This window comes from Diospyros lotus, chromosome 4 (assembly GCF_014633365.1).
Source record: "Diospyros lotus cultivar Yz01 chromosome 4, ASM1463336v1, whole genome shotgun sequence".
Taxonomy (NCBI): Eukaryota; Viridiplantae; Streptophyta; class Magnoliopsida; order Ericales; family Ebenaceae; genus Diospyros; species Diospyros lotus.
The window spans coordinates 20,168,831-20,313,009 of record NC_068341.1 but is presented as its reverse complement, the minus strand read 5'-3'; the positions used below and the strand labels follow the sequence as shown (position 1 = coordinate 20,313,009).

The 144,179-nt window shown below is 37.5% G+C and overlaps 2 protein-coding genes and 1 non-coding gene across 9 annotated transcripts; 1 reads left to right on the top strand and 2 right to left on the bottom strand.

Moving 5' to 3' along the window:
- Positions 1 to 41,887: 41,887 nt before the first annotated feature.
- LOC127800220 (protein MKS1-like) lies at positions 41,888 to 42,809 on the top strand. The gene has a single exon (XM_052334710.1). The coding sequence runs from the start codon at positions 42,031 to 42,033 to the stop codon at positions 42,544 to 42,546; it is 516 nt and encodes a 171-aa protein (XP_052190670.1). The 5' UTR covers positions 41,888 to 42,030; the 3' UTR covers positions 42,547 to 42,809.
- Positions 42,810 to 73,079: 30,270 nt separating this feature from the next.
- On the bottom strand, positions 73,080 to 119,888 carry LOC127799540 (uncharacterized). Of its 7 annotated transcripts, none has more exons than XM_052333663.1 (7): positions 119,522 to 119,888; positions 118,673 to 118,822; positions 76,729 to 76,814; positions 74,563 to 76,271; positions 74,220 to 74,441; positions 73,927 to 74,051; positions 73,081 to 73,846 (listed from the first exon to the last, which is right to left on the bottom strand). In XM_052333663.1, the coding sequence occupies exons 4-7, from the start codon at positions 76,224 to 76,226 to the stop codon at positions 73,683 to 73,685; spliced, it is 2,175 nt and encodes a 724-aa protein (XP_052189623.1). In that variant the 5' UTR covers positions 76,227 to 76,271; positions 76,729 to 76,814; positions 118,673 to 118,822; positions 119,522 to 119,888; the 3' UTR covers positions 73,081 to 73,682. The 7 variants fall into 7 exon arrangements, with proteins under 7 accessions (XP_052189618.1, XP_052189623.1, XP_052189619.1 ...); XM_052333660.1 differs by having other exon boundaries at positions 73,082 to 73,846; positions 74,563 to 76,344; XM_052333658.1 differs by lacking the exons at positions 118,673 to 118,822; positions 119,522 to 119,888 and adding an exon at positions 119,423 to 119,477 and having other exon boundaries at positions 73,080 to 73,846; positions 74,563 to 76,344.
- LOC127800854 (small nucleolar RNA R71) lies at positions 82,846 to 82,952 on the bottom strand. The gene has a single exon (XR_008022880.1). It is a non-coding gene; the product is annotated as a small nucleolar RNA R71 (small nucleolar RNA).
- Positions 119,889 to 144,179: the final 24,291 nt, after the last annotated feature.

Below are 144,179 nucleotides of genomic sequence, written 5' to 3'. Positions count from 1 at the left end.
TTCATAATCACTTAAATGAAAATTCCTTCTACTCAAATGTTAGCTCAAGCATTAATTAAACACCACCAAATAATATTTCACCACATGCCTTGGTTTATTTTAGGTCCCATTACCACTTAAGTCAAGTCTTTGACTTTTCCACTTCCTTTGCACATTACCTAAAAATATCACAAGTAATTCCACAAAAATTATCACTCTAATAAAATAAATATTCCATTCAAAACATACCACCTAGACCCACTAACGAGTCGGTACAGATTCTCCTCCCCTTAAAAGAATTTAGTCCTCCAAATTTGTACCTGGTTACTTGAACAACTGAGGGAAAGATTAATTCATATAATCCTCTAATTCCCATGTGACTTCTTCCAAACCATGTCGTTGCCACTAAACTTTCACACGATGAATAGATCGATTCCTTAACACTTTTTCCTTTCGGTCTAAAATTTTTGTAGGGAATTCCTCATATGTCACATCTTCCTGAATCTCAAGGGTATGGTAATCGATGATGTGCTGAGGGTCTGGTACATACTTTCTCAACATCGACACATGAAAAACATCATGCACCCCAGTCAACTATGGCGACAAAGCCAAATGGTAAGCTAAAGGCCCTATCTGCTCCTAAATCTCGAAAGGCCCAATATAGCATAGGTTGAGCTTCCTTGGAACTCCAAATTGTCGGACACCCTTTGTAGGAATAACCCTCAGCCATACATGATCTCCTACAATAAATTCCAAGTCACGACACCGTTTATCAACATAACATTTCTGACAGACCTGAGTTGCCTTTATCTAAGCTATGATGAGTCTGATCTTGTCAGTAGTTTGTTCAACTCTTCAAGTCCTAGCAAGACTCTGTCTTCAGCCTCCTCCCAACAAATGGGCAACCTACACGGCCTACCATACAATGCATCATAAGGCGACATCCCAATGCTAGACTGAAAACTGTTATCATATGCAAACCTCGCTAATGGGAAATGGTCATCCCAATTCCCATGGATATTGAGCACACAAGCTCTCAACATATTCTCTAGTGTCCGTATAGTCCTCTCCATCTGACCATCTGACTGTGGGTGGAATGTAATACTGAAATTCAATTGAGTCCCTAAAGCTTCATGTAAAGCTCCCAAAAAATGAGACGTGAACTTGTTGTCTCTATCTGATACAATACTGATTGGGACTCCATGTAACTTCACACTCTTCTCAATATATAATTTGGCTAATCGACTCAAGGAAAAGGTCTTCTTAATTAGGAGAAAATGAGTTGATTTCGTCATTTGGTCTATTATCACCCATATCGCATCGTGCCCCTTCTGAGTCTTAGGCAAGCCCGTGACAAAAGCCATGGAGATATGATCCCATTTCCATTCTAGAACTGGTAATGATTGTAGCAAACTGGTAGGCTTCCGATGTTCCGATTTCACTGTGAAACAAATTTAGCCACGTCTCTCTGAAGGATCATGAACGAGGATACAAAAGCATGCAACGGAAGCGTTTTAATTAAAAACGTTCCTCGTATTGATTAGAATCTAGGAGACTTACTTTTTCGGCGAATTACCGGACGGAATGGGGCAATAGGAGCAGGATGAGCGGGAGCTTCTTCGCGTGGTGGAGACAACGGCTGTCCTGCAATCCTTCGGCTCCTTCGCATCAGAACTTGGAGGCTCTCTTCCGATCTTCCGAAGTATGACTCGAACTCGCGGCCTCTCTTTCGGTGAAGAAGAGTAAAAGAACCTTGGATGAAAAACAATCAAAGAGAGATATATATAGGGAGAACCCTAGGGTTAAAACCCTAGTGGGCCAAACCCTAATGGGCCAAGTCCATTTAATTAATTTTCCAATTGGGTTAGCCCAATTAATTAATTAAACTAATGAACTATTATTTTATTCTAGCCCAATTAATTATGGACCATCCTGAATAAAATAATTCTCTCTCAATGTAATTCACCCAACAAGCCAAATGTATTAAAAAATACATGAGTTACATCGAGCTACCCCGGGGACCAAAAGACAAATTATTCACGGCTACTAAAATGACCAAAATATCCCTGCTACCTAGTAGCTATATTTTGTCATTCTAAGTGTTTCAACTATCACCATATGGTAACACTGACCCCACGAATAATTTTGCATATGCCATGTCTTTGACCTACTAGTGTAATGACGAAAATACCCCTCTGCGTAACACCCATCATTTAGAAAGGAATAATGTACTAACACCTCTCTAAATGATTTCTACCATCCTTAGATCACTAGTCCAATAATCCGTGACTACTCGAATGTACTTGCTTATCACTGGGAGCTACCCAGAAGCACACACTCTTGAGTCACGTTCCCAGGGCCTTGGATTATTTGATTATTCTTGGACAATCACAAGGGGGTGAATCACAGAAACTATCTTGTATTAGTCTGTCTTAGCTAATTAGAAACCATACTCCCAACTCAAAAGGATATTGATCTTTGATAGACCTCACCTACAATGAATCTAAGAATATAGCTCTAGGTTCACTAGACCACCAACTAATACTCAAGTATTAGAGTACTCGTCCACGTAGTAGCAGTGATAGACTAGTTCCATGATAATTAGTACTTTGTCATTAGCTTCTATCACAGGTCCACTCTATGCATTCCCAATGCGCTTGTACAATTAGAGTAAACGGACTGTTTACTGGCTAAGGCAAGCCATCCTCCATTAGAATCTATTGCACAATGATCTTATCATGATAGAATGCCCAGTTCTATCAAAAGATCAAGAGTAATATTTTTCTTGCTTATTAAGTACCCATGATTCATGCCTAACTGTGAAGAACGACCCATCACATGAATCACTTACTTAATAACATGGACACTTTTCCAACAATTAAATGCAAATAATATATGTGCCATGAACTGAATAAAAGAAACATCATTACCATAAATTAAACAAAACATGTCTTTAGGGCATACATTTCCAACACTCTCTTCATGCCATCCCACTAAAACTGATGCCTCAAACATTGGTACATCTTCATCGTGCTAAGGTGGATAGTATAACGAGCCTTATGAGCTTCTATTAAGATCTTCTATCTTATCTCTTCATCTTTAGGCACGCAAATTCGTCCCTGATACAATAATAACCCATCGTCCTTCTGACTATATCCCAAAGCACCAAATTTCCCCATATCCGGTAAAATCGTAGCCAACTTTTCATCGATAGGTTAAGATACTCGAATATGCTCGATCCAATTCAGTTGCACCTGCATAAAACAACAAAAAATAACAAGTCTTTCCTCGAAAACAAAAATAATCAAGTCACTCAATCTCTCAAACAATCGACATTCTTGTACCATCACAGTAGCAATGAAAGCTCCTCGCCAACTCAAAGCATCCGCTACAACATTAGCTTTCCTCGGATGATATAAAATTTCACAATCATAATCCTTAAACAACTCAAACCATCGACGTTGTCTTATATTCGACTCTTTTGGGGAGAAGAGATATTTCAAACTTTTATGATTGGTGTAAACTTCCACTTTCTCGCCATATAAGTAATGCCTCCAAACTTTCAATGCAAATACCACAGCAACCAATTCTAAATTGTGCGTCGGATAATTCATTTTGTGTTTTTTCAATTACTAGGAAGCGTAAGCAATTACAACTCTATCTTGCATCAAAACACATCCCAATCTTGAGTAAGAAGTATCACTATATATTATAAATTTCTCTCTACTCCTAGGAATGGCTAACATTGGAGTGGTAGTCAACTATCGCTTCAATTCTTGAAAACATTCCTCACAAGCTTCACTCCATTTAAATGTCATTCCCTTCCGAGTCAATTTCTTTAGTGGAGAAGATAAATGGGAAAATCTCTCAATGAATCGTCAATAATAGCCCGCTAACCCCAAGAAACTGTGGATTCCAATCATTGTCGTGGGCCTAGGCCAATCAACCACTACCTTAATCTTTTTCGAGTCAACAGAAATACCATCCCCTGAAACCATGTGTCCTAAAAACCCTCCATGTGACTGCCATAAATCACACTTACTAAGTTTAGCATATAACTGCTCCTCCCTGAGTCTCTGCAAGACAACTCTAATATGCCCTTCATGTACCTCCGTACTTGGGGAATAAACCAAGATATCATCTCTAAAAACAATTACAAAACTGTCCAAATACTCTTTAAACACTCTATTCATTAAATCCATAAAAATGGTTGGAGCATTAGTCAACCCAAATAGCATCACCACAAACTCGTAGTGTCCATAGCAAGTCCTAAAGGATGTCTTCTACGCATCCTCTTCTCTAACACACACCTTATGATAACCAGATTTCAAGTCAATTTTTGAAAATATGCTCTTCAAAGCTAATCTAACAAGTCATCCACCCTTGGCAATGGGTATTTATTCTTTACTATCACCTGATTAAGCTGGAAATAGTCAATACATAATCGTATGGTTCCATCTTTCTTCCTTACAAAAAGCACTAGAGCACCCCATGGCGATGCACTAAGGCAGATAAAGATAAACCCTTTATCGATTGATTCTTGCAATTGAACCTTTATCTCCTTTAATTTGTTTAGAGCCATTCAGCAAGGAGCTTTCGAGATAGATTGGGTGTCCGGTACTAAATCAATGGAAAATTCAACTTCATTCTGAGGTGGTAATCCTAGCAATTCATCTGAAAACACATTAGAAAATTCGCACACTGTCTTATGGCCCATGCTAGTAGTCACAAAATCTAGATATGCTTCACATCCATGACTCACCAATCACTCTACTTTCATTACTAATATCATCGGGGTTGCACTCGTCGGCTTCACACCCCTATATAAAACAACGGGCTGCTGAGGTAGCTCAAAACAAATTACCTTCCTCTTATAATCAACCTTAGTGTAGTGGTGCGATAACCAGTCTATACCAAGAATAAGATCAAAATCTCTAATATCAAGTGCTACCAAGTCAACAAACAAATCCTTGTCATGGACCTTAATTTCACAATCCCAAAAGATATCATTACCAATTAACATTATGTCCCCAAGTGTGGTCACAATCAAATAATATGGCAGTGTAGTCCTAGGCGTAGGAATGTGGCATACAGCCTACGATGCGATAAAAGAATGAGAAGAACTTGTATCAAAAAGTACACGCACATCATTGCCAAACAAAGTAAGAATACCTTAGATAGTCTCATGGCTCATCTTCACATCAGCGGCCGTTAGGGCGAATACCCGGCCATATACATGAGGTCAATCTATAACGGCAAGCCTCTGAGTAGGTGGTGCCACCATCTGTAGGGTTGTCCCCCTGCATCCTGGCTACCGACTGTTGGGTAGGTCTTTAGCTTGAACCTCCCGGCATTTGGTCCCTGAGCTGTGGTGGTTGTGAGTAGGTATGAGCTCTGTACCTTCTCTTACCACATCTGTAGCATACTACATTCGAAGCAATCGCTGCCCCTATCGCTGAGGATAGTCCCTCTGTATGCGCCCCACCTGCCCACATAAATAACATGCCTCGAGACCCCACGACGCGAACCCTTGTGCTGCCTCCCATAAGCACTACATACTGCAGGTCCCACTGAATACCTAGGTGAACTAGATTCCCATCTCTTATTTCTGTCACCATTGTGACCCTGTGATGAAGTTGCTTTCTTCTTACTAATCTGACTGTTTTTCAACTCGTTTCTATTTTGCTCTTTATCATAGGCCCTCTATACCGTAATGGAATAATTAGTGATCCATGCACCTGCTAACATTGGATCTCTAAGCATAAGCCTCTTTGGAACTTGGTCGCTTTCTTGGCCTCTATAGATACCATGTCTGGGGTGAACTATGCTAAGGAGACGAACTTCGACTCATACTACGCCACCCATTCAGGAAAGAAATGCCCATTAAAGGCTTCCCAAAATTCTATCAATATAGGTTCCCTACCACTATATCGCTGTCTCACTATCTCCCACCATCGCTCCATGTCACCTCTCAATAGGAAAGAAGCCAATCGTACCCTCTGGATATCGTCACATCCCATCGAGTGCAAATGTTTCTCCATATATAACATCCAATTCTCAACTGTCGAAACATCCACACCCCTATAAACCTCATGGATTCGAAGCGCCATGAAATCCCTAAGAAACTGTCCACCCATGCTACCCTTTACCCCTTGTACCACCGGATTAAAGGCATGATCTACATCATGCTCAACTAAATTTCCCCTAGCTACCTAGGGCACTTGATCTTGCCTTTCGTGGTCAGCAGTAAGCATCTCCATGGCCTTTCGCATCTTTGCCAAGGCTCCCCACAATTCTGCCATTTCCTTATTCTAGTCTCCACTCAGCTCTCCTGGAGACTCGGAGGCAGAGAAAGGTGTGGGTGCAAACTAACCACGACCTCGACTTTGAGTTGGTGGCCTTCCTTTTCATGCACTCATTTTCCTTCACAATCAACATGTCCAAAACTTAAGTCCACATTTAAACCCATATCTACTCATAATACATACCCTTATTTAGACTTAAGTCAAATCATAAGACACATTCTTAACTCTACCCCACACGTCTATATGTACAGAGACTCATCCTAAACCAACCTACTCTGATACCAAACTATAACGGCCCGCCTCCTAGAGCCCCAGCTAATATAGAAGATCCATGAGAAGGTCATTAATAGAATGATATCAAAGCAACTTGAACCAAACCACCCTTAACAGACCACATAAACTCTCACTTGAAAACACCACAATGTAATAATTAAGCATATACACTCCACCGAAACAAAAGATACATTCTCAGAATATAATACATCAAGTCATAGCCACAAAACATATATATATATATATATATACTCTTAAGGATCAAGAGCTTAACTAGCTCTAGCATTCCAATACAAAAGTACCTTAGACCATTTCTTTAGGTGAGCTCTGTACACATCTTTAGACATAAGATCAACCCTGCTAGACTTACCCTTATCCTTGTCTTTGCCTTTACCTGGAATGATACAAAGCAAAAAAATGAGCCACAAGGCTCAACAAGTATAATAACGAACAACAAAAGGTATGAGCTACTAAGAATAAGCTACAACAACCCAATTGAAAATAAGAGAAATAAAGCCAATGAATCATGTCCATTCCATTCACACAAGAGTCCATGAGTAGATATATTTATGAGACAAATACTGTGAAACTCCGTGTCTTACACCCACCAACACAATTGAGACTTGGGGCCAAATAGCTCACTCCTAAGGCTGTGCTCCCTCATCGTTCAACCTTTGAGGATAATTAGCTCCCACATAATATCATAGCCATATCACATGCCACGAGGTCATTGGGGCCAAATAGCTCACTCCTAGGGTTAAGCTCATGAGTAGATACACCCTTAAGGACAATCCGCTCCCACCCAATATACCTTGGTCCACTCACACCACATACATAGACAATATATATATATATATAAGACTGTTGATGGTATGCCCACAAACCTAACCGCATATGAACCCAAACTTGCTCAATGCCACGCTATCAAATGCATAAACACTTCCTAAGAACATTTAAACATGCTTTGGAAGTGAAAGGGAAACAATCAAAACTAGACTTAAACCCCATTTAGAAGAAATAGCAAAAACGTTCGATAGTTTCCCCCAAAACGGTCAACAACCCCAGGCCTCCAGTCAACAGGCTCTGCAAACAGTTGACAACTTTCTCCCAAATGATCGACAGGTAGCAAAATAGTACCCCTTCCAATTCTTACCAAATGCAAGCCAAACTCAAGAATACTCATACCACCAACCCCTAACCCAAAAGGGTAATACCCCAAAAGCCTAAAGAAGTGTAATATATATCGAGGATAAGTAAGGAAAGAAACAACACCAGCTGGATACATTTTCAGCTGAATGTAGGCAAAGAACTCCCAAAGTAAGTGTGCTTGAGCTGAGGAAGCTCAAGGATGGGAGACCCCTGGGAAGTTCATGTAGGCTCATCAGGCTAAATTGTTCTGGTCCTTCCTATCGCTCGATGCGAGGATGTTATAAGTGGTATTAGAGCCGACCTTCGGTGAAGGCGGTCCGATGAGGGCGGGGAGTGGCGTCGAGGCTCGAGGAGCGACTTCTAGAAGGCTTCTAGGATTGCAACTCTCTAAGGGGAGAAGATCTAGGACCAGTTGTAAGGTCGTATGACAAGGATGTCATGTGCTTAAGGGGAGGAGAACGTAATACCCCAAGAGAGGGAGAATGTAATACCCTAAGAGCCTAAAGAATGGTAGTATATATCGAGGATAAGTAAGGAAATAAACAACACCAACTGGATACCTTTTGAACTGAATGTAGGCAAAGAACTCCCAGGTTAAGCGTCCTTGAACTAGGGAAGTTCAAAGAATGGTGATCCTTGAGAAGTTCGCATAGGCCCATCAGGATAAATTATTTCGGTCCTTCCTATCGCTCGATGCGGGATGTTACAAAAAGCATCACTCCTTTTAAAATTATAGGGTGAAACTAACCCTACTTTGAAACTCAAGGGAGACCAACAAGATTAAACCAACAATAAGAGATATTTACAAAGCTTTCTACATAACCTTCAACAAAGGCAACCTTTTAGGAAAACATGGGATTTTTATGCTTGAATCCACAAATACCATGATCAAAAGCTTTAAACAGATAGGAGGGATTGAAACTTGCCTTAAAAACTCTTCTTGATGACTTACTAGAGGTGATATGCTTCCAAAGGGATAAAGGAGAAGGAGAAGATGAAGAAATCTTTAGTTTCATAACCCTTTTGGAGCACAACCAATCAAGGAAGATGAAGGAAAAGAGAGCACTAACCTTTCATTTGCTCTCTCCCAATCGACCTCTCCCTTCCTCTCTCTTTCTTTGCCTTTCACTTTCTTCTTCTCATGCAAAATGAGCCTTGCTCCTATATTATACACACATATACCCCCTAATTACTTAAATGCTCTTATTGCATAATCACTTAAATGAAAATTCCTTCTACTCAAATGTTAGCTTAAGCATTAATTAAACACCACCAAATAACATTTCACCACATACCTTGTTTATTTTAGGTTCCATTACCACTTAAGTCAAATATTTGACTTTTTCACTTCCTTTGCACATTACCTAAAAATATCACAAGTAATTCCACAAAAAATATCACTCTAATAAAATAAATGTTCCATTCCAAACATATCACCCGGACCCACTAACAATCATCACATCAATAGTATCTAGGAGTTGTTATCCTAGACAAATTAGGGAGTATAAGGATTATCCTTGTCACCAATTCTCCTAAAATTTAGGGGAAGATGCTTATCTCAAGTTTAATTGGATTTGGAAAGATCACTGAAGCATAGGAGTCAAATCTTGAGCAGGACTGGCTTGTTGTCAAGTCCACAGAAGCCTCTTTGTTCGGGTCATGGAAGGCTTCTTGCGAAGTATCGAAGCCGAGTATGGCTTGTCTTGCGAGCCAAGGCCAATCGAGGCCTAGCCTATGAGCCGAGGCCGAACAGAACCTAACCCATGAGTCAATTCATCATTACCGTTCTTGATTTACACAATTCAATCCTAACAAAGGCTGCAAGCATCCTTATAAATTATATATAACTGGTAGCTGGGCATCTTCCTGAATGAAGACAACATACAGCTGGGAATGGGATCATCATCATCATCATCATCATGTGGAGGTTTCGGGTCGTTTTAATTGGCATGCAAAAAAGATCGATCATGATCTTGATTCTTGCCACTGTATCTTCTTTCTTGTTTGGGGATCATCACGATGCCAGTTTGAATTTGTGCAAAGACTCACATTAATTAATTAGTTAGTTAATTCTGCAAGCAACAGCAACAATGGTGCAAGCAGCCCATCATGATGATCTCTTCCTACTCCTCGTCATCCTTATTATTTCCCTAATCTTAGGTTAGATGAAAATGGTTGGTTTTATCTGTTACTGTTATTTTTGGGTCCACTCCACTCTTTATCATGTGTCCCAAATTTGCATTTCTGACTTGAAACTTAACATAAATTAACTTTAAAAATTAATATTTTCTTTTATAATTTACTACGGTGGTATGAGTATCTATTACCCAATTGATATAGCCATGAAGAAGAGTCAAGTGAAAAGCTGATCAATGGGGACAAAAGGATTGAGACAACAATGACAATATATAGATGGGGATGGATGAGGGAGGGGTCCATCTTGCTCCAAAACTCTCTTTTATTGCTATTCCTAATTTCAAATGCTAATAAAAAATTATTGCTTATAATTAGGCTCTTTTAGAATAGGATTTAGTTAATGACACGTTAAAAATCTGAGAAAAAATGTAATTAAGTTGTTATAATTATGTGTCTTCGTACCGAGTGTAAAAATATAATTTGTAATCTCGAGTTATAAGAATAATAAGAATTTATACTTTTGTTTATTAAAAAATAATATTACAACGAGAGTTTTTCAATTTGATATATATATTCACCTAAAAAAGTGTTTGTTAGAGAATCTGTAATTTTTGTTTAATCGTTGATTAAGTGAAATTATCCCACCATTATAAGATGGGATTGGGGTCCCAATTAAGTGGCAGAGAGAGCAATCGGGCAGGCAACGCAACGGCCTTTTATAGACCTGCTGGGCCACCAAGATTTGCAAAAGCCCAAAGCACCGAAATCAAAGCCCAATGAATTGTTGCTACCTCAAAGTGGGAAAAGAAAGTTGGTTCCCTTCTGTTTTGTTCGATTTAGTGACTTGTGAATCAATTTTTTCTAATGTGAGACTATTTTTATAAAATATACGGCAACTTTATATAACTTAAAAAATGTTTCTAGAGGTCATGTGACTTAAATTTTTTTGTGTTACTTAAGCCTTAGTTAAGTTAATTATATTATTTAAAATCTAATTAAGTCATTAGAATTAAATTTAATCAAATTAAAAACAAAACAAAAAAAAACCTTGCCAACAAGCTATTTTTGTTGCCTAGAACCCATCATTGGTGAGGAGTTCCAACTAACTAAATCCATTACTGGCGAGACTTCTGTCAACTCATCTTGGTGAGGACTTAAGGTCAAGCACTCCCTTAAAGAATAATGATATTTTAAATACATCAAATTGGTTATTTTATAAGGTAAAATATCTAATATATGTGATTGCATTAATTTTAAGCATTACTGTGAGTATTAATTAAAACTAATATTGTAAAAACATATTAAATAATAGGTCGAATAGACTAATATATCCTAAACTTCGAGTCAATTTACAATTTTATTCAGTTTTGACTTTTGTTTCAATTTGATCATCGAATTTTAACTTTTGTTTTAATTTTATTCTCAATCGGCCAAACGTGTGCCTCAACTTACGTGGCGGCTAATATGGCGTGCTGATGTGTCCAATAATGGATACAATAGCAAAACGACGTCGTTTTGTCTTTCTTTTGCCACAATACAAAAGGCAAAACGACGTCGTTTTAGTAAAAATTAATAATCAAGTGCACAAACCCAATAATCAATAATTAAATACACAAAATTAATAATCAAATACACAAATTAATAATCAATACATATACACAAAATCAATAATCAAATATACACATACATATAATCAATAACCAAAATCATAAATCCAAAATTAATAACCAAACACACAAATCCAAAATTGCAAACTCAAAATCATAAAATATGAATGGGGGGTTGGGTTAACCTAGATCTAGGTTGGTTAAAGCTTGTTGTTAATGGCAGAAATAAGGGTGAGGGAGCTTCAACGAACTTGGAGGTAGAAAAGGCCAACAGTGAAGGCTTGGCCGATAGATCAATGAACTTGGAGGTAGAAAAGGCCAACGGTGAAGGCTTAGCCGATAGATCAAAGGCAGCCAAAAAGTCAACGACGACGGCTTGCGTAAGCAGTCAGTAAAGGCATGTGAGAGTCGGTCGTTGCAATGGCAATGTGTAATGCCCCACTTTCCCGAAGCGGGCATTAATCTCATAATTTTAGGGATATAATTTTTTCAACAACCTTCATTCAACATAAATCAAAATCTCGACAATCTGGATCCACTATCTCAGCATATTAATTTAAAAATAAGCTAAGACTAGCAATATCATCACATTAGCGAAAGCAAGATCGAACCTCGAATATACATAATCAAATTCACTTTATTCATAATGTAGAAATTGTTGGACTAAACATTTCAAAACAAAATACATCGAGTCTCATCTCTCAACAATAACTACTATCACCTCGAACATAAACAAAATATATGCTAACGATTATCAACGAAATCAATGGCTACATCTCGATAACTCCTTTTTCTTTAACGCCACTGCTTTCACCTGGAACGTTTGAATATTCCAGGAACATAATCCAAATTAGATAATGAATCATCTAAATAAGAGCTCAAAAACATTTTCATGAATATATGCAACATGAATAAAATCGACATGTTCCGACATACCTCAGCCTAAGAGAACCCCACATAGCACTTAACCCTAACCGGGGAAAATGCAATCTCTCTAAAGGCAATACAACCACATCGACACATTGGCATAACACAATCCTGCTTAAGAGGGACAACCTCAACACATGAACCCGAGTATCACCCCCATATCATATCTAGGCATTACGTTCACACTCAAAAGTATCTGGATTCCAACACAACCCTGGCCACAAGATGATTAATACTATCCCTAGGAATCCACGTCCATCTCGGGAACAAAACTACCGCTCAATGGTCCTGGGGTGGTGTCCACTCCCAACCCTGCCACTTTGAGCCTGTCTGGGGTGGTGTCCACTCTCAGCCCCGCCACTTGTTGACTCACAAGGGTGGTGTCCACTCTCAACCCCCATCACAAATGGGCATTTTCCCTTGGCACGCTTCCCTAGTGTTATCACTCAAGTGCCACACACAGGTTGACAACCCACATCCCACATGAACATCACACAAACATGCCAATGCCAATATTACTAACCATGAATCATATAAAATCAACTTTCATGTACATAATTTATCGCATAAAATTTAATGCACATGCATAAAACATTTCGGGACGAATCGCCCTCATGAAAACAACCATCACACCTTAAATTCGTTCACATGCAACAAAACCTTTGCAAGTAATCAATCAAGTTTAGGAGAATCAAAACCAAGCTTTTAGGGTTGAACTACTCACCTTCGACAAATTTCAGAATGCCTCGATTAGCATGCACAACCTCAATTTTCATGCTAACCTCGAACTTTGCACAAGTCACTTCACCTCAAGCTTCAAAGTATCCTATCCATCATATCATCCATCAAAAATCTATTTTTCCTTAATTTCCTCATATTTTTCTCCCATTTTTCCTCAGTAACATTCCTAAATAAATAATTTCTCAAACATTTTTCCAAATCTTTTTGCATAAAAATTCCTAAAATAATTTTCTAAACATAATTCTAAAAAAAAAAAGAAAAATAACTCACTTGCACGTGCTCCCACTCGTGTAATACCCGAGAATGATTTAAAGTCATAAATAATATTTGATGAAGGGCATAAATGGACTTTGTGGAAAATAAGACTATAGGGTACACTAACGCAACTTTGGACGATCGAATTAGTCAGAGGGAATACCCTGAACCCTAGATAGCCAAGGAAAATGGTATAGTATCGACAAGTAATACGAGTTATGATTTTAGGCATCAAAAGAAGTTGGATCAGGAACGGTTCCTGGTACAGCTAAAAAAAAGGCAATTGTGATTTAGGCTGAAATACCGAATTATCGTACGGGGCATCCGGGAAGTCAATGGAACCCCAAGGAAGTTCATATTTGGCATATAGAGTAACCCTTCAGTAGTTTTTGGAAGAAACAAAAGGGTTTGTAGCTAAAACGAAGATTCGGGCCTAAGTGCAATTTTTTCGAAATTAACGGAGGGAGATCGAAACGATATTTTTTCGGAATTTTAAAGAGAGTGTTTTGGGATATTTCAAAGGGTTATAAAGGTCTTTAAAGAGAAGTTCAGTTTTTGAGCCGGGGGCAAAATCGTAATTTTTGAGGTTGGGGGTAAAAGTGTAATTTACCGAAAAATTAGGGGCTTTAGCGCAATTAGTCCATTTTTCAGGGACTAAAATGCAATTAAAAATTAGCCCGGGGACCATGTTGAAAAGGGTCTAAGTGCAATTATCCAAAAGTTCGGGCCAAAGTGTAATTCTTGAAATCTTTTTACTAGGGGCATTTGGGAGATTCAGGAAAAAGCTTCATAAATGACTTTAGAGATAAGGATGAAGTCTCATGATGACGTTAGAGATAAGATGAAGGCTCATGATGACTTTAAGGATAAGATTTGTATAAGATTTGATTGGATAAGAAAAGATTTAATTTGGATAGCAATGATTGCAGAGAATCTTAGAAGATTTTGGAATGATTACAAAAGATATTAGAAGATTTTGAATGATTATAGAAAATTTACAATGATTGTAGAGAATCTTAGAAGATTTTGGAATGATTTGCAAAAGATATCAAAAGATTTGGAATGATTATAGAAAATATTAGAAGATTTGGAATGATTGGAAAATATTTTGAAAGATTTGAAATGATTGCAAAATATATATTTCTTGGTGGCTAAGTTTCCTAAACATATAAATAGGGGCTCAAGGCTAAGGATTCTCTCATTCGAAATTGTGATACATTTGTGCTAGACGAGAGTGCTTCGGGTTTAGTGGATAGAGGGTTTTTAAAGCATACGCGAGGCATCACACGCGTAGAGCACTTGGGCAGCGCGTGAGGACCTGTAAGAAGGTGGTTTGGTTAAAAGACTTGAGGAGTTACACGAAAATTGAGGTTGGGCACAAGAGTCGAGGTGTTCTGAGTTTCGTTCAAGGTGAGTTGTTCGCTACCAAAATTTGGCTTTCTTATGAGTGGTTCTCCTCCAAAACTTGATTTATTGTGCTTGTTCTATCTGAACATATGGTGATTTCATGCAAAATGGTTTTGTGCATTAAAATGGTAACCGGTGACGGTTGGATTTATGAGGGAGGTTTGTCCCTAAACGTTTTGAACTGTGCATTGCATTTTATAAATGTTGTTTATACGATGCATTGAATTGTGAATTGTGGCATTGTCTTGAGTTTTATGTGTACGTATGGAATGTCAGCCTCGGATGTTGTCTGGATAGTGTAGCCATAATTCTCCAAGGGCGTGACGGAATAATAGGGGTATCTGATCCTAGTGTGCATGTCAGGATAGCCGCCTTGGTTTCCGTACCAGACCGTTTGGTCAGGGAAGTTGCACTAGGACGACTAGGTGATCCATACTGTGTTGTTCATGTGGGATGTCAGCCTAGGATGTTGTCTGGATAGTGTAGCCGTAATTCTCCAAGGGCGTGACGGAATAATAGGGGTATCTGATGCTGGGTGTGCATGTCAGGATAGCCGCCTTGATTTCCGTGCCAGGCCGTTTGGCCAGGGAAGTTGCACTAGGACGACTAGGTGGTCCATGTGAAATTTTGGAGTTGGGATTGTATGGTGGTTCCTGGATGCTTAAGGTGGGAACGTATTCTAGTGAGATGCGTTGGCAGCCCCATTTAAGCTAGAATCGCGTCGCGTCGTCATGTCGTCGAGTCGGTGTGGTGGCATAGCTTTTAGAGAGATTGCTCTTTCCCCATGGTAGGGTTAAGCGCGTGGGAATTCTCTTGAGCTAGGGCTTACCGGGTATATTGGTTTATTTCATGTCTTGCATTATTCATGAAAAATGTGTTTTGAACTCTCACTTAGATGATTCATCATCTAATTTGGACTTTGTCCCTGGAATATTCAAACGTTCCAGGTGAAGGCAGCGGTGCAAAAGGGAAAGGAATCGTCGATGAGTGACGGCGATTAGCGGATAGTTTACATTATGTCTTTTCAGTTATGTTATTTACTTATGAAAACGTCATGTAAACGTTGGTGCAACTTTATATATAAATAAAGTGGTTTTGGTTATGACCTGTTGAGGTTTCGATTTAGCTTCCGCATTTGTGTTGGTGAACCTGTCTTGGTTTATTAATGGTTCATAGTTGATATACTGAGAAGGTGTAACGGGATCTTCGGGGAATGGTTTTTGTGTTGGATTTTTGTTTGAAAAAAAATTTATCCCCGGAATCTTACGTTACGTTAACGCTCCCGAGAATTGGGGTGTTACAATTGGTATCAGAGCGAGGTTTGGAATTTAAGAGACTCTGATTAGGGTTTGAAATGTAAGGGATTCTGATTAGAGCGATGGTTATTTAAAGATTATAGATTTCGTTGAAAATTTAGAAACTATCGATTCGAGGGCAATAGTTGAAATTTCATGTGGAGTAATGAGATAACTGGTAGTTATCGGGAATGATCGAGTTAGAAATAATTCGATTCGGATCAAGGATCCTAGGGATATTAAACTCAGGATGATTTGATAAGTGTTTTGGAGAATCGAGTTTAAGGATTTTGAGGATTGATTTTGATGATAGGGATCTCAAAATAAATGTTGTGAGGATCGAGGTAAGGTACCTCAAGGAAACAACTCATAGGAACGAGTCAAGAGTGTTTAGTTCAAATGTTGATCTAGAAAATGAAGTGGTCGGGTTGTAGGATTGAGTCCCGTAAAAATGATTGGAGATTAGAAATTGTCACTATTCATGATTTGAGATTTGGACAGGGTATCCTTAATGGTTGTGGGACCTGAAAGATCTTTTAGCAAGATAGAGATTATCTTTACGTGAGATTTGCACTGATTAAGGAAGTGTTTTTCTTTTTCAGATGGTGAAAACTCGGAGAGTCATGGATCTCAGCGAGCAAGATGAAAGTGACAGTAGTAGCAGTCATCATAGCCGTTCTGCGAATCGTGTCACAAACGATGGACGACAAGAGGAGCGATCAGGTCCTAGTGAGAATAGATTTGATCGAATGGAAAGAATCTTAGAAGGCATGCTGACACATGTAACGAGGAACGAGCCATCGAGGCATACAACTCATGTGTTGGATCAGTATCGCCGACAGAGACCCCCGGTGTTCAGGGGAAAAGCAGAAGACGACCCCTGCATGGCGGAATACTGGATGGAGCAAACCGAGAAGCTGCTCCAACATTTGCAGTGCAGTGACGAAGATAAGGTCAACTGTGCTACATTCATGCTTGAGGAAGACGCTGCATGATGGTGGCAATCAGCCCAGCGAGCTTTGCAAAGGACACCTAGGCAAGTGGAACAAGATCCAAGGCCAAGGCAAGCTCAACCTGTGACTTGGGCTAGATTCAAGGAAGCGTTTGACACAAAATATTTTCCTCGAAGCTGGAGAGAAGAAAAGACTTGGGAGTTCATGAAATTAAAGCAGACTGACGAGATGTCGGTGACCCAATATGACGTAAAGTTTACTCAACTGATCCGGTATGTACTTATGTACGAAGCTGATGAGTGGCAGAAAGCCCAGAAATTTGTGGGTGGATTGAAAGTAGGACTGCAGCAAGCTCTTAGCTCGTGGACTTTGGACACCTACAATGAGGCATTGCATAGAGCCTTATCCACTGAGACTAATCTACTGCGAGTTAGTTTGATTCGATCGGACGAGAAGAAAAAAGATTCGAAAGGTGGGGAGCATAAATCAGATGGAAGGAACTCCAAAAGCAATGAGCCATGTTCTCGATGTGGCAAGGTACACTCCGGGAAACAATGTTTCCAAGGACATATTCGATGTTTTTCGTGTGGTGAAGAAGGACACAAGAAAAATGATTGTCCTAAGAATAAAGAGGCACCACCAACCGGGAATCGAATGAGGATTACATGTTTTTCGTGTCAACAACCTAGTCACTACTCGAGCGAATGTCCAAAGAGGCAGAAGGTGGAACAAATGGGAAAAGCAAACGAGGCTCAAAAACCTCGCCCTGGACGAGTTTTCTACCTGTCAAAGGATGATGACGATATCTACTGGACAAAAGAGAAAGGTACGCCGAGTTAAGTTCAATGTTGTCAATTTCTGTGTGATTTTATCATATGCATTAGCAATAAAGTCGGCTGGGAGTCAATGAAATGTATTTTGAGGACACGATTAGAAATAATATTAAGTATTATGAATTATTTTGGATATGTGTAACCGCCTGTTTTGAGCTACAACAAGATATTCTGGAAGATAAGAGACATGTTTGGTAAGCTCGAATCATATAAAGATGTAGGTTATGAGTAAATTCTAAGGATTAGGAATGGTAATTAGGACATTTCAATTGGGAGACATTAACAATAGCAGTGATTCAATTATCACGGACCAAATTTCGAGGACGAAATTTATTTAGGGGGGAGAATGTAATACCCGAGAATGATTTAAGGTCATAAATAATATTTGATGAAGGGCATAAATGGACTTTGTGGAAAATAAGACTATAGGGTACACTAACGCAACTTTGGACGATCGAATTAGTCAGAGGGAATACCCTGGACCCTAGATAGCCAAGGAAAATGGTATAGTATCGACAAGTAATACGAGTTATGATTTTAGGCATCAAAAGAAGTTGGATCAGGAACGGTTCCTGGTACAGCTAAAAAAAAGGCAATTGTGATTTAGGCTGAAATACCGAATTATCGTACGGGGCATCCGGGAAGTCAATGGAACCCCAAGGAAGTTCATATTTGGCATATAGAGTAACCCTTCAGTAGTTTTTGGAAGAAACAAAAGGGTTTGTAGCTAAAACGAAGATTCGGGCCTAAGTGCAATTTTTTCGAAATTAACGGAGGGAGATCGAAACGATATTTTTTCGGAATTTTAAAGAGAGTGTTTTGGGATATTTCAAAGGGTTATAAAGGTCTTTAAAGAGAAGTTCAGTTTTTGAGCCGGGGGCAAAATCGTAATTTTTGAGGTTGGGGGTAAAAGTGTAATTTACCGAAAAATTAGGGGCTTTAGCGCAATTAGTCCATTTTTCAGGGACTAAAATGCAATTAAAAATTAGCCCGGGGACCATGTTGAAAAGGGTCTAAGTGCAATTATCCAAAAGTTCGGGCCAAAGTGTAATTCTTGAAATCTTTTTACTAGGGGCATTTGGGAGATTTAGGAAAAAGCTTCATAAATGACTTTAGAGATAAGGATGAAGTCTCATGATGACGTTAGAGATAAGATGAAGGCTCATGATGACTTTAAGGATAAGATTTGTATAAGATTTGATTGGATAAGAAAAGATTTGATTTGGATAGCAATGATTGCAGAGAATCTTAGAAGATTTTGGAATGATTACAAAAGATATTAGAAGATTTTGAATGATTATAGAAAATTTACAATGATTGTAGAGAATCTTAGAAGATTTTGGAATGATTTGCAAAAGATATCAAAAGATTTGGAATGATTATAGAAAATATTAGAAGATTTGGAATGATTGGAAAATATTTTGAAAGATTTGAAATGATTGCAAAATATATATTTCTTGGTGGCTAAGTTTCCTAAACATATAAATAGGGGCTCAAGGCTAAGGATTCTCTCATTCGAAATTGTGATACATTTGTGCTAGACGAGAGTGCTTCGGGTTTAGTGGATAGAGGGTTTTTAAAGCATACGCGAGGCATCACACGCATAGAGCACTTGGGCAGCGCGTGAGGACCTGTAAGAAGGTGGTTTGGTTAAAAGACTTGAGGAGTTACACGAAAATTGAGGTTGGGCACAAGATTCGAGGTGTTCTGAGTTTCGTTCAAGGTGAGTTGTTCGCTACCAAAATTTGGCTTTCTTATGAGTGGTTCTCCTCCAAAACTTGATTTATTGTGCTTGTTCTATCTGAACATATGGTGATTTCATGCAAAATGGTTTTGTGCATTAAAATGGTAACCGGTGACGGTTGGATTTATGAGGGAGGTTTGTCCCTAAACGTTTTGAACTGTGCATTGCATTTTATAAATGTTGTTTATACGATGCATTGAATTGTGAATTGTGGCATTGTCTTGAGTTTTATGTGTACGTATGGAATGTCAGCCTCGGATGTTGTCTGGATAGTGTAGCCATAATTCTCCAAGGGCGTGACGGAATAATAGGGGTATCTGATGCTAGTGTGCATGTCAGGATAGCCGCCTTGGTTTCCGTGCCAGACCGTTTGGTCAGGGAAGTTGCACTAGGACGACTAGGTGATCCATACTGTGTTGTTCATGTGGGATGTCAGCCTAGGATGTTGTCTGGATAGTGTAGCCGTAATTCTCCAAGGGCGTGACGGAATAATAGGGGTATCTGATGCTGGGTGTGCATGTCAGGATAGCCGCCTTGATTTCCGTGCCAGGCCGTTTGGCCAGGGAAGTTGCACTAGGACGACTAGGTGGTCCATGTGAAATTTTGGAGTTGGGATTGTATGGTGGTTCCTGGATGCTTAAGGTGGGAACGTATTCTGGTGAGATGCGTTGGCAGCCCCATTTAAGCTAGAATCGCGTCGCGTCGTCGTGTCGTCGAGTCGGTGTGGTGGCATAGCTTTTAGAGAGATTGTTCTTTCCCCATGGTAGGGTTAAGCGCGTGGGAATTCTCTTGAGCTAGGGCTTACCGGGTATATTAGTTTATTTCATGTCTTGCATTATTCATGAAAAATGTGTTTTGAACTCTCACTTAGATGATTCATCATCTAATTTGGACTTTGTCCCTGGAATATTCAAACGTTCCAGGTGAAGGCAGCGGTGCAAAAGGGAAAGGAATCGTCGATGAGTGACGGCGATTAGCGGATAGTTTACATTATGTCTTTTCAGTTATGTTATTTACTTATGAAAACGTCATGTAAACGTTGGTGCAACTTTATATATAAATAAAGTGGTTTTGGTTATGACCTGTTGAGGTTTCGATCTAGCTTCCGCATTTGTGTTGGTGAACCTGTCTTGGTTTATTAATGGTTCATAGTTGATATACTGAGAAGGTGTAACGGGATCTTCGGGGAATGGTTTTTGTGTTGGATTTTTGTTTGAAAAAAAATTTATCCCCGGAATCTTACGTTACGTTAACGCTCCCGAGAATTGGGGTGTTACAACTCGCCTGGCACGTGAACTACGCGTAGCAGCTGCGCGTGAAGGCCACGTTCCGGCCTTCTTCTCCGATGACAGCACACCGAAGCTACTGGATCTTTGCACCACGACGAACCCCTCTTCCAGTTGATCCGAATGGCCCTTCTTTCTGCCCAAAACGAGCACCAGAAAGCCTTCAAACGGCCAGACAAAGCCTCAGCCTCATCGCCCACCTCCCATCTCTGACCAAGCCTTGAAAACCCCTTAAACCCTCACAAAAATACACAAAATTCCCCAGAAATCACCCTCAGCTCATGGGCAACAAAAGCCATATGGTTTCATCCCTCAATTCGTTCCCTAACACCCTCGATTTTGAGCTTCAAAGTACAAAACTTTTTCCCAAGCCCTAACTCTATTTATAGCCGAATTGGACCTCAAAACAGTTATGGGTGTTCGACCCAATGTCTCAAGCGTCTCACCCATCCCTTGGGTGACCCAAAAGCAGCGACAACGGCCTCGAATAGCCGATTTATAGGCCGCGATAATCCGGCCATTCCTTTGGTCAAGAACCTAAAAAAAAAAACGGCCATCCCGTGTCCTATGTCGGTCAAGACTTTCCCCCCACGCGTGCTCGACCACCCTCATTGGATTCCCCGTGGTTGGAAGCCTCAATCGGCGGGCTGCAAGTTGTTGGTCGGCCATGGCAACTCCCACTTTTGCTTAATTCCACATTTGCCCTTCTATTTTAACTTATTGCATTTTGGCCCTTTCTATCAAGCCCCTGATCTTTCTATCATTTCCAAATGGACCCTCACATTCCAAAATCCCCATTTCATCCCCAAAGACTCCAAAAAATCATCTTTTTGATCTCCCTCGAGCAATTTTAAGAAATTACACTTAGCCCCGAATTTTCATTTCGACTGCAAACTCCCCCTCTTCAACCCAAAATTGCTCAAGGATTGTTCTACTTACAAAATCAAGGTCTCTCACGAGTTCCGTTGACATTTCGGAAGTCCCTCACAACAATTTGATTTTTTAGCCTAATCCGAAACTGTACCGAAAACTGTTCCTGATCTAATTTTTTTTTTATACCATAAATTATGTCTCAAATTATTCATTAATAATACATCATTTTCCTTTGATATCTAAGTTCTAGAGCACTCTCTTCAGTCGATTCGGTGACTTATTTTTACTATAAAACCTATTTTTCAATATTTTAATCTCACTTAAGTTACGTGGCAACCTTATGCCGAAACAAGGTCTTACATTCTCCCCCCTTAAAGAAATTTCGTCCTCAAAATTTTGCTCTCGACAAATCGAATCACCAATATTGACAATAACTCTCAATTTAAAATAACCTAAATACCTCAATTACACATTATCTCTAATCTTTGGCAATCTCTTAATTCGCATTTATCTCACGATCCAACCTTACGAGGCTTGTCGTGGTTCACAGAATTTCCCATTGTAACTCCTCACAAGCGGTCACACATATCCTTAAAACAATCTAAATCATTTCCAAACCATGCTTGGTCCTACTTCAAAATTTTTACTTTCCTAAAAGGATCCATACGTTCTCACATTTCGACTTTCGATGATCTAAACCTCAAGCCTTAACCTTAACCTTAAACCTAATTTCCAAGTTTACTTCCGAGCTAATGCATATGCCATGATCATAAATGCATAAAAAAAAAACACTTGGATAAAATTAGTGTACCTTTCATTATGGTCGGGTAGGTCTCTTCGTCCTCCTTTGTCAAGTAGAAAACTCATCCAGTGGGAGGTCCCAGCGTCATGTTTATCTTCTCAGGCTGTTCTATCTTTTGCCTTTTCGGATATTCACTCGCGTAGTGACTGGCTAATTGCACGAGAAACATGTAATACCCATTTGAATCCTAGCTGGAGGTGCCACCTTATTCTTGGGGCAGTCTTGTTTCTTATGTCCTTTTTTGCCACATGCAAAGCACGTGATATGCCCTTGAGAACAATTCTTTCCTAGGTGTACTTTATCGCATCGAGGACACGGTTTGGCATCTTTGGAATTCTTCCATCCTGACTTGTGTTCCATGCTCTTCGGATCTTTTTTCTTTTCGCCTAATTCCATTAGTTCCACACGTAGTAGGTTTGTCTCAGTGGCCAGAGCCCTGTCGAGTGCCTCATTGTAAGTGCCAATAATACACGAGCTAAGAGCTTTCTATAGATTCACTTTTAATCCACCCACAAATTTATGTGCCTTCTACCTCTCGTCGGTTTCATATATCGACATGTACCTAATCAGTTGAGTAAACTTGACATTGTACTAAGACACCGACATTTCTTTCGTCTGCCTTAAATTCATAAACTCCCAAGTCTTCTCTTCCTGCCACCTTCGCAAAAAGTACTTAGCGTTGAAAGCTTCCTTGAATCTTTCCTAGGTTATCGGCTAAGCTTACCTCAACCTTGGATCTTGCTCTGCTTGCTGGAGTGTCCTTTGCAAGGCTCACTGAGTTGTTTGCCACCATTTTCCCACTTCATCCTCTAGCATGAAAGTAGCACAATTGACCTTCTCATCATCACTGCACTGCAAATGCCGGAGCAACTTCTCAGTTTGCTCCATTCAATATTCAGCCATACTAGGGTCATCTCATGCTTTTCCTCTAAATGACGGGGGTCTTTGCCAGCGATACTGATCGAGCATACGGGAGGTGTGCCTCGGTGGCTCGTTTCTCGCTACACAGGTCAACAGATTTTCTAGAATCCTTTCCACTCGATCAAGTCTATTCTCGCTAGGACCTGATTGCTCTTCTTACTGCCCATGGCTTGTGGCATGATTTGCAGAGCGACTACGGTGTCTACTCGTGGAATGACTACGGCGTCTCCTCGTGGAGTGATTACGATGACTGCTACTACTGCCACTCTCTTCTGGTTCGTTGAGGTCCGTGATTCTCCGAGTTTTCACCATCTGAAAAAAAAAAAAAAAATTTCTTAGCCACTGTCAAACTTACTTAGAGATAACCTCAATCTCATTAACGGGTTTTAGGTCCCACAACTGCCTTAGGGGTAACCTACCCATGTATCCCAAATCATGAATCGTCAAAATTTCTAACTCCAAAAACCTCTACGAGGTTCAAAACTTATACCTCAACTATATCATCCTTTAAGTCGATACTAAACCCAACATACTCGTCTCGTCTCCAGGAATCACTTTCTCGAGATAACTTTACCTCAATTCTTATTTCACCAATTTCAAGATTCTTATCTCACTCTCCATCAACATCAAACATCAAAATTTCCAAATTCTATTCTCAAAAATGCTAACCAAACCATCCTAAGTTCACCATTCCCTAGGATCCTCGATCTATACCAAATCATTTCTATACTTGAACCTCAATGATTCATATCACCTATTCCCAAACATATCTTGACAACTAGGTTGAGTCTCATCAGACTAACCATCCATGATTCAATCATTCTCAATTCCCAATAATACCCCTGAGTCTCCAATCGAGGGTTTTGACTAATTCTCTCGGAATCCACAAACTGAAATAACGGTTAATCTCCAATGCTACATGCAGATTTCTCCTAATAGCATCTCATACTCAGTTTTATAGCTCAAATCCTTGTCATTCTCCAAGATTTGTCCTAAATCACCAATCTATATGTTATCAATAATCCATAAAACTTCGTCCAACAGTCCCTAAATCTTCAAGTAGGGATATTTTTTCAATTCGCTCTGATACCAATTGTAACACCCCATTTTTTTGAAGCGGGCGTTAATCTCAAAATTTCGGGGATATAATTTTTTCAACAACCTTCATTCAACATAAATCAAAATCCCGACAATCTCGATCCACTATCTCAACATATTAACTAAAGAATAAGCTAAGACTAGCAATATCATCACATCAGCGAAAGCAAGATCGAACCTCGAATATACATAACCGAATTCACTTTTTCATAACGTATAAATTGTTTGACAAAACATTTCAAAACAAAATACATCAAGTCTCATCTTTCAACAATAACTACTATCACCTCGAGCATAAACAAAATATATGCTAACGATTACCAACGAAATCAACAGCTACATCTCGATAACTCCTTTTCCTTTAACGCCACTGCTTTCACCTGGAACGTTTGAATATTCCAGGGACATAGTCCAAATTAGATTATAAATCATCTAAATAAGAGTTCAAAAACATTTTCATGAATATATGCAACATGAATAAAACCGACATGTTCCGACATACCTCAACCTAAGAGAACACCACATAGCACTTAACCCTAACCGGGGAAAATGCAATCTCTCTAAAGGCAATACAACCACATCGACACATTGGCATAACACAATCCTGCTTAAGAGGGACAACCTTAACACATGAACTTGGGTATCATCCTCATATCATGTCTAGGCATTACGTTCACTCAAAAGTATCCAAATTCCAACACAACCCTGGCGACAAGATGATTAATACTATCCCTAGGAATCCACGTCCACCTCGGGAACAAAACTACTGCTCAATGGTCCCGGGGTGGTGTCCATTCCCAGCCCTGCCACTTTGAGCCTATCCGGGGTGGTGTCCACTCTCAGTTCCGCCACTTGTTGACTCGCAAGGGTGGTGTCCACTATCAGCCCCCGTCACAAATAGGCATTTTCCCTTGGCACGCTTCCCTAGTGTTATCTCTCAAGTGTCACGCACAGGTTGACAACCCACGTCTCACATGGACATCACACAAACATGCCAATGTCAATATTACTAACCATGAATCATATAAAATCAACATTTCATGTACATAATTTATCGCACAAAATTTAATGCACATGCATAAAATATTTCGGGATGAACTACCTTTATGAAAACAACCATCACACGTTAAAACCGTTCACATGCAAAAAAACCTTTGTAGGTAATCAATCAAATTTAGGAGAATCAAAACCAAGCTTTTAGGGTTGAACTACTTGTTGGAAAACATGATCTGATCATACGCAGCGGAAAATAAATCTGATTTTATTGGTATCACGTTTTTCAAATCTTACGATTAAATCGAAGACACAAAAGCGAAAAGTTACCTCGAAACGAAATTTAATTTTGTAGCTGATAACCCGCCTAATATCTCCCACGTGTGAGATGCCGAGTTGGTCCACCCGAAATTGTCAAGACTTCAATAGACTTGAGAGAAAAATGGACAGGAAAATTTTCTCTAAAATTTTTGTTTTTGATCCAACAGATTGATTGAACGGATTCTGGGTTTAATGTTATATTTATAGACAATAAATCCTAAAACCCTAAGTGCTAACACTACAAAAAAACTGGCATTTAGCGGTCGTTTTTTTTGCATTTAGCGGAGGTTTTTAACCGCCGCTAAGTGATTTAGCAGCGGTTTTGAAAATCGCAACTAAATCAACCGTCGCGGAGCATTTAGCAGCGATTTTGACCAACCGCTGGAATAACCGCCACAAATCATATTTTTTGCGGCGGTTTTAAAACCGCCGCAAAATTAGTGATTTAGTGGCGGTTTTTAAAATATATAACGGTGGTTTTTCAACCGCCGCTAAAATTAAAAAAAATTAAAATTTTTAATTTTAGCGGCGGTTTCTAAAACGGCAGCTAAAATTAAAAAATTAAAAAAAAATTAAAATTTTTAATTTTAGCGACGGTTTCTAAAACCACCGCTAAAATTAAAACAAAATTAAAAATTTTAATTTCTCCCACTCGCCCGCGCCTACTTGGTTGGACCCGCCCACCAGCCCGCGCCAACCCACCTGTGTCCGCCCAGCCACGTGGCGAGGCTCCTACCCCAGTTTCGAACCCACAACCTCCCCTATGCACATGCATGCTTGTAACCGCCTGATCTGTCAACCTCCCTTGTTATATAACCTCATATATAAATTATATACCACTACTTTCCAGAATTATATTTTATATTTTTTAATATAGAAAAAAAAATATTAATTAATTAATTAATTAATTTTTAAAAAAGTAAAGGAATAAATTAAAAATAAATTATTGAATTAAATTAACTAAATTAATTTATTAAAAATAAAAAAATTATATATTTTTTAAAATTATTAAAATATTGTTAAATTTATTTTTATTTTTATTTTTTTAAATTAAATTTTTAGTTAACTGTGATATATGGGAGAGTTTAATTTAAAAATAAAAAAATAAATTTATTATTTTAAATAATTTTAACAAAATTGATAATTATAATTTTTTTAATCTTTAATCATGTTGAAAAAATTTAAGTTTACTTAATTATTCACTATTCAATATGCTAATGGAGAACACTTTTAATTCAATATACTTATAAAAAAAAATTTATTATATTATATTTATTTATAAATAAATATTATAAAATCTATAATATTTTCACTTAAAGACATTCGTTATTTTTTATTTATTATATTATAATTATAAATATAAATTAAAACTCTTAAATATGAGTAAGAATAAGTTTTCTCAATAATAACAAAATTTTTAAAAAATAAATTTTGATTTTTTCCATAGTCTTAAAAATGTGATACCTTAAATATTAATTTGTTAAGACATCGCATTTTAAAGACTATAATATAATTATTAAAGTAATTAATAATTAATTAATCACTATATTTGATTTAATGCAAATTTTTTAGGGAAAAAATTCACCATTGATTGACACTTGGCAAAATACTTTATTTGACTATCATATTTTAATAATATATAAATATACATAGAATAAAGATATAAAAATAATATTTTCAATAAATAGATAATTTTTTATGACTTAATTAATAGTTTAAGTTGTCTATTAATATTTCTCATAAAACTCATGCAAATTTAATACAAAACAATTAGCATTGAAAAACTCGTATATTTAAAATTTATTATTAATCTTATAATAATTAGTACATATTATTTCAAAGCAATTGAAAGATTTAAATTATTAATGCAAATTATAAAATACAAATTATTAATGCAATCAGTATTAATTGTAAATCATTAATGCAAGTTTTGGAGGAAAATTTCTTTTTTCAAGACTATCTTACTTTTATATATATAAAGATGCAAATTACAAAATGTAAATTATTAATGCTGTAACGCCCGTATATGGTAATTAAATTAATTTTGGGGTAATTGGATTTAAAAGAATTATTAAAATAAGTTGTTGGGATTAAATAAAAATTTAATTATATGATTTTATGGAAATAAGAAATTAAGATAATTAATTTTGTTATTTGGGAATTTCTGGAAAGAGAAAAAAATTAAAATAAATTAATTTGTGTGATTTTTAGAAAGTTCAGGCATTTCTGTAATTATTATAGGGGGTGATTGTGTGATTAATGGAAGTTGTGGGGTGCTGGCGTGAATCGCCGAAGAGGGAAAAAGTCACCTTAAATATAATATAAGTTATATATAGATTAAGTGAAGCTTGCGGGCGCGAGCGGTCGCGCGCGAGACTGCCAGCGGGGAGACGCGGGTTCGAGCCCCGCGGGTGCGCGCGCTGTGAAGAAATTTTGGCTGATTTTCAGCCAAAATCCTTGCCCAAAACGGCGTCGTTTTGGGCAAGGCGGTGGCAGCCATGCGCAGCTGCTGGGCGCGCCACGTGGCGTGCTGTGGGCCGCCCCTTTTGCCTCTTTTAAAGCCCGAATTCGGGCACTTCTTTTGCTCAAACAGTGAGCAAATTTTTACAGAAAATTCAGCAGCGTGCGCGACGTAAATTTGAGATTTTGGGACTTCAAAAATCGGATTAAACTCCGTTTAATCCCTGAATTAATTATCCAGGTATGTGCCTAATCTAGTAATTAATATTTTCTGCGGTTGAAATTTCATTTGGGGTCCAATTTTATTAATTTTGTCTATAATTGAAATATTGCAGTTTGTATAACGTTGACCGTGTTTTGTCAAATTGAGCTTAAGGCTATCTCCGGAAAGGCAAGTTCTATATACCCTCATTGTCGATTCTTTCGATGTCAATTTATTTGGCCTCCCTTCGTTAGATTTGGCTGTTAATAAATTATGGAATTTAAACGGTGTGTTTAATAATTTAATTTATTAACCTGGTTTCGAGGGTATTAATCGTTGGTTGCCTACGGGGGTTTGTATCACCCCCAATCCTATGGGAATGATGTCGTACTCACCCGGGGCTAGGTTCTTAGCTGTCGGGTATTATTATGGATTTTCGGTTATTTATTGGCTAGAGCGGTTGGGCAGTGGGGGCAAGGGTTAGCCGTTCGGTGACGGTGAAACTGTTGTATGGTCTATTTTAGGCCGTCAGATGGTCTCTCCTAGTCACTAACCGCTGACCGGTGTCAGGCACTGCTAACCTACTCTGCCGTTATGTGATTATAGCATGCCTGATTATTTCATTTTTGTTGCATGGTTTGGTATGCACATGGGTTCGGGCTGCATGATGGGATCATCATGATTTGGTTATGCTTGATCACGGACATTTTAGATTGGTCAGGTTGCATCCAGCACGGGCATATGCATCGCGTGTGATTTACTACGTGGGCGGAGCATGGCTTGATGCCTGGATGTATGGGCGCCTTATATCACGTTGGTGCTCATTACGCCTTGCATTTTATATGCATTGCATGGTTACTGGTAGTTATTAGTTCTCGGACGGGAGTACCGTTCTGAGGGAGCCTTTGGCTCGGCTGTCGGGAGTACCGGCAGGGATACGGGTGACGAGAGTACCGACCCGGGACAGTGCGCACAGGTTTGTGGTGATTTATGTTGCCTTTCAAGGCAGCGGCAGGTTGGTATGGGACTTGGGTGCCAGGTGTTCTATGTGGGCCCCAAGGACCGGTATATGTTTTATTATGCGGCACTGTTGCGTTGTTGCGTCACATGACTTGTGTGTACATGTGGGTTTATATTTGGGGTGATCTTCTCTTCTGTTTCGTTTACAGCCTTCCTTATTATATAAACTTGCTGAGTCTTGCGACTCACCTTGCTTCCATCATTCCAGGTAAGGGTAAGGCTAAAGTCGAGGGCGAGGACCGTGCCACCTAGCAGCCAGCTGTGTCGGTAAGGTGTACAGTTAGCTGCCCCCGTTTTCTCTGATGTTTTGTTAGGAGTTCTGACTCTCATTTTTTACTGTGCCCGGTTGTTCCTTGTATCATTTATCGTTGGCACAGGTGTCTGTATATTTTTATATACTCCTTGACTGCTGTTCCAGCAGGGTACTTGTAGGCGTGCATGTCTATTGTTTTGCTTCCGCTGTTGTATTTTTCATATGTATGCATGCCAGGGTATTATTGTCTTGTGTTTGTTTCTCTTCTCTTATGTAGGCGCTCTCGTTCGGATAGACAGGGCGATTGGGATATCCAGGCGGGAGTGCCTACAAATGCAATAAGTACTAAACGCAAATAATTAATGCAAGTTTTGGGAGAAAATTTTATTACTACTTATTATTTCAAACTAATTGAAAATTTTAAATTATTAATGCAAATTACAAAATACAAATTATTAATACAATAAGTATTAATTGTAAATCATTAATGTAAGTTTTGGAGGGAAATTTCTTTTTTGAAAACTATCCTACTTTTATATATATAAAGATGTAAATTACAAAATGTAAATTATTAATGCAATAAGTACTAAATGCAAATCATTAATGCAAGTTTTGGGGGAAAATTTTATTACTACTTATTATTTCAAACCAATTGAAAATTTTAAATTATTAATGCAATCAGTATTAATTGGAAATCATTAATACAAGTTTTGGAGGGAAATTTTTTTTTTCAAAACTATCTTACTTTTATATATATAAAGATATAAATTACAAAATATAAATTATTAATGCAATAAGTACTAAACGCAAATCATTAATGCAAGTTTTGGGGGAAAATTTTATTACTACTTATTATTTCAAAGCAATTGAAAATTTTAAATTATTAATGCAATAAGTATTAATGGTAAATCATTAATACAAGTTTTGGAGGGAAATTTCTTTTTTCAAGACTATCTTACTTTTATATATATAAAGATGCAAATTACAAAATGTAAATTATTAATGCAATAAGTACTAAACGCAAATCATTAATGCAAGTTTTGGGGGAAAATTTTATTACTACTTATTATTTCAAAGCATTTGAAAATTTTAAATTATTAATGCAAATTACAAAATACAAATTATTAATGCAATAAGTATTAATTGTAAATCATTAATGTAAGTTTTGGAGGGAAATTTCTTTTTTGAAGACTATCCTACTTTTATATATATAAAGATGCAAATTACAAAATGTAAATTATTAATGCAATAAGTACTAAATGCAAATCATTAATTTGAGGAAAAATTTTATTACTACTTATTATTTCATAGCAATTGAAAATTTTAAATTATTAATGTAAATTACAAAATATAAATTATTAATGCAATCAGTATTAATTGTAAATCATTAATGCAAATTTTGGAGGGAAATTTCTTTTTTGAAGACTATCCTACTTTTATATATATAAAGATGCAAATTACAAAATGTAAATTATTAATGCAATAAGTATTAAATGCAAATCATTAATGCAAGTTTTGAGGAAAAAATTTATTACTACTTATTATTTCAAAGTAATTGAAAATTTTAAATTATTAATGTAAATTACAAAATATAAATTATTAATACAATAAGTATTAATTGTAAATCATTAATGCAAGTTTTGGGGGAAATTTCTTTTTTTAAAACTGTCCTACTTTTATATATATAAATATTTTGTAATTAATTTAAATTAAATTCTAAATTTCTTTTAAGATTTTATATTTCTTTTTGTTAATTTAATTTAATTTAATTTTAATTATAAATTATTTAATTATTTTTTAATTTAGCGGCGATTTTTAAAACCGCTGCAAATATTAATTTAATTTTAATTATAAATTATTTAATTATTTTTTAATTTAGCGACGGTTTTTCAAAAACCGCCGATAAATTAAATTTTTTAGTAAATTTTGCGGTAGTTTCAAAAATCGCCGCAAATATTAATTTAATTTTAAATTTTAAATTATTTAATTATTTTTAATTTAGCGGCGATTTCTCTAAAACCGTCGCTAAATTTAATTTAATTTTTTAATTATTTAATTATTTTCTAAATTTAGCGGCGATTTTTTGAAAATCGCCGCAAAATTGAATGTTTTAATGAATTTTGCGACGATTTTTCAAAACCGTCGCTAAAATAGAATTTTGCGGCGGTTTGTAAATCGCCACAAAATTTCATTTTTTGCGACGGTTTTAGAAATCATCGCAAAAAAATCGTCGCTAAAAATCAATTTTTTTGTAGTGTAATTGGGCCGAGCTTTAGGTACTAGCAAAAAGCCCAATCCAAAATAATTAAATAAGTAATCATATTACTTATTTAATTATTCTTATTTTTTAAATAATTGCATTTATAATTTAGTAATTCCATAATTACTAAATTTGCCCCCTTTTTTCTTTTAAAAACGATTTCTATTGAGTGGGACTTTCTGGGTTCACAATTAAATCGGCAAAGAGAATTAATCAATTATTAATTCTCGCAAATCACGAGTGACATCTAGCAATATGTCATGATTACCCAATTTAATATGAAGCGGGAATATGAACCTCACATTACGATGTCCTGCAATACAGTCCCTCGATCATACTATATCCCGACGAAATATAAGATCACGGTCAGTAGGTTAAATCTCTCGATTTCGTCGTATGACCAAATCCAATAATCACACTTGACTAATATGACACAACCTCTACGGAATCCAAATTCCGTCGTCATATTACCTTGGCTAAGGATTTATCGTCAAGTGACCACTGGATCGCATAGGACATCCTCCTCGTATATCTCAAGATGATAGATTCCATGTCTAATGCACACATACCTCGTGTGTCACTGAACTAAGCACAAAGATACGTACGACTATCCCTAATTAGGACAACCATATAATATCGTTGATATCCTAATTCACTAACACACAGATATCCATGTCATCTTAAGTCTAAAGACTAATGCAAATCCGTAGTTAATATTGAATCATTGACCCATGAAATAAAACCCATGTGATTCAATATTAATAGTTCCGTTCAGTGAACTCGTTCCTATAACGAGCACCCACTCGTCTTCCTTCTGTATCTTATATAGAGTGGTACGAGACCCACCAATCTTGTCTTTCGGTATCTTATACCGAACAAGGAGGAAGACGGTGTGCCGGCCTTTGCGAGTTACTAATTATCCAAGTTAGGAACTCTATGGCCAGGAACATATTTATAGTATAACGTATTGTGGATTATCCGTCTCGATTATTCTTAACAATTAAGAATGGTATCCACTCCTTATTATACTAAAAGATATTTATATGTTCAATTCAAATCATATTGCAAATTAAATTAAATATAAAACTTGTCATTAAGTAAGGTTTAAAGAATTACAAGATTAAGCCTTGTTGTGTCACTAGAACTGGTCTTAAGGGCTTATATCTAACACTACTCACATTCGATAAATTTTAGAATGCCTCGATTAGCGTGCACAACCTTGATTTTTGTGCCAACCTCAAACTTTACACAGGTCACTTCGCCTCAAGCCTCAAAGTATCCTATCCATCATATCATCCATCAAAAATCTATTTTTTCTTAATTTTCTCACATTTTCTCCCATTTTTCCTCACTGACATTCCAAAATAAATATTTTCTCAAACATTTTTCCAAATCTTTTTGCACAACAGTTCCTAAAATAATTTTCTAGGCATAATACAAAAAAAAAAAAAAATCTGAAAATAACTCACTTGCATGCGCTCCCACGTGCCTAGTGCATGAACTGTGCATAGTAGCCTCGCGTGAAGGCCACGTTCCGGCCTTCTTCTCCGACGACGGCATACCAAAGCTGCTAGATCTTTGCACCATGACGAACCCCTTTTCCAATCGATCCGAATGGCCCCTCTTTCTGCCCAAAATGAGCACCGGAAGGCCTTCAAACGGCCAGATAAAGCCCCGAAAACCCCTTCTCCTATCTCCGACCAAGCCTCGAAAACCCCTCAAACCCTCTCTAAAATGCACGAAATTCTCTAGAAATCACCCTCAGCTCATGAGCAACAAAAGCCTTATGGTTTCATCCCTCAATTCGTTCGTTAACGCCCTCAATTTTGAGCTTCAAAATACAAAATTTTTAGCTAAGCCCTAGCTCTATTTATAGCCTAATTGGACCTTGAAACTGTCATGGGTGTTCGACCCAATGTCTCAAGTGTCTCACCCATCCCTTGGGTGACCCAAAAGCAACAACAACGGCCTCGAATAGCCGATTTACAGGCCGCGACAATTCAACCATTCTTTTGGTCGGGAACCTCGAAAATAACCGACCATCTCGTGGCCTATGTCGGTTAAGACTTGCCCCCCATGTGTGCTCGACCACCTTCCTTGGATTCCCTATGGTCGAAAGCCTCGATCGACGGGCTGCAAGTTGTTGGAAAGCCATGGTAGCTCCTACTTTTGCTTAATTCCACATTTACCCTTCTATTTTGACTTATTGCATTTTAGCCCTTTCTATCAAGCCCCTGATCTTTCTATCATTTCCAAATGGACTGTCATGTTCCAAAATCCTCATTTCATCCCCGAAAACTCTGAAAAATCATCATTTTGACCTCCCTCGGGTAATTTTAAGAAATTACACTTAGGCCCAAATTTTCATTTCAACTGCAAACTCCCCCGCTTCAACCTGAAATCGCTCAAGGATTGTTTTACTTACAAAATCAAGGTCTCTCAAGGGTTCCATTGACATTTCAGAAGTCCTTCATGAAAATTCAATTTTTCGGCCTAATCCGAATCTATACCGAAAACTGTTCTCGATCCAATTTCTTTCAATACCATAAATTACGTATCAAATTGTTCGTTAATAATACATCATTTTCCTTTTATATCTAAGTTCCAGAGCACTCCCTTTAATTGATTCGACGACTTATTTTACTATAAAAACCTATTTTTCAATATTTTAATCTCACTTAAGTTACGTGGCAACCTTATGATAAAACGGGGTCTTACACAACGTGGTCGGCGTCTGACGATGGTAAGAGACGACAAATCTAGGCTGGTGTCGACCATATTGCAAGAGGAAGACAAGGCAACCATGGCTGCAGTTGACCACATCGCCAGTGGCCATGGCTTGATGTGTTCTCCATAGCTGCAGCCCTTTGCTTTCAACCCTTTGGTCTTCTCCCTTCTCTTTTCTTTCTCTGATCAGCTGGCTCTAAGTTAGTCGTTAATGGAAGCAAGGCTGCTAGTGATGAAGAGTGAGGAAGAAAAAGACGGTTGGTAGCGATAAAGGCAAAACAACGATGGCGCAAGGTGAAGGCAGAAACCCTAAGTGATTTGGGGAAGAAGATCAAATTGAAATAAAATTAAAATTAAAAGTTAAAATTCAATGATCAAATTAAAATAAAGATCAAAATTAGATAAAATTAAAATTTGACTTAAAATTCAAAATATATTAATCTATTCGATCTAAATAAAATTCCATATCCCATAAAACAAGAACACGGACAACAGCATGAACGTCGTTGCTGCTCAAAGAACACTTTTAATGCTCAGGTATGGCTAAATAGGGCACTTCAATTCAACTACCTAAAACGTAATCCAACAAGTTTGATTTGGGGCAGTTAACGTTACCCAAATGAAGATAATCTTATAGAATTATTACATAAATGTATCTAATTAAGAATGATATATATATGAGCCTTTTACAAAATACAAATATTATAAAGAACAAAGCTTTGTTTTTCATCTCATGCTACTGCTCTCCCTTCCTTGACGGGAGTTGCTTGAAGTCTGTGTCATCTGTTTAATTTATTTTTGCCTATAAACTTAACATAAATTAACTTTAAAAATTAATATTTTCGTTTATAATTTACCGGGTACATAGGGTGATATGAGTATCTATTACCCAATTGATATATAGCCATGAAGAAGAAGAGTTAAATGAAAAACTCAATGGGGACAAAGGATTGAGACAACAATGACAATATATATATAGCTGAGGATGGATGAGGGAGGGGTACCACCACGCTCCAAAATCTGAGAAATAATGTAATTAAGTTGTTAGAATTATGTATGTGCATTCATACCGAATGTGATTAGATTAAAGAAAATATAATTTGTAATCTCGAGTTACAAGAATAATAAGAATTTATAATTTTATTTATTAAAAAATCATATTGCAACGAGAGTTTTTCAGTTTTATATATATATTTATATATATGCCTAAAAAAGTGTTTGTTGGAGAATTTGTAATTTTTGTTTAATTGTTGATTAAGTGAAATTATCCCATCATTATAAGATGGGATTGGGGTCCAATTAAGTGCCCGAGAGAGCTATCGGGCAGGCAATGCAACGGCCTTTTATACAACTTACTAAAAAATAGAAAGAGCCCAATGGACCTGCTGGGCCACCAAGATTTGCAAAAGCCACCAAAATCAAAGCCCAATGAATTGTTGGTACCTCAAAGTGGAAAAAGAAAGTTGGTTCCCTTATGTTTTGTTGGTATACTCATCTCAAGCTATAGGTTGACTGGTTGGATCAGGATAAATTGAGATTCATACTAATAAGTTGTGAGTTTGACTTCTCGTCTTGCGCAATGATACAAAAGTTTCTATTTACGATTTACCTTTTCTATCAAAATCGATAGTACGAGCTACAGGGGACCGCACAAAAATAGTAATCCCAATAAATTTGACTCCCTGTTGTTTTGTTTGATTTAGTGACTTGTGAATCAATTTTTTCTAATTCGAGAATATTTTTGTAAAATATACTTTTGCAAGAATAATTTTGAGGATAAATTACACTTAGATTTTTTGTGATTCGACTCATTTATACAGAAACTTTATACAACTTAAAAAACATCTCTAGACGTCATGTGGTTTAATTTTTTTTTTTTGTTACTTAAGCCTTAATAATTAAGTTAATTATATCATTTAAAAACAAATTAAGTCATTAAAATTAAATTTAATCAAATTAAAAATAAAAAGTAAAAACCCTTGCCAACAAGCTATTTTGGTTGGCTAGAACCCATCATTGGCGAGGAGTTCCAACTAACCAAACCCATTGCTTGCGAGAGTTCTGTTGAATGCTTCCTCCTCCTCTTCTTCTTCTTGTGTGCTTTTTTTTTCTTTTTTATCTTTTGTGTTCTCATGGTGATTCCAAACTAATTCTCATGTCTAGAATCACAATGATTCTAAAAACCCAAAACATTAATTAATTTTGGAATTTCTAGAACCCCTTGATGTATGTCTACATATGTATAAGGTGGAGAAAAAAAAGATGTAACAAGAACGATATAGAGAATAGTTAATAAACCCTAATTGACAAAAAAAAGTTCAAACAAATTTGATTTTTCTTTTATTCTTTTTCTTTTCCTCTCTCCCAATGGGGAATGGGTTTCATTGGTTAATAAAGCTTTGAATTATTGGAATCCGTGCTGGTCACCACTCATTTTGGTTAGTGGGTTCCTTTTGGAAGAGTCACAATTGGACAAACACAAAATTTGGGTGTTTTGACCCCCCAAGTTAACTCAACTCAACTTGGTGAGAACTCAAGATCAAGGTCAAGCACTCCCCTCAAGAATAATGATATTTTAAATAATTCAAATTGGTTATTTTACAAGGTAAAATATCTAATATATGTGATTGCATTAATTTTAAGCATTATTGGGAGTATTAAATAAAACTAATATTGTAAGAAAATATTAAATAATATTCCATATCCCATAAAACAAGGACAACAGTAGTATGAATGTCGCTACCGCTCAAAGAACACTTTTAATGCTCAGGTATGGCTAAATAGGCCACTTCAGTTCAACTACCTAAAACGTAATCGAACAAGTTTGATTTGGGGCAGTTAACGTTACCCAAATGAAGACAATCTTATAGAATTATTACATAAATGTATCTAATAAAGAATGATATATATTATTATAAATATTATAAAGAATAAAGCTTTGTTTTTGATCTCATGCTACTGCTCTCCCTTCCTTGACGGGAGTTGCTTGAAGTCTGTGCCGTCTGTTTAATTTATTTTATTCATAGGCAAATTGAGACTGAAAACCGCTCGCTCGCTCGCCTTTGGTCAATATTCAGGAAAACTGGAAGGAAGACAAAGTTTTAGACGCAAACAGTAGTCAGCGGATGAAGATGAGGTGAGTCGCCAATGCCGTACACACCCCACTGCCGTCCGTACACAACCACGTGATTCAGGGGATGTGCTCCGCCGTCAAAATAATATTTTTTTAATAATTAAATGATAAGTTTTTAATTAATACTTTATTATTTTTGTAAAATGAGCGATATTATTTATTCATCCTAATAAATAAGATAAATATTTTAATTAATACTTTATTAGATGATACCTTGGTATCTTAAGGTTTTGCCTTGTGTGATTAGTATTGAAATATATTTGGTCCAGTAATGGTATTGTATGGTTAGTATTGTTATTTGATTGATATGGTATATATTATCCGATACCAATCAATATGATACAGTATTGACAATTATATTTAAAAGTAACGGTAAAATTATTAATTCTTAAATAACGAGTCTCTTTATAAATTATACTATACATACTTTAAATTTAAAGAAATAAAGCCTTACTTTAAGTTTAAAGACAAAAAAAAAAAAAAAATGTCACTTTAAATTTAAAGTAAGCTGCCTTTTATTTGGAGTGGGGTGGGGTAAAAAAATGAAACATACCTAATAAAGAAAACGTAAAATTAAAGAAAATAATATGAAGTTTGTTATCTTCTATTGTTTAGGAAAATAATAAAACTTAAATAAATATAATATAATTTTATTTCAGTATAGATGGAGAATGAAAGTAGATGGAATGATAAAAAGAAAAAAATATAATTACAACTATACTCTTTTACTTTAAAAAATATCAAGATAAATTTCATATGATATATCTGAGATTTGATAAAAAGACATCGAGAACTCTTGCATCTTCAAGAATGTCATTTATTGAAAAAAAAGAATGAAAATTATTCGTTTTACTCCTATATTTAAACCTTTTAATTACCTCACTTTTGCCTTTTTGCTTTTTTCTCTTTCTCCCATTGTCTTTTTCATTATCTCTTCATTTCTTCCCATCAATAATCAATCTTCGAGATAATAAACCTTTTGCATCTCCTTTTTTTCTTTTTACCTTTTTTTCTCATCATTAAACCACCATTAAATTTCTTCAAAAGTCTTATCTATCAATCATTCTCATGGGTAAGAAAGAGAGAGAGATAAGCTCCTAGGGGCACAACCAAGTGGTAAAGGAGGGGTTGTAAAGATGTAGTCATACTAAAGGCTGCTAGCGTGTGATCGATTCTTGGGAAAAGCAATTCCTTTTGGGGATGATTCTTGGTAAGTGTTAGTGGATGCAGTCTCAAACCCTGACTATTTAGGCATATCTCTTGATTTACCTCCTCGTGATAACCCAAGGACGAGTTCAGCAAGGGGCGCGAGTGATGGCGTGTAATAAAAAAAAACAAAGAAAGAGAGAAACTCACCATCATATCCATCGCCAACATTATAACAGCACAATCTTATGATTTGTTACTATCTAGGGAATTCAAGTTTTTTTTCTCACGCATATATATGTCTTAGATCCAAAATTTCATTTTTACCATTTTAATTTAATTAGATGATCTAAACAAATATCTATATAACAAGCAATTCAAAGTAACACAAATCACGAACTAAACAAGGTAGTTGCACATAATTAAAGGATAGCAATTTAAATACGTTATGTTTTTCAAAATGACAAGAAGTCACAAAATTAGACCTCAAAAGTTTTCGCACACAATGAATTAATACAAATCGTAGAGGCAATCCAAAATAACTACCACTCATACCATGAGATGTTTAATCAAATGCCTTTCCTTTCCCCTTACTGGTACCCAAGTCTCCTGGCATCTTGTTTAGTGACTGAGGATTCAAAAAAATATCAAGGAAGGGCCTGAGAGTAATTTTGCAAAACTTGGAGGGACCTAGGTTACAATTTTCAAAAAAAACATATTGTGATATATATGATAACATTAATTTCAATTTATTGCGATGGGATTCCTTCCTGAAAGGACTGGCACCGAAACCGATGGATGGTAGAAGCAAAGGTGATAGTATTTATAATATCCTGAATTTTGAAGAAAAATAAAAATCTCTAGAGACCTGGAAGAGTATTTTAGATCTTTCTAAAGTGTATAATAGTAATTATTGCGATCCCTTCCGGAACATTTTCATATATAATTTCCTCAAATAATAAAAAGGATAAAGAGTGTTATTTATTTATTTTTATTTTATTTTATTATTTTTTTTAAAAAAAAACCCTTGAATCCATTTTCATTTCATCCCAATTCAATTGCAGTGTTAGCAGTGGGAATGAATTGGGGAGGAGACTTTGAATTTGACTTGAGAGACAGACAGCCGAAGAAACGCCCTTCAAAGATGACCCAACTGCCAAATCATTCACATCTCTCGTCATTGAACCCCAACTGCCACCTTTGTAAACTACTCTTTTGGATCCTTCCTTGCTCTTCCACGTCTCTAATTCCCCCTTTTCTATTCTTGGGAACCTTCCTGCTGTGTTTCACCTTCACCACCACCCCCGCCACCGCCACCAAGGGGAGATGATGAGATAAAAAATAAAAAACATAAAAGGAAACCCGTTAACTATAATTTTACAAAAGGTGAAATTCGTGTGATTAGCAGTTAGTTGAGAAAGGGATGCATCAAGCACCAAGCAAGAGCCAGAGGTTCAAGGAGCTCAAGATCGGATGATCTACATCCCATCAAAAAAGGAAACAAACAAGACAAGTATAAGGAATAACACAAACCTAAACAAGGCTAAAACCCAAAAAGACCCAACAAATTAAGGCTTTTAACACATATAAAACAAAACCCTTAAAACAATATCAAAAACAATATATGGGGAACAAATTAACTAACCCCAATTACAACCAGTCTCCCTCCTCTTTCTCTCTAAATTTCGTAGGGCAGAATGGATCATCATCGTCATGACTTCCCTTTCCCCGTTTGATCTAAAGCTCAACCTCTACCTTGGAGAAAAAACCAACATTGCCTGCATCTTAATTACTTCAAAGAGCCCTAATTAAACACCGTTTCTCACTAGTTGCCATTGTTTTCCTTTATCTTCTCTTCCCTTGAACCATCACATCTTGCCCCAATCTATTCAAAAATAAAGGATAAATCCCTAAGAAACCACATGGTCAAAATAGGAGATCTAAAAGGCAAGAGCTAAAATGATGAAAGAAAGAAACAAAGGCAGATGAGCAGTCTAGAAGGCGTAAAAAGCAAGCATCACGATTGATTGGAAAACAATTCGAGGCCAAATCTCTGGCCAAAAATGACTATAGATAAGTGGAAAAGAACGAAGAAGACCAAATGCAAATCCCATTACTGTCGAAAAATCAATCGATATCACAAATGACAAAACCAACTGATGACCAATAATGGCAGGCCCGACCGGAGACTCTTAAGTAGGCTAGCAATGACAAACCCTTACTTAGAAAACTTAGAGACAGCATGTCGGTATTATTTTTTTTAAAGTCATTTTTATACCACTAGACTAGAGCTTTTATTGCAAATGATATAAACCATAAAAAATGGCAACGCAATTTACCCTTTTAAATATTTAAACAAAATGCTATATATCATTTCCATTGTGTGTAATTTTATATACAAAAAAGAAAGCATTAAACTTTCATTATAATAACTTATATAGCAATAAAAAAAATCAATACTACATTATTTGATAAAATTTTATCATGCAACACGAGGCTTACATCACCCAGTTGCAAATCTTCCTTACACATGACACCTTCCTTCCCTCTCCAATATCTTAGACAAATTCAAAACCCATAACACTACGAAACCGGCGCAACCCCTCAAAATATTCATAAAGATACACAAGTTGCCGACATATCCTCGAATGCATTCATATTGAAATAATATATATTAATTGCTTTCTTGCTCCAATTAGTTTGATCCCTCTGCTCCATTGACTTACACTGCATTATTAAATAAAGTCGGGTGTATCAAGTCATATATATATTTTCCAGGTCTCCCCTAGCAATTGTATCCTTCCACCACCACCATTGCCAACAGCTCCATCTCCTTCCTCAATTCTCCTTATCCGGCTGAGAAGGTTATGCCGCTCAGACATATATTACCTACCACTATACCACAATTCTGGTAAGCTTTTTCCAATTCTCATGGAGTACCAGGCCGGAAAGCCGCTGAAAGTACGTAAAGACTCACACAAGATCAGGAAACCGCAGGCGGCCGCGGCGCCCCACCACCGACCGCCGGTGGTTATATACACAGTCTCTCCGAAGGTGATCCACGCAAACCCTAGTGAGTTCATGACGCTGGTCCAGCGCCTCACCGGCTCGTCTTCCGATGCTTCCTCTTCATCTTCTTCGTTTCCGGGGAACAGTACCGGTGCAATGTCACCGGAGAAGAAGAACCCGGCAGGTAGAGACGTGAACGTGGATGAATTCATAGACTTAAGCACAAGAATGGGGAAGACTGGTATTTTATCGGCTGGTCCTGGTGCTCTTCCATCCATACCATCAAACTTGTTTTCTTCACCGACTCATCAGCCCAACTCCATGAATTTCTTCCATGATTTGAGCCCTTTCTTGCAAGGCAGCAAGAACTTTATGAAGAGTACTTTCATGCCAACTTCAGCTTCAAACGTTTTCAACAATTTCTATGACTTCAATTAGCCCTTTCTCTGGCCGTCTTCCTGTGGTGAGGATGATTCAAATGGGGAGTAAATGTTTTTTTTTTTTTTTTAATTTAGAAATTGTCCCGCATTACGTTATTTTTATATAAAAATTCTGTATGAATATCACTTTTGTTCTTTATTGGTTAGGTTATATAGTTTAGGGTTTTGGTTGGGATTTTTCTTTCTTGATGTTTTCGGGCAACTAAACTGACTAGTCATGAGAGGAGGCAATCTGTCTCACATATCGTTCTCATCTGTGAACTGCTCGTGACTTCTTCTTAATTATTTGCACGTTAATACTTGTGGCATTTAATTTGAACTGACCTAGTAATTGAAGAATTTCATTTCTTGTTGATTTCCTTCTCTTTCGGGCTCACTAATTTTTGCAAATCTTTCTGGACACTTGGAATATTTAAAAAGGGCTTCTTACTTATAATCGTCCTATACTTAAATCAAAGGGTAGAATTGCATTAGCTACCTAACATAAAACTTGCTTGATTAAATGTCAGCTGAAAGGCTAATACTTTTTGTGACCTCGACTGCTCATCTCGGTTTCAAAGCCTCACCAGGTGTCTCCACTATTTTTAGTCTTCATCTTAGGCCACCTCTATTCATCTTAGCACCTTCTAGTACCAAGGTTGGCCTCTATTCTAGCCCCTTTTCGAGGCCTTGTTCCAAAGTCCAACAACTCTTTGAGCCCTTGTTCCATGTACAAACCTCCACCCACAAATAATTTTATAACATGTTGTTATGAGTCAGATCTAATAACTCAAAACTCAGCCCTGAGATCCTAAAATAGATCTCCATTACCATCCTATCCCAACTCCAACATAGTAGCAAAACAGGTGAGCCCAAGCCAACAATCTATGATGGGAGATTGATGATTTTGTTAGTTTATAGTCCTAGTAGGTATATATATAGCACCTCCCATTCGTCCCTTTTCTGTCCTAATAATCCTAGGGTTTGCCCTTATTGCTATCTTTGTGGTAACCATTGCCTCTCCTCAAAGGTGCATCAATAATTTTGGTCAGTTAACCTTCTTCAAGGTTTTTAATTATTTTTACATAGCCCTCTTCATAGACTAATGTCCATGGCTCTTAGACAGCCAATGAAATAATCTACGAGTATAGATGGAGTTCTCTTGTTATAATAATATCATTTCTATATATATTTATTGGTTTCTTGCATTCAGAGACTACTTGCAACTTCATGCATGCTATGTGTTGCTTCTGGAGTCGCTGAAGGCGAAGGATGGACTCTTAATGTGTTGAACTCTTTTATCTGTTCCAATTGTCTTATTTGGGTGCTAATTTGGTTTTGGCTCTATTTTGTTGTTCCCCTTTTATTTGTTTATGTTGATTGTTAAGGTTTATATACTTGTTTTAATATTTTACAATGAATATTATTGTAGTTGTGATTAATATCCCTTGAAGGATGGATGTAGATATATGTTATCTCTTCCAAGTCTATGAATGGTGCTTGGACTTGGGATTATATATTAAGCATGTTAATGCCGATATAAATTATTTTCTTTTATGCAAAATTATATGAATGTTTGTTGACCCATCACATTTTATATCTAAAAATTAATTAATATTAAATAGTAGAGGCCATTATTAAGATTCAATGAACAAACTGTCATGCTCTCTCTCTCTCTCTCTCTCTTTCTCTCTCTCTCTCTCTCTCTCTCTCTCTCTCTCTCTCTCACTCACTCACTCACTCATTAATATTAAAATAGTAAAGTCCATTATTAAGATTCAATGAACAAACTATCATGCTCTCTCTCTCTCTCTCGACATATAATTATAATCCAATGTTGGCTGTGTTGGCACAACTCATAGAAGCTAGCAAAGTCAAATGAAAAGATCAAAGCGTTTGTATATTTATTTACTTTGATGGTAACATGTTGTGGAGTGGTTACGTTTTGTGGAAAAATCAGATCCAGAAAACGTTGAAAATTGGAGATTAATTCATTTTGTATATCAGTTCGTGGCACTGCAAGTGCAAATTAAGATGTAAATTGTCAAAAATTGAAACAACAGCTAGACGTTGGTTAGGATATGCATCACTGCCAAAGATAATCATCCTTGGAATCCATCCTTCCATGCTTGTCTAAAAAATGCCGTAATGATCATATTTTTTTTTTATATAATAGTAATATCATGTGAAAAATACATACGGTACGGATCAGGTTTTAGAATAATTATAAAAATTATTTTTTTTATTTGAAAAAATACAATAAATATCCTTAAGATTTAATATTATGTTAGAATTTCTCCCTTACTGTTAATTAATTATAGTTGAACATTTTAAAATAACTAAAATACCCTTATATTTAAAGACTCTTGCTCTCTCTCTTCTTAAGTTTCTCCTTGATTTATCTCTCTATTGGTTGACAATAATAGCAATGCCTCTAGGATAAGAAAGGAATGAAAATGCCTTTTTATTCTGATTGGAATGTAAGAGGAAATCTGATATAAAAAAATTTGTTGAGTTTGATTTTGAGAATGTTTTGATGATGCAAATTTAATGCAAAACTTTAATGAACATTTGGGAATGTTTTAAGATTGTTTAAATTAAAAGCTAAACTTTAATCAAGCTCAATATAGGATTATTCTTAATATATTATTCTAGGGTTTCAAAGGTCAACCTAAATGTCTATAGCACACAAATTAAATCAAATGGCTTGTGGCACTTAGAGTATACTTGAATGACTTAAGATGATGTCTTAAGTATTCAAATATAAGTTAATCAAGTAACACCCAGAGTAAAATTAGATTATGAATACTACTCTAGGAGACAACATTACTCAAGGTTTAAAGAAAAAATGTTTCAAATACACACTTGATGTTTAAGTGACAAACATCAAGTCCTTGAGTAAATTAATGTATCCTTTTAAGTATGAATATTCAAGAAAAGATGATCATGACTCTTGAGTTTTGAAAAGTCATTTAAAAGTTCTTCAAATAAGTTCAAATTAACTATTTGTTAAACATTTGACCGACTTAAAAATATAGTGTTTGTTACTTGGTAAGTAAATCATTCAAGTGTTTGAAGGATGTAGAACTAGTCAATCTAGTATTGAGTGACTACTACTCCAGTATTTAATGTTAAGAAATCAAGTTTTGAAAAATCAATAATCAAAACTATCAAAGATTACAAAACATAAGGTTGTTAATTGAGTAAGATTACTCATTAATCAAAGGTTGTCAATCGAGTAAGATTACTCATTAATTGATTAACACACCTTTCACTTCAATTAATGGCGAAGTCAGGACCTTGGGTCAGGGGTAGAAGTCTCAAGTCTGTACGCTAAATTTTTTTAACATTACTCAATTGTCCCCTATCTTTTTTAATTTAGATGGGCAAACGTTAAATGACATAATAATTTATATGCACAATATCAAGGGGGCTAAGGTAATTTTAGAAGTTGAGGGGGGATAATTGCTGCCTTCAAACATATGTAGTTCCGCCCCTGTCTCCAGTTATAAAGCTCAATGTTAATCAAGTATATGTGATAGAGAAATTTAGTTGTAACTAACTTTCAAACATTACTTGAGTATTCAATATTATTAATCAAGTAAAATATTTTCTAGGTTTAAGGTTAATTGAGTAAGGAAAGATTTTAGTTGAGTAACAAGTGCCGCACTTGACTAACTTATCCTTTCAATCGAGTAAAATCAGAATATTTAAAGGAAATAATTGATTATACACTTTGTTGTACTCAGTATGTGATGGAAAAATGACAAATCTTAGTACTTATGTCATTAATCGACTACGAAGAATTATTAGTCCAGTAAACTTAGTCCTTAGTCGAGTAAACAAGGATCTCACTCGAGTAATAATTCATAACCAAAATATCAAGTTTCTGTACTTGAGCATTTAATTAACTAAGAGGTTAATATTTAATCAAGTAACATCTACCTTAGTCGAGTAAGTAAAAAGTTTAATTGAGTAATAAATACAAGATAGAATGTTAAGTCTCTATACTCGAATTATTAATCGAGTAATTGAGAGAAACTTTTAGTTAAGTAATGATACTCCTTACTCAGATATCATAATTGATTAATCGAGTAAGAGTTTGAAGTTACAATTGGTTGAACAAGTTAATCAACTAAGAAAAAAATATTATTCAAATAACTATATACTTAATTAAGTAACTAAGTGTATTAGTCGAATAAAAATTATTGGAGAGAGAGAGTCTTTGTATTTGAATTATTAATCAACTAAGTAAAAGATGTAGTCGAGTAATGTCTAATTTTAATTTACTAACTATTAAGCTTACTCGAGTAATTGCATATTTTACTCGAGTAATATCAAATTTTACTCAACTAATGTTATGCTAAAATTTGACAAACTAACCATTATAGAGCATTAAATGCGTGCAATTTTGACTATTTTAGATATTTTAGTTTCATTTCATTTAATGCATTCTATTCATTCTCTCACATATTTGACTAGAAACTTGTAATTTAAATGATATATTAATCACTATTTAGCAAAGAAAGAAAGAATGTTTCTGGAAAAATTCAAGTACGTGTTTTTACCCATTAGACAATAAGCCATCAACATTGAAGAGGGAAAAGCTATAAAAGACAGAGAAGACTCAAGACATATGAGACACTAACTTGAATAATTTCAGTACCATTCTCAAGCCAAGAAAGCTTTCAAAGCATACATTTTCTATTCACTGTAAATTAGAGAAAGAGTGTTCTTATTTTTTACATCCTTCTAGTCTTTTATTTCTTTGTAAGAAGCCATTTTTTATTTGAGTGTCATATTGTGTAAGCTTATCTGAGTGATCCAATTATATCTCTCTTTAGTTTGTTTAAGCTGTAAAGGTTTGTGTTTGATCCATTGAAAAACACCTTATAAAGGTTCCTAACTGTTTTTTTGTAAAATCTGTGTAAGAGATTCTAGCTTAGCCTGACAAAAGCTTACAATTAATAAACTATTGAAAAATTCTTAGTGAGGAGATAAGGTAATGGAGTAAACCAAGTTGTGCCGAACTACTATAAATTTCGTGTGCTACATTGTTTATTCTGATACTATAAATTTGGTAGTGGAGTAAACCAGGTAGTGGAGTAAAATCTGTTTATTTTAGCTCTTGCATTTGATCTTCATATTTCAAACACTTTCATTTTATATGTATAACATTATTTTCAAAACTTTAAAAGAAGTTTAAAATAACTTTTGTATAATTTTTTTCATTAAACTGAAAAAGTATTGAAAGACCCAATCCACTCCTCTCTTAGATGTACACTGCTAAATTTTCAGAATTGATTGCATTTCCATACTATAACTAAAGACTTATGTTTAGTAAAACTAAAAACATGCAGGATTCTATAAAACATGGAGCAACATGAGGAACATGGAGCAAAATAGTTTGAAACTGTACATCACTTTACCAACAACCTAGACTTAATCTAATAAGTTTAAAATTTTGCAAATTTAACACTCCCTTAAACTTGTTTTTGAAACATCTTTGAAACTACATCGAGCATAGTCTTCAAGTTTTAAAACTAATTTGAAGTAAATTTGGGTTATGTACCCGGACAGATCCGCCCATAACGGGTTCGGATCCAGTACCAGATCCAAAACAGGTTTTGAATTTGCAATCGTTATATGCGGTTACAGAAAAAACTACCAACAACAGTTGAACCCCTTCCTTCATGGAGGAAGTGGACAGTCTTATTAGACTACTACGAAAAAAATCTCTCTAAGATCCTTCTTCAGACGTGTGAAAACTCTCCGTGTGTGTGAGGCATTTAAGTTGTGGAAACAAACGATTTCCACCATGATTTCGTTTCATACTAGTGATTCAACTTGTTGATTCTATTCGTTGTGCAACCAGGTAAGTCTAGTTTAATATTTCGTTTTGTTTCATTATTTCTAACATTGGTATCAGAGCAATTCTGGTTGAGATATCAATTTTTTTTTTTTTTTTTTTGTATATACACTGAATGAATGCATTAGTTTACACAAAGTATTTTTTATACGAAGAACTTGTTGTGTATGTATGTATATACAAAATTAAAGAAATGAAATACCGAAGATTCGGTGAAGAATGAGTCTGTCAGTCATCTTCTTCGTGAGGATGACTGCTGCCACTTTTGTGATGACTGCAACCACCATCGACTGTCTGTCTCTCTTCATCTTTTCCTTGCGGCTTCATGTCTGCAAGTAGTAGAAATGTTGACAGAGAAGAACGGAGGTGTCGCTGCAAGTGATGGAGAAGATGATGGTGGCTGCTGTATAGTGAACCAGAGAATGGGCTTGCTGCTAGAGTTTAACTCTTCTAACAAAAAATGTACTCTTTGAAAATGTCTTAATAGTAAAAAATTGTGGCTTTTTTTATTAAAGTTTTCTTTATTCCTCTATTTACATTGAAATGAGTATTCAAATGCAAATGAAATTAGAGTGAAATGAAAATTTTAGATTCTTGATTTGTGTGAAAGGTCATCTTTCCAATTAAGGGCATGTTTGACAAGTTATTAAATTGATATTGAAATTCAAATTAAAATTAGAATTGAAATAAAAAATTTGAAATGTAAATCTGTGGCCTTGAAATCTGCAAAAGTGTGTTTTTTTTTATTTAAGGCCTTGTTTGATTGTTTTTCAATTTGATAAATATTTATTATTATTAGTTAACAATAAAATAAAATAAATATTATTATTAGTTAATAATAAATACTTTATTGTGGCATTTGTTTTGAGGTTATTAGTTAACCATAACTGGATAGCATACATTTTGTTTTGTATAAAATTGTTTAAATAATTTGTTTGTCAAATTCTTATTTTGTCATTTTTCCCTTTAATTCGTTTATAGGGAAATGACACGAGTGCGAACCCTAAGAATCATTTGAACTGCTGCCTAAAGAGTCCAAGTTATGGAAATGAAAAGGCAGCTAGATGACTATCGGATAATGGAATGGCAAAATATACGTGAGCACATCATCACTATGTGTGACATGATGCAAGAACTTATATTTGCTGGCTGTAGGGGGTTATGAACTAAAAAAGCACAATATTAATCTTTGCTTACCATGTTGTTTCCATATGACAAGGAATTAATAGCTAGTATTCGGGAATATAGTCATCTAAGTTTTTATGGGACATTGTGTTTCTTCTTAAATGCATATAGAAGAAGAGAAATTGTAATGGCTTTATATTCAAGTAGCTTACCAATTGATATTGTTAGTGATATTGTTAGTGATATTGCTCAAAGGACTCCTAGAGTCATTTTCAGTGATGTCATTCATGCAATTCCTCGTATGACTAGAATTATTGAGTAATATGTTGCTCAATCCATGTATCTAGTTTGTTTTATTTTTGTAGCAAATTTCTAAACTATGTGTTTATTATTTTATTTTATGAAATGAATTATGTTAATTATTTAATCTTTATGATTAAATGTGCATGTCTTAATGTTAATTATTTAATCTTTGTGATTAAATATGTTTCAATAATTCCTTATTAAGTGGAATTTAATGTTCTCAAAATTTGTTTTTAGGGTAAAGAAAAATAAAATTTTCAATAGTTGGACAATTGGAATATGGGTGATGATTGGGAACATAGTGAACTTTTGACCCTGTATCCAATTGAATATTTATTGTTAATTTTATTTAGTAAATGTGTGTAAGGCATAGCATTAATGAAATAAATCTTGTATAGATTATCCTTGACAATGGCTTCTTTAAAGAATATAATTGTTGATTTGCTAAGAGACTAAAAATTGAATGAGGATAATTATGAAATTTGGAGTATGAAAATCCAATATGTCATTGAGGAACAAGAGTCAATAGAAGCTCTAAGTCAAGCAATGGTGGAACCTGCTAAAGGAACCATTGCACAACATAGGAGGGATAGAGAGGCTTACAACCCTAGAAGAAAAAGAACTCCACTGCTCGCATTGCGTTGCTTAGCAGTATGGAGAATGATGTTATGCGAGAATTCAAAAAGTATAAACTAGTGCATGAAATGTGGAATGCTCTTAAAGAGCAGTTTGGGGTGACTTCAGTTGCGAAGGTAAGGCAACTAACTATCAATTTTGATACCAACAAAAAAGGCCCAAACTATAACATGAGGCAACATCTTCGAGAGATGACCATTATGGTCAATGAACTCAAAGATGCTGGTGTGAACCTCACTGATAAATAGCAAGTGCAAGCTATTATCAGATCCCTACCCCACAACTAAGAGCATATGAAAATTTACCTTACTCATAACGTGAACTTACAATGGTCGATGCTTCACGCCATTTGGAGTTAGAGGAGGACTGCATTAAGGCCTCTAGACCTAATACTGATGTCTATATGATGGCATCTAACTCCAAAGGCACTCCCAAGTTTAAGCGTAAGTTTCCTTACAAAGGAAATAAAGGGAATAATGTCCCAAAGAAAGGCAAAGGTGCTCATTTTGAAAAATCTAAGAGTCACCATGGAAAGGGTAAGGGATCAGCTCACAATCCCTCCAAAAAGAAAAACATGGCGAATGTAAAGTGTTATAATTGTGGCAATAAGGGATACTTTGCACATGATTGCAATGAACCAAAAAAGGTACATACCCTAAATGTATTTTTAAATGCTATATATGTTTTGAGTTTAATACTCTTGACTGAATCTAATCCTTCGTGGATTGTTGATTCAGGAGCCACAGACCATGTAGCAAGAGACAGAAGTTCCTTCGTGGAATATCGTCGAATACCACGTGGAACTAAGTGGATCTATGTGGGAAACAATACAAGAGTTGAAGTTAAAGGCATTGGCACTTGCAAGTTGTGTATGCATGGTGGTCAAACCTGGTATTTATATGATGTATTGTTTGCACCAGAAATTCGACGAAATCTTGTTTCTGTACTTGTTCTTCTTAATTATGGCTTTGTTATGTATTTCCATGACACGATGTTTGAACTATTTTTAAATTCAATATATTATGGTTGTGGTAATTTCTAAAATGGTTTAATTGTACTTGATGTAGATTATGCTTCATGTAGCAAATTACAAAGTATTAGTTTTTCCCTCATTACTTCTTCTAGAAATTCGCATGAAGAAGAAAATATAGGGCATGCAAGATTAGGCCATATAGGACAACATAGATTGGATAGATTAACAAAAGAAGGCTTATTAAGCCAAGTTGTAAAAGTGAATCTACCAACTTGTGAAAGTTGTCTGGCAGGAAAAATGGAAGAAAACCATTTGGAAAAGCAATTAGAGCTGACTATCCATTGCATTTAATTCACTCCGACATATGTGGTCCAATAAATGTTGGGGCCAGGCATGGAGGTGTTTATTTCATTACTTTCATTGATGACTATACTCATTTTGGCTTTATCTATTTGATTTCTCACAAGTCAGAAGCTTTAGAGTGCTTCAAAAGATATTTGAACTTAGTAGAAAATCAATTAGACAAAAAAGTTAAAGCATTAAGAACCGATAGGGGTCGCGAATATTTGTCTGAACAATTTAAATTATTGTGTGATGAAAAAGAAATTGAGAGACAATTGACCATTCCATATACTCCACAACAAAATGGTGTTGCAGAAAGAAGAAATAAAACTCTTCTAGAAATAGTTAGGTCAATGATGGCAGGGGTAAAATTGTCAATCACCTATTGGGGTGATACATTGTTAACAGTTGCCTATCTACTCAATTTAGTACCCTCCAAATCTGTATCTTCTACCCCATATGAGTTATGAACTGGAAGGAAACCTAATCTAACTCATTTGAGACCTTGGGGATGTGCAGCCTATGTTCATGATCCTTCCCACAAACATGGAAGTTGGGTCCAAGAGGAAAAAAGAGTATATTTGTAAGATACTCAGCACACTCAAAGGGATACGTTTTTATTGGTGATTAGGCAAGTGGGAGTGTTATTGAGTTTGAATCTCAGGATGTTTTTTTCTTAGAAAATGAGTTTCCTAACAGGGGAGAGATAAATCAAAATTTGTCTATTTATGAAATTGAGGATCAGGATGATTCCATTATTCAAAATCGTTTAGTACATTTACCTGAAAATGTACCTAGGGAATCTAATCCAAGTGGGAGCGAGACGAGAGTTCCTGAATTTGTTTCACATGAACCTCAAATTAGAAAAAGTAGTCGTGGACACATACCTCAACGTCGTTTCGATGTTGAAAGTGAAGCTTTTCTAATTGCCCCACAAGATGAGGAAGAACCTAATTCTTTCGAAGAGACTCTTTCTGGACCTACTAAAGAAAAATGGCAAAAGGCAATTGAAGAAGAAATTGACTTAATGAAATCAAACCAAGTTTAGACATTGGTTGATCTTCCAAAAGATCGCAAGGCTATTGGAAATAAATGGGTTCTGAAAATCAAGCGTAAAGCTGATAAATCCATTGAGAGATATAAGGCATGTCTAGTAGCCAAAGGATATACTCAACAAGAAGGAGTTAACTATGAAGAAATGTTTTCTCTTGTTGTAAGATTTACCTTTATATGCCTTATCCTAACAATAGTAGCCAGTTTAGATTTGGAATTACATCAAATGAATGTAAAAACGGTATTTCTAAATGGCAAACTAGAAGAGGAAATTTATATGGAACAACCCAAAGGTTTCATAAAAGAGGGTCAAGAGCACAAAGTGTGTAGACTCATGAGATCCATTTATGGATTGAAACAATCTTCCAAACAGTGGTACTTAAGGTTTCATCAATTGATTATCTCGTGTGATTTTCAAATGACTAATGAGGACCACTGTGTGTATGTCAAAAGATCTAACTATAAGTTTGTAATCTTATCTCTTTATATCTATGAAATACTTTTGGCTAGGAATGATAAGGAGTATCTTTGAGTATCAAAGAATGGTTGTCCTCCAATTTCAAGATGAAGTACTTAGGCGAAGCAACATATATTCTTGGTGTTAAAATTAAGAGAGATCATTTAAAGAAATTGTTAGCTCTTTCTCAAGAGCCATATATTCGAAAGATTCTTGAACGTTTTCATATGCAAGATTGCAAGCTTGTAGATACTCCAATTGCTAAAGGCAAAGGTTTAACTAGAAAGATGTGTCCTAAAACTCCACAAGAAAGAAAACAAATGACTAGAGTTCCTTATTCTAATGCTGTGGGTAGTCTTATGTATGCTATGATGTGCACAAGACCAGATATTTGCCATGCAGTTGGCATGGTGAGTAGATATTAGACAAACCCAGACCAACCCCATTGGAAATTTGTAAAAATGATAATGAGGTACCTGAATGGTACAATGGATTATTCCCTCCGTTATCAAGGAAAGGATTTGTACCTTGAGGGATATACTGATGCTAATTGGGGAGGAGATCTAGATGAAAGAAAATCTACCTCTGGATATGCTTTTCTACTTGGTAATGGAGCTATCTCTTGGAGTAGCAAGAAACAAACTTGTGTAGCTTTGTCTACCATGGAAGTTGAGTTTGTAGCATTATCAGTTGCAGTACAAGAAGCTGTTTGGTTGAAGAGGTTTCTGAACCACTTGGGAATTGTGAATGATTTCTCGAATTCTGTTATTGTGAATTGCGATAGTCAAGCTGTAATAGCATTCACTAGGGATCCCAAATATCATTCGAAGACCAAACATATTAACACATGATATAATTTTGTGAGAGATATTGTTGCACAGAATGAGGTGCACTTGGAGTATATCTCTACGCACAAAATGATAGCGGATCCATTCATAAAACCTATTCCAAGAGATTTATTCTAGAGTCATGTTAAATCCTTGGGAATGCGTAGATGTTAAATGTATTTTTTTTGTTTTTCATGAACATTGATATATAATATTTTCCCAATTTATGTCAATAAATGATTTGTGTTTATTAATGTCAATTGTGTTTAATACACAAATTTATAATGCCTACACATATACACAATGCTTCCTGCATAATGCTAAGTGCAATGCTTTGTGCATATTGCTGAGTGCAATAATTAAAGGTATGTCAGACAGATGGTTGGCTTTCTCACACAAACAACCACATCTATGACTAAGTGGTATATAGGTGAAAGATAAGTCTTAAGCATATCACAAAGGCAAGCTAATGAGAGCTTAAGCTTAAAACAAAATCACCTTGATGAGTTATCAATATGAGATTATAAAGGATAATCAAAAGGTGAAGATTCGCTTCTCACCTTACCTGTCTAAGAATGCCAAGTAGGAGTTCTGCTTAATAGATATATGAAAAGTAGAGTTGTGGACTCAAGTTAGATACTGAGTGTATCTGAACTATCACCTGTATGGTATTTATATAAAATGAGATATACGCTCCACAGGGAAAGGAGAATAATACCGTAGCACGTGTTTCATACCATGTGTGCAAAGTTCGACCAAAAATAGGGTAACAAAAGATATGGATCTCTTTTTTTAGTTGTGTCAGACCCTCGAGGTCATAAGGATCTCGAAAAACACCCTTTGACCTTTAACTGTTTTTCTTGAAATTATGATTCGGTATAGCTATCTTAGAATGCTACCAAAGACCATGTATGATTCGGTTGGACGAATCATATCTAGAAAAGCGATTGAATTATGATGGAAGGATTACAGGAAGAAAATTACAAGAAGAAAGAAAGATCTATTTGAGTGTCACATTTGGATGTATTCATGGGTCGACTAATTATAATCATTCGTTGAATTATAATTATGAATACAGATTTTATTAAAAAGTGATAAATCAAATTGAGATCTAAATATGAATAAATGTGACTTTATAGTTCTGAGGTATAGCATACAGACTCTACTTGAATTATGGAGCTATTGTATATACCTAACAGTTGTATAGCAACAAGCTCTTGGGAAAAGAGTATGCTGGTCGCACGACCTATTTGTCTGTATGGGACACATAGAGAAACGAGAGTATATGGGTATGTGAACCCATTATGTGCGAGTGGGAGATGAAGTAAATCTAGGTTATGTACCCGGATAGATCCACCCATAACGGGTTCGAATCTAGTACCAAATCCAGAACGAGTTCTGGATCTGCAACCGCTATGTGCGGTTGCAAAAGAAACTGCCAACGGTAATTGAACCCCTTTCTTCATGGAGGAAATGGATAGTCTTATCAGACTACGAAACAAATCTCTCTAAGATCCTTCTTCGGACGTGTGAAAACTCTCCATGTGTGTGAGGCATTTAGGTTGTGGAAACAAACAATTTCCACTATAGTTTCGTTTCATACCAGTGATTCAACCTATTGATCTTATTCGTTGTGCAACCAGGTAAGTCTGGTTTAATGTTTCATTTTGTTTCGTTATTTCTAACATAATTTTTAACGGCTTTGTTAAAATATCAACTACTTGACTCACTGAACAACAATATTCAAGTTGAATTTCCTTATTTTTCACCAATTCTCGAATGAAGTGATACTTAATGCAATGGGCTTACCTCTGCTATGAAATACTGGATTTTTAGCTAATGCAATTGCAAACTTATTATCACATATAATTTTTCTAGGGACTCGCTACTCATACTTTGGTTCTTCCAACATTCTTCTAAGCCAAATTGCATAACATAATCCAGAGGCTGCTGCCATATACTCAAGTTATGTTGTTGACAATACAACCACCTATTGCTTTTTTTATAACCAAGGGAACACTCCTACACTCCTATTCCAAGATAAAAAAAAACATACCCAAAAGTACTTTTCCAAGCCTGCACATCACCTACCTAATCATTGTTTGTATATTTTACTAAATTGAATTCAATAGAGTAGGAATAAAAAATTCCATAGTTCTAGTGCCACAAAATCTACTTTGCATCCTACAAGTGTAATTGGCAAGGTTTCTCCGTGAAACAACAAAAAAATTCAACTCCATAAAGAATATTTAGTCTTATAGAGGTTAAGTATCGAAGACTTCTTACTATGCTCTTGTAATAAGTGGAATTTACCAATTCTTTACTTCTTTTTTAACAAACGTTCTATAACTAGAGTCTTGATTGGAGAAGCTAACTCCATTTTGAATTTTTTAACAATCTACTGCACTTCAACTCATAAGAAATAAGACATTAGTCCCATGTTTTTCATCTTGAATTGATGAGTTATTGTCTCCCTAAATTTAGCAACCATTGTCTTGCAATTTCTTGTAAATATCAAGTGATCAACATAGAGACATACAATCAACAAATCACCATTACAATTTAACTTGATATATAGTGTATGCTCATGATGACACTTTTTAAACCCATCTTGTTGCATATATGTGTTTATTCACATGTACCAAGCATGAGATGCTTATTTCAACCCGTATAGAGCTTTCTTTAATTGATAGACTTTAGTGTCACATCTTTCTCCACATAGTCAGGCAGTTGTTTCGCATACACTTATTCTTCAAGGTTGCCATTTAAAAATGTTGCTTTGACATCTGTTTGATAGATTTTCCACCTGTTTTATGTTGTAAGTGCTATAATCATCTAAATGGTGTCCATTCTTGCAATTGGTGCAAATACTTTGAAATAACCTATACCTAGCTTTTACTTGTAGCCTTTCACCACCAATCTAGCCTTGAGCCTATCCACTTGACCATCAATGTTGTATTTAGTTTTGTACACCCATTAGACCCCAATCAACTTGTTAGATTTTTAAGCAAAGAAATGGAGAGTAATATGTGCTGGAAGAAACCAGAACATCTTCTATTTCACATTCATAAAATTATATACTAGTACAAATTACACTTTCAACAGTCAACAATTGCTCTTAACTAATAAAGAGACTCTGACTTCTAAATTTCAACTAACTTTAAGCTGAACCATGTATTCAGCTCAAAAACTTTACATGCTGAAAATCTAAGAAACATCTTCCTTAATTTCTATTATAGCCAGATGATCAAAACAAAGCAAAAATAAAATATTCATCAAAAGAACAAGTCTATAGAAGATTAGAGAACCAGTAACAATGTCACTATTCTCAACACTCTTCCTTGACATTATTATTAGAAACACCAAGCAATTTTCTTAGTTTTTTAAACCTTGCTTTGGGTAAGGCTTTAGTCATTATATCTTTAATGTGATCCTCAAAATTACAGTGAATCAAGTCAACTTCTTTTTATTTCTCTACCTCTCTAACAAAGTGATATTTTATCTTTATGCGCTTGGTCTTCCCATGAAATACTAGGTTCTTAGGCATGGCTACAGCAAAATTGTTATCATAGTATATCTTAGTATCTCCTCTGTGCTTATGTTTTAAACTAGTTAGAATCTTTTTTACCCATATTGCTTGATTAACGGCAACAATAACAGTAATATACTATGCCTCTACTATTGATTGAGTTACCGTGTTTTGCTTCTTGGAGTTCCAGCTGAAGAAACTTGATCCAAGAGAAAAAAACATATCCAGATGTGCTCTTTGAGTCGTCATATGAGCCTCCCCAGTCACTGTCAGTGTACCTAACTAGGTTTGGATTTTTTGACTCCTTACACAAAATACCTAGGTTTATAGTCCCTTTGATGTATCTCAGCACACATTTAGCTACCTTGAAGTGTAACTCACTAGGACTTTCAATAAATCTTAACAATAAATTAGTGGCATATAAGATATCAGGTCTAGTAGTTGTTAGATACAACAAGCAACCAATTAAACTCCTATAAACAGTTGCATCTATCTTCATAGCACCATCATTCTTGTCCAACTTCTCATTTTGAGCTTGAGGAGTACTAATAGATTTACAATTCTCTATAGAGAATTTATTCAAAATATCTTTTAAATATTTCCTTTGGCATATAAAAATTCCACCTTCAAATTTCATAATCTCCATGCAAAGAAAATAATACATCTTGTCGAGATCTGTCATTTCAAAAACATTTTGCATCTCAACACTAAATTCTTCCACCAGTTTGTAATTGTTACCTGTGACTACGAGGTCATCAACATAAAGAGAAATGATCATGAGATCATAATCACGTGGTCAACTTATCAATAGTATGATTATCCCAACCTTTGGAAACTAATATAGCGAGCATCCATTAATAATACTCAAACTCTCGTTCTATTTTGCACACATAATTTGTTAGTTCCAATAATGGCAAATATATCCCAAGAGATGGGGTGAATTGAGATACGTATAAATTTTATTCTTTTATAAACACTGATTTTTGAAAGTACACTATGTTTCAAAATATAGGATGTATGTTTCGAAATAAACCTTTCTATTTTTGCAAATTTTGAAATATATGATATATGTTTCGAAATATACCTTTTTGTTTTATAAGTTTCAAAATATACAGTATATGTTTCAAAATATACCTTTCTGTTTCAAAATCTTTTAGCTTGTATTTCGAAATAACAACTTTGAAATATGTAGTTTTCTTGAGAAAGAGTATACCGAAGAATGTTTGAGATCAATGCTTGATATCAATAGTATGTGTATAAATACTTGTGCTAAAAAAAAAATATTTGTTTTAATCTTTGAGAACGATTCCCTTTAAAAGTTTGAGCAATGAGTAATAAGCAAAACAATAAATCAAGTGAACACAAGATTTATAGTGGCTCAGCATCCCGCCTACTCCACTACCTTCAAGTTTTCCCACTTGAAGGATTTTCAATCCCAACACTATCAATCAAGATAAACAAGGGTTTTACCAAGGTTCACCCTAAAACCTTTACATACAATGAGTTTTTAAGGCTAAACTCAAACCTCTCGACTATTGATAAAAATAACGGATTTAAATCTTACATCCCAAACAATTTGAAACTGTTGTGCCCCAATAATCGGAGGGAAGAAGTCCAAGCATTGCGGGGAAGGTTGGAAGCAGCTGGGGAAGGGTCCTTTTAGTTCACCCTAAAACCTTTACATACAATGAGTTTTAAGGCTAAACTCAAACCTCTCAACTATTGATAAAAATAACGGATTTAAATCTTACATCCCAAACAATTTGAAACTGTTGTGCCCCAATAATCGGAGGGAAAAAGTCCAAGCATTGTGGGGAAGGTTGGAAGCAGCTGGGGAAGGGTCCTTCAGAAGGACCCTTCGGAATGACCCTTTGAAAACGCCATGTGTCCTCTGCTCGATCTCTATAAAAGGCCAGGTCCAATTCTCAAAAAGAGATCCAGACATCGGTATTCCTCCCCCACTTTCCTAAGAAATTTAGCCTCATTTCCTTTCCTCGCGATTATTTTCCTTTCGTTACTGACTTAACCATCGGAGGGTCTTCGCGGTAGGAAAATCCCACGAGCCTTCTAACCCTTGTATGTCCCCTACAGTTCCTTCGGAAGCACCGCACCATTCCTTTGGAAGGATTTCTTGCACGAGAAGAGGGAGACCCTTTGAAAGACTTCAAGGACACCAAGTTCTTGGGAACATTCATCATGTTCCTTTGGAAGGACCTCCTGCAAGAGAAAACCAATGTCCTTTGGAAGATCCCGCTGAGACAAAGTTCCTAAGAAGGCCAAGATCATTCCAGAGGAATCACCGCCACTAGTGCATCACAAATTTCCTTCGAAAGCTTCCTTTGGAAGGAGATTTTCTAAGACTCTTGGAAGCCTCCTACAATAGAAGACCCTTGGCCATCTAAGAGACCCCCACTTGTACGACACCAACCATTCAGGAGGGAGCTTCGGGAATATCCTTCGAAAGGACCACGCCGCAAGACCGTTGCCCACTCAACTTTCGCTTGTCAGAAGCAAGCCTTCGCGAAATCCCTTCTGAAGAGTCCTTCAGAAGGAATCATTTGGGAACATCAGTTTACTAAACCATCGCCAACTCGATTGGAGCCTATTGCGAGCCAGCCTTCGGAAGGACCCTTCGGAAGCATCCTTCGGAAGGAACCCTTCGGAAGCCCACCTAATCTTGCATCCAATCTTTGATCAAATCTCGAGGCCGATGACATTCACGAGCATCCCACTCCTAGAAATTCTAATTGTTGTATTTTGGAAACAACATAAACAATAACTTCTTACCAATGGTTGTACCAACCTCTTACTAAATCTTTAGACAAGAAGCGACAAAGGAGTAAATGCACCACTTGAATTCACTTGCTCTTCCTTTTCACATGCAATGCACAAGATTGATTGAGGATAAATAGCTTGATGCTTCAATAAATGCTTTTGTTCTTCTCTTTCTAGTCTCTATCTTTAATCAATTGCTATTTATATAAAGGCATAAAATTTTGGCTGAATCTAGCCGTTAAAGACAAGTTTTTCATGAAGATTGAGGACATGTTTCGAAACACAGCAAATGAGGTTTCGAAACATCCCAATTTGCACTAAGGTTTCGAAACATGTACCCCATGTTTAGAAATCTCTGACCATACAGCTGGTCCAGCAAATTGGGATAACATTTAATGAAAAGGAAAAAGTCTTACCTACCAAGATTTACAAAGATTACCTTTTTAAATTTGAAATTACTTTCACAAGAACGGTTCTAACAGCTTGAGAAGCTTTTAGATACAAAAGATAAGTTTCCATAAAAATGTATTTCAAATTTTCTTTAATCTGGTGTCAGAAACGATAAAAGTTTCGAAACATGAGATGCAAGTTTCGAAACATGAGTATTTAAAAAAGCATTATAAGACATTTCGAAGCATACTTATCAAGTTTCGAAACATAACTAAAAGAAACATATATTTCGAAACATAACTAACAATGTTTCAAAACATTTTACACAAACTTTAGAATTTTCAAACTTTGAATATTCGAGCCAAAACTATACATGCATGTTTCAAAATCAACCAAGCTTATTTCAAAATATGAGATTAACGTATTTGATTTTTCATTCTAAGATTCGTTTTTCATCAAATACATTTACTCATTAATCAATAAATATGATACAACATAATTTACATACATTCACTTTTCACCGGTAAGGGATGTAGCTCTGCACACATAGGACGGTTGGGTAGAGTTAGGAATGTGTCATCGATTGTATGGTTAGGATTGTATTCCTAGTACGAGGTGCGTTCATTTAGAAATTTGAACTCTAAGTATGGTTGTTGTGCAAGGAGATGAGTGCTAAGGAAGGGAAGTTGCCAGTTCAGGGGCAGAAGCATGGCCAGTTAGCGTCTGGAACTGAAAGGAGGTCTCAAGGTAGCATGTGTGACTGCCTGTGGTGAGCTACAATAGAAAATTCTGAGTAAAGTGCATCACACCTTATATACGGTACCCCTAGTAGTTGTCGGGCATAGCAAGATCCTCGGGTTGTGTGTCAGTGGTCATGAGTGATCTTAGAAGATTGGGTTTGAAAGAAGAGACTGCTCACGAATTTCAAGGATGAAATTCCGTTAAGGGGGTAGACTGTAATACCCCAAAATTTTGGCGATAAATAATAATTATTAAATTTTGATATTTGAGGTGATTATTGAGTATTTGAAGATTTAAGGGAAAATATTTATTTATGTTGTTTTGAGGGAATGAGCAAATATTTGGTAAAATTGTGGTACAAGTGCAATTATTAATTTGTGGTGTAAGTGGGGTTCCAGAATTTATGGGGGCTTAGGTGCAATTTCGAAAAGTGGGCTAGAGGATTCTTTAAAATTAATTGAAGGCATATATTAAATAAGGAAGTGGCTGGCGCGAGTGGCACACGCGCCAGTAGGAACAGCCAATCACAGATCGAGGCTAGCGTGCACTGGAAGGAATTTTGCTGAATTTTCTCAATATAAGGGGGCCCAAAACGACGTCGTTTCGTGGGGAGTACGGTGACTGCACCACTCATCCAACAATTAGCAACATTATTTATCAAAATAAGGGTGAGGTGTTTATACTCACCAGAGTGCGAGTGTACGTGTAGCACAATTTAATTTCTAGAAGAGTCCAGGTCGATTCATTAGGTGTCTATGGAAGAAAATAATTATACCAGAAATAGTGGAATTTTCGGATTTGAAAATAGTTTGTTTGAATAGTCTAAGATTTGCAAGATGAAGTAAACTATTATGAATGTAAGGAGTCTTGAGTCAAAGCAATTCAATGCCAATCCCATGACTTCCCCATAGATAGATAGATTCTAGAAACATAGATCTCAATTAATTTGAGGTTCTGTTATTAGAATGCATACCAAGATCATGATGATTCTAGATCTAGCAATCTCCATACATAATATGAGAGATTCTAAGTTAAGCAATGACCATAAATTGAGATGAAGTAATATACAGAAACAAATAACTCATTTGGATTTGGATGGGGTAGCACTTCCAATTCTAGTAACCTCCATACATGATATAGAGACTATAAGTGAGGCTTATGCTCTAATACAAATCCAAAGATTCAATGAACGCACCATACTCAAATCAAATCAGATTTTTGTTAATGCATTTGAAGTTCGACTATTTTGGAGAGTCTATGGCATTAGACACTGTCCGCCTTGACCCAAGGATTAGTTTAGCCACACATCTTCATTATTGCATACAAAAATTGAAAGGAAAAGAAAACACAAAAACAGAATAGTAATTTGTAATACTTAAATGATCAAACTTAAATAGCAAGAAATTAAGGTTGCTAGAAATTTAAATGCAAGAATGAAGTTGCATAATGTAAAGTTCAAGAGGTGAAGTTGCATGAATCAAAAAGATAAGATCATTCTGTTTTATTGAAATTGAAAATATACAATGCAAATGAAAAGATACAGCACCTTATGTAGAATGTAAATGGTAATAGTAAACAAGTATTCTTCTTAGTAGCAAAATGAGAACATTAATACAAAAAGGAAACAACAACACAAGGTAGTGTCAAGTAAAAATCTCTAAACAACATGAATAAGAACAAGGAAAACTGATGGAAGTATGGTAACGAAATTCTTTTGGAAGTAACAAGTAACAGAAAATGACAATGATTGGAGCGAGACCCAAATGGCAACGATTACCGAGCACTCCCTCTGTCTGGAAGAACACAGAATATATAGACTCGTGAATATAGGTCTCTGAAAGTTCTCTGACAATGATCCCTTGCCTATTCCTCTGAAAATTCTTTGCACCCATCCTTTCTTTCAAAACACAACATGGATGAAATTTGTAGAATAATGCAGCCCATCACTGGTTACAGAATTTGAAATTAGAAACCACATGTTGCTGGCAAGACTTCTTTGAAAAAGGCTTCATGAGGTGTGCAAATGTAATTTGCTTGGAATTATTTTTCGTGTGGATCCGGATGTATAATGTGATATCCGGATGAGACTCTTGAATCTTCTCTCTTGCATCCGGATATGTTGCGTGATATCCAGATGTGTTGATTTGGTATCCGGATAGCTTGAAATGGATCCGGATATACTTCTTTGGACTTCATTCTTGTATCCGGATATGCTGCGAGATATCCGGATGTGCTTCAATGATATCCAAATAGGTTGCTCTGAATCCGAATAAATCTTACAGTTGCTTCTTCTTGGATCCGGATGCGTGGTGTGACATCCGGGTGTGTTTCTTGCATTCGGATGGCTTTCAAGATATCCGACTATCCTTCATTTTATTCCTCAATTTGAATGCAACACGTTCAATTCCAATAATTCCTCTCAAAACAAATATAAATACCAATTTATCACATTTATTTGATAGTAAAAGAATAAGAATATGATAAAATGTGGTATATTTACTCATTAATCATGCGGCAAGCGCTAATGGCACCATGTGGCGGCCGTTGGGCCGCCTATTCGCCTTGGACACCGAGCTACTTCGTTTTTGCTATTTTAAGGCCAAATTTTAGCCATTTTAAAGGCATGAAGGAGAAGAGAAATTAGAGGGAGAAAGAGAGGCACAAATAGCTCTGAAAGGAAGAAGAAAAGAGGAAAATTAGGAAAAAAAATAGAGAATTTTGGGATTATTCGATGTTTAAAGTAGATAGGTAAATTGGTAAAATTATTGAAAGCATTGTATGTCTAAATTACGGATTTTTCATGGTTAAATTATGTATTTTACACGGTTAAATTGGATTATATTGGGCTATATTTTTATTATTCTCAATAAAATGTATTACTTCGTAATGGGAGTGCAGGAGAAGCGAGAATCGACTGTTTGCAGGCAAGTTCCGAACCCTCTCTTCATACTCTTCAATCCCTATGCAAGTTTCTGTCGTTTTACATGTTTTATTCCCTCCCTTGCTGTGATTCGGTTCCGCGTATTAATTGTGTAACTACGTGTGGCAACCATTTTATGATTTATACATTATTTCTTGTTAACCAACATGGGGCTTTGTAACTAGGGGCAGAGCCAGCAATATTTTTTAGTGAGGGCAAAATTTATTAAGGAAAAATTTTAAAATATATATATAATAATATAAATATACAAAAAATTAACATAATTTAATCAACACCTTAATTTTAAAAATGAAAAAAAAAAACTTTTTTGAGACAAAAATTGGTGAGGCCTTACTGCTCACTGATTAAGCGAGAGGGAGAGAGAGCTGGAGTCGGAGAGGCAGGCAGCGTCCAGCTCCAGCGAGCAATCAGCGACAGAGGGCCGGAGACTTGAGAGGCGAGCCGGCGAGGGCGAGGCCGAGGTGGTGACGCCAACGAATGATGGAGCCAGAGGCCCGAAGAGAGGCAGCAGCTAGCAAGCAAGAGTGACTGACGGTGATGGACTGAGCGAGGCGAGCGAGAGCGACCGTAGACCGAGGAGGCGAGGGGAGGGAAAGCGAAGCAAGTCAGTGACCTCACCTCAGCGATGGTCGAATGGTCCGAGTCGCCGGACGGAGGCCGGAGTGAGTGAGAGTGATAGAGGGGAAGTCCGCAACCGGCAGCTAGTAAGAGTGAGAGAGGGAGAAGGGTAGGGGGCAGGCGGCGGGAGCTTGAGCGAGAGAAGAATTGAGGAAGGGTTTTGATTTTCTACCCAGGCCTGAGTGTAGGCCAAATCAATGGTGGGCCTACATTGGCTCCACCCCTGTTTGTAACGCCCCTACTTTCTTGGGAATGATGTCGAACCCATTTGGGGTAGGTTCTTAGAGAGTCGATTGGGGTTGTGGGTACCCTCTGGTGTGAGTTTTTGTAATCGGGAGGAGGTAAAGATTGGTTTATGTGAGTTTAAGGGTGGGAAGTACAAAGCTACTGACTGTCTACCGTTGAGTCATGGTAGTCGATGGCTGGATGTATGGGACTAGTTTTCGGCTGTTACAATAAACTATAGACAAGTCAGGGGAGTTGGTACTACTAGTCACCCATCTTGATTTTGTAAATATCACAGTACTGTTGTGACACATAGGGATTGGGTTGCATTCACTAGGGGACATGACTTGTGTGTGTTGGGGAGTGTGCGCATTGGCATGACCCGATTGGCTTGTTGAGTGTCGACTAGGGTATAATAGGTGAGCATATGCATTTAGAACATTTTGTCTGTGTGAGTTCCTATGTAGGCGTAACATGGCCTGATACTTGGCTTATGCTATAGAAGCCATTGCATTACTTATGTGTTGCATTGCATGGTTTTATGCGCTTGGTAACTCTGATTTCTTGGTATATATTCTTCAAACGGGAGTACCGATCTGAGGTTATTATCACGAACAAGAGGACTGTACCATTTCAGGCGGGAGTATTGACCTGAGGTTGGCATTGTGCATGAAAGAATCGTTTCGTTTCAGGCGGGAGTACTGACCTGAGGTTATCTTTGGCTCATGGGTTCATGCTTGCCAGTACATGGCAGCGGCAAGTTTGATGGGGACTTAGTTGCCAGTGCCTTCTATGTGGGCCCCAAGGACCATTATGTGCATGTTTATTTATGCGATTTTCCTTGGACTTGTGGTTCATGCTGTGCATGTGTATGTCTTGGGCATGGGGTGTTTAAGTTGTGCTGGGTTATTCTCTCAAATCCTTAGCCTTTGTTCTTCTTTATACTTGCTAAGTCTCTTGACTCACCCTTGCTTTCCATCATTCCAGGTAAGAGGGATGCCTAAGTGGGCGAGTTAGCTCGGTGGTGCCGGGATTTATCTTTCATATCGTAGTATTGTGTGCAAAGCTACCCTAAACAAGTAGTCCTAGGTGTTATTTTATTTCATCAGTTTGTGGAGCTTAGGTATTTTGTTGTCAACCTGTACAACTCGTTGCTAGTAGTGTAAGAAGAAAAATCGTGGTTTGTATTGCATTGAGCTTGGTACGGGTGGTTAGCTTGTGTTATTGTTCTATATCATCCTATTGATGACTCTTTCACGGATCCTCTATGCTAGCACGGGAGCTCTGGGAGGCGGGTCGTTACACAATCTATTCTCCAAAAGTATAGTCCTAGTCATCTCTTGGAATGTCATATTCTTTCTCTCCACTATACCATTTTGTTATAGGGTTCTTGGTATGGAGAATTGATGAAGAATTTCATGCTCTTCACAAAACTCAATGAATAATTTATTTTCAAATTCCTCGCCATGATCACTTCTTAAGAAGATAATTTTTTCCTCTTGTTCTCTTTGAATTCTCTTACCTCATTTGACAAACCTTTGAAAAGCTTCATCCTTTGAAGATAAAAACATTATCCAAGTAAACCTAGAAAAATCATCCACTACAACATATACATAATGTTTTCCACCCAAACTTCTAGTTTGTGTGGGTCCAAATAAGTCCACAAGTAAAAGTTGTAAATGTTTACTGGTTGAAATTTCAGTTTTAGATCTAAAAGAAGCTCTTACTTGCTTACCTTAACAACAAGAATTATAGAAAATTTCTTCATTGAATTTTATCTTGAGGAGCCCAACAACTAAATCTTTATTAAAAAATTTCCTAATTAGGTCTGGATTTGCATGACCTAATCTTCTATGCCACAAAATGATATCTTCATTTTTTACCATTAGGCATTTCACATTTATTTCTTCATTATCAACAATATAAACATTGCCTTGTCTTTTAGCACAAATGATAATAGATTGATTTTCATTAAGAACTAGACAATGCCTTTGTTTAAAAATAATCTCATAGTCATTATCACAAAATTGACTAATACTAAGAAGATTATACTTTAAACCATTTACTAGAAGAACATTTCTAATAATAGTGAGATGTGGCCGACCAACCATACCAATTCCAACCATTTTACCTTTGGTATGGTCTCCAAATGTGATAGATCCTCCATCTTTGATAGTGAGATCTATGAATACATCTCTCTTGCCAGTCATGTACATTGAGCATCCACTATCCATATACTATTTGTTGCCCATTGTGGCCGTCACGCACATCTGCACATTTAAAATCACATTTTAGTTTTGGGTACCCATCTATAGACGAGTCCCTTGAATTTCACTTCATTTGAATCAAATTTTTTTATGACTTTTGATGCATTTACAGGAGATGCATTTAAAAAATTTGTATTTTTAAAATCTAAGGACCTCATGGTTTGGACTACCCCTTTATGTAATACCCCAAAATTTTATGTAAAAGTTGGATGATGTAATAAAGTGTTTTAATGGAAGTTTTGGATTTAAGTGCAAATGGAAATGGTTTTAAGGACCTAAATGCAAATATCAAAGGATAACTTCTCCAACAAATAGGAATATTTGCAATGATAAATGCTTATTCAAGAAGGCTTGAGTTGGAAAGATGGGATTGGAGGATTATCCCTAAAAGTCCTAAAGCTTATGATGATAATAATTACTTTTACCCTTAAAGTCAAAAGTAAATAAGTCTTGGAATGACTTGACTTGGAAGATTTGTATTTGGCTTGCAAAAGAAGAGAATGATAGAACTTATCCTAAAGCCACGTGAAGGAGTATTTGGAGATTGGAAGAAAGGAGAAGCTTGCTTTGGAAGATAGAATCAAAGTAGAAAATATTCAAAGGAAGTAATGATTGATTCTTACCCCAAAAGTCTTAAGTGGCATGAGTTGGAAGGTTATGAGTGGCTTGGAAGAGAAGAGATAAGGGTCCTTGAGTGTTCTTATCATGAAAGCCACGTGAAAGGGAGAGTGACTGGAAGGAAGTAAAGGCTTGAAAAAGAAGATGAAATCAAAATCAAAGGATGTCATGATTGATTTTTACCCTAAAGTCTAAACTTGGAGAATTAGGATTGGCTAGGAGTGGCTTGCAAGGAAATAAGATGATAAGGCTTATCTTGAAAGAGTATTTGGTGGCCTAGGATTGGAAGAAGTGGAGGCTTGCTTGAGAAGATTGGAAAATTTTCAAAGTGTGATGATTACTTGGGTGGAAAATGAGCAACTTGGTGGCCAAGTAAAATCTTGAGGATTTGGGAATTTAAAGACTATATAAAGGGAAGGAATTAAGGCCACGAGAAGCTAAGGAGAAAGGAAAGAAAGGAAGTGCAAGAAAAATCAAAGAAAAAGCAAAGAAGAAAGGGAATAGAGACCTGGTTGGAAAACTGCCAAAACAGAAAGGAAACTGAAAAGGTAAGCTAATTTTCTTTCCGTAGGATCGTAGAGAATGAAAAGAGGAGTCCTTAGGTTCAAACGGAGAGCAAATCGGAGTTAAAATGAGCAAGATATGGCCGTTTTAATTTTGGGTTGCAAAATAGAGAAGGGGTAGCGCGTGGCCACCCTTCCGGGGGCGTGTGAGGGCGCATCCAGACTCCGATTGGCCTGAAATTTTCACCATTGTTCTCCTATTTTAATTACCTACAACCCTGTGTAAAAATATCTAAGGTTTAATTCACTTAAATGCATGATTTCTACAGAAACAGCCCCTAGTGCACGAAACCAGGCTATAAACCGTGCTATCGAAGGTGAGTGGTTCTTGTGCATGCTTTCTCTTGATCATTCTTGGTTTCATCTGTGAGTGATTCTTATTCCTATTGATCACTCTTGGTTTTCACTTGTGGATGGTTTGTTGCTTACATCTTATGTTCCCTTTGTTTTGAGTATATCCTTTATGCTTTGTTGCATCGAGTTTGACCATAACATCTTTCGTGCGTGGCTTGTGATCACATTCCTTCTGCTTTGTCATACATATTGTCACTTGGTGGCTGTGGCTAGTTGGTGGCTTGTCATGTGTGAACTACCACAGGGGCCTGTGTAAGGGGGGACCACGTGGGCCTGTGTAAGGGGGCTACCTCGAGCTTGTGTAAGGGGGCCGAGGGGTTCATACATGGCAGGTAAGGAGGATATCTCATGCCTGTGTAAGAGGGCCGAGAGGTTACATCTCATGTTTTATTACTTTTGAGCAACTCTTGCCTATTGCACATGCATCTCGGTATTTGTATTTATGGCTATTTGTTGGGCTGTCACAGGGGATCTCGTGCTCTTGCGGTGAGCTGTGATCTTGGGAGATTTGGTTCTTATTTCTGCATGTCTCCTAGCAAAGCTGCATATTGTTCTTGCATGCATAGTTTCTTTCCTTATACCACTCACTTAGATGTAATAATCTAACTCGGGTGTTTCTTACCCCTGGGGCATTCATCGTCCCAGCTTTATCAGAAGTATCAAGCATTACAAGTTCCAGGTTAAAGCATGAGCAAGGAGGTGGAGCTTCGCTAACTTTGGGATCCTGGATTCATTATGTACCCTTGTAATCGAAGTAATATATTGTGAATAGTAGCTAGGGTACTCAAAGTTTGTAATAAAAGGATGCCCTACAGTTGTACTACATTAATAAGTTGTGTCTTTCTGGATTGTTGAGAGTTTTTTACATTTCTTGTACTTGGAAATGAAATCTAGTGGAAATCCGTTTATTTAGCTTTGATTAAGCTTGCAAGTTCGGTCCAATGCTTCCATTGGTAAAAGTTTCCATAATGCCCGTAGGAGATGTTAACTTATATTTGATATCATCGTGTATTTGAAAAAGTGGGGCGTTACACTTTAGGTATTCACATTTACACCCCATTTCTCTTCCTAGGTTGAGGTTTCCACCTAGGTTATTTCCACTCTCTTTTTGGCGTCTTGTACCTTAGTTTATTAAGTCTTGAAATTGTGGCCAAAGTTTTTTCTATTGCATTCTTTTCTACTAATAACTTATTGTTTTGAGATTTTAGTATTTTATTTTCTTCTTGAAGTTTGATTACACGATCATCTATCTTATTTTCACTTTCTTTCTTTAATTCTTGTGTTTTTTCTTCTAAATTCTTTATTTCACTTTTTAATTGTTCATTCTCTTCTTTATGGGATTTCTTGGTGGTTTTTAACTCTTTCTTAAGAGATTGATATTCTATATAAAGTTCTTTAAAGGCCTCTTGGAGTTTTTCAAACTTCATGTTTTCTTCTTCTTCTTTTTCTATAGCCATGAAGCACACATGTGTTTTTTCTTCATCAGTTTGAAACGACTCACTTGAGTCATCCGCATCCTATGCAGTAAAGGCATGTTTCTTTATTTTTTCTTCTTTTCTACTTTCTTTTCCTTCTTGTCTTTCTTCTCTTTTAGGAAATCATATTGTAAATGCCCAATCTTTTTGCATTTGTAACAAGTATGAGGCAATCTATTGCGCTCCTTGCCTTTCTTTTTCATTAACCTTGCAAAAGTTTTTGTGAGAAGTGTGGTTTTATCTTCTCTTTCTTCTTCACTAGATTCAGTTTCTTCATTTACTTTTAAGGCTAAGGGTAAGAGGCTAATGTTTTCTTACCCTTTATGTCTTCATTCATTTTGTTTAAAACAAGTTCATGAGTTAGCAAGTTTCCTATAAGCTATTCCATTGTTAATTCTTTGAAATTTCTTGCTTGAGATATTATAGTCACCAAGGGCTACCAATCCAAAGATAGTGACCTAAGAAATTTTTTCACTTGATCAACTTCCAAAATTATTTTTCCTATCATCTTAAGGTTGTTAATTATCTTTTGAAACTTGCCATTCATCTCACTAATGCTTTCATTTTAAAGTAATTTGAATTCCTCATATTGAGACATTAATAGATTAATCTTTGTGTCATTAACTTGATTTATTCCTTCATAAACTACTTTTAATTTTTCTCCATATTTCATGAGAGGTAGAACAAGCTGATAATTTTTCGTATTCACTAAGTAGAATTGAACAAAATGTTATGTACTTTGCTTTGGGATTCATTTGGTGTTTTTTAATGTCTTACTCAGTCCAGTCTTGTTCATTAGGTGTAGATGTGACAAAACCATCTCTTAAGAATTTTCAACATGAAATAGTCTATCAAAAATAAATACAACTCCATTTTGATTTTTTAGTAGACATAATTGGTGCCATCAAAAAATGGTGGCCGAGAAAGAAATGGTTGTTCGGTTATCAATTGGTTTGTGAAAGAGACCATATGGATCTCTTCTAAGTTGATATTTGAGATTAGGGATTCAAATGTTTTAGAAACCAGCTCAAATACCAATTGTTTATCCTTTGGTAATAGCCACTCAAGAGGGAGGGGTAAATTGAGTGATTAAAAATTTTACTAAATTTTTAAGAAAATCTCTTGAACGAGGACTTAATAAAAAATATGTTTGTATGAGTATGTATAGATGAGATTGTTTGATATTTGATGAGCTTATGCCATAAGATATAACAAATAATGTAAACATGAAATACGACAAATTTATAGTGGTTCAGTGTTCCACACACACCTACTCCAATTTTTTAGAGTCTAACCACTATATCTAAACACCAAGGTTTTCACTCTATCTCATCTTGAAAACTAAACGCACACATAGATTGTTGAAAGTTCTAAGGACCTAACCAATCCACACAAAAGAGTTTAATGAATACAAATTTTGTCCACAAACAATTAAAGCACAATAATACAAGACAATCAATTGAAATATACAATAGACCTCAGTTCAATAGAGAGACTTGACTTTGAGAAGCCTTCTTCTCCACTTACCTTGTGACTCTTGATGGATTAGCAATGGAGCTTAGGCCTTGGATTGCTTGGAATGCTTTGAGAATGTGTTTGAGAGCTTGAAATCTTTTTGATATTCAAGAGAGCAAAATCTTCTCTTCATTTAGTGCTACACATTTATAAGCAACCTACATAATGTTTAAAAATCCAACTGTTGGACTAAGACAATCAATTGTCCTAAAACCATATTTGATTGTCCTAAAACCATATTCGATTGTCACTTGAAGTGGAGTCTACTTCCATCAAGTGAGAATGACTATCCAAGAAAGACTATCAACTAAATCAACTATAAATAACAAACTCTTAGCTATATCAATTGTGGCTTTGTTAGAATTGACTGGCACATCAAGAGTCGACTAGTCATGGCTCGGAGTCGAATCTTGATCTAAATTTAAAAGAAAAAATTTTCTTCTTTATATCTTTGATTTGATTAAAAATAATTTTTATAAGGATATTAATTTTAATACATATTATAAAAACATATTATATAATTTTAATAAAAAAAATAATTAAAAATTTTAATTAATATAATTTATAAAATATTATTTTTATTAATCATCAAAACTTAATTAGAGATTAAGGAAACAAGCTGACTCAACAATTACTAGCCCCAACTGAGAGATGCTTGCATGCCAACAAGACAAAGCTCCTACCTCTAAAGGGATATCATTTCCATCATCCGCGGTCATCAATAGGGATTTATTCCAAAGACCTAGGGGTAGGGGGAGCTGCACAGGACAACTTTTCTTCAAAATACGGTCAAAAGCATTTGGGAATGCCACTGCCATATCATCTTAGATCGTTATCCTCGCTCCACAACGAAGATTTACACTGCTCCTCAAGCCGTAAGGGCTAAATTCCACATCAACTCTGTGTGGCACCCACTTTCTCCTATATTCCAAAGCATTCTAATACTGTCCACATCACTTTTTTATACAAAAACAGTCAGGTAAAATGGAACTCAAGAGTCAAGAATAACATGAAAGGTTAGAACGTCAAAAGCGAAGGAGCTCAAAAGGTCACTTCTTGTAAGTCATTAGAATCATTCAAAGGAAGATAAATTGATCTAATTGCCGCACGGCTACTTCAGGGAGTAATCAGGTCATGACACCATGCTCTTCCAATCAGCTAATTCATTCATATTTACCCTTCAAAACCATCATCAGCTATTAACACTACAACGCCGAAACAAACATGCCTATAACGCAACAAAGATTGCCCGAGCATACATCGGAAAATAAAAGGACGAATGATATACCGGTGTAGTCCGGTAAATCATGAGTTCGATTCCTCCCCTACGCAAGAACCAAAAGTCCAACCTGCGATTTATCTCTTCCTGCATAATTAATGGTACGAGAACAGGAGACTGCGCAAGGGCAGTCATCCCAAAATTGCCCTATGATGAAACTCCTAAAATAGCAGTATTTTCAGGCCAAATAACAATGAAAAAGAGGAAAAGATTTCAGTTATTTCTCATATGAACGCAAGGCATCAACAAGAACAAGATCACACACTGCTACTTTTGCCAACTACTGGACTCCTGGCAGCCAAATTCTTGGACTTTGAACGTTCCGCTCTCCAGCACCTACTCCATATGGGTTTGGATGTGTAATCCTCTGAACATTCACTGGATGAGAGGAGGAAGCTTGCTTTGCCCTGAACACACCCCACAGATAATACCTGCCTTGGAATGCTGCAGAACAATTATTCTGCTAGTTAAAACTCGGTACGAAAAATGCTGAAGCTCCTAAGTTTATAGAGATTTGGACTCACTCCGGTAGAGTCTTGGCAGTTCACTAGAAGTGAAAATTAAGAGCTCTGCATTTCTAACAGTGGTCCTCATGGCAAGTTCTTGTTCCATCATGACATCCACCAAGTAGTTGAAAAAACTTTCGTACCTAAAACATCGAGACTAAGAAGATTAAAAAGAGGATGTCCTCAAGACACGAGGTTCCCCACTTTGCAAGGATTGGGAAACGGAGTAAGAAAATAAAAAAAAACCAAAAACAAAAAAATAAAACAATTGTGGAGGAAGACAGAAGTCTACCAAAATAGTGCTACCACACCTTCTATTTAGAGGAAAGAAATATAGCGCAATATTGTCATCACACGGTTCTGATTTCTGGAAACTCTTTGGCCACACAGCAGTTTTCGGAAGCATCTCCAAGCGGAGCGACCCTGGTAATAAACCAGCTGCCTCACACACCATTGGACATGCTTTGCTCGACAAATGGCCCGCAATGCCTTCAAAGAAGACATTAAGTTTGTTTCTAGTACTAAAACTGCCCCTGTCAACCCAAGAAAAAACAATAGAATCATACTACAGCTAATAGCCCAAGTATCAAGATTCACCAATTTATATTGGTGATTGAGTGTAAAACTTAAAAAAAAAAAGAAGAAAAAATTGACCTCCAAATTGAATCAACAACCGGTTGTGCTGGCTGGTAATTGCATGCTCCTATTGACAAGTCACCACTGGATGTTTGAGAATCAGTAATTCTAATTGACTCTGACCTGGCCATTTTGCTAAGTGCAGAGCCCTCCTCAAGAATCATTGTTCTCCTTCTCCCAAGTGCCACATCATTTTCAAGATCATCACTCCATGAGTGGATACTCTTGCTTTGACTTGGCTCTTTATGTGACTTGGAAGGTTGCTGAGTTGGATTTGGATATTTATGTTCCTCAGTCTCAGTAACTGAATGTATAACATACTTTTTCTTCCTCTTTAATTTATGTCCACCTGCCAATGGAGCCCGCTCAGCCACGCCATTCCTCTGGGAAGAGCCACCTTCTTTCATTTGATTTCCTATTTTGACTACTGTTTGAGTAGCTCCTTTTCTCATATTTAATTTTGATTTTAAAGAATAATTGCCTACTAACTTCGTAGAATCAGCAAAGGCAATCTTCTTATCTGACCCCAGTTGGAGGACAGGGCTATTTTGATGCCTTTTCTCCTCCTTGGTGGCCACACAATTACTCACTTTCCGATCATGTGAAAGTCTGTGCTCCTGTGTCTCCACCACCATGCAACTACCATCCTGTTTCTTTGATTTAATTTTAGGATGGACTGTTTTAACACTTTCTGAAACAACAGGATCACCAACTAATTTTGTAGAATCAACCAAGGCAAGCCTGTTAGCTGAGTCAGGTTGGCAGACAAGGCTACATTTATGCCTTTTCGCCCCATTCACCACGCAACTGCTTGCCTTCAAATCACATGAAAGTCTGTGCTCCTCCATCTCCACCACCCAGCAAGTAACATCCTGTTTCTTCGATTTAATTTTAGGCTGGACTGCTTTAGCGCTTTTGGGAATAGCGGGATCACCAACAAATTTTGTAGAATCAGCCAAGGCAAGACTGTTATTTGACTCGGGTTGGCAGATAGGGCTACATCGATGCCTTTTCTCCTCCTCGGTGGCCATGCAACTATTCGCCTTCAAATCACATGGAAGTTTGTGCTCCTCTGTCTCCACCCCCCTGCACGTAGCATCCTGTTTCTTCGATTTAATTTTAGAATGGACTGCTTTAACACTTTCAGAAACAACAGGATCATCAATTAATTCCATAGAATCAGCCGAGGCAATCTTGTTATTTGACCCAGGTTGGCAGTCACCAACTAACTGTGTAGAATCAGCCAAGGCAATCTTGTTATTTGACCGAGGTTGGCAGACAGGTCTACATCGATGCCTTTTCTCCTCGGCAGCCACGCAACTACTCACCTTCAGATGACATGAAAGTCTCTGCTCCTCTGTCTCCACCACACCGCAAGTAGCATCCTGTTTCTTCAATTTAATTTTAGGATGGACTGCTTTAACACTTTCGGAAAGAACAGGATCACCAACTAATTGTGTAGAATCAGCCAAGGCAATCCTGTTATCTGACTCAGGATGGAGGACAGGACTACATCGATGTCTGTTCTCCTCCTTAGAGGCCACGCAACTACTCACCTTCAAATCACATGAAAATTCATGCTCCTCTGTCTCCACTACACAGCAAGTAGCAACCCGTTTCTTTGATTTAATTTTAGAATGGACTGCTTTAACATTTCTGGAAATAACAGGATCACTTTCCATAGATGGGATAGAGCAAGGTTTCACAGGAGGAGATTGCTTTGTAGACTTCAGTTCACAATCATCACAAAACCAATTGATAAGTTTATCAAATGTTTCTGGAATATCAGGCAAACAGTAGCTGAAGAAATATAGAAACAAAAGGAGAGCAGATTAGGAGGAGGTTCAAAAATAAGGCAGAAAAATATAATATACCCAAAATTCTAAATCCATCCAGCAAGTAAGAAGTTTTCAGCCATTCCATTCCTTTTCATGTCAAATTTTGTTGTTGATTTTGTTTGTGTAGTTTTAAAGTTATTTCATCGTTTGGATAAACTTGAATGATTAATTTCTAATCTCATTTTGTAGAGGTTCTCATCTTTCCTAAAGAGCTAGTCGTAATCACACACACCCCCTCTCCCATCGGAGAAAATAAAAAAAAAAAGAAAAAGAAAAATACAACACACACATACACAGAAAACAAAGAGAAAGCAAGCTTGACAATTCATGCAATATAGCGACTTACTAATGCACTGCAAAATTCAGGCACTTGACACAGTAAACAAAAAGATCTTCAAAACCTTTGTCACCACACTGCTGGCATATTGTCTCCTGCAAGAAACACGCAAATTCATTATTATGACACTGTCAACTATATTTATTGTTCAACATAATGACCCCTTGGTTACTAGATACTTATTTTTTTTGGTTAAAGGATTTGCAAATTAAATCAGATGCAAAAATGTGTGCGGATTTCCATGCATTTTAGTGGAGTTGAGCATCTTTAAGAACCTAAAATGTTGCAGTTTAAATACAGTGAGGAAGTAGCCCAGTATGTAATATAGGTTTCAGTTAGGTAAAGAATAATGATCTCATACGTGTATTGAGTGTGACAAACCTGAAAGCATAAATAGAAGACAGCAAGTACCTGTAGAAATATCACGTAAAGGAACATGTGCATGTATAAAGGAACATTCACAGATGAGTAAAATCAAGGGCCACGGAAAATTATTGTCAGGTCTTAGAGATCTGAAAAGGAATCCTCAAGAATTCTAGAGAATTAGAGAAGAATTGGTAGGGATAGGAGAGAATTGAGAGACGAGAGAATAGGAGAATTTGAGAGAGAGAATTCCAAAAGGATAATATTTCATTGCATGCCTTCATCAGGTGAGATCGGTTCCTATTTATACTAATCTCACCAATTCAAGTGGGAACGTTTCCCGCCAAAATCTCATAACCTCATAACCGCCTCACGCCAAGCATATGCACCCAGCTTATACCCCCCCCCCCCCACCCCCCATTTTCCCGCCTACAATTCATTTAAGTACGTACATGACAATTACCCCCCTTAAGGAATGTTTTGTCCTCAAGAAATACAAAGTAGATTGGCTACCCTAGGGAATTGCTTGAGTTGATCCGGGAGGTATTCTCACGTGTTATTACTTGTATGAAGATGGGACCATTTCACCAGCACCTAGGTTATAGGGGCTCCTTGCCTATAAATGACCCTTTTGTCTAAAACAACTATTAGTTTTGCCTTAGGCTCACTACTTCCAACACCTAAAGGTAGGCTTGGACTTACCCTTGGCCTCCCATATATTTCTTCAGTAGTGACACATGGAACACCAGATGAATTTGGGAATTCTCCCGTAATTGAAGCTTGTACGCCACCTTACCGAATTTGGTTACAATGGGAAAAGGTCCATAGTACCTTGGACTTAACTTGGATATCAGATCTGAAGCCAGTGTCTTAATATGAGAGGGTCTCAGCCTTAGATAAACCTCTTCTCCTATTGCAAACTCCCTTTCACTCCTTCCTTTGTCGGCCTGTTGCTTCGATCTATTCTAAGCCATGGCCAAATCTCTTTTGAGCTACTATAGAACCTCCTGTCTTTGTTGGAGATGAGCATCCATGGCTACCACATTGGTAATCTCCTAGGTAACAGGTAGTAGAGGGGGCTTATACCCGAACAAGGCTTCAAAGGGTGACATCCTAATGGAGTTGTGGTGGCTAGAGTTATACCACCACTGAGCTAAGGACAACCACTTATGCCAACCTTTCGGGTGTTGGTAACATAGGCATCTCAAATAATTCTCCAAACACTTATTGACTTTCTCTGTTTACCCATCAGTTTGAGGTGATAAGCTAATGACATGCTTAGCTTTGACCCAAGAGACTTCAATAATGTTTGCCACAGGAGACTAGTGAACACTTTATCCCAATCAAAAATTATAGTTCTTGGAACCCCATGTAACTTGATAACCTGGTCGAGGAACACTCTAGCAACGTCTTGGGTGGTGTAAGGATGAGTTAGGCTTAGGAAGTGTGCAAACTTCGTAAGCCTATCCACCACCACTAGTATGCAATCCCTTTCTTCTGATTTAGGTAGCCCTTAAACAAAATCCATTGACACACTCTCCCACGCTTGCTCTAGAATAGCCAAGGGGTGAAACAACCCAGGTGTGGCCACAGTTTCATGCTTGCACCTCTTACAGGTGTCACAAGCCATCACAAATTTGATCACTGCTTCTTTCAACTTGGGCCAAAAGAAAAATTGTGTTACCCTATTATACGTGTTTTGAATCCCTGAATGCCCTCTCAATGGAGATTCATGAAGGGTTTGGAGTATCTTTTTCTTAATAGCCTGGCAGTCCCCAATGACTATCCTTCCTCTATACCTGATCACCCCATTCTTTAGTGTATACCCTGGCTTGCTGGTAGGGTCCAAAACTAATTGTTCTAGTAATCCCCTGATTTGCTCATCTAAATCATAGATGGAGACCGCCTCTTGGTACCAATGCAATGATGGCTATTGTTTCTCCTTCTTGGCACCTAGACAAAGCATCCACTACCACATTCTCTTTTCCTTTCTTGTACTGTATGGTACAATCAAGGCCCATCAACTTAGCCATCCCTTTCTTTTGTAGTTAAGTATGAAGCTTCTATTGCAACAGGAACTCTAGACTTTGGTGGTATGTCTTGATCACAAATTAAGTCCCCTTGAGGTAATGCCTCCACTTGTCTACCACCATTAGGACAACCACAAACTCTTTTTCATATATGCTTAGCCCTACATGCCTAGGGGCTAGTGCTTGAATGAGGAATGCTAGAGGGCTACCCACCTGCATTAGGATAGCCCCAATCCCTATATCACACGCATCCGTTTCTAGTACAAAGGTCTTGTTGAAGTCTAGAAAGGTCTTGTTGAAGTCTAGTAATCCCAATACCAGGGCCTCACTCATGTCCTTTCTCAACTGTTCAATGGCTGCCTCAGTCTATGGATTCTATATGAAACCCTCCTTCAATAGTTGTGTTAGTGGCCTACTTATTACTCCATAGTTCCTTACAAATCTCTTGTAGTACCCTGTCAAGCCTAAAAATCCTCTCAAGGCCTTAGGGGAGGTAGGCCTCCACCAGGACTGCATGGCTGCCACCTTCTTTGGGTTTGTGCTGATCCCTTGGTCTGAGATAACGTACCCTAGGTACTCCATCTGCCTTTGAGCAAAAGAACACTTCGACCTCTTTATGTACAATTGGTTTACTCTGAGGATCTCAAAGGTAGCGTTTAGGTGTGTTTAAGTGTTGGTCAAAAGTGCAGCTATGCACTAGTATATCATTAAAAAGTACAAGAATAAAATTCCTTAAGTATGGCCCAAAGATTTGGTTCATCAAGGATCGGCAAGTGGCTGGGGTGTTGGTAAGCCCAAAGGGCATTACCAAAAATTTGTAATGGCCTTAGTGGATTCGAAAGGCAGTCTTTGGTATGTCTCTTGGGCTCATTCTAATCTGGTGATAGTCGACACATAGGTCAAGTTTAGAAAAAATAGTTGCATTCCTCAATTCATCTAGAAGGTCCTTGATGAGTGGAATTGGGAATTTATCCTTGACTGTCATGGTGTTTAGCTGGTGGGTAATCCACACAAAAACGCTATGATTCATCCTTCTTTTTAACCAATAACACAGGGATGCAAAGGGGTTGTGGCTGGGTTGGATTTGGGACTATTGTAGCATTTCTTTGACCATTCTTTCTATTTCTATTTTCCAAGCTAGAAGGTATTGATATGCTCTAGCATTGAAGGGTTCAAAATTTGGCTTTCGGCTAATGGAATGATCGTGGGTTCTGGGAGGGGGTAAGGCTATTAGTTCCTTAAAAAGATCCTCATATTCAACAAAAAGTACATTAAGTAGGTCAAGTTGGTTTACCTCCCATTCCTTCTGAGGTGGGCTGCTAACAACCAGCATAAGCTCAATTTCCATCATATGGTCCTCCTCCTCCCCCTCTTCCAATGCTTGTATAGAAAAGAGTTGGGGCACTAGAGTCATTTTCTGCTTGATCATTTTCTGTAGGCGCTTCCCTGTTATCATCTTGCATACTCCCACTTCTTTATTGCCCACAAAAGTCATCCTCTTCCCGTCCTTCTCAAATATTACTTCCATTCTATAAAAATCGAAGCATATGGGGCTTACATGCTTCATATAATCCACTCCTAGGACAACATCACAACCTCATGATTTGAGCAGCCTAACTACCTAAGATCCACCTCAAACTCTTCCCCTTGCATCTCCCAACAAAAGCCTACAAAGGTTGACCTACGTGATAGGGCTTAATTGTATGCATATTTTTATATAATTTTCATCTTAATCTTGTGCTATTTTTCTTACATAAAATGTGTGTTTATATGGATTTTACATTATTTTAATCTATTTTGTAGGAATCTAGCAAAGGAAATAAATTTGAAGATTTGAGCATAAAATAAAAAAAGAAAAAATATTATAAATAATTAATATTATAATATAATTAATAGTATATTAAATATTATATTTTATTATATCATATATTACATATTATATATTATATTGTGTATATATTATATATTATTACACTAAATATAATGGCGTGAATGTGTGAACTGTGAAGTAGGGCAGCCATATGTATATGCATGTATATATAATAATGATATGTGGGGTTGCGCGGAGGGGGGGGTTAATCGGAGAAGCTTGGCGACAAGCAGGGACTTGAGGGAATTGAGAGCAGTGCCCACAGAAGTAATAGGAGATTGAAGCAGCGCACGGGAAGAGAATTGCAGTGCAGTGGCGCAGGAAGCGGGCGAGCAACAGCAGATCCACTGTGACCCAAATCTTTTCCAAATCTAGGCAAGGAGATCCCTTCATTCTTCTTTTGGGTTCCTGTTTCTGTTCTTTAATTGTTTAAGATGTCAATTATGCAGCAACTCTTAGATGATTGTGTAGATATTTTATTCATTATGAGTGGCTAAATAATTGTCTATGGTTTTTAAAGGATCCTATGCATTGAAATTTTATTGGTTACTAAATTTTTTGTTGTGATTGTTACATTAACTATGTTTATTTTGTTCTAAAATTAATGTTTGTAATTGCTTGATCACCAATTACATGATTTGAGATTTCTTATGATGCTAGACATAGATAAATAAGGAATAGACTTTGGACAAAATAGCATGTGTTAATTGGAGAAAACATTCACTTGATTACATATACAATTTTTTATTATATTTTTAATGAATATTTTCATATAATGAGTACCTATGCTTAATGTGTTCTCTAATTCTAATTCACATAGACATATAGTGAGTTAGGTTAGTTGAATAAACTTGTTAAACCTAGACATAGGCTAACAAATAAATTAGAGTGCTCCATTGACATAATTCGTAATCTAATCAACCAAAAATTGAGGTAATTTGATAAAGTGGATTTGCTAGGTGAATTTAGAAAACCCTAGGTCTTAACCAATTGATTTTTAATTCTTAGGTAATTGTTAGTCATATATCAATTAATTTCCTTAATTAATCAATTGTCCAAATATAGTTAGTTGTGAATAATTTTAGTATTTAAAAGCTTAGTAACCAATCTCCATAGGAATAATATCTTATTCATCACTTTACTTGTCTTGACCATGTATACTTGCGTGTTATCCGTGGATTATATAAAATCACGAACAAGTTTTTAGCGTCGTTGCCAAGAATTGTGTTTACTATTCCTTTTAATATTAATACCAATTGCAATTAATTATAATTTGAACCTTTTATTTATTTTATTTTTTATTTATTTATTTTTTACTTGTGCAGGGAAATAGGCTAATACATGAACACAAGATCCAAGGGCATTGAACCTATTCCACTTAACTTGGAAATGGAGCGAACTATTTCTCGTTTAAGAAAAGTAAGGAGAGGTGAGTCTAGCCATTTAGATCAAGTCGAATCATCAAGTGAAGACGAAAAGGAACAAATGGCTCAGGAAGAAGAATAGAAAAAATTGAGAGAGTATGCTATGCCTAAGGTGGATGGGATTAGCTCAAGCATTCAAAGGCCAACAATGCAGGTAAATAATTTTGAGATCAAACTATCCATAATTCAGATGATTCAAACATCTATTCAATTTGGAGGTTTGCCAAATGATGATCCCAACCAGCACCTCAATAATTTTCTAAAGATATGTGACACTTTCAAGTTCAATGGGGTGTCCGATGATGCAATAAGATTGAGGCTCTTTCCTCTCTCTCTTCGAGATAAGGCTAAGAGTTGGTTGAGTTCATTGCCGCAAGAATCCATTACTACTTGGGCTGATTTGGCACATAAATTTTTGGCAAAATTTTCCCCACCTGCAAAGGTGAGGTATGACATTACCTCATTCATGCAACAAGATTCAGAGACTTTGAATGAGGCTTGGGAGAGGTACAAGGAGCTACTACGACAATGTCCACATCATGGTATTTCCGATTAGTTGCAAGTACAGACCTTTTATAATGGTTTATTAGGACACAAGAGAACAATCATAGATGCTGTCACAGGTGGAGCACTTATGGATAAGTAATTTGATAATGCTTATACCTTACTTGAAGACATGGCTGCAAATAATTATTAGTGGAATCCTGATAGGACTCCTCAAAGAAGGACTGCAGGTGTCTATGAAATTGATGCAATATCCACCTTGACTACTCAGGTACATGCTTTGACTAAGCAGTTAGCTCAAAGTGGAATTCATATACCTCAAGAAACTGTGGCATCATGTGATTTATGTGGAGGAAATCATCTCAGCGAGAGGTGTGGATTGAACACAGAGTTTGCACAATATGTTGACAATTATACCAGGCAGCAAAATAATCCCAACTCGAATTTCTATAATCCGAGTTGGAGAAATCATCCAAATTTCTCATGGAACAACAATTAGAATGTTCAATAACCTATTCAAATGCCGAATAATGGTCCTTCGGGATTCCATAACAATCCAATGCAAGACAAGGTTAATCAGTTGAGGAGTCTTTGAATAAGTTCATGGAGCAGACTGCAAATCTTTTTTAGAATCAATCTGCACAAATTCAGAGTCAAGAAATTGCCATTAAGAATGTAGAGAACCAATTAGGGCAATTGGCAAATTCCATGAATTTTTTACCACAAGGTGCCTTACCGAGCAACACTGAGCAAAACCCGAAACGAGAGGACAAAGAACAATGCAAAGCAATTTCAAGCCACCAAACTCATGAGCTGACCAGCTTATATGCTCCACAATCGGATCCAAAGGAAACAGGTCAACAACTAGTGGAAGGCCAGTCAGATTTTGAGCAATTTGTGGATGTGGGTGATGAGTTGAATGAGCAGGGAGTGTCTTCAGTTAATCAAAATAAGGCTAAATCCGATGCATATGGAGAAAATTCTAGGAGGCAAAGGAAGGAGGAGAAATATTCAATCGAATATGACCCCAAATCAGAATACCCACCTCCTCCCTTTCCTCAGTGCTTACAAAAACAAAAACAAGAGCAAAATTTTTCTAAATTTCTTGAGGTTTTAAGAAACTGAATATTAATATTCCTTTTGCAGACGCATTGGAGCAGATGCCGAGTTATGCTACATTCATGAAGGATATACTCTCAAGAAAGAGATGGCTTGAAGACTACGAGACAGTTACTTTGACTGAAGAGTGCAGTGCTATTCTTCAAAACAAACTTCCCCCAAAGCTCAAGGACCCAAGGAATTTTACTATCTCTTGTACTATTGGTAATCAATATTTAGGTCGATCTTTGTGTAACTTAGGAGCTAGTATCAATTTGATGTATTTTTCTATTTTTAAGAGATCAGGATTAGGAGAGGCTAAACCTACAACAGTATCCTTACAACTAGCTGATAGATCAATTAAGTATCCATATGGAGTCACTGAGGATGTTTTGATTAAAGTTGAAAAACTGATTTTGCCTGCTGATTTTCTTGTTCTAGATATGGAAGAAGACAAGGATATTCCCATTATCCTTGGAAGACCCTTCTTAGCTAAAGGCAAAACTTTGATTGATGTTCAAAAAGGAGAACTTACCATGAGAGTTTAAGACCAAGAAGTAACATTTAATGTCTTTAAAGCTATGAAATTTTCTAATGGTGCTGATGATTGTTTCAGGTAGGATGCGTTGGACACTTTGATGTTTGCTTCCCCCATTCCTAAAGAAGATGATCTGCTCCAAGTTGCCTTGACAAATTTGGAGGCTTTTGATGATGAAATCGAGGAGTGCTGTAAGTTACTTGATGCTACACCAAAAATCCCAGCCAAGAAGACAAAAATTGATCCTTTGTCATGTAAAAGTTTAGATTTTTCTACTTCCTCCTATGAGCAATGTATGGATGTAAGTAACCTTTGCCTTGTCATCTCAAGTATGTCTTTCTAGGTAAATCTTCTACATTTCCTATTATTATATCTGTTGATTTGAATGAGGAACAAGTAGAGAAATTGCTTAGGATCCTTAGAGAGCATAGGAAGGCTATAGGTTGGACGTTATCTGATATTAAAGGAATTAGCCCTTCAATTTGCATGCATAAGATTAATTTGGGGGAAAATAGTAAACCAACTGTTGATGCACAAAGACGACTAAACCCTATCATGAAAGAAGTGGTAAAGAAAGAGATAATTAAATGGTTGGACAATGGCATAATTTACCCTATTTCTGATAGTTCATGGATTAGTCCTGTTCAATGTGTTCCTAAGAAGGATGGGATGACTATAGTGCAAAATGAGAACAATGAATCAATTCTCACTAGGACTATAACCGGTTGGAGGGTTTGCATGGATTATAGGAAACTTAATAAGGCCACAAGGAAAGATCATTTTCCTCTACCTTTCATTGATCAAATGTTGGCTAAATTAGTTGGTCATGAGTTTTATTGTTTCCTCGATGGTTATTCTGGCTATAATCAAATTGCTATTGCCCCCAAGGACCAAGAAAATACCACTTTTACTTGCCCTTATGGGACTTTTGCCTTTAGACGAATGCCACTTGGTTTATGTAATGCACCTGCTACTTTCCAACGATGCAAGATGACCATATTTTCTGACATGATTGAAAAGTTCATTGAGGTGTTTATGGATGATTTTTCTGTATTTGGTGATTCATTTGATTTATGTTTGGCTAACTAAAAACTTGTTTTGCAGAGATGTGAAGACACTAACCTTGTGCTAAATTGGGAAAAATGTCACTTTATGGTTAGAGAGGGTGTGGTATTTGGCCATAAAATTTCTTCAAGAGGTATTGAAGTTGATCGTGCCAAAATTGACATAATTGCCAAGTTACCGCCTCCTACGTCTGTTAAAGGAGTAAGAAGTTTTATAGGCCACGCAAGTTTCTATAGGAGATTCATCAAAGATTTTTCTAAGATCTATAAACCCTTGTGCAACTTGCTTGAAAAAGATGTGCCATTTGTTTTTTATACTGCATACATGAATGCCTTTCTAGTTCTTAAAGAAAAAATAACTTCTGCACCTATTATTTCTACTCCTAATTGGAACTTACCTTTTGAATTTATATGTGATGCTAGTGATTATGCCATAAGTGCAGTGTTAGGTCAATAGAAAGGTAAGTTGTTTCATACCATCTATTATGCTAGTAAAACTCTTAATGATGTTCAATTGAATTATGCTACGACAGAGAAAGAGTTACTAGCCATTGTTTTTGCCTTTGACAAATTTAGATCATGCTTGATTAGTTCTAAAGTTGTTTTTACTGACCATTCTACAATCAAGTATCTTCTTTCCAAACAAGATGCCAAGCCAAGACTTATTAGGTGGCTATTGTTGTTGCAGGAATTCAACTTGGAAATCAAAGATAAAAAAGGTGCTGAGAATCTTATAGCTGACCACCTAAGTAGATTGGAAAAACATGGCAACAATGAGCTAGCACATGATGAGATTAGAGAAGAGTTTCCTGATGAAAAAGTACTAGCTATTCAAGCCCCTCAAATTGCTTGGGATGCTGAGCTTGTCAACTTTATTGTAAGTAAAATCCTTCCCCCTGATTTGAATGCTTATCAAAAGAAGAAATTCTTGCACGATGTTAAGTATTACATTTGGGATGAACCTTACTTGTTCAGAATTTGAAATGACCAAATGCTTAGGAGATGTGTGCCTAGTGAAGAATATAATGACATTTTGATGCATTGTCATGCCTTGGAATATGGTGGTCATTTTTCAAGGAATAAGACTGCTACAAAAGTCTTGCAATCGGGCTTTTATTGGCCTACTCTTTTTAAGAATGCCTTTTAACTTTGTTAAAAATTATAACAGAGGTCAAAGAGTAGATAATATATATAGCAAACATGAGATGCCACTGAACATAATGCTTGAAGTTGAACTTTTTGATGTTTGGGCTATCGATTTCATGGGACCATTTGTTTCTTCATTTAGAAATAAATACATCTTGGTTGTTGTGGACTATGATTCCAAATGGGTAGAAGCGATGGCATTGCCTAAGAATGATGCTAGAGTGGTGACTAGATTTCTAAAAAAGCACATCTTTACTAGGTTTGGCACTCCTAGGACAATTATCAGTTATGGAGGTTCACACTTCTGTAACAAACAGTTTGATACTTTGCTTGCCAAATATGGGATTACCCATAAAGTTGCCACTTCTTATCATCCACAAACTAATGGACAGGTCAAAATTTCTAATAGGGAGATTAAAAGAATATTGGAAAAGATAGGTCAAAATTTCTAGAAAAAATTTGTCTCAAAAGCTTGATGATGCATTATGGGCCTATAGAACTGCATTCAAATCTCCTATTGGAATGTCTACTTATAAACTTGTATTTGGTAAAGCATGTCATTTGCCTGTTGAACTTGAACACCATGCATATTGGGATATCAAGCATTTAAATTTTGATATGCAAGCTGCATGTGAGAAGAGACTTTTGCAATTAAATGAGATGGATGAATTCAGGTTAGATGCATATGAGAATGCCAAATTGTACAAAGAGAAAACTAAGATGTGGCATGACAAGAAGATATTGAATAGGGAATTTGAACCTGGCCAATTGGTGTTATTGTTTAATTCTAGGTTAAAGCTTTTTCTTGGTAAATTGAAGTCTAGATGGTCAGGTCCATTTGAGGTTATTAATGTTTCTCCTTATGGAGCAATGGAAATCCGAGATTTGGGTACGAATATGACTTTCAAGGTTAATGGACAACAGTTGAAGCATTATTTTGGTGGACCTATTGATCGTCAAATGTCCACAATCACACTTTCCAATCCCTAGTGAAGGTGGTCAAGTCAAGCTAAGGACTCAAAATTAGAACTACCATTTCCCTTTTTCCATAACTTTTTAGTTTCATGATTTCTTTATTTCTTAGCTATTTTTTTTTTCTTTTCAAGTGCTGCTTTGTTTCTTGTGTTCTCTAGTATCTGCAGGTTTCATGGATGGTGGTTGTGGGTCAAATTCAAGACTGTTCTTCAAAAAGTTCAACATCTATGCCTTTCTATGTGCACCATTGTCTTCCCCCTTTAGCACGTGAACCACATGTTTCAAATTCGCAATCAGGGGAGTATTGTTTTTCTTTTCCTCTTCTCTTGTTTTTAAACATCGAGGACAATGTTTAATTTAAGTGTGGGGGTGGGAAATCTTTTATTTATTTATTTTTTCTGATTGTTCACTTGAAATTTTAAAAAAAAAAAAAAAAAGTGAGAGAATAATATGTGTGAATGATGATTCCTTTAAAAATAAAATGTTTTATTTTCATGTGTAGGCCGAATTCATGTTTCCTATTTAAGCGATCAACTGTCATGATCGCATCATGGTTTTTTAGGTTGTTGACTTCTAGTCGGTCCACCCGATCCTAAAATTCTCCCACTACCGAGCTGAGTTGCTGGAGCTATGACTCTACGTTCTTCATGCGCGTTCCTTCAACCATCTCTCACGCCCATTGTGCCCCTTTGCCAGAATCGTGCTTCGATACCAAAATGTCACAACGGTGCTGTGACACTCAGCAGCTTCCCTGATTCAGCGTGAATCTAGGTAGCGAGCTAGAACAGGGAAGAAGAATGGAGAGGGAAGTATAAAAGAGAAATGAAGGGAGAAAGAGAAATAAGAGAGAGAGTAACAGAATCTTTGATTGAATTCTTGAATGTCTTTTACAGAAGAGAGAATAAGCTTATATAGCTTGGCCCGTGGGTGCTGCCACAGCAGATCACACCCACCTCTAACCAACTATTTTGTCCTATTCTAGCATTTGGACACTTGGCAAATTCTGTCATAACAATCTACCTAGCTGGAAAGTAAACCATAACAAACTACCTAGCTGGAAAGTAAATGCATGCAAGAGAATAAAAATACTAAGGCAGTACATATAGCTAATATTCGATTCTAGCACAAAATTTAACAGCAACAAACAAACGGTTCCTGGTCTCGTGACAGATATGTAGTTGACATATGCAATCCTACCCCAAATTTTTTGAATAATTCCTGCCAAAAACAACTGGTAAAAACCGCATCCCTATCAGACACGATAGACTTAGGCACCCCATGGATCTTGGCCGTTGAATCTAGGAATACCCGAGATGCCTCCAATGTTGTAAATGGGTGAGTTAAGCTAATAAAGTGGCCGAATTTGGTCAGTCGGTCCACTATCACCAAGATCACATCCTTCCCTTCTGATCTTGGTAAGCCCTCCACAAAGTCCACTAATATCTCCTCTCACGCTTGTTCAAGGACTTTTAAGGGCTGCAATAGGCCTGGGTAAAGAACTTGTTCGTGTTTACACTGTTGACATATTGCACAAGACCACACCATTTGCACCACATCCCTCTTTAGCCTCGACCAAAAGAAAAGTTGTTTCACCCTTTGATAGGTGACCCGTACCCCGGAATGTCCCCCAACTGGTGAGCAATGTAAGGCCTTCATAATCTGCTCCTTCAGTGTTTGGTCCTCTCCTACCACCAATCTGCCTTTGCAACGAACCACCCCATTATTTAAGGTATACCCTTGAGGATTCCCAAGCTGCATTGCTAATTGGGCCACTCTCTTTAATCCATTCAGTGGTGTCTAGCTTCATACCAGTTCTTGAATCCACGCAGGAAGGGCGGCAGAAATTGCATGACAGTTGCCCATTTCATCCCTCCTTGACAATGCATCAGCAACCACATTTTCTTTACCCTTCCGATATTGGATTGTAAAGTCCAAACCCATAAGTTTTGAGATGCCTTTCAGCTGTAACTGCGTATGCAACTGTTGCTATGATAAAAACTTAAGGCTTTCATGATCTATTTTAATCACAAAAGGTGACCACTCCAAAAAATGTCGCCACCTCTCCACTGCTCCCAATACCGCAAGTAGCTCTTTATCATAAACACTCAAGCCTATGTGTTTTGGAGCTAAAGCCTGGCTAATGAATGCCAATAGCCGCCCTTCTTGCATAAGGACAACACCTATTCCCTTGTCACATGCATTTGTCTCCATGATAAAGCCCTTAGTAAAGTCAGGCAATGCCAGCACCGGTGCCTCAATCATGACCCTTTTAAGTTCTACAAAAGCAGCTTCAGCTCTAGAGCTCCATTGGAAGGCATCCTTCTTGAGTAACTCGGTTAGAGGTCTGCTTATTAACCCATAATGTCAAATAAACTTCCTGTAATACCCAATTAAACCGAGGAAACCCCTTAACTCTTTTACAGCCGTTAGCCTTGACCACTCCACCATGGCAGCCACCTTAGTGGGATCCATCCTCACTCCATCTTCGAACACAACATGGCCCAAATACTCCACTTCAGTTTCAGCAAAGACACATTTAGACAACTTGACATACAGTTGATGAGACCTAAGGACTTCAAAGGTAATTTTAAGGTGGAGAATATGTTGTTCAAGGTCAAGGCTATAGATGAGGATGTCATCGAAAAAAACAAGGATGAACTTCCTCGAGTAGGGTTGGAAAATACGGTTCATTAAAGCTTGAAAAGTACCGAGCGCATTGGTCAAACCAAATGGCATGACAGTGAATTCATTCAGCTCTTGGTGTGTTTTAAAAGTGGTTTTATGGATGTCATCAGGTACCATTCAAATTTGGTAATAACCAGATCTAAGATCCAGCTTGGAAAAGACTTTGGCACCACATAATTCATCCAACAAATCTTCAATTAAGGATATAGGAAACTTGTTTTTGACAGTGTTAAGAGTTAAGCTGCCTATAATCGATGCAAAATCTCCATGTACCATCCTTTTTCTTGACAAGGAGTACAAGAGAGGCATATGGACTTTGGCTGGACAAATTATAGAGGTTTTCAACATAGAATTGACTTGTTTTCGATTTTAGATTTTTAAATGGGAGAATATCTGTAAGGCCGGATATTAATAGGGTCTGAATGGGGCTTCAAATGAATGGAATGGTCCAAAGAACGTTGAGGTGGCAAAGAATAAGGCTCATCAAACAAATCCTAAAAATCCATCAAAAGTAGGCTCAAGGTATCTGAATTATGTACCTTTTTAGAAACTTGAGATTCAGTAGTCTAATCAACTGGCTGTTAGCCGTCCTTGTCCTTAGCATCCTCCTCCACTACTACAACTTGTATAGAGTACAGTTGTGCTATCCGTCCAGCTTTAGTGATCATCTTTTGTAGCTTACTACCCCTAATCAACTTACATTCACCCTGCTCTAGGCTTCCCAACAAAGTAAGTCTCCTACCTCCAACTTCCACAGTCATCTCCAACTTATTAAAATCAAAAATTAAAGGGCTAACCGTCTTCATCCAGTCAACATCGAGGACAATATCACATCCCCCTAACTCAAGAACCCTGAGATCAGCCACAAACTCTTGACTCTGCATCACTCATTTAAAACCCATGCACTTGTAGTGACTATACATCCTACTACCATTAGCCATTATCACGGATAAGGGGGTAGTTGTTGTTAAAGGCCATTTCAAGATTTTGCCTGTAGTTTCACTGATGAAACTGTGGGTGCTCCCACTGTCAATCAACACCATCAGCCTTGTTTTTCCCACCTGACCTTTCACCATAATGATTTTCTCGATGGGACTGCCTTTCAATGCATGAAATGAAATTTCACCCCCTTCCTCATCTTACAATTCCCCTGGGCACTCTTCTTCTTCAACCACTGCTTCTTCTTCTTCTTTCTCCCCATCTAATCCCTCCATTTGCATTAATTGTTTCTTACATTGATGCCCAAAACTATACTTGTAGCCACATTTGAAACAAAGTCCTAATTGTCGCCTCTATTCCACAATCGTATTCCTAGGACCACTAGGGTTATACGACCCCTTAGGTGTCCCTTGAGTCACTAGTGGAGGCATGGCCTTGTAATTTCCTCCAATCGGTTGGCCATTTCCCACTCCCAGTCTGATAGGCACCTTATGTTTTTTTGAAAATTGCTTCTAATGTTAACTCCTGGAGCCTAGCTTTCTCAGCCGCTTAACTCACTGTCGCGGGCATCATCATCTTCACCATTGAGCAAAGTTCATCCCTCAATCCACTTATGAACATAGAGAGTAGGTATTGCTCCGTTAACCCCGACTGAGCCAAGCACGCAATGGCTCTCAATTCTTCAAATCGTGTCCGGTAATCCACTACTGACCGCTCTTGTTTTAGCTTACTGAATTCCTCAATTACATCCCCAATGCTCCTCTCCCCAAACCTTGCACACAGCTTTTCCGCAAAAACATCTCGATTCCTTTCAAGGCCGTGATCTTGGATCCACCCTTGGTACCAATAACCATATCGTTCAGATAGGTTGCGGCCAAGGTAACCCTTTGTTCCTCCGGCACCTTATACAACTGAAAGAATCTCTCACGACGCCTCACCCACCTCCTAGGCTTAGTCCCCTTAAACAAAGGAATTTCTAGACGTGGAATAGGAGTATGGTTATGAGGAACATATTGAGGGTTCCGCACCTAGGTTTCTTGATTTGGACAAAACTCCTCCACCTCCGAATGGTCTCAATTTGGTGCACGGTCCTGGGTTGACAGTAAAGGTTCCGAATTATCCTTAGGAAGGAACTCCAACGAGAGCCAGAACTGCGGCAAGGTTGATAAAATGCCCAAGACGCTATTCAGCCTCTACCCGTATTGCTCCAACGCCTCACGGGTTCTCTCTGAATCCCCTTGTATCACCTCCTTCATCGCGAGCAATTCCTCCCGCGTCTGGGTCATTGCCTCTTGAGTCTGGTGCATCTCGAACTCGACCGCCTCCATCTGCGCCTCCATCTACCTCATCCGTGTACCCTCAGCCATTCATTCCGACTCAATTCCACCTTCATTCGTCGCAATCCTCCAATCACCCACAATCGGCTCGATCGGCTCTGATACCACAATGTCAAGTCCCAAGGTTTGGTCTTAAACAGTTATGGTAATTAGCCGTAAGGAGAAGAAAGAGAGAGAGAAAAGAACGAGAGAGAGAGATTGAAAAGATACTTCTGTTATTCGATAACCTCCCTTCCCTCCAACAGATTACATTTCTATCACCCTAACAGAATTACTAGCAGGCAAGGGTTTGTTACGGCCAGCTCTCGCCTTGGACAATGACTAACTAACATACAAAGTAGGACTTGTTCTCTAACAACCCTTAGGGTCGTGACAAGCAGTGCACAAGAAGAGAATTGCAATGCAGCAGCATAGGAAGCGGGCGAGCAATAGAAGATCTTTTCAAGATCTGAGCAGGGAGATCCCTTCATTCTTCTTTTGTGTTCATGTTTCTGTTCTTCTTTAATTGTTTAAGATGTCAATTATGCAACAACTCTTGGATGATTGTGTCGATATTTTATTCATTATGAGTGGTTAAATAATTGTCTAGGGTTTTTAAAGGATCCTATGCATTGAAATTTTATTGGTTACTAAATTTTTGGTTGTGATTGTTACATTAACTATGGTTATTTTGTTCTGAAATTAATGCTTGTAATTGCTTGATCACCAATTACATGATTTGAGATTTCTTATGATGCTAGACATAGATAAATAAGGAATAGACTTTGGACAAAATAGCATGTGTTAATTGGGGAAGACATTCACTTGATTACATGTGCAATTTTTTTATTATATTTGTAATGAATATTTTCATATAATGAGTACCTATGTTTAATGTGTTCTCTAATTCTGATTCACATAGACATATAGTGAGTTAGATTAGTTGAATAAACTTGTTAGACCTAGACATAGGCTCACAAATAAATTAGAGTGCTCCATTGACATAATTCGTAATCTAATCAACCAAAAATTGAGATAATTTGATAAAGTGGATTTTCTAGGTGAATTTAGAAAACCCTAGGTCTTAACCAATTGATTTTTAATTCTTAGGTAATTGTTAGTTAGATATTAATTAATTTCCTTAATTAACCAATTGTCCAAATATAGTTAATTGTGAATAATTTTAGTATTTAAAAGGTTAGTAACCAATCTCCATGAGAATAATATCTTATTCATCACTTTACTTGTCTTGACCACGTATACTTGCATGTTATCTGTGGGTTATATAAAATCACAAACACTGCACATCACTTTGTTCCCATTGGCCACGGTTATTGTGAGGGGTTGAGTGTTAATCAATGAACACTTTAACCTCTTGGCAGTCCCTTCGTCCAAAAAACTATGGGTACTCCCACTATCGATTAGAATCATCAATTTACACTCCTCAACCTTTCCCTCTACCTTAATGATCTCGTTATTGGTCAGTCCCCTCAATGCATGCAAGGAAATCTCCCCATTATCCTCCTCTACTCCTTCAGGCACTTCCATTATCTCCTTCTCTCCTCCTACACTTTCCTCCTCTCTTTCCAATAGAAGTAGTTGCTTCTTACACTGATGCCCAAGGAAGTACTTGTCCCCACACCTAAAGCAGAGGCCAGCCTGCCTCCTCTGCTCCATTAGCATATCTCCTTATGTTTTAGGAGCCAATAGGGCTAAGCTCTTGACTCCTTGCACCCCTATAGTAGCTTGCCCACAGGTGACAACACATTGTGTGTTCCACCCCTATTCAACAATCTCTTCTTCCTCATTAGTGCCTCAACTATCAGCTCATGTAATCTTGCACTCTCTACTACATGCTTGGGAGTTTTAGCTTGTAGTACTTTCACCATTGGTCTCAACTCCTCATTTAAACCACTTATGAAGCTTGAAACAAAATAAGCTTTAGTGAGGTAGGGGTTGTGGTTAAGCATCAATGCTTTAAGTTCTTCAAACCTTCATTGGTACTCCAACACTGATCCCCCTTGTCGGATCTTGTTGAATTCCTCCACAACATCCATCATTCCCCTATCTCCAAACCTCTCACACAATTCTTCTGCAAATCCCGACCACTAGCTCCCCTATTTCATTTTAGACCATCCCTGGTACCAATCATCTCCCGCATCACTAAGGTAGGTCGCAACCAAGACCACCCTCTATTGATCTGGGATCCCATACCAATCAAACATGCTTTCACACTACCTTATCCACCATTTGGGACTATTCCCATCAAACATGGGGATATCCAATTTATGCATAGGAAACCCAGGGTGATTATGCACCTCCACTCCTTCTTACCTTCGTCCCATTACATTCTCTCCTACTTCCACTAGATCTTCTCCGATTTCGAAAGTTCTAGGCCTCCTTTGATTCATCCCTTGTGCGAGGAGAATCGGATCATACCTCTCTCTAGGAGGAAAGTCAGGGGAAAGCCTTACCAAATTTTGTAGTGCAAACATTACCATGAACCCCTACAATTGCTCACTAATCTGAATTCCCACCTCCTCCCAGATCTGAGTGACTTCTTCTCGGATCCCATCCAACTTCCGATCAATGGAGATGATCGCTTCATGGTTGCGGTTAGATCCAAGCTCCAACTGATCCACTCTCACCTGCAAATCGGCTACAGTAGAACCAAATTATTGCAGCTGCAATTCCATGTTCTTCATTCGTGTTCCCTCCGCCATCTGCTTGAATTCATCGTGATCTGATCTGGCCTAGATCGGGCTCTAATACCAAATTGTCAAGTCTTAGAGATCTAACAAGAAATCCTCAAGAATTCCATAGAGAATTCTGGAGAATTAGAGAAGAATTGGTAGGGAGGGAATAGAGAATTGAGAGACGAGAGAAAGATAGAAAGAGATAGAGAATAGGAGAATTTGAGAGAGAATTCCAGAAGGATAATATTTCATTGCATGCTTTCATCGGGTGAGATCGGTTCATATTTATACTGATCTGACCAATTCAAGTGGGAATGTTTCCCGCCAAAATCTCATAACCGCATAACCACCTCACGCCAAGCATGTGCACCCGGCTTATACTATCCCCCCTTATTTCCCGCCTACAATTCATTTAAGTAAAAGTACATGACAACCATGTATTTATGGATGATCACAAATCAAACCCCTAATTTGGTTGCACACTTCCAATCTACTACACATTAAAAAAAATATAGAAAGGGCTTAATTGCACCTCAAGTAATTTTACTATATGCATGCTCCTTTTATATAAGTTATTAGCACTCACAAATGGATCATATTCGTCATTGCACCTCAAGTAGATCCTTCAAACTAAATTAAGTCAAATCAAATTATACATAAACTAAAGGCTCTGAAATGACTAATATGTTGCATTTGTTATTCTTGATAAGAATATACTTCTCTAATTTAACTTTGTCAAGTACACATACACTTAAAACATACGATGCTGTGAATGGACACAGTATCATTAAAGCTCTCTTATGAAGCATGTGCCATACTTAACTGATAAATTCATGTATGAAGATTGAACTCAGCAGATTACCTCATTTCTTGAGCAGAAGCAATCAGATTCAATAAATGTCCATTGAACAAACAAAGCAAAGCTAGAAGGAACTCAAAACAAAATAAAAATCTTGCATATACAACATTTTTAAACCATGTGGCTTTAACAAACTGCACTATTATAATTCATTAGTTAATAATATCCAAGATAAACAATTTTAAGAGTATCCAAAATGAATCCAACCATGCTCAACTGTTTATCACAGAACCTTTTGATCAATTATAATCCTCCAGAATATCCTTCTAAACCATAATATCCTACTAAACCAACAAAAAATTAGATTATTGATCTTAAGATTTTTCAGTTCTCTCATGTTCTTTCCTTTTCCTTCAATTGATGAGGAAATAGGAGGAATTGGAAAATAATTGCATATATTCTCCAAATTTCAAGCACCCAATCACTGAAAGTAAATCACAGGGAACAGCATATCTGAGCAATGAATAAGCCTTGTCATTGAGATCTAGCTTTAATAACAGCAATTCAAGCTTTCTGGCAATTTTCAGTAATCCACCACCATCAATATAACCTATCGACATGCTTTTCAAAGTCGGAAAATGTTAAATGCACATTATGGATGAAGTCAAAGAAATTGTTCGAGAAGCTAAATCAGCCTCTGGGTAAGTAAAAACTAAAAACTTATACATGGTACCTTGATATTAATGGTCTTTATAATTGGAATTTTGGAAACAACACCATGTTAATTTATATATGATAACTTATTAGTTATTACTAACAGTAAGATTTCTCCTTTGTGACTGGAAGGTCACGAGTTTGAGTTATAGAAACACTCTCGTTATAAAGCAAAGGTAGGGTTGTGTACAAAAAAAAAAACTTTTTGGGGTGCCTCGTGCACTAAGATGCCATACACAAAAAAAAGAAGTGTATAAATGAGAACTGTATTAAAAGAGAAAACTGTATACAAAGAAATAATAATAATAATAAAACGTTTACAAACTCTGAATAAAACATTAAGTAGGAGACAAGGAGTTCCAATAAACAATACCATTTATTTCATTACAAGGACTAGTTCTTTTTTCTCCATTGTCATGACCCTAGGGTTTAGCTAGGGTCAAGGAAGGAAATTGGAAGAATTCAGGAGAGAAACAGAGAAGAATTGGAGGGAGGGAGAGCAGAAATCAAGAGAAATGAGGGAAAATAAGGGAGAACAAGAGAGAGAAAGTAAGGGGGGAAATATGAATTCACTATATCATTTCAACATGCATTTCTCTACATACTATGGCCTATTTATAGGTTGTTCAACTAATAGTATATTCTAGAACATCACCCATGTGCACTTTAATAGAATTAATAGCATCTCCTAACAAACAATTGTAACTAATGACAACATTGCCCCTCTAATTCCTCTTGGGTCATGACATCCATGTCCACTCATAAAATAAAAGATGTCGAGTCACCTGCTCACTCAAGATCACCAATCAAGAAATATCTCAAGGTAAACTTCATAAATAAATTTAACAAGGGTAATAATGCATACATGTCACGACCCTCGAGGTAAATCTGTAAAGGGCTGATAGTAGCCGTTAGTTGGTTAGCTGACAGCCCATTCTTTACTGTTACATTAGTTAAAATGTTAGTTAGGTTGTCGTTATTCTAATATAGGCTTTATATAAAGAGACCTGCTATTGTGAGAATGTATGATGAAAAAATAATAAGAATGTATGATGGAAGAATAATAAGCTCTTTCCTTTCTCTCATTTCTATCTCTCTCTTCCTCTCATTCTCTATTTCTCCCTCTTTCTCATTCTATTTGTTCTTTCTCCCTTCTTCATTCTATCTGTTCTCCCTACATTCATTTCTTCTTCTCGAAATTCTACTAGAATTCCTTCAATTGTCCAACCCACAACTTGAGGGCTTGACAATATCGTACAAAAGAATATTAAACGAATATTGTAAAAGGTATCCTTATACACCAACAGTGATAAAATAGATGGATCTGAAGTTTCTTGACTAGAAAACTACTTTCATTAATCTTATTGAAACATAAAGGACTAATTTATACATATGATCTCCTAAGAAATCTCCTAAAATATAGGACTAGATAATTTCCTACTTTTTAAGTATAGATTACAACAACAATAATCTCTAATTTTAGGATAAATAAGGATTTCTCTTATCTTTATCTCTTCAAGCTGGTCACAATCCCCTATCTTCTCGGCTGCTTTTCCATTATTTTCTCCAACACTCTGTCATAGCCTAAGGGGTAAACTTGTAATTAGTCCTTCAGTTAGTTGGGTAGTTACCCAGATGTAGGAGCTACCGACTGTAGAGAAGCATAGCTAGCTGCACATGGCCACTTGGCTGGCAACTTGGCCGATGTAATAACCGCTTCTCTTATAAATAATGAAGGCTACTGAGGATGAGGATCATGTGAGAATTATGCACTAGTCTTTTCCCTCCACTTTCCCTCTCAAGTTCTGCCTCTATCTTTCTCTATCTCTCTCTCTCTCTTTCTCTCTTTCACTCCTTCAACTCCCTTTACTACCTAACCGGCCTTCTATCAATTACGAGAAGGACCCTAAGCAGATCGAGGATCTGACAATTGGTATCAGAGCCGACGAACTAAGCGCGGAGGATGGTTGAAGGCACCAGGGCGAAGCAGACGGAGTCCAGATTGGATGCGGTGGAGGGTGGAATGCAGCAGTATTGGGAACAGGTAGAGGACCGACTGGATCTATTGGAGCTGGGCATTCGAAACACCCAGGAGGAGATTGATTGAAGTCAATCGGAATACGCCACTAATTTGGATAGGACAGTGGACCGAGCTGTGACGGGGTTACGAGAGGAGATCGCGGGGCTAAGCCAACAGCTTAATCGGCAATTGAGTGCTGCCTTAAGTCTCTTTGCTCAACAACCGCACGCCAGCTTACCCACCGATTTTCCCCCCAGAGCGTCTTCGGCGCTAATTCTCATGACGCCAAGAAAAAGACGGAGATACCCGGGACATGGAGAGACAGACGAAGGAATGGAAACTGATCAACCTAACTTGAACCGTGGAGGAGGGGGAAATCACTTCACGTTACAAGGACCCAGAATGGAAATCCCTCCGTTCGAAAGGGATAGGCCCCGGTGGTGGATCAGGCGGTGTGAGAGAGTCTTTTACCAGTATCGGGTGGCTGAAGGAGAGAAGGTGAACACCGCAGCCGCGTACTTGGACAATGTAGCGGACGCTTGGTTCCAGAATTGGAGCCGAGACAGGATTGAGTGGAGTTAGCCGGAGTTCGTTAATGGGCTCTGTAATCGGTTCGGGGAGAAGACCAGGACGAACGTTATTGAAGAATTCAATAAGCTAAAACAAAGGGGAATGGTAGAGGAGTACCAGATACAGTTTGAGGAGCTACGATCACTACTGTCGCTAGCTCACCCGTCCCTGGATGAAGGATACTTTGTATCTAGCTTCATCAGCGGGTTGGATGACTTGATCCGACCAACGATCAAAATGTTGTACCCCACATCAATGGGGCAAGCTGCGGAATAGGCCAGACTCCACGAACTGTCCCTAGAAACCTTTGCTAAGAGGCATTGCCTGCCAGCGAAAGGCGGGAAGGAGGATACCTCTTACACAGGGGTGAATAGAAGCAGCAACCAATCCTAGCCAAGAAACGGTACATCAGGAAGAAATCCACCGGTCCAATTACCCGCCAGGTCCCTATCCATAGAACAGAAGAGGCAACTGGGACTTTGTTTTAGATGCGGAGAAAAGTATGGAGTGGGCCACCAATGTAAAAGGATGTTGTTGACAATGGAAGGGCCGGGAGAGGAAGATAGGGATGAAGCTAAGGAGGAGGAACTAGGGGAACCTATAGAAAATGAGGAAGGGGGGAATTGTCTATGCATGCGCTGCAAGGCCAAACCTCGGGCAAGGTGCTCAAAGTGAAGGGATTAGCAGGGAAGAGGGCGTTGGTAGTTCTCATAGATAGTGGTAGCACCCATAGTTTCCTTGATGAGGAAACAGCCGTTGCGTTACAATGCCCTCTACAAGTGACTACTCCACTCTCTGTATTGATCGCCAACGGAAGCCGGATGGTGAGTCAATCAAAATGCGTGGGGTTCAGATGGGTGATGAATGGGCATGAATTCACTGCTGATCTGTGAATTCTGAGATTAGGGGGATATCATGTGGTCTTAGGGGTGGACTAGATGCGAACGGTAAGTCCTTTGGTCTTTGATTTCAATACATTAGAGGTCACCTTTGACAGGGAAGGTCAGAAGATAACTCTGGCAGGATGCCAAGGAATAGGGGATTGCAAGGCAGTAACAGGAAAGAGATTGCAAAGGCTGTTGGAACAAGGGGGGACGGCCATAGGCCAATTACATTCCCTGTATGCTAGAGAAGTGGATCTCGGTGAAGAGGAGGAGGTTGCACCAGGCCGAGGGGACAGTGGGAAGCAACACTGGGACAGATCTCTACTCACAACAGAAAATCAGGTACATTCTAATGGCTCAATTCACACATTGTTAATGGAGTTTGAGGATTTATTTGCCACACCTACCACACTTCCTCCATTCTGTTTCTTTGACCATTCCATAGACCTTAAACCAAACAGTGCACCCATAAACCTCCGAGCCTACCGTTACTCCCCTATACAGAAAGCTGAAATCAAAAAACTAATTAAGGAAATGCTATCCAAATCCTTAATTCAACCCAGCCAAAGTCCATTTGCATCTCCGGTTTTGTTAGTAAAGAAAAAAGACGGGTCATGGAGGTTTTGTGTGGATTACCGCCAACTTAACTCCATCACCGTCAAAAACAAATTTCCCATTCCCATTATCGAAGATCTCCTTGACGAGCTAGCAGGAGCATCTGTTTTTTCCAAACTAAACCTCACTTTAGGATACCATCAAATCCGAATGAACCCAAAAGACTATCACAAAACAGCCTTCCGCACCCACCAAGGACACTATGAGTTCTTGGTCATGCCCTTCGGCCTCACAAACGCACCGACAACCTTTCAAGCCCTCATGAACCATATCTTTGCTCCCCACCTTAGGAAATTTGTGTTAGTCTTTTTTGATGACATTTTAGTATATAGTACCAACCTCAACCAACACCTAACCCACTTACGGATGGCTTTTGAAATCCTCAAACACCATCAGCTCTATGTGAAGAGATCCAAGTATACCTTCGCAGAAGCACAGGTGGAATATCTTGGCCATATCATCTCAGGGCAAGGGGTAAGTACCGACCCACAGAAAATTGCAGCTATGTCCCAATGGCCCAAACCCAAGACCCTCAAGGAATTGAGGGGATTTTTAGGCCTTACGGGCTACTATCGAAGATTCATACAAGACTATGGAATGATCAGTAAACCCCTCACCAGTTTATTGAAGAAGAACAGTTTCTTATGGGGAGTGGAGGCTGACCATGCTTTTGTTTCTCTTAAAGAAGCCATGACCAAGGCACCCATTCTCACACTGTCGGATTTCTCTAAGGAATTTATATTAGAAACAGATGCCTGTGATTCAGGGGTAGGGCAGTCCTAATACAAGAAGGTAGGCCGATATCATGCTTGAGTCAAGCTCTAGCTCCAAGGCATGAAGGCCTAAGTATTTATAACAAGGAACTATTAGCTGTCCTCATGGCAGTGGAAAAATGGAGATATTACTTAGAAGGCAGGCCTTTCACTATTCGGACCGACCATGAGAGCCTTAAATTCCTATCCCAACAAAGGGCTCACAATCAACTACAATGGAAAGGGATATCTAAGCTCATGGGATTTGATTATATCATCCAGTACAGGAAGGGGCGCGAAAATGTAGTCGCGGACGCTTTGTCAAGAAGAGAAGCCCAGGGCAGTGCCCATGCCATCTCAGCATTGATCCCAGACTGGGTGCAGGGCATAACCGCCAGCTATGAAAAGACTAACTGGATTCAAAATTTACTGGTTCAATTGGCGGTACAATCCCAAGGAGACTCGAGGTATATGTTAAAGGAAGGCTTGCTCCGATACAACGGCAGGGTAGTCATTGGGGAGGATGAGCAACTGAAGAAAAAGATCCTACAGTCTCTACATGACTCCCCTATAGGGGGACATTCGGGACTGAATGTAACATATCATCGGGTGAAACAACTCTTCTATTGGCCAGGGCTCAAGAAGGATGTAACTCAGCATGTCATCAGATGTACCACTTGTCAACGATGTAAACATGAGCAGGTGCCCTACCCCGGCCTCCTCCAGCCCTTGGAGATACCCTCCCAAGTGTGGGAGCAAATAACTATGGACTTTATCGAAGGCCTGCCCAAGTCTGAAGGCTTTGACACCATAATGGTGGTGGTCGATCAGGTCACCAAGTTTGGTTACTTCATTACTCTAGCACATCCCTTCACGGCTACTGAGGTAGCCCGAAAACTTATGGACCATGTGTTCAAGCTACATGGCGTGCCACGAGCCATCATATCCGATAGAGACAAGATTTTCACTAGCCAATTTTGGAAGACCCTACTGCATGGACTGGGAATTGGGTTACGGTTGTCATCAGCTTATCATCCGGAGACCGACGGCCAAACAGAGTGGGTGAATCAATGCCTCGAAACATACCTACGATGCCTCTGCTTTAACCGACCAAGAAGCTGGAATAGGTGGATAGCTTTGGCCCAGTGGTGGTACAACACCAATTACCATACTGCCCATAAGCGGACTCCTTTTGAAGCCCTCTTTGGACATCCACCTCCCATAATTCCGGCTATCATACATTACAGCCCTGCAGAAACTACAGCAGATCAATACTTACAAGCCAGACAAGCAACCTTGCAAGTTATTAAACAAGAGTTTACTTCAGCCCAACATCCCATGAAACAGCTAGCGGATAGGCACCGCACGGACCGCAACTTTGAGGTAGGTGCTGAAGTTTTTCTGAAAGTTAAGCGATTCCAACAACATCTGTTTACCAAGGGGCCTATATCTAAAATCAGTCCTAAGTATTATGGACCCTTCAAGATTATTGAAAAGATCGGACCAGTGGCATACCGCCTACTCCTTCTAGAGGGTGTGGGATTGCACCCAGTCTTCCATGGCTCTTTATTAAAGAAAGCGACGGGCACCACAGCCAACGTCCGCCAAGAGCTACCAGAATTCCAGGAAGATCTCATAGTTGAAGCTGAGCCTAAAGCCATACTGGAGAAACGGGTGACCTGCCCAAACTCTGTGCCACTTACACAAGTTCTAGTGCAGTGGACACATTTGCATCTGGACCACACAACTTGGGAATACCTCCCCAATCTCCTACAGCGATTTCCCCGGGTCGCTAGTCTCTTGTAATTTTTTGGGGACAAGAAATAATTCAAGGAATGGGGAGTTGTCACAGCCTAAGGGGTAAAATTGTAATTAGTCCTTCAGTTAGTTGGGTAGTTACCCGGATGTAGGAGCTACCGACTATAGAGAAGCATAGCTAGCTGCACATGGCCACTTGGCTGGCAACTTGGCCGATGTAATAACCGCTTCTCTTATAAATAATGAAGGCCACTAAGGATGAGGATCATGTGAGAATTATGCACTGATCTTTTCCCTCCACTTTCCCTCTCAAGTTCTGCCTCTATCTTTCTCTATCTCTCTCTCTCTCTCTCTCTCTCTCTCCCTCCTTCAACTCCCTTTACCGCCTAACCAGCCTTCTCTCAATTACGAGAAGGACCCTAAGCAGATCGAGGATCTGACACACTCTCTCTCAAGCTGGTGAATAGATATTTATCATTCTCAGCTTGCCTCTAATGGATTCAAACCCTTGCTTATTCATGGCTTTAGTAAGGATATCTGCCTCTTGATTCTTGTTAGGTATATAGGTTAGGCTTACCTCTCCTCTGTTTATTTCTTCCTTGACAAAATGTCGATCGATCCTTACGTGTTTCATCTGGTCATGTTGGACTGGATTGTTGACAATGCTAATGGCTAATTTGCTGTCACAATACAACATCTTTGGTGAGGATATTGGTAGCTGTAAATCTTCCATTATTCTTTCTACCCAAATCAGTTCACATATTCCTTGTGCAATGGCTCAAAACTCTGCTTCGACACTGCTTCTTGCCATTACCGATTGCTTTTTGCTCCTCCAGATTACTAAATTCCCCCATAATCTTATGCAAAACCTAGGTGTAGACCTGTTGTCCTCTATAGCACCAGCCCAATCAGCATCCACAAATTCCTTTGTTTTGGCTCTTTCTAAATAGGAGTCTTGTTCCTCATGTCCCTTTGAGGTACCTAAGTATAGGGCTGAGTAAAACATCGATTTAACCGATTAAACCGAACCGAACCGAACCGACCGGTTCGGTCAATTCGGTTATTAGTGGTGGGCAGTTCGGGTTCGGTTAGTGTTAGGCAAATTTTTCGGCTAATCGATTCGGTTCGGTTATTTGGGCAAAAATACCCGAAAAACCGAACCGACCCGAGCTACCCAATAGGCTTCATGAAAACTGACCCCGACCTGTGCGTGCTGCTACCCCCCCCCCCCCCATCCCATTCTGTCCATTCCTTTCTTCTTTCTTCTTCCTTCTTCCTTCTTGCGCATCACTCACTCTCACCCGATACCGATAGCCCGCCCGAGTCGAGAGAGACCGTCTCACCCGTTGTCAACCTTTACCTCGTCGGAGCAGCCGAACGCCTTCGTCGTCGTCGGTTTCTCCCCCACCCAACACCCAGCCAACCCCCCCCCCCACTCATCGTCGAAGCATCAACCCTAGGTCCCTAGCCCTAGGTCATTGGCCACTAACCCTGAGCTCGCCATCCGGCCATTGTCGTCAAACCCAAACGCCTTCAACTTCAAGGCTTCAAGCCCCTTCACCGTCGACTTCTTCAATCTTCCCCACCCAACAACCAACCCCCCTGGCCCCTGCACCCGACCCGATAGCCCGATACAGCGATACCCAGCCGCCGCCACCCCCCGATCGTCGAAGCATCGACCCTAGCCCTAGGTCACCGGCTAACCCTCACCTCGCCCTCACCCTCACTGTCAGACCCAAACACCTTCACCTAATAGTCCGAGACCCAGCCCACCCCCCTACCCTGTCGAACACGACAACAAACCCTAAGCCTATTTCAGTGACATCACCCTCCTCAGTCCTCACCGTCAACGTCAAGCACTCGAGGCATCAACAATCTGGTTGGTTTTGGGCTTTCGGCAACTTAGGAGTGAACAATCTTGCGAGTATCATTGTCATCGATTTGAGAAGGTAAACGATTTCAACAACTTAATCGTCGTGTGATTTTGATTGTAATGTCCGATCTGGTTGGTTTCCCTTGTTGTTTGTTTACTCTTTCGATGCTTTGACTTGGCTTTGCGAATTCGTTGTTTCTCTTTTGTGATTTGGTTCGTTGTTTCTGTTTTGTGTTTTATGTTTTGATTTCATCATTTCAAACGTGGTTCTGTTTTGTGATTTGCTGTTTGTTTAACCTATAGATACATTCCATGTAATGTACCTATTGGTTTTCTTCTGCTTTTTGCAATCAGAAGAGAAAAACCCAAAAAAGGGATAACATGACCGGGAATTGCTATTTTTAAGCATTGTTCTTTGGTTGTGACTATGACGCTACGTTTTTTTTTTCTAATATTATTGATCGTAATGTAACAAAATACTATGACTTCATTCAAAATGGCGTCAACGTCCTAATTTTGCAATGTAAGTAAATCAAATCATATAGGATTCCTATATGATTTGATTTTCTACAAGTTTGATTGGCAAACTGTAGTTTTTTAAAATGAAATTAAAGGTTGAAAGAGAATGTTACTTAATTGTTAAGATCTTACTTAAATTATCATATATGTTTTATTTATGATTGTGTTGTGTTTATTGTTTGGTTTTGTTTAAATTAGATTTGGATTTAAGACAAATTTGTTAGGTTTAACAACGACTTAGATGCCCTTTCCAACTATGTGTCATCACTCTTTAAATACAAATTAATTACTTACAATTTGTCATGAACCTAGGGTTTAGCCTAGGATTAGAATGACAATTGGAAGGAGCTGATGAATAGAATTAAGAACAGAATGCTGGAGAGGAAGAAATGGATAGAAATGGGGAAAGAATGTAAAGAGAAATGGGGGAGAGAAATAGAGAGAAAATGAGAGGAAGATTGCAGAGAGAGAATTAGGAATTCATTAATCAATTCAAGCATATTTTCTCCTCTTACAATGGGGCCTTTATATAAGCATAGTAGCTAGTTAACTAATTTCTAACAACATCCTAACAGCACCCATGTGCTTCTAACAACTTGTAAAAATATCCTAATAACCCATTAAAATCCTATTACAATAATGCCCTTTTATTATTCATTGGGTCATGACACAATTCTATTAAATTTAGATGACTAGAGAAGAAGACACCGGTCCCACCACAAACATCCCTATGAATGATGATGATAGTTCAAGGGCTACACCAATAGTATCATCAAGCCAACCTCAAGATGATAGAGGTGCAACATCACTAGGAAAGTCTAAGAGAAAAGCAATGAGATCTAGGTCAGATGTATGGGATCACTACACCAAATTTGTAAATGATAAGGGTCAGATTAAAGGAAAATGCAACTATTGTTCTAGGGAGTTCAACTGTGATCCCAAAAAAAATGGGACAACAGCTTTAAGAAATCATATGGGAACTTGTAAGAAACACTCTCATGCTATAGAATCTCATCAAATGGAATTACATTTGCAATCATCTACAACGGGGGGTGACAGAGAGAGTGGTGACAGTATTGGTGCAGCGATAAATTGGAAATTTGATCAAGTGCTCGCAAGAAAAACTTTAGGTCGTATGCTAATAGTAGATGAGTTGCCTTTCAAGTTTGTTAAGTGTGAGGGGTTGTGACACTTCGTGAATGTTATTTGTCCAAAATTTCGATTTCTTTCACGTTGGACTTTGGTCGTGATTGTTTTGAGTTATTCAATGAAGAGAGGTTGAACATGATGAATGAGTTAAAAAATTCTTGTCAAAGAGTTTGCTTAACCACTGACACGTGGACCTCCATTCAAATGATTAATTATATGTGCTTGACGGCACACTATATTGACAATACTTGGACGTTAAAGAAAAAAATCATAAACTTTTGTCCAATATGTAGTCATAAGGTTGATGCCATTGCTATGGCAATTGAGAGATGTCCGATGGGATGGAAACTCAATAGAGTTTTTACTTTGACAATGGATAATGCTAGTTCAAATGATATTGTTGTAGGTAATTTCAAGAAAAAAAATGGCAAAATGGGATGCTAGCATTATGAATGGACAATATTTGCATATGAGGTGTGTGGCTCACATAATAAATCTAATTGTACAACATGGGTTGAAAGATCTAAATGATTCAATAACAAGAGTTAGGGATGCAGTGAGATATGTTAGACAATCCCCAGCAAGATTGAAAAAATTCAAACAATATGCTGAACTGGAAAAAATTGAATAGAAGGGCTTGTTATCATTGGATGTTGCAAATAGATGGAATTCCACCTACTTGATGTTAGAAACTGCTCAAAAGTTTGAAAGGGCTTTTGAGAGATTTGATGAGGAAAATCCTTGTTTTCAGCTTGATCTTAGTACAAGTAATTGGAATAATGATTTGCATCAAGTTATTACTATAGATGGGAGACCCAAGGTAAAAGATTGGACAAAGGTCAAAATGTTTGTCAAAGTGTTGAAACATTTTTATGAGCTAACTTTGCGAGTATCGGGTAACAAATATGTCACCTCCAACACATTTTTCCATGAGCTTAATAAAATGCATTGTCTCTTACAAGGGTGGCTGGAGAGTAACGATTTTGAAATGATGGAAATGGATCTAAAAATGAAGGAAAAATTCGATAAATATTGGGGGGATCCGCACAAAACAAATCACCTAATTTACATTGTTGTGGTGCTTGATCCTAGGTACAAGTTAGAATATATGGAATACGTACTAGAAGAGATGTATCAGGGTGAGAAAGGCGCAGGTGTAGTTTTGTTGTTAAAAAATGCCCGACAAGCTTTGTACGAGGAATATAAAAAAAAGTTAGGACCTCAAGGTGATGCTGGAGAGTCATCTAGATTGTCTACTCCAATTGTTGTGGCAGATGACGAGGACGACTCAAAAAACCCATTTTTTTCTCGCTTCAAAAAGCACAAGTGTAGCAGTGGTAGTGGTTCTATAAATGTGCTTTCAAAATTGGATAAGTATTTCAGTGAAGTGTGTAAGCCTCCAAGTAAAGACTTTAACATCTTGAAATGGTGGAAAGCAAGTTGTCATCAGTTTCCTATTCTATCTTCTATGACTTGGAATGTATTGGCAATTCCAGTTTCTACTGTTGCATCCGAGTCCGCATTCAGCACTGGGGGTCGAGTACTTGATCCATTTAAGAGTTCTCTATCTCCTAAAAAGGTCGAAAGTTTGATTTGTACGCAAGATTGGCTTCGATCGTCTACCATGCCAATGAGTGTTGAAGAAGATTTGGATCATGTTGAACAACTTGAAGAAGATAAACTAAGTTGAGTTTTACTCTTTTTTTAAATTTACTTAAATTTTAGTTCAATACTTTGAAATTAACTAATTTATTTTGCGTATTGATTTTAGAATTGACAAAGATTACCTTAGACAACAATAGTAGCACGACTTCCAAATCCAATATGGAAATATAGATTTTTGAAGATCTCATGCATTTGTAAGTAATAAGTATTTATATTTTTTACTATCTAGTTTATGTTTTCAAATATCTAATTGTTTATGTTTTCAATTATTGTTTATGTTATTTTGCATTTTGGTCTGAATTATTGGATTGGATTCTTGTTTCAGCAGCACTATATCTTGGCAATGAGCTTCCAGTTTCAGGCTTCAGCACTATATCTTGGCATTGTGGTCGGAATGTCTGGTTTGGATTCTTGTTTGGCATTATATCTTTTATTTTTGTATTGCTTTAACTATGAGTGAATGCATATTGATATTTCAGCTGAATTGTGCAGCTGTGCAATGAATGAATGAATACATGGTGATGTTTTTGTTGTACTTGAGTGAATGAATGAATGCATGGTGATGTTTTTGTTGTATTGGAGTGAATGAATGAATGAATGCGGTACTGAATTGTTAATTTGTTTTGTTGTGCAGCTCTAACTATGAGTGAATGCATGGCGATGTTTTTGTTGGTGTTATCTTTATTTGCTGGAATTTTCGTTCATGAATTGGTGTTAGCCTTTGTTGGTGTTAATTTGCTGGAATTTTCCTTCATGAATCAATATCATGTGAATGTTTTTTCTAGAGTGTTATAATGTGAAACTATCTATTGAATATTTCTAGAGTGTGTCACGCAGACAATATATGAATCTGCTCCGATGCATTTGTTATTAGTTTTGTTGTGCAGCTCCTATGTATGAACTTTGCGGACACCTTTGTTGGTGTTATTAGTTTTGTTATAATCAATCTGCTCCCATGTATTTGTTAATCCAAACCTCATATTAGAAATATTTGTGTGTCATCTCCCAATCTATTGCCATGTTAGTGTCAGTGTGTCACGCGGACAATTGATGTATTCAGTTCGGTTTTTGTATTGTTTCTCGATTAAATCACTGGTTCGGTTAGTTTAAGTCAAAATCGGTTAATTCGGTTTGATTTTTGAGCTGTTTTATCGGTTCGGTTAGTTAAAACTCTAAATCGGTTATTTTGGTTAGTGTATTTAGACAGTTCGGTTCAGTTCGGTTATTTTCATATGGGCGGTTCGGTTCAGTTAGGCAAAACGGGGCAGTTCGATTCGATTATAACCGAATGCGCACCCCTACCTAAGTATATGATAAGCTACCTCTTGATGTCTTTTCTTGAGAGCATGCATGAATTGGCTTACTATGCTCACAACATATGTAATATCGTATCGGGTCTTGTAAGGGATAAGTAGATCAGTTTTCCCACCGAACGTTGATATCTGCCCTTGTCTACTGGATAATCATTCTTGCTGTCTCCTTTATTCTTCCAATTAGGCTCTAATGGTGTATTGGCTGGTTTGCACCCAAGCTTGCTCGTTTCTTTTAACAAGTCAAGTGTATATTTTCTTTGAGATATGCAGATACCAGCCTTGCTTCTGGCTACTTCCATGCCTAAAAAAATACTTTAATTCCCCCAAATCTTTTACCTCAAAAGCAGTTCTCATCTTGTTCTTTAACCATTCAATTCGAGATCATTCTTTCTTGTAATGATTATGTTGTCAACATATACAATAAGAACAATCCTCTTGCCATCTTCTTCCACCTTTGTAAACATGGTATGATCGGCCTTTCCTTGTGTATATCCCAACTGAATAATAGTATCACTAAATCTTTTGAACCAGGCCCTAGGTGATTGCTTTAGGCTATATAGTGATTTATTCATTTTGCATACTGTCACGACCTTAGGGTTTAGCTAGGGTCTAGGAAGGAAATGGGAAGAATTCGGGAGAGAAATGGAGAAGAATTGGAGAGAGATATAGTGCAGAAATCAAGAGAAATGAGGGAGAGCAAGGAAAGAACCAAAGAGAGAAAGTACGGAAGGAAAATATGAATTCATTATATTATTTCAGCCTCCATTTCTCTACATGCTATGGCCTATTTATAGGCTGTTCAACTGATAAAATATTGTAGAATAGCACCCATGTGCACTTTAACAGAATGAATAGCATCTCCTAACAAACAATTGTAGCTAATGACAGCATTGCCCCTCTAATTCCTCTTAGGTCATGACAATTCCCCCTCCTTGAAAGGTTTCTTGTCCCCAAGAAACTTATTACAACTGAGCCGATGTTTCTTCATCCAATGCCTCTCTTCACCAACTGGTTTCTTCTTCGTCTTTTCTTGTTCTTCTCACGTATTTCTCTTTGCTCTTGCTTTCTCTTTTCTTCTTTCTCAACAATAACAGTATTATGACTTGTTGCAACACCAATCTCAGCCATCCACTTCTTCCTTATTGCCATTAAAAATGGTTCTGAATGAGCTGTCAATCCTGCAACCCTATCTTTTCCAATCATAGAGATAATTTCAAACCTCTCTACAGGCAAAAATCTGTACAATACTCCCAATTCTTCTAGCTGTAATGTCACCCCTTTGTCTTGTCTTGTGTGCCCATGCCAATGACATACGTATGAGATGTTCCAAGCAAGTTGCCTGGTACAATCCTCTCTTCTTCCACCTCATCTTCTTCTTCCTCCAGATCACCCCAATGTTTGGTCTTGTTAATTGGTTCTTCCTCATAGTTGGGCTGGTCTTGTTGCAGAACCCCAGAAACATCACCATCGAGCGGACTACCATATTCCTCAGCAGGAGGTTTGCCCCAACCTCCTACTTGCTGGTCGCTAGAGTATACCCTAAGCACACTTTCAGCAAGTATTTTCTCCTGTAGAACCTCAACCTCTTCTTCAACAACTACCTTTTCTTTCTTGTCATTCAGAATTCCCTTATTCAGTTCAGGTTTTTCCTCATTCTTTGCAGCTACTATTCCCATTGTTATGACCTTGTAAATCTCATACTTTGCATCAGCTGCATGTACACCATCTTCCTTTTCCACTACTACTTCATAAGCTTCTTAAACTACCTCAGCAATCTTAGAAGCTCCGTTAATAACATAGGTTTTGGTCCTTTCTCCAAACCGGTTACACAAGTCGATCACAAACTGTGGTCAGCTCAATTCCACCCTTCCCCAACTCCAATTTTGGAACCAAACATATGGAATTCCACTCATATTAGCTGCAACCATTTTTACCTTCTCCCTTTCAGTTACTCGGTATTGATAGAACACTCGTTCACACTGCCTGATCCACCATTTAGGCCTATCTCTTTCAAATGCGGGAATGTCCATCCGCAAGCCCGGGGGTGTGGAGTGAGTTTTCCCAACTCTTTGTCCCAAGTTTTCCTCCTTTGCATCATCCATTCCTAATCTTAGGGACACATCCGCCTTAGGAATTCCTCCAATCTGCTGGCTGCTTTTAATATAACCTTTAGGCTGTAGTGCATGCTTTTCGTTGCAACTCTCATCTCCAATCTGACTTAAGTAGGCAGAATATTCTTTTGAAAAACATTCAGCTAAAATACTAACCTAGATTTTGTATGAAAATAGGATCAAAAAATCATCCAGCTGTCTACTAAGGTCCTTGATTCCTTTTCTTGTTGCAGCACATAGTCCTTCGGCCATCTCCTCAGTTGAATTCCTTAAAAATTCACCACTACAATAGCCTCTTGATCAGCTTCCAAGGACCACTCCGAAAACTTATTCCAGTACTCAAATTCAACAACCTTAGATTCACAAAAGGCTAGATCTGAATCAGCCTTTAGTTGCTGTTGATGGCCTCCAAATCAATTACCCTTCAAACAACCTGCTAGCTCTGGATAATTTCAGAAGAAAACCTGTTCTAATCAGCTTCGGAAATATGTTCGCAACTTCTGAAACCAACACTTCCGCTGCGCAACTCTAAAACCACAACTTCTGATGCGCAATTACTTTCGAAACTTTGATTGAATCTGTTCGACCTCCAAATTCACCGAAATTTAGTCACTGAAATAGCTTCAATAAATCGTCAAGACCTACTGATAATCGATCGCTTCCAAATCCGCAACCTTAGCAACTTCAAGTTCAGCTAGTCTAAATTCAATGGAACCTAAATTCAGCAACCTACTCCGCCTCAATCATTGCTTCGCCTCGACTGCAACTGATCACTGCTAAGATTGCTTTGGGAGCTACCTGACTCACAGCCGAGGAACGATCGACTCTATTACAGTACTTCAAGGTCGCCTCTAGATCTCAAACAAAAATCACCGTTGGAAATTAATAACAAAGAAGTATCATTCCGCTCGTTGGAATTCCGCTAGATTGCTGAAATTCACCCCTGGACCATTTCTGATCGCACCTTCTTTCACGACTCGAACACATGCACGCCTTCCTTAATCGATCAATACCTCCTAGATTTTCAAGCCGAGAGGCAATTCTCCATCGGAATCGCTAGAACTGAATTGGCCTGAGCTCAATTCGTTCCAAGTTCTACAGCAATTGCCAATTGCTGGAGTTGCTTGCAACTGCTCGCGATTGCTACAAATGCACAATTGTCCGAGCCTTGCTTGTTCACTTCCGTCTCCAATCAATGGCTCTGAATTCACCTTCCAAATTCAGGCTGATCGCTCCAATCTGTTTCTCAATCTGAATTCCGCTTCACCTCCGAAACTTGATTGAATATGTTCGATGCCCAGATTCACCTCACTAATCTACTGAGATCTGTTTTGCCTCAATTAATTGGATTAGCTCTGCCTCAATACGTTTCTGCTGGAATCTAGTTAGAAATAACCTGGAACTTGCCTCCCTCAGCTTCCAAAGAACCAAGCAAGCCAAGCAAATCCGCTTCACTAGGATCACTTCTGATCAGCAGTTCGCTGATGTTCAACAATCACACAGAGATTGTTTCCTGCAATTGCCTTCCAAGTTTCAAACACAATTTACCAGACTTCGCAGTCAAAATCAACTCCATTTCAATTCGCCCAGGCCTGCGTCCACTTCGTACCCAATCACCGACCCAAATTTGTCCAAATTAACCTGAAATTTGGAATCATCTTGGTTCCGTTCAGACTCATATTTGGATCTGCTTCAATTCGCTCTTCTTGAATCGCAGACTCACGCCTGGAATTGCCTGCTTCCAAAAAATCCCTTCCGATAATTACCGTCGGAATTATAGCCGAGTTTAGCCTGGCTCTATTCGGTTCCAATCTGCCTTCAAGTCCTTCAAACTCTAATGGAACAAATGCTCGTAATCATCAGTCACAACCTAGAATCAATTGGCTCTGTTTTACTTCTCAATTTCAAACCAAGTTGATACGAATTTACCAAAATCACAGTCGAGGAAGGACCAACTCTGATACCAAATGTCCCGACCCTAGGGTTTAGGAAGGAAATGGGAAGAATTTGGGAGAGAAACGGAGAAGAATTAGAGAGAGATATAGTGCAGAAATCAAGAGAAATGAGGGAGAGCAAGGAAAGAACCAGAGAGAGAAAGTATGGAGGGAAAATATGAATTCATTATATTTTTCAGCCTCCATTTCTCCACATGCTATGGCCTATTTATAGGTTGTTCAACTGATAGAATATTGTAGAACAACACCCATGTGCACTTTAACAGAATGAATAGCATCTCTTAACAAACAATTGTAACTAATGACAGCATTGCCCCTCTAATTCCTCTTGGGTCATGACACATCTCTTCCCTCTTGTGTCTTCTTTCTCAAAATCGAGGGGAATCCTCATATAGATCTCATCTTCCAACTCTCCATGTAGGAATGCATTCTTGATGTCCAGCTGGTGCAACTTCCAATCTAGGTTAACAGATACTGAAATCAACACTCGAATAGAGTTTAGTTTGGCAACGGAAGCAAATGTCTCCTCATAATCGAGTCCTTGGGTTTGGGTAAACCCTTGGGCTACTAATCTTGCCTTGTACCTATCAATAATCCCATTTGAGTGGTATTTGATTGTGAACACCCATTTGCTTCCCACAACCTTTTTTCCAACCGATAAATCTACTATATTCCATGTGTTATTAGTCTCCAAGGCTTGCATCTCATTCATCACTACTTCCTTCCACCTCTCATCTTACAATACATGATTCATGTCTTTGGGAATAACCACTTCCTCTATACTCATGCTGAATGCTTTGAATTGCGGAGAGAGTTTAGAGTATCCCACATAGTTAGCAATCAGATGCTGTGTACATGACCTTACTCCCTTCCGCATGGCTATAGGAACATCAAGAAGAAGATCATCCTCCTCATTAGAAGTAGCCTCGGCCTCCTGTATACTGTCAGCACTTTCTATTTCTGAACCAACTTTTGGATCAGATATTGGATTTGACTGAGGCTCACAGGCCTTCTAGAATATACAAAGAGTGGTTTATCCAAGGCTGGATGCTTTTGAATCCGGTCTGCTTGATCTCCCCCTGAATTAGACACTGAACTGGGATTTGGAAAACACAGTTCAGGGGCTGATTCAATGATAGAAGAGGATTTAAGACTTTGGAACTGGTAAGGAGGGAAAAGAGAGTCTCATTATTCTGCTCAAGTTGTGCTTGAATCAGAATGAGAGATAGAAAAAAAAAGATTGGTCTTTAAGAAAGGAGACATCACACGACACTATAAACCGTTTCGTAGATGGAATATAGCATTTATAACCTTGTTGAGTAGGAGAGTACCCAACAAACACACATTTAAGGGCCTTAGGATCAAGCTTGGATTGAGAAATTGAGTGGCTGTGAACAAATACAGTACACCCGAAAATTTTTGGTGGGAGAGAGTTTAAGGCACATTTGTAGTGAGGAAAGGAATCAAGGAGAACACTTAAAGGTGTTCTAAAAGAAAGGACTTTGGACGGAAGCCTATTAATGAGGCAAGAAGATGTGAGAACAGCCTCCCCCCAATAGACATTAGGGATTGAATTAGTGAATAGCAGTGCTCTAGCAGTTTCATGGAGATGCCGGTTCTTTCGTTCTGCCACACCATTCTATTGAGGATTATAGGGGCATAAAGTTTGATGGATAATTCCATGGTTAGTTAGGTAATTGGTATATTCATTGAAAAAATATTCTCTACCATTATCGAAACGTGACACATGGATAGAGGACTGGAAAACATTCCGAACCATTTGATGAAACTGTTTGAATGTAGCGTAAGCTTCAGATTTATCTTTCATCAAGAATACCCAACTAACCCTTGTGTGGTCATCAATGAAAGTGATAAACCACCTGGTGTTTGTTAAATTAGATGTTCTTGCAGGTCCCCAAATATCACTATGAATCAAGTAGAATGGTTTTGTTGGCTTATATGCATGAGAAGGATAAGCAATTCTAGTTTGTTTAGCAAGGATACACTGCTCACAATGAAGAGAATGATTGCTTTTATTGATGAAAAGAGAGGGACAAAATCTTGAGATAATGAAAACTAGGGTTCCTTAAACGCTTATGCCATAGCATAAGTGCAGAATCTGAAATAGTAGACAAAGAGGTTGTTGGTTGGGAGCTAGATCTAGTAGACTGACCATTCTTTGTAACATAGTAAAGGCCTTCTGTTTTCTCAACATTGCCAATCATCTTCCCCGAAAATTGATCCTGAAATTCACAACCAGAAAAAGAAAAAATTACCACACACTGATGTTGCTTTGTCAGCTTACTTACAGACAGCAAGTTGTACTTTAGATTGGGCACAACTAACACTGATCTTAGGGTTAATCCTGCTACTTTGGCTAAGCCTTTCCCTTCAGCCACAGCTGTAGTACCATCAACCATAGAGACTAGTATTCCTCGATCAAATGATTCATAAATTGACAGCAATTGCATAGAACCAGTCATGTGGTCCAAGGCTCCTATGTCAAGTATCCAACAATCTATAGGGAACTTAAATGACATTAGTGAGTGTTTAGATGTACCTTGCTTAGCAAGAGATGCTACCGAATTAGATCCTTCACTTGTCTCTAATTTCGTTTCCTTAGTTTGGCGCAAAAGTTGTTGTAGCATCTCCAAATGTTCTGTCAATATAGTAAAATTTGTTGTTTTTCCAGCTTCTGACTCTCCTCCATAGGCTGCTTATGATCCCTTTCGTAGGTTTCTAGGCTTCCAAGTTGATGGTTTCCCGTGGATCTTCCAGCAAGTTTCCTTAGTATGATATGGCTTATGGCAATGATCACACCAAGGTTTGTCTTTCAATGGCTCACCTTTAGGTGGACCGAAAGTTCTTGGCCTCAACGTTACTAATGCTGATGACTAAGCAGATACATCAGAATTAATAACCCCTGAGGAATTGAGCATTACCTTTTCCGGCTTTCCTCTCTCCTTACTTCTGCAAACACTTCCTTTATCGTTGGGAAGGGCTTTGTTCCAAGCAATCTCCCCCTCACCTCATCAAGATCAGAGTTTAAACCATGTAAAAAATCAAAAACTCTCTCTTTTTCTATCATCTTTTCATACTTCTTTCCATCTTCAGCACACTTCCATTCAATCTCATGAAACAAATCTATTTCTTTCCATAATTCGATTAATGTATTATAATACTCAATCACCGAATTATTACCTTGTCGTGTTGTTCGGAGAGTAGAACGTAGCTGGAAGCTTTGTGCAGTATTCTCCATATCTGAGTAGATCTCCTGCACGGCTTCCCATATTTCTTGAGTTGTTTGGTAGAATAAATAAGTTATTCCAATCTTAGGCTCCATGGAGTTGACCAGCCATGCCATAACAATCGAGTTTTCAGCTTCCCATATACTATACGTTTCTGAATCAGCACTTGGCTTAGAGATCGTTCCATTGAGATATCCGATCTTACCCTTGCCGCGAATTACCAACAACACAGATTGGAACCACTCCCTAAAGTTAGTTCCATTTAGTTTATGTTGGGTGATTTGGAGAGCATGATTTTCAAGAGTGGTTGAAGGTTGAGGAACCTGAGAGACTCAAGTAACAATTGGTTGGGGGGTAGAAGTTCTACTAGCTGATGAATCTTCAGCCATATCAAGAACTTACAGAATTAAACCAACTGAAAGATAAAAACGAGAGGACCACCTTGCTACGAAACCTAATGCTCTGATACCATGATAAAATAGATGGATCGGAAGTTTCTTGACTGGAAAACTATTTCTATTAATCTTATTGAAATATAAAGGACTAATTTATACACATGATCTCCTAAGAAATCTCCTAAAATATAGGACTAGATAATTTCCTACTTTTTAGGTATAGATTACAACAACAATAATCTCTAATTTTAGAATAACTAAGGATTAGAATTTCTCTTATCTTTATCTCTTCAAACTAGTCACGATCCCTTATCTTCTCGGTTGCTTTTCCTTTATTGTCTCCAACAAACAGAAACACAAATATGCCTTTTCCGCAACTTGCTAAAAAATTAGGCTTCCAAAAATGTAGAGAAGGGCCATTTTAGGGGTATACTCTACATTGTCTACAATAAACTCACAAACCATAGTTGGTATTCAACAAGACTAAAATGAGAAATAGAAGATAAATAGCTCAATCAGTTAATGATTTGTGCACATTTCCTCATACTCCAAATCATAGTCACCAGGGGCAAGATACATTTCAGGTTGCGGTTGAGGTATGGAAACAAGTATGGGTTATGTTAGTATACCAACTTTGTGGTACAAAGAAAGCAAGCTTAATTGGTTCATTATTTCAAGTTGCATCACATTTTGTAGTTGTACTAGGGTCAAAATTAATTGGATTGATACTATGCTATTATAGAAGTTGGTTTGTTTTGTTTGGTTTGGTTTATAGAAGTTGCCATAATAGAAGTCAAAATTTGTTTAGTTTTGAAGTTAGTTCTATGTTTCTGTACAACTTATACAATGAACAGACATATGCAAACAAAGTTAGGTTCGAACATAATTCAAAATGCAATAGAACGTACAACAATGAGATAGACAAGTTTTCTTTTCTCTAATTATTCTGACTTTAAGTTTCTTACCTAATTTTAAATTATTTTAACTGAATTCATGCCCGGCTTGGGATCCCCATTCTTGAGGATCTGGATTGCGTTCCTTGCTATCCAGGGACACAAAACACCACAATTCAACTGAATGGTCCAGGGGGTCGATGTATTAAAAAGATAATGCATCTGACATAGTAAATAGTAATTAGTAATTAGTCTAGATCTCAAATCTATATCACAGAGCCACAAAAGCATATTCTATTATATCCTGTTCTCATGGTTTCTTACCAAATAAAAAGGAAACAACAATATGCCGAGCAATTAAGAACAGAACTTTTAAAGTTCACACTGGTGCCGGTCCTACAAGCCAAAATTTTGGCACATGCTTAGTTTGTCCTCACAGTGGCAGCCAAAATACGGATGCCCCCAAACTACTTCCAGCAATTAATGTCAAGCATATCCAGAGTTCTTGCACAAACAATCATTCTAGAGAGTTCTAAGAAATGGTAAGAAAGTACAATAAAGCAAAACATAAGTTCCCATTACAACAGTGTCGGGTTAAAGTACACTCCTAGGTTACTGAAACAATGCCCGCTACAATTTGAACTACAGAACACAAACCCAAGAGAGGTAAAGGTAAATTCACAGAAACCCAAGTTCGAAATCCATCAAATTTTTTCTTAGTTGCCAAAAAACACAAAAGGAATCCATCAATATTCACCAAAATAAAAGAAAATTAGAATAAAATCAACCGCAAACAGGAGCAAACATATATAATATACATACCCTAAACATGCTTCGATGAAGCCTAGCTTTCAGCCAATTTGAATAGCTTCTTTGTGTATGCATGCATGAAAAGCAAAGAAGGGTAAACAAAAAGCTCACCATGCCCTAATAGAAACTCCGGACCCAGAAGAAAACGGATCAGAAAAGCCGAAAAGCCTCAATGCGCACAAAGAAACAACTCAGGGGAACCCAGATTTCATGAGAAACAAATCCGTTTCTGTGGTGACAAAGAACCCGTGCAGGCGGAGAAGAAGCAGAATATGAAGGAGAAAGCTTTGCAGTTGAATGCAGTTTTAGGGGGTTTTCGGCGGTTTAAGATGAACAAGCAAAATTGTCGCTTTCTGCTATGTCGATTGATGACTAAACAAACGCCAAGCCTTCGGAACAAAAGTCGTAATTGGCTTTACTTCCATTCACTCTGTGTGCGCTTGTTGAGTGAAGAAATCGAATGAAGACCCCTACTACCTTTTTGGTTGCATCATCTTCATCTTCTAGTTCCAGTGCTAATTTTATATTTATTAAAATTACTAGATAGCAATTTAATATTAATTTTATTTGTACGTATTTTGAAATAAAATTAAAAATAGTATTTATTATAAATTCAAGTAATTAATTAACTATAAAACTGTCCTATACCTAAAAGAATTAGCTTTGAGGCTGTTTATGTATATCTTATTTTGAAAAAATAATTTTGGTATGAAAATGTTTTATATAAAAATCACTTTTTGTCTTATTTTTCTATGTTTTGCTGCACTGTAAAGATTTTTAAAAAAAATATAGAATCTATCTTTAAAACCATTAAAATGCTAGTTTGCATATACATAAAAGGTACTAAACTTTTTCTTGTGTTCTTAATTTTAGAATTACTTTTTAATTTTAGTATTTAACTTTAATTTTAATTCTAACAAAAAGGAGAGAGAGAAAAGGGACTAGTATGATAACCATGTGAACGAATATTTATCATCCTAACAATTAATATGTTAGTTATCATAATCAATTAGTTAATATATTAGTTAATCTTGTTTTGAAACATGGAAATTAAGTGTAAAATTAAATACTATAATTGATAAAGTTAAAAAGTAGTTATAAGATTGAAAACAGAGAAAGGTTGATATTTTTCTATGTGATTAACTCTTATATAAAAAATAAAAGAAGATGAATTGTCTAATTAACCCTTGTATCTTGATTTGTGAGTCAAATTGATCATTCCATTTTTAAAAACTTAAATAAGATATCGTATTTTTAGATAGCAAAACATGTTTGTCCTTACAATGGTTGTCGCACGAACACTATCTAACAATGTTTATATTATGTTAATGAAGTTAAATTTGTCCCAAGTCAAATCCTAATCTCCCAAGATCATATCTAAATCAAAACTTTAATAACATTACACATACCCTCTTGTTAAGGGTATTTACATTCAATTTAGGTGAGGTAAAATTATTCAATTATGTATAAATATTATTCTAATATATAATTACAATTTAGAGTTCCAATTGTGCTCAAATTTGGGTTGTTATGGTCTATGATCATCATTGTTATGGTCTACGTTCAGATTGTGCTAAGAGATTGGGATATAATTCATATATTGACAACTAAACCCAAATCTATTCGAATTAAGGAGATAATTTGACTACAAAAGTCATGTCCGCAAAAATAGGTTAGCAACGGGATTTTGGGAAACTTGTGGATTTGAATTTAAAAAAAAATCAATGGTAATATCTCATTAGAAGGATTAAAAATAACCCTAACCTTAAACAACACAATATATAATACGGTTTGAATTGTCTCAAGAAAAAAAGGAAAAAAAAAAAAAAAGAAGTGCTCAAATTCTTTCTTGGGTGACAATTAAAAAGAACTATGTCAAGGAAAAGACATGCATCAATTGGCTAGTGTTTTCATCTTACAAATCTTATAAGATTTCGAGTTTCTTTAGTGTGTTCTTGTTTTTATTTTAGTTGTTATTTTCGATTTTTATGAACATGATCAAGATGTTGGTTTTTGAAAGATCACCCAATAAGGGAGGGTGAATTGAGTGTTTTGATACTTTTGAAAATAATTTAAAAATATGATGTAATAAAGTTATTTGAAAAGTTATTTAAAAAAAATAATTTTCTTAAACTTTAAACAAAATGTAGCAGCTAACAGAATAACCACAAATACATATGTAACACAACATTTTTCATAGAAAATAGTTTGAGAAAATATTAGACATTTCATAAATTTATATATAAAGATATTAATATGAGAATGTATGCATTTAATGAAATTTAAGAAACATTTATGTATTGAGAGAGATTAGTTTGAAATATATTAAATTTATTTGTATGTATTTTAAAATAAGTGTATATATAGATAAATTTGAAAAGCTTTTCATGTATGCAATAAAAACTACTATAGACATGATTTATAATAGTTAGAATATCATTTAAATATATAACATAGTATAACATAAATGTTTTATGAAAACCGAAATCAAGTTTGTTTTAGACAATTGTATTTTAGGTAAGAGCAAATAGCAATAGCAGAAGAAATGGATTTATAAAACAATTATAAAGATAAAAAGGAAATGATTTTTAAGATGATTCCAATTACTAAAGCTTATAAATGACGGTTAAATGATTAATGTAATAAGTGTTGGTGTTAGTATCATAATATTATATTTAAATGACATCTAGTATGTGTGTTGGTTATGATATAATCTTGATAGTCATTTAAATGATCATATCTTCATTCATAACTCTTCGTTTAATTATAAATGAGTCATTAGATTTTTTTGATAAAGATCATATTCTTAAGTGTTAAGAAGGATATGACAAAGATCTCTAGTTCGGAATTTCTTAAAGATATTATCGATTCTTAAATTTATCATAAGAGAACTATGATTTATCGATTAGTGGACTGACATATCGGAGATTATTAATGTTAGCATGGGATTCTAATGGGAATAGGGTGGTAAGTTACATACCATATTGCATGAAATGCATATAGTAGACATGTAGGTAGATATTAGTAAAACATCCACTAAATGTGACACCTGCGACATATCACATGGTTAGGATTAATAATCTATTATTGATTCTCGATTGTGTATCTGATTCTTTGATTAAAAGCAACAGAATTATCTTGTGCATTAGTGTTTGAGATTTGTCGTTGAGCGAAATCATCTGACATGAGAGCTGAAAATACTCTCTATGTGGTCTCTGTGTAGTGGTGTATGAAAGCAGATGCTCACTAATAGAATCCTTTATCCTCCATTGGATGGAGGTGAACATCCTAAGCGTTCTAAATCGGTTGGTGATTTTGGGAGTCCTTAGCCAAGGCATGTACGATCGGAAAGGAGTTTCTGATGTCGGAAAGAGTTTTGATACATCATCTCGATCACTCTAGACTAGATCCGACATAGTTACAAAGTGTTATGAGTTTAATCAGTCCATTATTCTCGCTCGGTCAAGATGCCAGTAGTGGACGGACTTAGTGTGTGTTAATCGAGAGCCCTAATGGGTTTGTAAGAACCATTGACTTTATTACCATTAGGATCATCCTAAGTTCTGATTAGAAGATATTCAGGATCTTTCAGGGTGTTTTGGAGATTTATAGAGATTTTCTTAATAAGTCGAAGGGTTCGGTCGACATCAAGGAATTGACGTATTTTGATTGCTACATGATTGTGAATCTATAATGTCACACTTTAAGTAGATATTGTATTGGATTAATGAATTTGCTAGTTGATTATTCATCCATCATTAAGAGTTAATGGGGATTAAATTATCATTAAGAGTTAATGGTAGATAAAAATATCATTAAAGTATGATATTATTTATGAGAAAAGTTCTCAATAATTCGAGTATAATATTATATGTATAGTTGTTATACAGATATAATATCATAAGAATTAATTATTTAATTAATTGAGTGGAGACAATTGGAAGTGGGAATAGCTCATGTGAAGTTGAAGATGGGAAGAATAAGTATTATATAATGTCAAAATCTTCAATTGAAAAATCAAGCAGAAGACAAATTGAGGGAGCACTGAGCAGTGGAGGCGCATGATGCGCCCGGATTCCTGGAGAATTGGAATTTGGAAAGGGATTGGAGAGATTGTGATAGGGAGGCCATCATTTTTCTTTTAGTGCGTGGGACGCCCCCACGTGGGTGGTCTCTTCCACTCTCTCTCTCTCTCTCTCTATCTCTATCTCCTCCCTGATTCCTAATTTCCGCAAGTGTGCTGTGCGCCCCTCTTCCCTTTTAAACTTTCCAGCGCTGCTCCGTGTTCCATCTTCTACCTCCTCTGTTCTGTCCCTCATTTATTCACCGTGCAGCCAAAAATTTTAATCAGGGTAAACAAAAATTAAACAAAAAATCAATATAATTTTAAATATGTAATTGACAAATCTGTAACAGAAAATAGATATTAACTATTCATATCCACCTGGAGAAGTGATTTCCACAAAAAGCCGATGCAAATCCAGGTCCTTCCCTCCATAAGCATATATCCAAAAAGTAATCAACATAAATGGTTGACAAAAGGAGTGGACAAAAGGAGTGGCAATGTCGCAGCAAGGGAAAATGTAAAAATAGTTGATGAAACAAATTATATGCTAGAAAGCTTACAAGTTAATCCAGCTCTGATGGCAAAGATGTTACTGATTAGCAGCCAAATAAATAGATGGGTGAGTATTGGACTGTCATCCAAGGATTCTTATTTAGAATTGTATATAGGTAACATATATTAAAAATTCTAATTTTAGAACTGTAATATGCAATCAGGGATTTAAGAACAAATCAACCATGGTTATACCAGGCAGAGTAGTTAGGAAGAAGAATAAGGAATGGTTAAACCATATGCAGGACATTCTTGAATCCCAAAATTAATAGAACTAGTCTTTAGAAATCAAGTTTAAACTCTCTGTCACCATGTACAAGTTTCAAAAGCAGATCACGTAGACATTTTATGAATAGCTAATATCAATAGTGTAACATAGTTTCAAATAGTTTTCAAACCACTGTGGCCGGTGGTTTTCAGTGATCAAAGGTAATCACCCGACACCTTTATCTAAATCGACCAATATAATAAAAAACCAGCAAAATTCAAAGACTAAATCTTTGTAGTTCTAAGCTTAAACAGATGTACCCCAATAATCGAAAAGGGGCTTTGAAAGGAAGCTGGTGAAGGAGCTTTGGAAGGAAGTCGGAGAAAGATGTTTCAAAAGGAAGCTGAGAAAGATGCTTCGGAAGGAAGTTGAAGAAAAATGCTTCAGAAAAAGGTTGAAGAAGAATGCTTCGGAAAGAGGCTTACGAAGTTCCCTCACGCGCAGAAAATAACCTCCTTCGGAAGGGAATTTTCTCGAGGGACACATGTCTCTCGGGATCAGTGACACGTGTTCCCTTGTGACCACCCTCGAGGTTCAAGCCCTATAAAAGCATAGCTACAATTCTCACAAAGGGGATCTAGACATTGGTATACCACTTCTACTTTCCTTTCGAAATTTAGCCTATTTCCTTTTCGTAAAATTATTTTCCTTCTGTTATTGACTTAAGCATCGAAGGGTCTTCGCGTGAAAAAAATCCTGTGAACCTTCTAACTCTTGTTTACCGTCTATAGTTCCTTGAGAATCACCACACCTATTCCTTCGGGAGGATAGCTTACGGAGAGGATCCTCCCCCTCTGAAGCCAAGTTCTTTTGAAAGACGTGCCAAGCTAAGTTCCTTCGGAAAGGACTGCTCTTCCCTTCGAAAACACTAGTCTCTCAGAAGTTCCTTTGGAAGCACCCCTTGGAAGGCTCTTTCGGAAGCATCCTTAGGAAGCACCACTTTACTTTGGCCATATGAAGATATCTTCGATTACCAAGAAATCACCCTTCAGAAGGGATCTTCGGGAGGACCCTTCGAAATGACCCTCTGAGCCACTTCGGGAACATTGTTTCGGAAGACCCCTTCGGGAACGTCTCTTCGGAAGACGCTTACAGTTTACCAGCCTAGCATCAATCACATTTGTTCTCAATATCCCACTCAAAAAAATTCCAATTGTTGTATTTTGACAACAACAATTTAGCGTCGTCTATGGGAAATAGCAACAAAAAGTCAATCTTAACACAAGATGCCGAGAGAAACAAGATCAATTAGTTTGGCAAACCCGCCTAACCCTACCCGAAGGAGCGCTCGTTCTAGGACAGGAGACCCCAGCTAGGTGTGTAATACCCAAGAACTTTGGGTTATTATTTTAAAGAAAAAAATAGAAATTCGAAGAAAAATGGTATCTGAAAAGCCTGAAAAATATATCAAATCAGTCGAAGGGAAGACCCAGAAGCTTAAATGTCTAAAGAAAAAGGAACATGTTTAACGAGCATATTGAGACAGGATTTTTAAGATCAAAAGAAATCAAATCGGGTACAATTTTCGGTACAACAAAAATGTAGCTACCATTTAAACTGTAAAAATCGAACCTCTAAAGGAGACTTCCGGGAAGTCAATAGAAGCTTGAGAGGGCTTCAGTTTTTCATATAGAACAACCCTTCAGTGGTTTCAGGAAGAAACGATTAGGGTTAAAGTCAAAACGAAGAAACATGCCTAAGTATAATTTTCTGAAGTTGCCCGAGGGGGGTCAAAATGTCATTTTTTCAAAAAGTTGTAAAAAGGAAATTGAAATATTTAGACTTGAGGGTATCAAAGGCAATATTGAAAGGTTCATGGGCTAAGTAAAAAGGGCAAAAAATGTAAAGGCCAAAAGTTGAGGGGCTAAAATGCAAAAACTCAAAAATGGCAACAATGGGAAACCGACCAGGCCACGAGGGGCGCCGAAAGCTTCTGGGATGACATGGGCAATGACCAAGGAGGGCCAAGGGATGATGATGAGCTGACAACGGCCACCGGATTGGCCGAAATTTTGAGAAAATCGGCCAAGAAAGCTTGCCGAAAATGGGAGACCTGCAACTCACTTTTGTAGACGAATATTAGTGCTTTTAGGTCGATCTAGGGGCGGTAAAGACTCCTAAGGTAGTGGGCAAGGCATTCAAGGCCATTTGAAGCTTCAAAATCGCCTATAAATAGAGCTTTTTGATGGCCAAAAATTTCAAAGATAGGAGGCTCAAATCGAGGGTGTTTTTTAACGAATTGAGAGGTAATGGTAGAGGGCTTTTGTTTCCCATAAGTTGGAGAGCATTTCTGGAGAATTTGGTGAGCAACGAAGCAGAAACGAAGGAGAATGGAAGCCTCGCCGGAACCCTAGGCGGTCCGCTAGCCGAGACTTCAAGGCCTCCGTTGAAGCACTTCCCGACTTCTTTTCGAGCCCATTCAGGTACTCCCAGGATCAACTTGGAATAAGCTTCATTTTGGTATAAAAATCACATTTTTTCGGCAAGTCGTGGCCGGAGAAGATGACCGGCGCGTGGGCCCCACGCGCTAGTCTCACTCGCCCTACCACGCGCCAATACGTGCGGGCGCATGCGAGCTTGTTTTTTTATTCAATTTTTTATATTGCTTAGAAAAATATTTTAGAATTTCCTATGTAAAAATATTTGGAGAAAAATAGGTCTAGGTATTTATTTTGGAATATTAGTACGGAAAAGTTGAAGAAAAATAGAGTAAAAGGTAAGAAAATTAAAGAAAAATAGGCTTTATTGATTATTTAAATAAATATCTTTCCTAGGGTGCTTTGGGAAGTAAGGTGAAACATTTGGTGCGAATTTCAAGGTTGGCACGCAAATCGAGGTAGTTTGCACATTTTTTGAGGTATCCCGATAATTGTGAAATCTGAGTTTTTCCTATCCTATATGATATGAATGATTGTTTATTATGCATGATATTTATGAAAGATATGATTGCTTATATATGCATGATATTTACGAAGAATATGATTCATTTTGTCATATTACATGGAAAGTCGTGATATATGCATGGCATGATATTATTGTCATATTGATATTTGTGTATGGGAATGGGATGTCACCCTCAGAGTGTAGCCGTAATTCCCCAAGGGCAATGATGGAACAACGTTAGGGTTATTCTGTAGAGGTTCAGGATTTTTCCTAAGGTTTTATGCCAGGCTGGTAGGCCAGGGAAGTCATACTAAGGGTATTTGTCTATAATTGTCCATGCATCACTCATTCATCATGTTTATCTAACCCTTACTTAGAAGATTTCATCTTTTAATATTTGATTATGTTCCTGGAATATTCTACATTCCAGGTGAGGCAAGCGGCCGGAAGGGTAAGGAGGTGATCGAGGCTTGATCGCGACAGAAATTTTGTGGGTCCTATGCGGGGCTAGACCATATGTTTCATTTGACTGTATTACTTAGGTTTTAAATAAATGTGTTGGAAAAATGATGTTGAAAAACCCAAGTTATGTTTTCGAAGTTTCATGCAGGTTCCGATCTTGCTTCTGCTTATGTTTAAATTATATCATTCCTGTACTATGTTTGGGAGTGTTATTAAATGAAAGTTATGTTGAGGATTTATTGCAAGTTTAAAAAAAAAAAAATCCTAGCATATATTAATGCCCTAGAAGGCGGGGTGTTACAAGGTGCACCCTACGGTACTTGAACTTTTGGAAGATCACCTAGATAATGAGGTGTGCTCGAGAAACATTCCAATGCTTGAAGGCCATCAGACTACCAGATTGGGGGGGTATGGAGCACTCGGAACAAAGGGAGGTACATGCTATCAGATTGGGGAGACAAGTGGTAAGGTAAGGGAGGCAAGCCCCCCCGCAATACTAGTGAATCAGGAACAACACTCCTTGGAGTAGTCCTTAATTCCAAGAAAGAACCCTGCAGTGACTTCAGTACCTCCAGGCCCTCTAGGGTAGCTCCACTCACAGTCCCATTATCAAATTATGAACAACTACAAAAGAATTTTGAGGAGGTAAAATGTCAGAATGATGAGCTCAGGACGAACCATGAAGAAAGCATGGGAAGACTACAGGGGATTACTGCTCTTTTGCATGAATTCATGCCGGACATCCACATTCCCCACATGGGACAAATAGGTGTGAGGGGAGAACACTGGAGATCCCAAGACAACCTTCTGAGGGCCCCAAGGCAAGGGGTAAGGATTGGGACTCCCAGGCTTAATGACCAAGTCTCAGAAATGGAAAACCCAAGGGAGGATTATGACATGAGGCCAGGGAAAGCTCCTATGTATACAAAGACAACAAAAAGCACCCACTCAGGAGCTCTTTGCGTCCCGTCTCCTTGTAAGAATGAAGCGGAGAAAGAAACGCTCAAGGCGTCTAACATCAAGCACCTCATAGAGGAAGTGCTGGAACATAAGCAAGTTGTGATGACGACAAAGGAAATGCCCACGAAGGGGTTTCCATTGTCCGAAGAACTCCAAAGGCAAACAGTGCAACTAGGGTTCAAGCTGTCGCAGCTCTTGGTGTACTTAGGGAAGGAGGACCCCGATAAGCACCTATAACTGTAACACCCCTTTCCTAGATCTGCTCGAGAAGAGGTGTTACGGGAAAAAAAAAAAATAAACTGACTGATAAACTGAATTCTGATACCAATACTGTATATGTCAATTAACTGTAACAAAACTCTGAGTCAACAAAAACTGAAATCATAAACTGTATCTAAGGGAAATCCCTAAACTGGAATATAAAATAAACCTAAACTGATCAAACGCTAACTAATAAACTGACAACTCCCAGACATCTTTGGTCTTGAGTGGCTCCATGTACCCACACTACTGGACACTGCTGCTAGGCCCCCCATCTGGTACTCCCCCGCTAGGACCTGGAATGGTGAAGAGTACAAGGTGAGCTACAAAGCTCAACAAGTAATAAACTGGAAAGGAAAAACTGAAGCTGAATCGAGAAATATCGATACTGATTAAAACTTACTGAACTTGTACTGAGAGATATAATAATCATTGGATGGCATTATAAGATGTAATGCACATAAAATGTAAACTAAATGCAGGTATGCAGCTTTGGCACGTAGGCCCACATAACTGTAATACATACCTGGCTGATCTGAATCCTGCATACACAAAAACTGTAAGCACATACTGTGGGCAATATGCCCCTGGCTCCCTGGTCGATAATAGGCGAGCAAAACAAAACTGAAAACTAAACTGGTGGGATCCTCGCGGACAAGCCGCCTGGCGCGCTTAATGCAATGCTGTGCACATATATATGCTGGCACACAATATGTAGTGCTCCATATAAAATCGTGCCAAATGTTCATACCAAAAATGTATGCACATAATCTCACAAATAATGCTGACCATGTCATAATAATATACTAAACATGTAATCTAATCTTCAATGTATTAGAATACAAAGATTCCATGAACTATGTATTATGGCATGGGCATGATTAGCTCAATATAATCTGGCATTTAAATTCAATAGGTGTATTGACTATTTTATCGAAGTTAAACTTGAATTGGACTTTTTGGAAGCCTACTTGAAATTCTGAGGAGACCCATCCAGATACTAGAAAAAAAGCATACGGATACTCTGAAGGGTATTTGGATAATCTGGGATAAAGGCTTTCGGATACTAAAAGAGACAACTTTAAGAAAACACGGAATTCGGGACAGATTGTTACCCTTTCGTATTTTAGCCATAACTCTTTGCTCTGAACTCCGATTGAGTTTATTCAAATTGATATGGAAAGAAAAGAGGAGGAAATATAACTTTCATGTTTTACATTTCGCGAGATTCAGGCTCCATAAAGGTCAAAATTGGCCCTCAAGAGAACAAAAGCTTTCTGGAATGCTGAGTGGACAGATTGATATCCTTTTGTATTTTTGCCATAACTCTCTGTTCTAAACTCCGATTGATCTGATTCAAATTGATGTTGAAATATGAGAGGAAGAACTAAAACTTTCATGTTTTGATTTTTTCTATATTCGGGCTTCATCAAGGTCAAAATTGGCCCGCAAAAGAACAAAACTCAAAGAGACAACTTTAAGAAAACACGAAATTCGGAACAGATTGATACCCTTTCGTATTTTTGACATAACTCTCTCTTCTCAACTCTGATTTAACTAATTCAAATTGATGTGGAAAGAAAAGATGAAGACCTACAATTTTATGTTTTGAAGTTTCTGAGATTCGGGCTCCATCAAGGTCAACATTGGCCCGTAAGAGAACAAAAACTTTCTGGAATGCTGGGTGGACAGATTGATACCCTTTCGTATTTTGGAAAAAAATATCTCTTATGAACTCCGATTGATCTAATTCAAATTGATATGGAAAGACAAGAGGAAGACCTACATCTTTTATGTTTTGAAGTTTTCGAGATTCGGGCTCCATCAAGGTCAAAATTGGCCCGCAAGAGAACAAAAATATTCTGGAATGCTGGGTATCCGAATACTAAATTCTTGTATCCGGATACCTTCATCTTCCAAACCCAGAAACGAGACATAGACAGAGACGCCATGGATTCAATTTAAAGCTAAATAACAACACAATTCCGAAAGAAATCTTGGAAAAACAAGTCCCAATTGGTAAGAAACAATCATATGAATGAACAACAGATTAAAACTTGAAGAATCAAAGATAAAGATCCAATGAATAATCTGATCATGCACACTGTTACGCTGATATATATGTATGTAAAAACTGATCTACAATTCAATATAGATCCTACAAAAGTTGAGTTTGATTGCTACACATGCTCCCGTAAGAATGATTTACAAGGAGAAGAACTTGCCTTTTGATTTGATCAATCAACCGATGAAGACCAACGGATGGAACTTGGATGAACTCTAGGCTTCTTCAATTTGTTTTATTTGTTCTTCACGGCGTGACTCTATGCTAGAGTTTAAATGCTTATATATATGTATATATAAGTAGGAAATACAACCCTAAATCCCATAACTCACACTCCTTTAGTAATTAGGAGACTATAATTTAATCCCTCTTCTCGCAAGGATTCTTCCAACATAATAACTCTTAATTAAATAATTTAATTCTAATTAACAAACCTCTAAAAGACTGCCATGTCCTTATATTCAATTCTCACAATTTAATAAGAATCTAATGCTATTTAAATATTATTTTCTCAAATAAAATCTCAATTGCCACGTTAAGTAATTAACTCGCAATATCTTAAACTGAAAATTAATGAAATAAATTAATCAATGCTAAATAAATACTAAACCTTCTGATGGGTTAAGTATTTATTTAGCATTGATTAATTTAAAAATATATAAAATATATTTTTAAATTAATTTTTATTGTGTTTTGTTTTGTGTTTTAATTGCAGGGTGAGAGTGTAGCCACCCACTCCCTTATCTTGCTCGACATTCTGAGTATCAGGGAAATGGGGTCTCGTTATAGGGGGTCAAGAGAGGGCGATACTTTGGTTTGAGTGGCTCTAAGAGTGACCCTTCGATGAGCAGACCTCATTAAGTGATTCATGGTTGCAAGGAAAAGATATGATGTGGTTAAATACCAAAAAATAACTTCAATGCAAAAATTCGAACAAAGTAAGGCTAAAAAAAAAGGAGGGATTGCAAGCAGTTAGCAGGTCCACACCCTCAGGAGAAGGCCGTTGCTGTTGAGGGATGTCCCATTCTTTTGCTGTAGTAGCAGGCGCTGGATTAACTGAAGGGTCTAGATGTGGCGCCCTAGGCACCCTACGATGAGATGATTTACCAATCTCAAGGACCTAGCCAAGCCTCATTAATATGTTCATAGTTAGGAGGTCAAGAAGATGTCTGGGACCACCACAAGTAATAACACGACGACTGTCCTTGTACAACTCCCTAAGCTCAGGAATTGGCGCGCTCAATCTCGGTTTCACTTCTCTCTCGAGATTAGTGTGCCACTGGCATGGAGCGTTTCACACGCCGTTCGAAGGTTTGACCAAAACCCACCGAGAGTCAAACGAAGCCTCTTTAGGAAGGGAGTCAAAGAATAGACGATCCTCTCGAGTCCATTAAAGAGTGTACATATGATAACATTTCTTTACCAAGCGTAAGTGGAAGAGACAGTAAAGAAAGTCTACAGTGGGGTCTATGTTATTTTCGCGACAGATGACGTAAAAGTCGATTAATTGGGCCCAATCATTGGGATGTAATTTGTAATATCATAGTACTTTGAGAATAATAATAATTAATTTTTTTGTATTTAAAATATTTTTTGACATCAATTAGAGATTATAATTGAGAAATGTGGGAGACAAAGTAGGGTATGGACAAATAATTAAAGATTATGGGAGAGATTTAGTGGAAAATAATTAAAAAATATAATAAAATAATTAAAGATAAGAGTTGAAATAATTGAGAAATGTGGGAGACAAAGTAGGGTATGGAAAAATAATCAAAAAGATAATGGGTGAAATAATAGAGAAATGTGGGAGATAAAGTAGAGTGTAGACAAATAATTAAAGATTATGAGAGAGATTTAGTGAAAAATAATTAAGAAAGTTGACAAAATAATTAAAGATAGTGGGTCACTACAATTATGCTAAACTTAATTCAACCTTCTATAAATAGAGGAAACTTGAAAGGTTTAAGAACTTAAATTAGAAAGAGAAATGTTGTAAGAAAAAAGATTTGAGAGTGAAAAGGAGATTTGAAAAAGAGAAAGAAAGAAAATAGGAAACATAAAATATAGAGAAAATTATCAAAAATTCCTAAAAAAATTCCATATGCTGAGTTTAGTAGTTCATGTGAAAATTTGTGGCAAAAGACGTCGTTGGATATGCAAATCAAGGCTTTATCGCAGTATAGAAGAATACCGAATCGCTCTGCGGGAAGGTGAGTTATCTTCGAAATTTTTTTCAAAAATTCCAGAAATATGAGAATGATATTTTAGAATTTTTGATGATGAAATTGAAAGAGAAATACATGATTGGTATTTATTATGGATTTTTGAGGCAATAGATGCTTGAAAATCAAAGAGAAAATGAAAAATAAATAGAACATGGATTCTGAAAATTATAAAGAATTTTTTGGGGCTTAGGAATATTGTTTTAGAAATTATTGTGAAGAGGAATTGAGAAAATTTTATGAGCAAATATTTATTTCATAATCTTGAGGAAATAATAGGATGAACTGTGAGAAATTAGAGAAAATTATAAATATGATTTTTTTTAAATAATTATGATGCCCAGGGTACGTTAAGGTTCATAATTGAGTATGATTGGAAATTCGATGCGAATTTGAGGCAAAATTATGCTAAGGGCAAAATTATCTTTTCGCAAGATAAGTGGTACTTTCCAACTAGATTTAGTTTTATGAAAATACTTGGTTTTAATTGGTTCTAACCAAAACCTGATTTTTAATAAATGATTTTATCATGTTGCCATGTCTTTATGTGAATATGTTCGTGTATATTGCATTTACATGTATTGATGATGAAATATGCATATGTACACGAAGATATTGTTGATCATGCATTCACATAAGGGTTTGAGAGTACGGGCCAGGACCGCTGCTCTTCCAAGGGTGCACCCATACACATCGGCCTGATAAGGAGGCTGTGAAAATGGGGAGTAGCAATAAGGTATGGTCGGCTCAAACCGAAATGATATGAAAAATTATATTTTGCATTCATGCACAAATATATGTTTATTGTTCCATTATTTAGATGATTCATCATCTAACTTGGGTTTTGCCTCTGGAATATTCAAACATTTCAGATGGAGATTGTAGCAGAAATGAGGATGAATGAGGCATGCAATGGCACCTAACAAAGTGCATTATGAATTGAATGATGAATTGAATGTATGTTATATAGCCCATGTATTTAAGTTCTGCTACTTTGAATTCTGAACGTTTTGAGGAATGATGATGTATAACCCTATGGTTAATGATGATGTAAGAACTAATTTATGATTAATGTTAAGATGTTAGGTTCGATTCTAGTTTCCGCATTTAATGTTTATGATGATTTTCTTTCAAGATAGATGTATGGAAATTTTGGGATGGATATGAGAAATGATATGGTTTAACAATAGTTTTTAGGAAAAAAAAATTATTATCCCATAATTGTCTTGAGTTTTAACGCGCTCGAAAATCGGGGCGTTACATAATTGAGCCGAAGCTAACCCACTACGGCGAAGGAACCTAAGGCCAAAGTTATGGAGAGGGAGATGGAAACTTAGACGAAAACTAGCCTCGTGGATGCTCATCCACTCCTCCTCTACATCAACTGCATAATTTTCTTCGGGATAGGGGAGCTTAGTATGGTAATCCCAAGGAATGTTGTTAATTTGGAGAATAAGGGCCACATCGTCCTCGGTCATCTGAGAGCATTTACCTTTTAAGAAAAAGTGATCAACCCCATGAGAGTCAGTTTTATGGTGATATATTTTTCCACTGGCCATGGTAGCAAATGGAAAAAGAGAAAGAAATGGAAAAAAATGTCAAACAGTTAGAGAAGTATTTTTTCTAAACAAGTGAGATCCCTTTGGAAAGAGGTTATATCAGAAACTGGAAGCCCTTGGGGAAGAATGCTTACACCTGAGTTTCTCAAGGAATGCTTCGGAAGGACAATCGGTTAGATGTTTCGAAGAAGAGCGATTAACTAGAAGGCAATAAGAAATTCCTTCGAAAGGGATTTCCTTCGGAAGAAATGCCTAAGTGAAATGGTTCTTCAAAAGGGATATTTTAAGGATTACAAAAGCTTCGGAAGGGGGTCATTCAAAAAGAAATGGCAGAAGGCAAAAGACACCCTTCATAAGAGATTTCATTCGGAAGGAGATTATGCAAAAAAACAAAAGGATTTCGTAGAAGGTTCTTCGAAAAGAGACCAAATGCAAGCGTAACAGAATTCTTGAAGCAACTGGTCCTATTTATAGCGGATGTGTGGAAGGCCAAATGTCTCGATAACCGAAGTAGGCTTGGGAAGGACACTTCGGAAGAACACTTCGAAAATGTTCTTCGGGAAGTTTTATCTCTAAATCTTGGTTCCATAATCTTACAAATTACTCTTTATTTTATAGCTAAAGAACAAAACAAAGAGTGGGGGCCAATTGTTGTACCCTAATAATTAGAAAGGGGCTTCAGAAGGAAGTTGAAGGAGCATCCGGAGGAACCTGGAGAAAGATGCTTCGGAAGGAAGCTAAAGAAGGATGCTTCGGAAGGAAGCTAGAGAAAGATGCTTTGGAAGGAAGCTGGAGATGGAGCTTCGAAAGAAAGCTAGAGAAAGATGCTTTGAAAAAAGGCTGAAGAAGAATGCTTCGGAATGAGGCTTACGAAGTTTCCTCATGCGTAGAAAATAACCTCATTTGGAAAGAGGCTTCGAAAGAAAATTTTCTTGTGGGACACGTGTCTCTTGGGATCAGTGACACGTGTCCCCTTGTGACCACCCTCGAGGTTCGAGCCCTATAAAAGCCCAGCTACAGTTCTCACAAAGGGGATCTAGACATCGGTATACCATTTTCACTTTCCTTCATTAATTTAGCCTATTTCCTTTTTGTAAGATTATTTTCCTTCCGTTACTAACTTAAGCATTGAAAGGTTTTTGCGGGAGGAAAATCCTGTGAACCTCCTAACTCTTTTTTACCGTCTATAGTTCCTCGAGAAGCATCACACCTATTCCTTTGGGAGGATAGCTTGAAGAGAGGATCCTCCCCCTCTGAAGCCAAGTTCTTTCGGAAGACATGCCAAGCCAAGTTACTTTGGAAGGGACCGCTCTTCCTTTCGAAAACACCAGTCTTTTGGAAGTTCCTTTGGAAGCACCATTCGAAAGGCTCTTTCGAAAGCATCCTTCGGAAGCACCATTTTACTTTGGCCATATCAAGATATCTTCAATTACCACGAAATCACCCTTTGGAAGGGATCTTCGGGAGGACCCTTCGGAAGGACCCTTTGAGCCACTTTAAGGACACTATTTCGGAAGACCCATTCGGTAATGTCTCTTCGAAAGACGCTTACGGTTTACCAACCTAGCATCAATCACATATGTTCTCAGCATCCCATTCAGAAAAATTCTAATTGTTGTATTTTGGCAACAAGATAAACCTTCAGCTAAACCCAATGCACGTAAACACATTGACAGTCGCCACCGGCCACTATGGCCGATGATTTTCGACGATCAAAGACAACCACCCAACACCCTTATCCCCATCAACCAACATACCCAAAAACCAACAAAATCCAATGGTCAAATCTTCCTAGATCTAAGCTTGAACTTCTGGCCAAACTCAACATGTGCGTATATACATATATATCATGGATCTGTGCTAAAAATAATTATTGATTTAACTAAAAAACTTACCTCCTTGTAGATCGGGACTACTTTGACCGTGAAAAAATGGTTGAATCGAAGATTAGACGCTAATTTTTGGGTTGGTGGTAAGGTGGGTTCTTGCTTCACTGCATGTGGGCGAGGTGGATCAGACGTAGTGGAAAGAGAGTAGGTGAGATGGAGGAGATGCCGATGCCCGACGACAATAGTGGCGTCCAACTGTCCGATATATGTGTGAGAGAGAGAGAGAGACACACACACACACACAGACAGATGAAGCTTGGATGAGGTGGGTTACATGGGTATTCATAAAATATAAAGAATATATTAAACTGTACAGTAACATTATCTAAAAATTCAGGGTGGGCAATTGCCCACCTTTGGTTGTGTGTGGCTCCACCCCTCCATTGGAGATGAACAGTTCATTTGCTTTCTCTTGTGAGAGTTAGTATTTGAGTTTGTTTTGCTGAGGTGCTCAAGTGCATTTGTAAATTGTTCTTCTCTTGGAATTTGTATCACTTGAAAGAGAGTAGAGTGTAAGGATATTTGTAATTATTTTTATTATAGTGGAATATTTTTTGGAGTTTACCCCGTGGTTTTTTCCTTAATAATAGAGGGTTTTCCACTTTAAAATTGTCTCTTGTATTTTTGCTTGTATTCTATTACATGATAAGAAAATGTAATTATGAGAAGCTTCTAAAATCTCTAACCAATTTTCCCTACAAGTGGTATCAAGGCTCTTGGTTGTGAAAATGTCAATCTTTTCAGGAAATTCTTAGTATGCTCTGTGATTGCAATATTGTTTGGTCTTCCATATCAAAAAAGAATTGCCTTAGTTAAAAGCATATTTCTTATACGTCTGGTTATTAGATTTAAGTGTGGTGTGTGGAAGTGCATGTCTAGGAAAAGTTCTGACTAATGAAAGATTTGATATTTAAGTGTGTCTATTTGTGACCCACCTCTCCTTCCCGGGAACTTACCTAGGGTACTATTCACGTACAAACACTATTCCAATATATGGTTCCTATTCACAGTGAATAGTAGAAGCCTAATTCAAACTTCATGAGGCTAGTACAAGTAGAATGATTAGTCTAAATAGAACCAACTATCACATATGGAAGGGAAAAATGAAAGATCACTTCTATGTGAAAAGTTGACATCTACCAATATTTGCTACGCAAGAACTCGAATCGAAAACCAATGAAGAATGAGAATTCGAACATGCTCAAGTATGTGGTTTTATTCGCCAATGAGTAGATGACAATGTGCTCAATCATATTTGTGATGAGACGCATGCTAGATTGTTGTGGGAGAAACTTGAATCTCTATATGCTCGAAAGACTGGCAACAACAAGCTCTTCTTGATTAAGAAGATAATGAATTTACATTACAAGGAGAATAGCACTATCTTTGATCACTTGAGTGATTTTCAAGGAGTTTTGTAGCAGTTGTCTTCTATGGGTGTAAAGTTTGATGATGAGATTCAAGCTATATGACTACTCGGAAATTTACCAAACTCTTGGGAGGCATTAAGAATGTCTCTTTTTAACTCCACTCGTAATAGTGTAGTGACGATGGAACTTGTTAAAGGTGATGTTTTGAACAAAGAGATGAGGAGAAGATCTCAAGATTCGTCTTCGCATTCTAAGCTTTTCATCACCGAATATAGGGGGAAAACTAAAAGTAGAGGTCCAAAAGGTAAAAATAAAGGCTTAAATACAAAGATGTGGAGTATCACTATTGTGGCAAACTAGGACACATTGAAAAAAAGTGTTTCCAGTTCAAGAAAGACATGAAGAAGGGTAATGTTAAAAAAAGAAAAGAAAGATCGTGACCATAATGATACAGTTGCCGTTGTCGACCTTATCATCTTTTGTGATGAGGAGGTAATTAATTTTGTTTGTCAAGAGACAAGCTGGGTCATTGATAGTGGAGTTGCCTTACATGTTACATCTGTAACACCCCGCCTCGCCGGGCGTGTCACTATAAGGGTATTTTTGAGAATCTTTTTTTTTTTTTTAAAAAAAAATACATCATCACGCGCGGTGCTTCATGAACAACCTTCACATGCACATGCAGGATCCCGAAAACCACAGTCTTCCCGTTTAACTTAACAAAATCAATAATCTTAACAACTAAACGAGACATATCATAACGCAGCGGATATATTAACATCAAACAATGTGATTCTTACATAGTATTTCCATAACAAAATACGTAATACAGACAACCAAATGATAATAACGTTATCGTACAATTATTCATACACAAGCTGAAATACATACTAAAACCCCCAAAGGTTACAATAACTATCAACCTAAGCACCATTGACCTTCAACCGGCCATGTCCTCGCCCTCGCAACAATCCCTGGCTGGAACATTAAATGTTCCAAGGGCATAACCCAGGTTAGATGAAAAAACATCTAAGTGATGGCATGAAACAGTTTACATAATGCATGAAAAACATACGAGCATGGCATACACAAACAAACGACATCATGCAAACACGTCTAACTTGAGAAATCTCCCTGACATACTCAACCTCCCGTGGAAAATCCATTCCACACACCGTTGGGGTTGACCTTGCTGCGACATACTCAATCTCTCGAGTGCCCTACCGTGTCACTCGTTTACCTGGATTAACCTTGTCCCATTTTCAAGTAGACCCCATCCCATCCCATACGGACCCAATCAATGACATGAAAACCAATTCCCTGATGATATGAAAATCACACGCCATGCACCGACTCTTTTGCAAGTAAAAACAGTTGATGCAATATACCATATGATCAATATGCAAACGATGCCATATATACATAAATAAAACTCATAAACATAGTATCCCAAGTTCCGGTAAGACCACTCACTTGAACTCACTACACTCACACCAAAATATTTCCAAAACAAGGGTAAAACTAGAGTCAGACCACTCACCTTATGTGAAAAGTTAATTTTTATCTCGTAATGCGTGCTAAGCCTTAAAATGCGCGTCTGAGTAATTTCCTAGCTTTGGCATGCTCCTATAGCCTCAAATTAATCCTTATAATTTTTTGGGATTTTTTCGAGAATTTTCCCCATTTTTCCCTATTTTCCTTTCCTTTTTCTCCATTTCTTCCATTTTCCTTTTCTTTTCTTTCTTTTCTTTTCTTCTCTTCTCCCCTGCTTCTCCTTCCTCCACACTTCCTTCTGTGCACCAGCGCGCACCAGCACCACCGACCGGTTCGACATGGCCTACCTGGCCCTTCCGTCGACCACCACGGCTTGCCAACGCAGTCGTGTGTCGCCTCCGGCCGCCTTGCGCACATTCGGCCTTCCTGTTTCCTGCTCGCGACTCCTGCGTGCTGCCGCCATGCTGCTGTAATTACAGCTTCGCGGCTGCCATGGCTGCGACAGCCACCTTCGAGCTCCACCACCGTCTTCGCTGGCTGCTACTTGGGCCTCCACTCGTCGCTAAAGGCCTCGCCGGTCACTACCATAGCCGCCACCAGCCTCCTCACGGCTGCTTCAATCCGCCCGACTTACTGCTAGTGTCGGCCATGGCCGCCTGCAACCTTGCGGCTATGGACGCTAGCTGTTGTTGCTGCGGTTTTGGGCCACCTCCAGCTGCCGCTTGAAGCCAACCAGCCACCATTTGCTTGCTCGATCTCTCAGCCATTTGCTCTCTCTCCGCCAACGTCTCTGTTCGGCCATACCTTGCAGCCTTCTTCATTTCCATTCCTCATTCTCTCTTCTTTTCTCTTCTTATTTATAGGCTAAGCACCGACTCAATTTCCTTGACCACCACTCCTTGCTCCCACTTGCATCAAAACTTGGCCACTACTCCAAGGAATTTTAGCCATGAAGCTTCTCCGAAGCTTCCCAGAAACCAGCCACACGCACACACGTACATGCATTATATCTGTATATCTATATATATATTACACTATTAATATATAGTAATTACACATTAACCCCCTAATTTCAATCTTAATTTCACTTAGGCAATTCCCTTATTGCAACTATACCCTTAAACATCGATTTAATTTGTATTTCAATACCGAAAACGTAAAATTAATAATCCAAGATTACTCAATAAAGACGATTCGGCCCCAGAGTCCTCATCAGGCCATTGTTTCATCCCGAAACCACTGAAGGGTTATTTCTTACGAAACATCGGAGCCCCCTCAGGCTTCTGTTGACTTCGCGGAAGTCCCCTATAATAATTTGATTTCTGAGCCTAATTTGCAGCAACATTTTAGCTGTACCAAAAACTGTTCCCGATCCCACTTTTATCACTAAAACTAATAATTCGAATCACTTGTCAATACTATACCATTTTTCTTGGCTATCTAAGGTCCGGGGTACTTCCTCCAGTTGATTCGGTAATCTAAAGCTACGTTAGTGTACCATATAGCCTTATTATTTTGATAATTTCACTTATATCCTTTATCAAATAGCATCTATAGCCTTAAATCATTCCCGAGTATTACAACATCCATGAAAGAACTCTTCTCATCTTATATGCTTGGTAATTTTGGGGTGGTAAAGCCAGGTAATAAGGGTTATTCAAAGGTTTCCGACATGGGAGATATCTACTTGGAGATCAATAAAGGAGCATGATTGATTCTCAAGGATGTTAGGCATGTGCTCGATATTTTCTTTAATTTAATCTCAGTGAAAAGGCTTGACGATGAGGGCTATTGCAACACCTTTGGTAATGGACAGTGAAAACTTAGTAAAGGTTCATTGGTTGTGGCCCAGGGAGAAAAAAGTCCTAGCTTGTATGTGACATAAGATAAAATTGTTGGTGACTCCATCAATGCTGTGGAAGATGATAAGATAGCCGAGATATGGCATAAGAGACTTAGCTGCATAAGTGAGAAGGGACTAAACTAATTGGCTAAGAAGTAGTTGTTCTCAAGTGTAAAGAGAGCAACTTTGAAGAAATGTGTGCATTGCATGGTCAGGAAACAGAACAAAGAGTTTCCTTTAAGGGTCACTCTCCTTCAAGGCAATCAGATTTGTTAGAGTTGGTGCATTTCGATGTTTGTGGTCCCTTGAAGGTAAAGTCCTTTGGTGGTGGACTTTATTTTGTGACATTTATTAATGATCATTCAAGGAAATTTTGGGCTTATGTTTTGAAGACCAAAGATCGTGTGCTTGATGTTTTCAAGCAATTTCATGTATCTGTTGAGAGGGAAACTGGTAAGAAGTTGAAGTGTATTCATACTGACAATAGTGGAGAACACAGTGGTCCTTTTAATGAGTACTATAGAAAAATGGGCATTAGACATCAGAAGATGCCTCCGAAGAATCCACAGTTGAATGGTCGGGCAGAAAAGATGAATGGGACCCTAGTGGAGAGAGAGTTAGATGTTTACTTTTAGAAGCAAAATTGCCAAAATCTTTTTTTTTTGGGAAAGGGGGGGGGGGAGGCTTTGCTCACAACAATACATGTTATCAACTTATCTCCAATAGTTGCTTTGAATGGTGATGTCCTTAATAGAGTTTAGTATGGTAGAGAAGTCTCTTACGACCATGTACGAGTTTTTGGATGTAAGGCATTTGTTCACATTCCGAAGGATAAGAGGTCAAAGCTTGATGCTAAGACATGATAGTGCATCTTTATCAGTTATGGTATTGATGACTTTGGCTACAGATTGTATGATTTGTTTGAGAAGAAACTCGTTTGGAGTCGCAATGTAGTATTCATTAAAGATCAAACCATTGATGATATTGAAAAAACTTAGAAGAAAATGTTTAGTGCCAATGAAGGCTTGATTAATCTAGATCCAGTTCCTATGGTGAACTTGCCCAATCCGGTTAACAATGGTATTCAAGGTGATAATTAGACTAATGGCCAACCAAGGGCATATGATGACCTTATAGATGATGAAGGAGATGATGATGAGGTTGTTAAGCAGATGGAGCAACCCCCTCCACCACTACTCAGAAGATCAGAGAGAAAGTGATGATCTTCTTCTAGGTACCCTAGTTCGAAGTACATCCTTCTTACTAGTGATGAGGAGCCAGAGAGCTTTGATGAAGTTCAAACTGATAAGGATAGAACCTAGTGGATGAGAGCTATACAAGACGAGATGGATTCCCTGCAGAAAAATAATACTTATGATGTAATACCCCAGATTTTCGAACTCAAATATGATGTAATATCTGAGATTATTGGATTCTAATACTTGAGGAAATAGGTCATTTCAAGTGATTATAGAAGCCTTGAGACAAAGGTTTAGTTTCTGAACCAGTGGCAAAATCATAAATATTGAAGTCGGGTAAAAGTGTAATTTACCTAAAAATCTTGGCGTATTAGTGTAATTTATCCATTTTTCGGGTACCAAAAAGTGTAATTAAAAATAACCCAGGGACCAAGTTGCAAGGGTCTAAGTGCAGTTACGTGAAAAATTTGGGCAGAAGCGTCGTTTGTTAAAACCTTAAAATATTGCTTCAAAATATATTGGATTTCAAACTCAAATCAAATGTAGTTTTGAATCGTTTTAAAGTCCAGGTCCAAGTCTTTGTTAAAGTAAGTCTTCTTTAAGTCTTTGCTAAGTCTTTTTCAAGTATTTTCTAAGTTTTCTCCAAGTCTTTTGCTTAGTCTCCAAACTAGAGACATGTGGCAAGCTTCCATTGGTTATTTGGAAGAAATAATAAGATCACATGATGGCTCATAATGACCCCCTGAGGTGGCATCGCGTGATTGGCCATAAAAGCTTACTTAGTCTCTAAGTTTGATAAAGTCTCCAAACCTTATCTTTAAGGACACATGGCAAGTAACCATTGGACTACTTGGAAGCTAAATTAAGGAATCATGATGACCCTTGAAGTGGCGGCATGTGGTTGGTTAAAAAAGTCTATAAATAGGGGCCTATGTTAATCACAAATCATTTCAAAGATTCTAGAGGAGAATCTCTTCCAAATTGAGGGAAACAAAGGGGAGGGTCTTGTTCTTGAGAAAAATGAGAGAATCCTACAAAATGAAGGAAGAAAATCGGTGGAGAATCGAGGGGAACGGGCCTCGTCGAAGTTTTTGAGTCTTTCTCGAAGTTCGTGTCAAGCAGTCAAAAAACCCATCCCGCTCGTTGTAAACCATGCTTCCTAAGGTAATCAATCAAGGTGAGTGATTCCTGCATGTTTTGTGACACTTTGAGCATTTGTTGGTTCACTTGTGTGTGAATGTTGGCTTGCATATCATGCCTTTGTGACTTACATATCATATTTTCCCTTGATTATGCATATTCCTTCTGCTTTGTCATATATCATGTTCTTGTTGGTGACTGTGGCTAGTTGTTGGGACATCATGGAAGAACTCATGCTCTTACGGTGAGCCAAGGGGTGACTATGATGACCGCGGGGGTGATTGCAACACTCTGGCATTACTACCACAGGGGTGGATTTCTTAATGGCATTATTGCATTTGCACGCATGTACTTTCCTTTTCTGAGTCACTCACTTAGATATTATTATCTAACTCGGGTGTTTCATATCCTGGGACATTCAACATCCCAAGTATATCAGATGTGCCAGGTGATCCAGGTTCCAGTATGAGTAAGGGAAAAATGTGGTGCTTGGCTAGCTTTGGGTTTTGCAGCTAGCTTTTGATTTTATTTCA

What these genes read in the sequence shown, in the direction of transcription:
- LOC127800220 (XM_052334710.1), top strand. Translation starts at nt 42,031, where the DNA reads ATGGAGTACCAGGCCGGAAAGCCGCTGAAAGTACGTAAAGACTCACAC.
- LOC127799540 (XM_052333658.1), bottom strand. An exon ending in CTGAATTTTGCAGTGCATTA is followed by an intron (nt 76,345 to 76,728) that starts GTAAGTCGCTAT and finishes ATATTTCTTCAG; the next exon opens with CTACTGTTTGCCTGATATTC. An exon ending in TTCTTTCCTCTAAATAGAAG is followed by an intron (nt 74,052 to 74,219) that starts GTGTGGTAGCAC and finishes TCGATGTTTTAG; the next exon opens with GTACGAAAGTTTTTTCAACT.